The sequence below is a fragment of the Triticum aestivum genome, chromosome 4A (assembly GCF_018294505.1).
Source record: "Triticum aestivum cultivar Chinese Spring chromosome 4A, IWGSC CS RefSeq v2.1, whole genome shotgun sequence".
Lineage (NCBI taxonomy): Eukaryota > Viridiplantae > Streptophyta > Magnoliopsida > Poales > Poaceae > Triticum > Triticum aestivum.
Window position 1 is genome coordinate 45,083,089 of NC_057803.1, and position 144,179 is coordinate 45,227,267.

At 47.5% G+C, this 144,179-nt stretch overlaps 5 protein-coding genes across 7 annotated transcripts; 3 read left to right on the forward strand and 2 right to left on the reverse strand.

Moving 5' to 3' along the window:
* Positions 1 to 33,018: 33,018 nt before the first annotated feature.
* LOC123081725 (B3 domain-containing protein Os03g0212300) lies at positions 33,019 to 34,920 on the reverse strand. The gene is made up of 5 exons (XM_044504265.1): positions 34,544 to 34,920; positions 34,339 to 34,403; positions 33,974 to 34,256; positions 33,713 to 33,882; positions 33,019 to 33,600 (listed from the first exon to the last, which is right to left on the reverse strand). Exons 1-5 carry the CDS (start codon positions 34,893 to 34,895, stop codon positions 33,310 to 33,312), a joined length of 1,161 nt encoding a protein of 386 aa, XP_044360200.1. The 5' UTR covers positions 34,896 to 34,920; the 3' UTR covers positions 33,019 to 33,309.
* Positions 34,921 to 37,530: 2,610 nt separating this feature from the next.
* Positions 37,531 to 38,377, forward strand: LOC123081726 (uncharacterized). Its single transcript, XM_044504266.1, has 2 exons — positions 37,531 to 37,881; positions 37,954 to 38,377. The coding sequence occupies exons 1-2, from the start codon at positions 37,640 to 37,642 to the stop codon at positions 38,090 to 38,092; spliced, it is 381 nt and encodes a 126-aa protein (XP_044360201.1). The 5' UTR covers positions 37,531 to 37,639; the 3' UTR covers positions 38,093 to 38,377.
* A 21,881-nt stretch (positions 38,378 to 60,258) lies between these two features.
* LOC123085038 (uncharacterized) lies at positions 60,259 to 63,593 on the forward strand. 2 transcript variants are annotated; one of them, XM_044506597.1, is made up of 2 exons: positions 60,259 to 60,489; positions 62,545 to 63,593. In XM_044506597.1, exon 2 carries the CDS (start codon positions 62,592 to 62,594, stop codon positions 63,372 to 63,374), a length of 783 nt encoding a protein of 260 aa, XP_044362532.1. In that variant the 5' UTR covers positions 60,259 to 60,489; positions 62,545 to 62,591; the 3' UTR covers positions 63,375 to 63,593. The 2 variants fall into 2 exon arrangements, with proteins under 2 accessions (XP_044362532.1, XP_044362531.1); XM_044506596.1 differs by having other exon boundaries at positions 60,282 to 60,489; positions 62,553 to 63,593.
* Positions 63,594 to 68,271: 4,678 nt separating this feature from the next.
* On the forward strand, positions 68,272 to 73,543 carry LOC123085039 (glucan endo-1,3-beta-glucosidase 4). Its single transcript, XM_044506598.1, has 5 exons — positions 68,272 to 68,566; positions 69,667 to 69,771; positions 71,860 to 72,780; positions 72,872 to 72,899; positions 72,991 to 73,543. Exons 2-5 carry the CDS (start codon positions 69,702 to 69,704, stop codon positions 73,337 to 73,339), a joined length of 1,368 nt encoding a protein of 455 aa, XP_044362533.1. The 5' UTR covers positions 68,272 to 68,566; positions 69,667 to 69,701; the 3' UTR covers positions 73,340 to 73,543.
* A 107-nt stretch (positions 73,544 to 73,650) lies between these two features.
* LOC123085040 (uncharacterized) lies at positions 73,651 to 78,017 on the reverse strand. Of its 2 annotated transcripts, none has more exons than XM_044506599.1 (2): positions 76,734 to 78,017; positions 73,651 to 73,998 (listed from the first exon to the last, which is right to left on the reverse strand). In XM_044506599.1, the coding sequence occupies exons 1-2, from the start codon at positions 77,347 to 77,349 to the stop codon at positions 73,913 to 73,915; spliced, it is 702 nt and encodes a 233-aa protein (XP_044362534.1). In that variant the 5' UTR covers positions 77,350 to 78,017; the 3' UTR covers positions 73,651 to 73,912. The 2 variants fall into 2 exon arrangements, with proteins under 2 accessions (XP_044362534.1, XP_044362535.1); XM_044506600.1 differs by having other exon boundaries at positions 73,672 to 73,998.
* Positions 78,018 to 144,179: the final 66,162 nt, after the last annotated feature.

The window sequence follows — 144,179 nt, forward strand, 5'->3', positions numbered from 1 at the left end:
GAATGATTGGGGCCTTCACACTTTGCACGAGGCCCACAACTTACACTGGCCTATATTTTAGTTGGGCCTTTTGTGGACCCAGCGCTTAGTTTGGCCCAGGTAGCGTTGGGCCATTAACAGGCTGAATATTGTACTGGCCTATTACGGCCCAGATGAAACCATGGGCCTTTAGTAGGCCAAAATGCATATTGGGCCTCAATTTTCACTAGTCATCGACGGACCTTCAGCAGGCTCAAATGTACACCGGGCCTTTTGGGCCCAGTTATATCACGGGCAGTTACCAGGCCGAAACATATCTCGGGCCTTAGTTGGCCCAATGATATCATGGTCCTTTAAGAGGCCGAAAGCTTAGTACAGACATCAATAGGCTGAATTATGCGACAGGCCTTTAACAGGCCCAAAGTCACGTTGGGCTTAGCTGTTGCCACCTTTATCACGGGCCGTTAGTGGGCCTGATGTCCCGTCGGACCATATATGGCCCATGGGCAGCACGGGCCATTCCTAGGCCGAAGGTCACACCAGGCTGAAATGGGCCCATGTCTACATCGGGCCTCTAACAGGCCGAAAGTCACTGGGCTGTAATTGGGCCCAAATATTTGGCGAACAATTAATGGGCCAGATCTGGCTTCAGGCCGTAAATGGGCCCAAATATTCAGCGAAAAATTAACGGGCCAGATCTGGCTTCGGGCCGTAAATGGGCCTTTATTAAGCAGGCCGTTATTGGGATGGCCCACTAGTACCTAAGTAAGTACTATGGGCCTTTGACTGGGCCGGCCTTTTTAACCTATATGGGCCTCTATTGGGCCGTGCCATGTGTCGACGTATCATAGGCGCTTTGGGTCCAATGAGTGGATGACATCTGTCCCAACGGTGAGTCGACACATGTTTCCTCCAGCCAATGATGATTTTACACGTGGAAAATTCCCATTGGTCGGGGCTATTAACGGGTTATCCGATCCAAAACCGGACCCGATAGCTTAACGGCGTTCCGTTATGGTGGATGCCACGTGTCGGTCATCCTTGACGAAAGCACTTACGTGACGCGCGATTTATCGTCATGGAAGTGGACACTTCCGTGATGATAATTTTGGTAATGTCATGGAACACTTCTACGACGACACAGGTATGACTATCTTGATTCTGTCATAATTTTGTCATGGATGTACATGCATGACAGAAAACGTGACCTACAGTGACAAACACGTATCATCACGGAAGTGTATTTTTTTGTAGTGGATGCAGCACAATGACGGTAGGTATTTCCCTTAGTGATGAGATCAAGGTTATCGAACCAGTAGGAGAACCAAGCAACAACACGTAAGCGGCGCCTGCACACAAATAAAAACTACTCACAACCCGACGTATTAAAGGGGTTGTCAATCCCTTTCGGGTAACGGTGCCAGAAATTGGGAAAACGGACGTGGATAAATTGTAGTAGATTGATTGATCGAATGCCAAATAAAATAAATAAGAATAAATTGCAGCAAGGTATTTTTGTATTTTTGGTTTAATAGATCTGAAAATAAAAGGCAAATAAAATAGATCGCAAAGGCAAATAATATGAGAAAGAGACCCGGGGGCCGTAGGTTTCACTAGTGGCTTCTCTCAAGAAAAATAGCAAACGGTGGGTAAACAAATTACTGTTAGGCAATTGATAGAACTTCAAATAATCATGATGATATCTAGGCAATGATCTGTCGGATCGTGGGTTCCGGCAAACCCTTCAGGTTCAAACACTGGGGTGCACATGAAGGTATCTCTCTTCCTCGCTCACTCTCACAACGATCTCTAGGCCTAGCTCCCTGAACCCAAGGAACAAGTGACATGAGAGTTTATACTGGTTCGGGCCATCGTTGTGGTGTAATCCCCTACTCCAGTGTGGTGTAGTGGATTGCCTTGTAGGCTGCGGATGAACTAGTACAAGGGATGAATAGCCTCCTGAGGAGAGGTGTTCATTAGCTCGGTGAGCTTGTGTGTGTGAGGATGGTCTTAATGATCTGTCCCCTGCTAAGGTGGTGGCTAGTCCTGTTTATAGAGGCCTTGGTCCTCTTGCCAAATGTTTAGGCGGGAAGGGATCCCACAACGGCCAATTTCAAAGGGGGACAACTAGTACAAGTTATCCTGACAAAAGGTGGTCTTTGCCTGCCAAAGCCTATGGTGGTGACGTGAAAGGATCGAGAAGAGGTGTCTAGAGGGGGGTGATTAGACACTAAGTGCTAAAAGTTGCAGTTTTTAATTTTCTTAAGTTGAAGTGGAGTTTAGGCACAAGTTTAACAAACACAATACATATCAAGCAAGCATGCAAAGAGTATATGAGCAGCGGAAAGTAAAGCATGCGACTTGCAAGAATGTAAAGGGGAGGGTTTGGAGGATTCAAACGCAATTGGAGACACGGATGTTTTTGTCGTGGTTCCGATAGGTGGTGCTATCGTACATCCACGTTGATGGACACTTCAACCCATGAAGGGTAACCGTTGCGCGAGTCCATGAAGGGCTCCACCCACGAAGGGTCCACAAAGAAGCAACCTTGTCTATCCCACCATGGCCATCGCCCACGAAGGACTTGCCTCACTAGCGGTAGATCTTCACAAAGTAGGCGATCTCCTTGCCCTTACAAACTCCTTGGTTCAACTCCACAATCTTGTCGGAGGCTCCCAAGTGACACCTAGCCAATCTAGGAGACACCACTCTCCAAGAAGTAACAAATGGTGTGTTGATGATGAACTCCTTGCTCTTGTGCTTCAAATGATAGTCTCCCCAACACTCAACTCTCTCTCACAGGATTTGGATTTGGTGGAAAGAGGATTTGAGTGGAAAGCAACTTGGGAAGTCTAGAGATCAAGATTCATATAGTAGGAATGGAATATCTTGGTCTCAACACAAGTGTAGGTGTTTCTCTCTCAGAAAATATGTATTGGAAGTGTAGGCATGTTCTGATGGCTCTCTCCACGAATGAAGAGGTGGTGGAGGGGTATATATAGCCTCCACACAAAATCTAACCATTACACATAACTTCCTAAACTCGATGGGACCGAATGGTTAAACTCGGTCAGACCGATTCAGCAAAGCTAATGACCGTTAGGGTTTTCGGTGGGACCTACATGCAACTCGGTAGGACCGATATGATTAGGGTTATTGCATAACGTAATCTCGGTGAGACCGATTACACAAACTCGGTGAGACCGATTTTGGCAGTAAGCTAACCAGAGAGTTGGTCAGGTAAACTCGGTGAGACCGATCGCTCATTTCGGTGAGACTGAAATGTTACGAAGGGAAAACGAAGAGTTTACATTGCAATCTTGGTGGGACCGATTGCTCATCTCGGTGAGACCGAAATGTTACGAAGGGAAACAGAGAGATTACAACCCCATCTCGGTGAGACCGAGATCCCTATCGGTGAGACCGATTTGCCTAGGGTTTGTGGCAGTGGCTATGACATTTGAAACTCGGTGGCGCCGGATAGGAAGAATCGGTGGGGCCGAGTTTGACTTTTGGTTTAGGTCATATGTGGATGTGAGAAAGTAGTTGAGGGCTTTGGAGCATATCACTAAGCATTTGAGCAGGAACCTCATTAAGCAACACCTCATCCCTCCTTGATAGTATTGGCTTTTACTATAGACTCAATGTGATCTTGGATCACTAAAATGGAAAATGTAGAGTCTTGAGATTTGAGCTTGAGACAATCCTTTGTCCTCAGCATTTTGAAGGGGTTTCACATCCTCTAGTCCATGCCACTTCACTGTTGAACTTATCTGAAACATACTAGATAAAAATGTTAGTCCAACAAGAGATATGTTGACACTAATTACCAAAACCACCTAGGGAGCACTTGTGCTTTCAATCTCCCCCTTTTTGGTAATTGATGACAACATACATCAAAGGTTTAGATCTATATATTAATAGTAGTAAGTAAAGCTTTGGAAAGACATATAACTTGCATAGGCCCTCCCTACATGTATGCAATCATGTGAATATGGAATATAGGAGCATGTGAATGCATAAACATGACAGAGTAAGCAATGTGTTACATGTATCTTGGCTATATGCATCAGAGCAAATGATGAAAAGATGAGAAATGTACCTTCATGCTCATGATTCCTTCTTGCAAACAATATGTACATCAGCAAGAAATTCTCATTCACATGACTGTGATGCATATACTTACCTTGTGGTCTCGAGTTGGCTTAGGATGGGATAAACCTGCGTAAACAAGGTTAGATAACACAGATACACCTACTGGCCAGAGCAAACAAGAGAGACCACAAGAGTACCAAGACTGGGATGACATGTAGAGTGAGTACTAAGTACCACATTGGATAAAGACATGTCCCCAAAGGTAAAGATATGCAATAAATTCAAGGATTTCCTTCCCTTAGATGTCTTGCTCCCCCTGAATCTAACATGGGATATTTGGAGAAGATAGGGAACAGAAAATCAGAGCAAAAACAGAGCTCAAAGGAGATAAACAGAGCTAATGCAATTGAGCAAATATGAACATGTCTTTCCCCTCTTGAAGACATGTGACTTCTCTCCTCTTAAACACCAAGCATCTGGGGTCTCTTTCTTCCCTAGAGTATTCTCTCCCCCTATAGATATGATTAAGCTTTGATGTGATGATCTCTCTCTCCCCCTTTGACATCAATCTCCAAGAAGGGTTCTTCTGGATTTTTGTCATGATGGGTTTGGTCCTTGAGTATCAAAACAAAGCAGCAATTTGAGTAGGATGCTGGTCAAGGACAAGATTCACTGAGTGAAGCTGGATCAAAAAGAATTCAGAAACAAGTGGCAAGATGTTTTTCCTGCAATGAAATTGGTAGCACCGAGTTTGGTGCTTCGGTGGCACCGAAAGGGTTCGGTTGGACCGAAGTAAACAGCCCGGTGTGACCGAGTTCATCACAGAGAAAACACTTGTCACCTCAGCTCACTAGACAAGTAAGATCCACAAGCATTTGCAAGGAATTGAATGCAGAAAATGCAGAACAGAAAATAAAAGGGAAGAAACTAAGAGGAATCTAAATGAACTTTTTGTGTGAGGAGGGAAACAAATATGCATGAGACAAATGCAAGAGCACAGAAAAGAACACAAGAGAGCTTCATCTAGAATTGGGCGGTGACAAAGTCACCTATGTTAGAGTATATTGACTTAGGAGTCAAGTGAGATCACTTGATCTTTGGTCATACTCATCATTTAAGCTCAAAATGGGGTTACCATTTTTCATTAAAGCATCTTGATGTATTCTCATCTTGTTGAGTTGCTTTATCCCATGACTTGGAGTAAAGCTTCTCTAAGATGGAATAACATACCTTGGGTGGTGGTGTTGATCATGATCATGTAGTTGAACTTGTGTGGGTTGCTCAAGGTTGATGTAGCTCATCAAGAGTTGGGAGCACCACTTGGAGTTTGAGTTCATCTACCTACATGGGTTAGTTCTTGCAAGGAAGAGCACTTGTATATCCAAAATGACAATCATGAAAATCAACATAAAATTTGTCAAAGGATATGTTTGAATGGTTGCGTGCTTCCTTGTCTCCATCCACCATTGTGTAGCGACTTGGTGATATAGAAATTGCTCAAGATGTGAGTGAGTTGCAATCTCATAGATTTCGATTCATCCAAGTACCTACACGGGTTAGATAGCATGCAAGGTGCAAATATATCCAAGACATAAGATAGTCAATATAAGAGAAATATCAAGGATTAGTCATAGGCTCATGCCTTGCATGTATTAAATGGAGTTCCTACTCCAAGTTTGAAGCACCAATGATGTTCAATTCACCTCTTAACCTGCAAAACACTTTCTCATCAAGTGGTTTGGTAAATATATCCGCCAATTGCTTATCGGTGCGAACATGCTTAAGATTAATGTCCCCTTTGGCAACATGATCTCAAATGAAATGATGACGAACTTCAATATGCTTAGTTTGAGAATGTTGCACGGGATTGTGAGAAATTTTAATAGCACTTTCATTGTCACATAGCAATGGAACATGTTTCACATATATTCCATAATCTTTAAGAGTTTGGGTCATCCGAAGTAATTGAGCACAACATGATCCAGCGGCAATGTATTTCGCTTCGGCGGTGGATAAGGATATCGAGTTTTGTTTCTTGGAAGACCAAGACACAAGAGATCTACCAAGAAATTGACAAGTACCCGAAGTGGACTTTCTATCAACCTTGTCACCGGCATAGTCCGAATCGGAGTAGCCAACAAGATCAAAGGAAGCCCTTTTTGGATACCAAATGCCAAAATTTGGTGTATGGATTAAGTATCTCACTATCCTTTTCACGGCCATAAGATGACATTCTTTAGGAGCGGCTTGATATCATGCACACATGCACACACTTAGCATAATATCGGGGCGTGAAGCACATAGATATAACAATGAACCAATCATAGAGCGATAAACCTTTTGATCAACCGGTTCACCATCTTTGGTTAAATCAAGATGTCCACTAGTAGGCATGGGTGTAGTCATACCTTTGCATTCTTGCATATTGAACTTCTTGAATAAGTCCTTAGTGTACTTCGTTTGAGATACAAAGGTGCCTTCCTTAGTTTGCTTGATTTGCAAACCGAGAAAGAATTTGAGTTCACTCATCATCGACATCTCAAACTTCTCCGACATTAGCTTTCCAAACTTTTCACTAAAATGAGGGTTAGTTGATCCAAATATAATATCATCGACATAAATTTGGCATACAAACAATTCTCCATTAACCCTTTTAGTAAAAAATAGTAGAATCTATTTTTCCAATTTCAAAGCCTTTTTCAATAAGGAACTTGGTCAAGCATTTATACCATGCTCTAGGAGCTTCTTTAAGACCATAAAGAGCTTTGTGAAGTTTGTAAACATGATTAGGTTTCTTAGGATTGACAAATCCGGGAGGTTGCTTAACATAAACTTCCTCCTCAATTTTACCATTTAGAAAAGCACTTTTAATGTCCATTTGGTACAAGGTGATATCATCATGATTAGCATAGGAAAGTAAGATGTGAATGAACTCAAGTCTAGCAATGGGGGCATATGTCTCACCATAGTCCATACCTTCGACTTGAGTGTAGCCATGAGCGACTAGGCGTGCTTTGTTGCGGACGACTTGACCATCTTCATCTTGCTTGTTGCGAAACACCCATTTGGTACCAATGATGTTGTGGTTGTTGTCGGGCTTTTCAACCAATGTCCACACTTGATTTCTCTCAAAGTTGTGTAGCTCTTCATGCATAGCGTTTATCCAATCCGGATCTTCCAATGCTTCTTCAACCTTCATAGGTTCAATGCGAGAGATGAATGAATAGTGTGCACAAAAGTTAGCTAAACGAGTTTTTGAGCGAGTGATTCTCCTGGTTTGGGTATCATTGTAGATTTGCTCGATGGGATGGTCTTTAGCAATTCTTGCTCGAACTTGTGAAAGCTTTTGCTTGGATCTTGGTTGAATGTCTTCTTCATCTTGTTCTTCTTCTTGGCCTTGTTCGTTGTTGACGTTGTCGTTCTCTTGTCGTGGTGGAGAAGGAGGTTGTTGGCGTTCATCTTCATGCACTTCCTCGTTTTCTTCATCTTGATGTGTCCCACTTGTGGATGCTTCCATATCAACTCTTGGTTCACCTTGTCGTGAGGTAGAAGCTTCCACTTGGATGGACGAGATACTCTCCTTCACCTCCGTTGGACGAATCTTGCCAATAGACAAGTCTTGGATTGCTTCCGAAGGGTCTTTGTCTCCTACATCAACTAGCAATTGCTCTACTTGCGAGCCATTAGATTCATCAAACTTCACATCTACCGTCTCTTCAACCTTTCGGGTGAAATTGTTGTAGACACGGTATGTGTGAGAGTTTGAGCCATAACCAAGTAGGAAACCTTCATGAGACTTAGGAGCAAATTTAGAACGATGATGTTTATCAAGAATGTAGCACTTTGAGTAGAATACTAGAAAGTATCCAACTTGTGGTTTGTTACCGGTGAGGAGCTCGTATGCCGTCTTGCCGAGCAGCTTGTGAAGATACAATCGATTTGTTGCATGACAAGCTATCTCAACCGCTTCCGCCCAAAAGTGCTTTGGCATCTTGTACTCATCAAGCATCGTTCTCGCCATTTCAATGAGTGTCCGGTTCTTCCTCTCAACAACTCCATTTTGTTGAGGTGTGTATGTAGCCAAGAACTCATGTGAAATCCCTTCTTCGTCAATAAATGTGTCCACATTTGCGTTCTTGAACTCCGTTCTGTTGTCGCTGCGAACCTTCTTGATTTTCACTTCAAATTGATTTTGGGCCTTCCTAGCGAAGTTCTTGAAGATCTTTTGGACCTGCGATTTATCATCGAGAAAGAACACCCACGTAAATCTTGAAAAATCATCAACTATAACTAGACCAAAAGAATTTCCACCAAGACTTTTGTAAGCGTTAGGACCAAAAAGATCCATGTGAAGTAGCTCGAGTGGTCTTCTCTTGGTCATGATGTTCTTCACGGGATGCCTTCCTCCAACCTGTTTACCTGCTTGACAAGCACTGCAAAGTCTATCCTTATCAAATATGACATCGTTAACGCCAAGGATATGATTTTCTTTAGTAAGCTTGTCAAGGATTCGCATACCAACATGACCTAATCATCTATGCCATAAACAACCTTTAGAGGATTTAGCAATAAGCAAGTTCTAGGTTGAGCCTTTTTAGTGAAATCAATAATGTAAAGATCACCTCTACGTATTCCGGTAAAGACCATTTTACGATTGTCTCTACGAAACACTTGGCAATCTACTTCAGTGAATAAAACATTGAAACCGAAATCAGCAAGTCTAGATACTGAAAGTAAATTGTAGCGAAGAGATTTAACGAGCATGACATTTTGTATGGAGCTATCATGTGAGATGGCCACCTTACCTAGGCCTACCACCTTACCCTTTGAGTTATCACCAAAGGTGACATACTTTTGAGGGCTGTCGTTTTCAGCAAGCTCACGGAACATATCTTTATCTCAGGTCATATGATCAGTACATCCACTATCAAGGACCCATTCCTTTCCTCCGGCCATGTAACCACGAAGATTTGCCATAAGACCAAAGTGTCTCATTGCATCATCAAGGTCATAGTCACTATCATCATCATCCTCATCAGAGTATTCATGTTCAACATCATCTTGTGATAGATCAATTCCTAGAGAGGGTAATTCATTAGATAAATGATCATTTCTATAGTTATATTTATGAATTCTAATAGCTCTAGAAATGATATTTCTAATGATTCCAACATCTCCTTTGGCACTCGTAAGATTTGTAAGCTCAAATAAGCAGTCACCAAATTTGGGATCATTGGAATTCATCTTAATCAAGGCAATGGATTTATGGAGAATTTCATCTAGATCTTTCAAGGAATAATTTGGAAAGAGTTCCTCAAGAAATTTCCATATGGTGTAGGCACACTTAAGAGTAGGCAAACATCCAATCAAGCTTCTAGGCAAGCCTCTAGTGATAAGATTAACAGTTATAAGATTGTGAATCATGTCAATTGACTCATCAAGGCTAGGGTGCATGGGATCAACATGAGGTGCACAAGGGCTAGAAATATACTTGCTCAAATGATATTCATTGAAAATCTCAAGCATTTCATTTTTCCACTCATGAAAATATTCTCCATCAAGAATAGGCACTCTACGTCTAAGACTCCCCAAAGTAGACTCATCCATCTTCCTCCAATGGTGTTTAAACCAAGGCAATGGAGACCAAAGCTTTGATACCAATTGAAAGGATCGAGAAGAGGAGTCTAGAGGGGGGTGATTAGACACTAAGTGCTAAAAGTTGCAGTTTTTAATTTTCTTAAGTTGAAGTGGAGTTTAGGCACAAGTTTAACAAACACAATACATATCAAGCATGCAAAGAGTATATGAGCAGCGGAAAGTAAAGCATGCGACTTGCAAGAATGTAAAGGGAAGGGTTTGGAGGATTCAAACGCAATTGGAGACACGGATGTTTTTGTTGTGGTTCCGATAGGTGGTGCTATCGTACATCCACGTTGATGGAGACTTCAACCCACGAAGGGTAACGGTCGCGCGAGTCCACAGAGGGCTCCACCCACGAAGTGTCCACGAAGAAGCAACCTTGTCTATCCCACCATGGCCATCACCCACGAAGGACTTGCCTCACTAGTGGTAGATCTTCACGAAGTAGGCGATCTCCTTGCCCTTACAAACTCCTTGGTTCAACTCCACAATCTTGTCGGAGGCTCCCAAGTGACACCTAGCCAATCTAGGAGACACCACTCTCCAAGAAGTAACAAATGGTGTGTTGATGATGAACTCCTTGCTCTTGTATTCAAATGATAGTCTCCCCAACACTCAACTCTCTCTCACAGGATTTGTATTTGGTGGAAAGAGGATTTGAGTGGAAAGCAACTTGGGAAGGCTAGAGATCAAGATTCATATGGTAGGAATGGAATATCTTGGTCTCAACACAAGTGTAGGTGGTTCTATCTCAGAAAATATGTATTGGAAGTGTAGGCATGTTCTGATGGCTCTCTCCACGAATGAAGAGGTGGTGGAGGGGTATATATAGCCTCCACACAAAATCTAACCATTACACATAACTTCCCAAACTCAGTGGGACCGAATGGTTAAACTCGGTCAGATCGATTCAGCAAAGCTAGTGACCGTTAGGGTTTTCGGTGGGACTGACATGCAACTCGGTAGGACCGATATGATTAGGGTTAGGGCATAATGTAATCTCGGTGAGACTGATTTTGGTAATAAGCTAACCAGAGAGTTGGTCAGGTAAACTCGGTGAGACCGATCGCTCATTTCGGTGAGACCGAAATGTTACGAAGGGAAAATAGAGAGTTTACATTGCAATCTCGGTGGGACCGATCGCTCATCTCGACGAGACCGAAATGTTACAAAGGGAAACAGAGAGATTACAACCCCATCTCGGTGAGACCGAGATCCCTATCGGTGAGACGATTTTCCTAGGGTTTGTGGCAGTGGCTATGACATTTGAAACTCGGTGGCGCCGGATAGGAAGAATCAATGGGGCCGAGTTTGACTTTTGGTTTAGGTCATATGTGGATGTGAGAAAGTAGTTGAGGGCTTTGGAGCATATCACTAAGCATTTGAGCAGGAGCCTCATTACGCAATCCCTCCTTGATAGTATTGGCTTTTCCTATAGACTCAGTGTGATCTTGGATCACTAAAATGGAAAATGTAGAGTCTTGAGCTTTGAGCTTGAGCCAATCCTTTGTCCTCAGCATTTTGAAGGGGTTTCACATCCTCTAGTCCATGCCACTTCACTGTTGAACTTGTCTGAAACATACTAGATAAAATGTTAGTCCAACAAGAGATATGTTGACATTAATTACCAAAACCACCTAGGGAGCACTTGTGCTTTCACGACGCCGCCGTGGGCTCCGCAGTGACCTCCGTCCTGCCGTCCTCCTAGTCTTGGTCTTGTTGGACCGATATGGAAACCTTTGCATGATGCCTCGGGACTCCTTGCCTTCGCTTGCCCCTTTAGCACCAAAGAGGAAACTGGCACCCTGCGCCCGTTGGCACCCGCCTGGCCTTGGTCATCATGGCTCACATCACGCGGACCTCGCGAGGTGCACCTTGCATAGATATCTCCGCTCCTCGGGAGCCAGCCTAGGGAGGCTGCCCCCAAGAGGTCTTGGCGTCGTCCGCCTCGTGAGGCTTGGCCCCTCGCGAGGGTCTTGAGTGATTGTTGATGAAGATGGGCCATACCAGGCCATTGGTGGAGCCACGCCATGGGCCGCAGGCAGGCAAGTCTCGGTACCCCCGTTCCCAGGACGCCAACAGTAGCCCCCGGGCCCAAGGCGCGCTCGTAATTGGCGTCGAGGCGAAGCCAAGGGTCAAGTGTGGAGCGCCGCGGGCCCCAATAGCCTGTGGCCTCGATTGAAGCATGTCGATTGACAGGTCATGGGCGTCTTCGCTTCCCCATGCTGCCTCGGTAACTGCCCGACTTGATGAGACCCTGCTGCATGCAGACCAAAATCATCGTTACCTTAGATCATGGGGGCCGGCGGTTGGCCTCGCTCTGGCTATAAACGAGGAAGGGGCGAAGCCCCCGTTGCTCATTTCCTCCTCTGCTCCGCTTGCTTCTTCTTCCTCCTCCTTGCTGCAACATCCATGGCGCCGATACAGAGGTTCTCCACCGCCGAGAAGGGGAAGGCCCCCCATGAAGAACTTGGGCCACTCCCACCAAAGAAGAGGCCGGTCCGCTCCTGCGACATCGTCGAGAGGCCGGAGGTGACGAGGCGTTGGTACGAGCGGCCTCCCCCGGGCTACCCGCTGCCCTTGTACGCTCAGGCAGGAGGCTCCAAAGGAGGAGGCAGCGACGCGTCTCGCGCCATGTCCATGATGGCCGTGCAGTGGTGGAGCGCGCCGCCGCCCCGCGAACACATGCCGAGGGCTCCTCGCGAGAACTCGTGGTGTGGGCGGCGATGCCACCGCGCACATGGATCTGATTCCCGACGTTCTTTGCCGAAGTGATGCCGCCAAGGGGGCCACTCAAGTTGTGGCTACAGCACGCCGAGTGCGGTACCCCAGCAACGGGAGCAGAGGTTGAGGCCGTCTCCCAGGGCAAGATCTTCATGACCCGTGGATGGGGCGAGGTCGCCCGCGTCTTCCGTGCGGAGGGCACCCTCGCCATCCATTTCGAGTATGACGACGCCTCCAGGATGTTCTTCAAAGTCTTTGACGAGGAAGGCCGCCGCCTGGAGTGCTGTCCTGAAGGAGATTGCCAGGACACTGTAGGGGCATGCGCTAGGCCCGCCCATGGTCCTGCCGACGATTCCTCCAGCAACAGCGATGGTGCATGGGAGTCCAGCGACTCTCCCGCGCCTGACAAGACTCCAGAGACGAGCGATGACAGCTACGTGCCCCCGAGCTCACGCCGTGCCCGGAGCGCGGCGACAGCGTCCGCCCATCGCCTCCGCTGATCTGGATGGGGTTGGCGCCAGTCCCTCGTGGCCCGCCATTGATGGTGGTGCCAGCGGTGATACTAGTAGATAGGGATCCTAGAATCTTCCTTATTTTGTTCCCTACAAGGAATCAAGACAAACCCGTGGGGGCATGTAAAGAATCTGTAATGCTTTGCATCAATATTATCTTCACCGCGAAATCTGTGATTGCACGTCTCGTTTTGGCATTGTCCCCCTTTTCGTCCTCACGGTAGCTTAGTGCTCTACGCCGACAGGTCCCAGTCCCCAGGCAGGCTTCAGCCGTCGCTGGTATGCCAGGTCGCGATGCCGTGGTCAAGGCCAGGAGGTGAGTGGCCCGAGGTCCGGTAAGAGATCCTGTGGTGTGATGCTCAAGAGGTCCCCCTTAGCGTGCAAGCAGCTCCCTGAAGGTAGAAAAGGCATGCGGCATTGCCAGAGCGAGGCTGCAGGAGTCGAAAATCCTAAGTTGTGAGCTGAGCTACCTTGGATACGCGACTTATCTTAGCGATCTCGGATTAGTTCCTTGCATGGTGCCCGGTTCGCGGCTGCTGATGGCGATGCTGCCAGGTTGTGTCCATGCTAGCTCCCGCCCTTCATGCTTCCCTGAGTGCTCTGCGTCCTCGGGTCCTGGCCCTCGAGCGAGCTGAGCTGCCGCTGGTATGCTAGGTCGTGATGCCGTGGTCAAGGCCAGGGGGTGAGGGCTAGAGAGCCGGTAAGAGCTCCTGAGGCGCGATGCTTAGGAGCCCTCCCTTTAACGCCCAAGCAAAAAGCATGAAGGGGAGCAGCTGGCGGGACCTCTTGTGGCTAGGCACCAAAGGTTCCTGCGGGTTAGTGCGAGATAGAGAGAGTGGCCCGGGCCGTGCTTGCCGTCCTGCCATTGCTACTTCCGCAAGAAGATGAAGGCACTGAGGATCTGGTGAGGTGGTGTACACGGAGCGGGCCGCAAGCCAGAGCTTGATCGCACAGGTTTACTAGTGTTGCAGGGACGGACCCGAGCACAAGCACCGTGCCAGCATGCAAGTCTCTCGTTGCGGGATAAGCAAGTGCCCGATCGGCATCGCAGGAGGCCGCGATGAGCAGTGGTTACAGAGCAATTCACGCGAGAAGGCAAATTAGTTCAGATAGATGCAAGAACGATACATGCCATTGGGACGAACCCTAGTGGCCTGGGGATGATGCGGCCCGTGAGGCGCCCCCAGAAAAGTAAGCTAAAGATGCAAAAAGGATACATGTCGCAGGGACATGCCCATGTGACTTGGGGATAATGCTGCCCGATGGGCGCCCCTTACTGAATGAACTGCAAAGAGTCACTTGATATCGTGTTGGAGTGGTGTCGGGGCAGCTGAAGACGCATGCTGGAGAGGTTGCCCCTCACGAGCCACCAGGGTCCTAAGCCACAAGGGGCTCTATAGGCCCAGGTGGCTCCTAAAGAACCATCGCGATCTCCTCTAGGATGGCGTGATGCCTGGCCTCCTGAGCCGCTAGAATGCTCCGTAGGTGACGCTGGGAGGTGACAACCACGTTCGGCAGTCCGAGAGGCATGCGAACATAGCTGTGAGGGGGACCCTCGCACCACCCAACGCGCAAAGGCCAGAATCATCACTGACATGCAACCCAGTTGAGCCCTAGAACGTCAACGCAGACGTGCAGCCTGCCACCCTCGCCAGGGTGGAGAGCTGCGCTAGATGGTGGGCGATGGCAGCCACGCATGGACCCTGCCTCTTGAAGCTCCTGGATCGCCTTGGTGATGAATTCCTGAGCACAAGGCGCTCCACGCCTCATGCCCTCTTGAGGGAAACGTGCGGTGAAGCACGCCTGCACATGCATGGTGCCCGAGCGCCTCCCATGTGACGATGGATAGGTCTGAGGCCCTCCAGAAGAGAGCCCCCGAGCCCAGCCCGAGGAGGGCGTCGGGCACGCCTTCCTATGCGAGGGAAGGAGGCGCCCCATCTATGGGCGCAGGTCCTGAGGTGGTGCTGCTGGAGACGCCGCCCTCCTGAGGTCCTTGGCGGAGTAGCTACTTCTTCTTCTTGGGGTTGGCCTCAGGAGGGTGCAAGGTGCCTCTATTGTCGGGATCTTCGGCCGCTGCAGCCTGGTAAGCGTGCTCCAGGGAGCACACCGCATCTCTTTCCTCGCAGGTGACCGAGATGACGCCGCCACTCCCTGGAATCTTGAGGATGTTGTAGCCGTGGTGGGTCACTGCCATGAACATGGCCAAGGCTGGATATCCAAGGATAGCATTGTACGGCAGGCAGATGTGGGCGACGTCAAAGTCGATGAGCTCGGTGCGGTAGTTGTCATGCTGGCCGAAGGTGACAGGGAGGTGGACCTGCCCTATCGGGGTGGTGGAGCCATCAGTCACTCATGAGAAAGGCTTGGTAGGCTGTAGCTGATCGTCTAGCACCTGAAGGTTGTCAAATGTCTCGACGGACAGGACATTGAGCCTTGCGCCGCTATCGATGAGGGTCTTGGTGACTTGAATGTTGCTGATGACGGGTGAGCAGAGCATCGGGAGAGCATCAAACGTTGCTGCACACTTAAGCTGATCCGCCAAGCTGAAGGTGATGGCGCACTTGGACCACCGGAGCGGGCGCATGGCCTCAAGCCTGGGAAGGGCCGCATTCACCTCGCGAGCAAACCGCTTGAAGACGTGCTGAGAGGCTGGCAGCCTGAGCACCGCCCAAGATATATGAGACGGCACGCGGTTACTGGAAGCCCCCAGCCCCCTCGTCCTGATGGTGGTCGTCGTTCCTCCTTGGTGGTGGCGGTAGCGAAGGGAGGCCAGTGTTTCCCTGAGGGCGGTCCTCACGAGGCTGCTCCCACCAGGGGCCCTCGCGAGGCTGGTCCTTCCAGTGGTCCTTGCAAGGCCGGTCGCGCCACTCCTGGCGGGGGCCGCGGTCGTCCCAGCGTCCTCCACTTCGTCCTCCTCCTCGGCCGTAGCCCTGGTCGTTGCGCTCGGGGCGTCGACCAAAGTGCTCATCTTGGATGGTCCTGAGCTCCTGACAGTCGTTGTGTTGTGGCTGTGAACATTGTGGAAGGCGCGGAAGGGGTGGTTGGCCCTGGATGATTCGGGGTGGTCGCAGTCGCGCTTCATCTCTGGCTCCGCCACGAGCACGGCAGCCCCCTTGCACTTCATGTCCTTGATCTTTGCCTTCTTGTCCTCCTGGTCAGTAGCTGGGAGCTCGAGGAGGGAGAGGCGCCCTTCCTCAGCCCTTGCGCACTTGGTTGCCATGCTGAACATCTCCAGGGTCGAGCATAGCTCCTTGTGGATGGTGAGCTCCTCCTTCATCTTGATGTCGCGGATGCCATCGGAGAATGCGGAGATGATGGCCGCGTCCGTCACCTTGGAGATCTTGATGAGGACGCTGTTGAAGCGCTGGATGTACTTTTGTAGGATTCCCCTGGTTGTTGCTTGATGCATCACAGGTCGCCAGCAGCAGGCGGGCGGCCGCGAGTGCCCTGGAAGTTGGCGACGAAATGCTCGTGCATCTCGCCCTAGGAGGAGACCGATCCCGCAGACAGGTTCAGGAGCCACGAGCACGCACCATCCTTGAGGGCCATGGCAAACCAGTTCGCCATGACCTTCTCGTCTCCGTTGGCTGCCTCGATGCTCAGCTCATAGAGCTGCAATAACTCCGGATGGTCGGGGGTGCCGTCGTAGCGTGGAGGCAGGTCGGGCTTGAACTTGCCTGGCCAGACGATGGTGCGCAGCTCAGGAGTGAAGGCTCGGCAACCTGCTGTGGTCACTGGAGCCCGTCGCGGTGGTGGAGCCTGGTCTTGATATCCATGCATCGCCACCATAGGTGGCACGCGGTCTTGACATGGTGGTGCGGGGAGTGCAGGAGCGTTCTCTTGCGGTCGAGGGACCTCCTGGCAGCTTCCTTCTTCCTGCACGGGCACACGGCGTGGCGGATCACGCTGCGGGACCGTGTGTCTTGGGGCGAGGACACCGTCTTGATGCAGAGGCGGCGGGGGCGCTCTGTGAGCCGTGTGTCTTGGTGCGAGGGCGCTATCTTGATGCGGAGGCGGAGGAGGCGTTCTGTGAGCTACGTCGCCTGCGGCTGGAGGTGGGCGAGGCAGCGAGAGGGATGGTGCGGGGGAGCCCCCGGCAGCGCTAACAAGCTCGGCGATGCGGTCCAGCCAGTCATCGTAGAGGTCGTTGACCGGGCGATAACGCAGGAGCTCGCGTTCCATGAGCAGTGCGGCCTGCGCATCCGTGGGCACGCGACAAGCATGGGACGGCGAGCCGGTCGGAGTCAGCGACGGGGTGGCGGTGCGTCCGTCCCGCCGCACTGAGGGGTGCAACGATGAAGCCTGCTGCTTGTTTGCTGCTGGGCCGGTGGCGGCATTGGTAGTAGGTGATGGAGAACGGCGGGGAGGTCCGCCAACGGGCGCCGTCTGAGCGACGCAGGCGGCGAGGGCGGCGCGACGCTCAGCACGGGCTCGGCGAGCATCATACATGGATGCGGTGGAGCAGTGGAGCGTGAATCAATGGAAGAACAGCTTCAGCGCACCCCTACCTAGCGTGCCAAAAGTCGGATCATGGGTTCCAGTAAACCCTTGAGGTTCGAACACTGGGGTGTGCATGAAGGTCTCTCTCTTCCTCGCTCACTCTCGCAACGATCTCTAGGCCTAGCTTGAGGAACCGAAGGAACAAGTGACATGAGAGTTTATACTGGTCCAGGCCACCATTGTGGTGTAATACCCTACTCCATGAAGGCCAAGGACTAGAGGGGAAACCCTTCTCCCATCTAGGGAGGAGGTCAAGGAAGAAGAAGACGAAGGGCCCCCCTCTCCCCTTCTCTTCCGGTGGCGCCGGAACACTGTCGTGGCCATCATCATCACCGCAATCTTCACCAACAACTTCACCGCCATCATCACCAACTCTTCCCCCCCTCTATGCAGCGGTGTAACCTCTCTCTTACCCGCTGTAATCTCTACTTAAACATGGTGCTCAACGCTATATATTATTTCCCAATGATGTATTGCTATCCTATGATGTTTGAGTAGATCCGTTTTGTCCTATGGGCTATTTGATGATCAAGATTGGTTTGAGTTGCATGTTTTATTATTGGTGCTGTCCTATGGTGCTCTCCGTGTCGCGCAAGCATGAGCGATCCCCGCTGTAGGGTGTTGCAATACATTCATCATTCGCTTATAGTGGGTTGCGTGAGTGACTGAAACACAAACCCGAGTAAGGGGATTGTTGCGTATGGGATAAAGAGGACTTGATGCTTTAATGCTATGGTTGGGTTTTACCTTAATGATCTTTAGTAGTTGCAGATGCTTGCTAGAGTTCCAATCATAAGTGCATATGGTCCAAGTAGAGAAAGTATGTTAGCTTATGCCTCTCCCTCATATAAAATTGCAATAATGATTACCGGTCTAGTTATTGATTGCCTAGGGACAAATAACTTCCTCGTAACAAAAAGCTCTTTACTAAAACTAACTTAGCTGTTTCTTTATCTAAACAGCCCCTAGATTTTATTTACGTGCTCTTTATTATCTTGCAAACCTATCCAACAACACCTACAAAGTACTTCTAGTTTCATACTTGTTCTAGGTAAAGCGAACGTCAAGCGTGCGTAGAGTTGTATCAGTGGTCGATAGAACTTGAGAGAATATTTGTTCTACCTTTAGCTCCTCGTTGGGTTCGACACTCTTACTTATCAAAAACTATTGCGATCCCCTATACTTGTAGGTTATCAATGTTTGAGCATGGTGGGCTAGGGATAACTTATTTTAGCGTTGATATTTTGAAAGACATGGTTGCTTGTTGATATGCTTGAGTATCTAAATTATCATGTCAAAACTTGACTATTGCTTTGAACAACTAAAAGTCCAATTGTCCAGGATATAAAGAAAAGAATATGATATGACATGATAGGTAGCATTCCACATCAAAAATCTGTTTTTATCACTTACCTACTCGAGGATGAGTAGGAGTTAAGCTTGGGGATGTTGATACATCTCCAACGTATCTACAATTTTTTGTTGTTCCATGCTATTCTATTATCAATCTTGGATGTTTTATAATCATTTTATAGTCATTTTATATCATTTTTGGTACTAACCTATTGACATAGTGCCAAGTGCCAGTTCAAGTTTTTTCCGTGTTTTTTACATCGCAGAAAATCAATATCAGATGGAGTCCAAATGCCACAAAACTTTACGGAGATTTTTTATGGACCAGAAGGAACATGTTGAGCCATGTTTGCACCTGAGGGGAGTCCCGAAGAGGGGACAACCCGCCAGGGCATGCCAGGAGACCCAGGCGCACCCTGGTGGGTTGTGCCCATCTCGGGTGCCCCCGGACCGCCTGTTTGCTCTATAAATACCCCAAAAAATCCCAGAACCCTAGGGCAGTCGACGAAATATTCATCCAGCCGCTGCAGAGTCTAGAACCACCAGATCCAATCTAGACACCATCTCGGATGGGGTTCGCCACCTCCATTGGTGCCTCTCCGATGATGCGTGAGTAGTTCTTTGTAGACCTTCGGGTCCGTAGTTAGTAGCTAGATGGCTTCATCTCTCTCTCCTGATTCTCAATACAATGGTCTCTTAGAGATCCATATGATGTAACTCTTTTGCGGTGTGTTTGTTGGGATTGATGAACTTTGAGTTTATGATCAGATCTATCTTTTTATATCCATGAAAGTACTTTGAGTTTCTTTAATCTCTTATATGCATGATTTCTTATAGCCTCGTATTTCTTATCCGATATTTGGGTTTTGTTTGGCCAACTTGATCTATTTATCTTCCAATGGGAAGAGGTGCTTTGTAGTGGGTTCGATCTTACGGTGCTTGATCCCAGTGACAGAAAGGGAAATGACATGTATGTATCATTGCTACTAAGGATAAAACGATGGGGTCTATCTCTACATAGATAGATCTTGTCTACATCATGTCATCGTTCTTATTACATTACTCTGTTTCTCCATGAACTTAATACACTAGATGCATGCTGGATAGCGGTCGATGTGGGGAGCAATAGTAGTAGATGCAGGCAGGAGTCGGTCTACTAATCTTGGACATGATGCCTATAAAATGATCATTGCCTAGATATCATCATAATTATTTGAGGTTCTATCAATTTCCCAACAGTAATTTGTTTACCCACCGTTTGCTATTTTTCTCGAGAGAAGCCACTAGTGAAACCTACGACCCCCGGGTCTTCTTTCTCATATATTTTCCTTTGCGATCTACTTTTCTCTTGCATTTATTTTCAGATATATTAATCCAAAAACCCAAAAATACTTTACTGCAATTTATTTTATTTGCAATCTATTTATTTAATCTATTACAACTTTCTATCTTCACGCACCAATTTCTGGCACCGTTACCCGAAAGGGATTGACAACCCCTTTAACACGTCAGGTTGTGAGGATTTGTTATCTGTGTGCAGGGGCTGTTTAAGTTGTGTTGCTTGGTTCTCCTACTGGTTCGATAACCTTGGTTTCATATCTGAGGGAAATACCTACCGCCGCTATGCTGCATCATCCATTCCTCTTTGGGGAAATATCGACGTAGCTTCAAGCGACATCAAGCACCCGCACCTGGTCCTTTCCCCTAGCCTCCTTTTCAGTGGCTAGGTCCTTCTCAGCCTTGGCGGCCGTGGCCTACTACTGCTAGGTCTCCTGTCGAGCTTTTGACAGCTCGGCCATAGCAGTTGTCATTCAAATAGCTCAGCATTAGCTTTACAATTCAAAAAAATCTATCTTTTCTCAAAATTTGACAACATCTCAGATTTGTAGCTTACCTTGAGATAGCTCAGTCTGGTTGTTCATCAGATTGAGGCCCTCTTCAGACCTCTTGAGCTTCCGGTCCATCTCAATCTCCTCAGAGGCGGAGTCCAAATCCAAGGTCGAGATCTACAAACAAACAATTCTTACTTAGCCCACGTTCCCGATATCAATGCTCCAGACACACATTTTCAATGTCGGTCGGAGTCTTGTGGGCTACTTGTTAATCGCCTCATGAGGCTCTACTTTGATCCCAAAGCCAGTTTCTTAAAACTAGCCTTGGGCTCGAGTGCTACTCACTGGCTATGTTGTCTAAGTGCTATGCTATGATGTAGGTGAAAATGTCTTCAGACAAAAGCACGGATTTGCAAACAATTCTAAGCATGAGGATTACTCTTAATACAAATACAAATACAAAGAAATATACCTCAAAGCTCTTAACGAGGCCCTTGAAGACCTTATGCATTCCGGCCTCCGCTGACCGGAAGCCCTACGTGCAGTGTCGATCAGTGTGCGGTGCTCTTCCTTGATGGAGGAGCCCGTTAAGGCTACCTCCATCTCTTCGGTCCATCCCGCGGTAGCTCGCCCTGGGGCGGAAGGCGGGGTCGGTAGAACCTCGGAACCCAACACCGAAGTGCTGGGAACGAAGGACACCGGCTGTGGCGTTGGCGCTAGAGTCGGCCTTGGCTGGGCCGATGTTTGTCCCAGCCCTTCCCTGACAACCTCGGGAACCTCGACCCTTGGCCTTGTTTGGCCGAGGTTTCAACCTCGGCCATGACGACCGATATCTCAGCCCCCGTGGTGTTAACTAGGGGGCGGACTGGATGTCGATTCCCCCAACCCCTCTAGAGCTGGAGGGAGAGTGGCGGGATCAGGCATCCCACTAGCGGGCAGTAGCCCGCGGTAGGTATCACCGCTGAGGCGCACCTTTGGTGGACTGAAGAAAATTACCCGTATGAGTTTTATCTTGATAAAAGGACTTGTTGAAGACCACATATGGTGATGCTGACATACCTCTGAGGCGCTGGCTTCATCCTCCCCAGCTCGAAGAGGTCATCGTCTGACTCGTCAGAGAAGCTGGTCTTCTCCGGCGAAGCAGACCTGTCGGTGGATTTGGCGGAAGCCTTACGCGGCCTCTTTTGGCCCTTCGACCGCACTTCTGCCCCGACGTCCTCAGACGCTGCCCTCTTCCCCTTGAGGGAAGGGTTCCCTTCCCCCGTGTCCTCCTCCACATCGTCATCATGAATGGAGGAGGCATCAGTCTCCTCAGATCGGGTGACCGAGGTCTCGCATGGCCGAAGGCCCGCCTTGCCCTTTGGAGGCTTTGACCCCTTGGGGATCACCACGCACGGCTCCTCGAATAGGAGGGCCGTGAGTAGGGGGTCCTCTCCCCCTCGGGCAGTGGCACCTGACACAGCATCTGCTGTGCCTTGGGGATCCACTTCTACAAATACGAGACCAATTGATTAGTCAAGGTCTATATCTCAAATAAACGCAGAGTATAGAACTGTGTATTGAAAGATTACCTCAGGGGCATCGTGGCCGGCTTCAAAGCCGAGGTACCGCCCTTCCAAAGGGAAATCATTCTCGAACGGCTTGAACAGCAGCGTCCACATTTCAGCCAAGGTGGAGCGGAAGAAGTGGTGACTGGGAGTCGTGTCCTCGAGCTTGTACACCCACGTCGGGGTGGCTCGAGATTGGAGTGGGAGGACACGACAATGGAGCATGACGTTCACCACGTCTACCAGCTCGAGGCTTTTATGATCAAAACACCACTGGATATTCTTGGATAGTGCCTCCACCTCCCCTGGGTTCCCCCAGGCAATGCCCTTCTTCTTCAAGAACGTAAGCTTCTTCATAGGCCCGGCTGAAAATGCCGGAACCTCGTCCTGGCAAGCAGCAAGCGAGTTAATCCAGTCTGATGTGTCAGTTGATAATAACAAGAAGATCTGGAAGATGAAGATACCTCTTAATAATAAAATGTTTGCATGGTATCTTCGCCGCGGAGTCATTCTTACTAAAGATAACCTTATTAAGAGAAATTGACATGAAAGTACGCAATATGTCTTTTGTCACCGTGATGAGACAATAAAAGATTTATTCTTCCAATGCAAATTGGCTCGTTCTATCTGGTCAGTTATCCAAATAGTTTCTGACTTGTATCCTCCGTATAGTGTTGCTAACGTATTTGGCAACTGGTTACATGAGATTGTCACAGGTTTAGAACTCTTCTAGGGATGGGAGCGTTTGCCGTTATTTGGTCGCTCTGGCTATGTAGAAATGGTAAGGTTTTTAATGATAAAAGCACTTCTCTGATGCAGGTTATCTACAGATGTATTGAGACTCTTTGTTTATGGCCCTCTCACAACGCGTCGAGAATCGAGACTTGGTTACGAATGTGTGTACACAATTGAAGCTGCGGCGAGGGATACTTTTACCCAACATGAGTGGCAGCATGTTCTTAGGATTGGCTCCCCTCCGCTTTAGGTATCATACGGACTCTACATGTATTTTGTATTTCGCTGCTTTATTTTTCATTTGTGTGAGGGACCTTGTTTGACTGTGTGCATCTTAGTTATGCAGAGACCAGGTGTAATGCCTAAATCTTTCAAGTAATAAAGCATCCCTTTTCAAAAAATGTCACATCTATATGAGCCCTATACACACCTTTGGTTTTAATAGATAGATTAAGAAAAAGGGTTCCCCCCACTTTAGATTATAAAGCAACGTCCAACCGATACAACCATCGCACTGGGGTGATACGTCCATTTTGCATCATGCTTTTATATCGATATTTATTGCATTATGGGCTGTTATTACACATTATGTCACAATACTTATGCCTATTCTCTCTTATTTTACAAGGTCTACATAAAGAGGGAGAATGCCGACAGCTGGAATTCTGGGTTGGAAAAGGAGAAAATATTAGAGACCTATTCTGCACAACTCCAAAAGTCCTGAAACTCCACAGAAGTCAGTTTTGGAATATATATAAAAAATATTGGGCGAAGAAAGCACCAGAGGGGGGCCACCCATCATCCACGAGGGTGGGGGCGCGCCCCTTGTCTCACGGGCCCCCTGGCAGGCCTCCGGTGCCCATCTTTGGCTATATGAAGTCTTTCACCCTGAAAAAAAATCATAAGCAAGCTTTCGGGATGAAGCACCGCCGCCACGAGGCGGGACCTTGGCGGAACCAATCTAGGGCTCCGGCGGAGCTGTTCTACCGGGGAAGCATCCCTCCGAGAGGGGGAAATCATCACCATCGTCATCACCATCGATCCTCTCATCGGGAGGGGGTCAATCTCCATCAACATCTTCACCAGCACCATCTCATATCAAACCCTAGTTCATCTCTTGTATCCAATCTTTGTAGAAAAACCTCAGATTGGTACCTGTGGGTTGCTAGTAGTGTTGATTACTCCTTGTAGTTGATGCTAGTTGGTTTATTTGGTGGAAGATCATATGTTCAGACCCTTTATGCATATTAATACCCCTCTGATTATGAACATGAATATGATTTGTGAGTAGTTACGTTAGTTCCTAAGGACATGGGAGAAGTCTTGCTATAAGTAGTCATGTGAATTTGGTATTCGTTCGATATTTTGATGAGATGTACGTTCTCTTTCCTGTACTGGTGTCATGTGAACATCGACTACATGACACTTCACCATTGTTTGGGCCTAGGGGGAGGCATTGGGAAGTAATAAGTAGATGATGGGTTGCTAGAGTGACAGAAGCTTAAACCCTAATTTATGCGTTGCTTCGTAAGGGGCTGATTTGGATCCATATGCTTCATGCATGGTTAGGTTTACATTAATACTTCTTTTGTAGTTGTGGATGCTTGCAATAGGGGTTAATCATAAGTGGGATGCTTGTCCAAGTAAGGGCAGTACCCAAGCACCGGTCCACCCACATATCAAATTATCAAAGTACTGAACGCGAATCATATGAGCGTGATGAAAACTAGCTTGACGATAATTCCCATGTGTCCTCGGGAGCGCTTTCCTTTATATAAGAGTTTGTCCAGGTTTGTCCTTTTCTACAAAAAGGATTGGGACATTGCTGCACCTTATTTACTTTTATTACTTGTTACCCGTTACAAATTACCTTATCACAAAACTATCTGTTACCGATAATTTCAATGCTTGCAGAGAATACCTTACTGAAAACTGCCTATCATTTCCTTCTGCTCCTCGTTGGGTTCGACACTCTTACTTATCGAAAGGACTACGGTAGATCCCCTACACTTGTGGGTCATCAAGACTCTTTTCTGGCGCCGTTTCCGGGGAGTGAAGTGCCTTTGGTAGGTGGAATTTGGTAAGGAAAATTTTATATAGTGTGCTGAAATTTACTATCACTTGTTACTATGGAAAGTAATCCTTTGAGGGGCTTGTTCGGGGTATCTTCACCCTGACCAGTAGAGCAAAGAGTTGCTCCTCAACCTACTGAACCTACTGAAAATGTTTACTTTGAAATTCCTTCAGGTATGATAGAGAAACTGCTAGCTAATCCTTTTACAGGAGAAGGAACATTGCATCCCAATTTGCACCTAATCTATGTGGATGAATTTTGTGGATTATTTAAGCTTGCAGGTATGCCCAAGGATGTTATCAAGAAGAAGGTCTTCCCTTTATCTTTGAAGGGAAAGGCATTGACATGGTTTAGGCTATGTGATGATATTGGATCATGGAACTACAACCGATTGAAATTGGAATTTCATCAGAAGTTTCATCCTATGCATCTGGTTCATCGTGATCGTAATTATATATATATATATATATATATATATATATATATTTTTAGCCTCGCGAAGGAGAAAGCATCTCTCAAGCTTGGGGGAGGCTTAAGTCAATGTTATATTCATGTCCCAATCATGATCTCTCAAGAGAAATTATTATTCAAAAAAATTATGCTCGGCTTTCTCTCAATAATCGCTCCATGCTCGATACTTCTTGTACTAGATCTTTTATGATGAAGACTATTGAATTTAGATGGAATTTATTGGAAATAATTAAATGCAACTATGAAGATTGGGAACTCAACGAAGCTAAGGATTCAGGTATAACACCTAAGTTTGATTGTGTTAAATCTTTTATGGATACTCATGCTTTTTGTGAATTTAGCACTAAATATGGACTTGACTCTGAGATAATAGCTTCTTTTTGTGAATCATTTGCTACTCATGTTGATATCCCTAAGGAGAAGTGGCTTAAATATCATCCTCCCATTGAAGTAAAAGTAGTTGAACCTATTAAAGTTGAAGAAAAGACTATCACTTATAATGTTGATCCTATTGTTCCTACCGCTTATATTGAGAAACCACCTTTCCCTGTTAGAATAAAGGATCATGCTAAAGCTTCAACTATGGTCAATAAAAGTAATATTAGAACACCCAAACCCTCTGAGCAAATTAAAGTTGAACCTAGTATTGCTATGGTTAAAGATCTCTTGGTTGATAATATTGATGGGCATGTTATTTACTTTTGTGATGAAGCTTCTAGAATTGCTAGACCCAATACTAAAAATAAACATAGACCTGTTGTAGGCATGCCTATTATTTCTGTTAAAATTGGAGATCGTTGCTATCATGGCTTATGTGATATGGCTGCTAGTGCGAGTGCAACACCTCATTCTTTATACGAAGAAATTATGCATGATATTGCACCTACCGAGTTATAAGGTATTGATGTTACAATTAAGCTTGACAATAGAGATACTATTTCACCGATTGGGATTGTTAGAGATGTTGAAGTCTTGTGTGGGAAAGTTAAATATCTATGAATTATTCACTTGTTATTGAACCATTTGACGTTTGGGGCTTTGATTACATGGGACTGTTTCCTTCCTCTAATGGGTATACACATATTTTAGTTGCTGTTGATTACGTTACTAAGTGGGTAGAAGCTATTCCAACTAGTAGTGATGATCATAACACCTCTATTAAGATGCTTAAAGAAGTTATTTTTCTGAGGTTTGGAGTCCCTAGATACTTAATGACTGATGGTGGTTCACATTTTATTCATGGTGCTTTTCGTAAATTGCTTGCTAAGTATGATGTTAGTCTTAGAATTGCATCTCCATATCACCCATAGTCTAGTGGTCAAGTAGAACTGAGCAATAGAGAGCTTAAATTAATTTTGTAAAAGACTGTTGATAGATCTAGAAAGAATTGGTCCAAGAAACTTGATGATGCATTATGGGCCTATAGAACCGCATATAAAAATCCTATGGGTATGTCTCCCTATAAAATGGTTTATGGAAAAGCGTGTCACTTACCTCTCTAACTAGAACATAAAGCATATTGGGCCATTAAAGAGCTCAATTATGATTTCAAACTTGCCGGTGAGAAGAGACTATTTGACATTAGCTCACTTGATGAGTGGAGAACCCAGGCCTATGAAAATGCCAAACTATTTAAAGAAAAAGTTAAAAGATGGCATGACAAAAGGATACAAAAACATGAGTTTAATGTAGGTGATTATGTATTGTTATACAACTATCCTTTAAGATTTTTTGCAGGAAAACTCCTCTCTAAATGGGAAGGTCCTTACATTATCGAGGAGGTCTATCGTTCCGGTGCCATAAAAATCAACAACTTCGAAGGCACAAATCCGAGGGTGGTGAACGGTCAAAGAATCAAGCATTATATCTCAGGTAATCCTATAAATGTTGAAACTAATGTTATTGAAACCATAACCCCAGAGGAGTATATAAGGGACACCTTGCAAAACGTTTCAGCCTCCGAAAAGGAAGAGGTATGTGGTACGGTAAGTAGACCGACTCCAAAACAGTTCTGATAGAAAATTTTCTCCGTTTTGGAATATTTAAGAAAATAGGAAGATAAGAAGCAGACCGGAAAGGACACGAGGCATCCACGAGGGTGGAGTGCGCGCCCTACCCCCCTGGGTGTGCCCCCTTCCCTCGTAGGCACCTCGTGTGTCCTCTGGACTCCGTTTTCTTGCATGATACTTCTTTTGGTCGGTAAAAATTCATTATATAATCTCCCAAAGGTTTTGACCACCGTACCTCGCAAATATCTCCTGTTTTTGTTTTGAGCTGTTTTTCTAACAGATCTAGATCACCATGACATCTTCAAGCGCCCCAAGGACAAGTTTTTCGAGAGGGTCATCAACCCCTACCTCGCGGAGGTGCTGCAACACCCTCAAACCATTGAGTTGCGTGAGGGGGTGCTGCACATCCGCGATGTTGAGGGACCAAGGAGGACTGGAAGCATGGAGACAAGACTCGAAGCAATGGAGCAACAAGTTTTCAAGTGCCAGGGGATGGTGGAACGCGGACTCGACGCCAACCACATGATGATCGTAGAGTTCACCAACAACCACAAGCTGGATGCCAAGAACATTGGGGAGACCATCTTCAAACTTCACGAGAAAATCGAGCACCTCCAAGCGCAGATCTATGACCTACAAAACCAAAACTATGAGTATGAATATAGATTCAAGAGGATGAGTTTGGCTGCAGATTCGAGGATCCCGGAGACTCGATCATCCTTCTATGATGGTGAGCCTATGCCTTGGAAGATGGATGACAAGCCTACATCATCAACAACTCCATCATCACTACCACCAAAGGAGAATTGAGTATCAGGTATGGGCACTCCCCTTGGCAACTGCCAAGCTTGGGGGAGTGCCCCGGTATCGTATCACCATCACACTTTTACCTTTACCGTTTTTCTTAGTTCGATCCTTTTGGTAATATCTTGATCTAGTAGAATAAAGTTTTAGTATGATCTAGTTTGGAGTTTTGCTTTATGATCCTTCTATGTAATCGAGTCCGCGAGCTATATATAATAAAGATTAGTTTTGAGTCAAGGGCTTTGCTATCTTGCTATGATCTTGAGGGAATAAAAGTAAAAAGAAAAAGAAATAAAGAGATCATATTGGTCTTATGGAGAGTAATGACTTCACATATAAAGAGTATGATGAATAAAAGTTGTTGAGAGTTGATAAACATAGTTTTGGTCATCGTTGCAATTAATATGAAGTAATAAAGAAAGAGAGGTTTTCACATATAAATATATTATCTTGGACATCTTTTATGATTGTGAGCACTCATTAAAATATGACATGCTAAAAAATTGATGTTGAACAAGGAAGACAACGTAATGGGTTATGTTTTCTTATATCCGAAATAAATTATATTGGCATGGATCATCCAACATGTTGAGCTTGCCTTTGCCCCTCATGCTAGCCAAATTATTTGCACCAAGTAGAGATACTACTTGTGCTTCCAAATATCCTTAAACCTTGTTTTGTCATGAGAGTCCACCATATCTACCTATGGATTGAGTAAGATCCTTCAAGTAAGTTGTCATTGTTGCAAGCAATAAAAATTGCTCTCTAAATATGTATGATCTATTAGTGTGGAGAAAATAAGCTTTATACGATCTTGTGATGTGGAAGAAATAAAAGCAACGAACTACATAATAAAGGTCCATATCACAAGTGACAATATAAAGTGACGTTATTTTGCATTAAGATTTCGTGCATCCAACCATAAAAACACATGACAATCTCTGATTCCCTCTGCGAAGGGCCTATCTTTTATTTTTGTCCTATACTTCATACAAGAGTGATGGTGATCTTCACCTTTACTTTTTGCATTTTATCCTTTGGCAAGCACTGTGTGTTGGAAAGATCCTGATATATATAGCTAATTGGATGTGGGTTTTCATAAACTATTATTGTTGACATTACCCTCGAGGTAAAAGGTTGGGAGGCAAAACTATAAGCCCCTAGCTTTCTCTGTGTCCGATTAAAGCTTCATACTCATAAGTATTGCGTGAGTGTTAGCAATTGTGAAAGACTAAATTATAGTTGAGTATGTGGACTTGCTGAAAAGCTCTTATATTGACTCTTTCCGATGTTATGATAAATTTCAATTGCTTCAATGACTGAGATTATAGTTTGTTAGTTTTCAATGAAGTTTCTGATTCATACTTTACATTGTGAATAAGATTGTTACTTTAGCATAAGAAATCATATGACAATATATATGTTGCTGTTATAAGAATGATCATGATGCCCACATGTCTGTATTTTATTTTATCAACACCTTTATCTCTAAACATGTGGACATATTTTTCGTTATCGGCTTTCGCTTGAGAACAAGCGAGGTCTAAGCTTGGGGAGTTGATACGTCCATTTTGCATCATGCTTTTATATCGATATTTATTGAATTATGGGTTGTTATTACACATTATGTCACAATACTTATGCCTATTCTCTCTTATTTTACAAGGTTTACATAAAGAGGGAGAATGCCGACAGTTGGAATTCTGGGTTGGAAAAGGAGCAAATATTAGAGACCTATTCTGCACAACTCCAAAAGTCCTGAAACTCCACGGAAGTCGGTTTTGAAATATATAAAAAATATTGGGCGAAGAAAGCACTAGAGGGGGGCACCCACCATCCATGAGGGTGGGGGCGCGCCCAGGGGTAGGGCGTGCCCCCTGTCTCGTGGGCCCCCTGGCAGGCCTCCGGTGCCCATCTTTGGCTATATGAAGTCTTTTGCGCTGGAAAAAATCATAAGCAAGCTTTCAGGATGAAGCACCGCCGACACGAGGCGGAACCTTGGTGGTACCAATCTAGGGCTCCAGCGAAGCTGTTCTGCCGGGGAAGCATCCCTCTGGGAGGGGGAAATCATCACCATCATCATCACCATCGATCCTCTCATTGGGAGGGGTTCAATATCCATCAACATCTTCACCAGCACCATCTCATCTCAAACCCTAGTTCATCTCTTGTATCCAATCTTTGTCCCCAAACCTCAGATCGGTACCTGTGGGTTGCTAGTAGCGTTGATTACTCCTTGTAGTTGATGCTAGTTGGTTTATTTGATGGAAGATCATATGTTCATATCCTTTATGCATATTAATACCCCTCTGATTATGAACATGAATATGATTTGTGAGTAGTTACGTTTGTTCCTGAGGACATGGGAGAAGTCTTGCTATAAGTAGTCGTGTGAATTTGGTATTCATTCGATATTTTGATGAGATGTATGTTGTCTTTCCTCTAGTGGTGTCATGTGAACGTCGACTACATGACACTTCACCATTGTTTGGGCCTAGGGGAAGGCATTGGGAAGTAATAAGTAGATGATGGGTTGCTAGAGTGACAGAAGCTTAAACCCAAGTTTATGTATTGCTTCGTAAGGGGCGGATTTGGATCCATATGTTTCATGCTATGGTTAGGTTTACCTTAATATTTCTTTTATAGTTGCGGATGCTTGCAAGATGGGTTAATCATAAGTGGGATGCTTGTTCAAGTAAGGGCAGTACCCAAACACCGGTCCACCCACATATCAAATTATCAAAGTACCGAACGTGAATCATATGAGCGTGATGAAAACTAGCTTGACGATAATTCTCATGTGTCCTCAGAAGCGCTTTCCTTTATATAAGAGTTTGTCGAGGCTTGTCCTTTGCTACAAAAAGGATTGGGCCACCTTGCTGCACCTTGTTTACTTTTGTTACTCGTTACCCGTTTCAAATTACCTTATCACAAAACTATCTGTTACCGATAATTTCAGTGCTTGCAGAGAATACCTTACTGAAAACTGCTTATCATTTCCTTCTTCTCCTCGTTGGGTTCGACACTCTTACTTATCGAAAGGACTATGATAGGTCCCCTATACTTGTGGGTCATCATGGGGCCGCAGCACAAACAAGCCCAAAAGAAAAAGAAGAGAAAGAAAAAAGAAAAAATGCCGACGCCGGCAGCTCAACTAAGCAAATATAACCGATACCCGCTGCACCCACCGGAGAAGAACCACCGCCTGCCAAGCACTCTGAAGCCTCGCGTAGCAAGCAACATTTTCAGGAAGAAATGCGATGACAACGCCGTTGCTGCCCGGACAAGTCCTAGGGTTTCCCCTGGTACGCAGATGACAGTGGGGAAGGGGGTATCACCGACGCCCCTCAGGAGGGTCCGACAACGCCCGCGGGCGTAGCCGCGCCGATGGCGAACGAGCCGCCAGAGATTTCTCCCGCCCCGAAACCACCACCGCCACCTTAGACAATCGAAAGCGCACCGCCCAACATGCCGCCCACCCGCCTGTGCCACCATGGATACCGCACCATCTTCACCGTTTCACTGAGGCCACCAACACGAGACCCAGGGGTAGGACGAGAAGACACCGGGCTCGGAGGCAACCGCAACGCAGCCGGCAGAAGGAAACAACCTCCACCGCCGCGCGGAGCCGACCGGACATGGCGACAGGGACTTGCCAGGCCACCGGCCTGGCCGGACCCCAACGGGTCCGGACAGTCTCTGCAGCCACGCTGCAGCACGCCGGCCGTCGGAGCCACCACCACCGGAGCCACGACCCCCTCGTCACACCACCAGGGAGCCACGCCATCGCGCACCGGACCACAGGCCTGCCCCAGCCCAGATGGGGCCCGAAAGGGCCCAGATCTGGGCCGAGCGGGCGCTGCCAGCCAGCCGCCCACCGCGCCGCCCCGCAGCCAACGGCCACGCCGCCACATCAAGGGCACCCGAGGCCTGCAGAACGCCGCCGCCGGGCCTCACCGCCGCCAGCCGAGCAGCACCGCCGTCGGGCAGGAGGGAGCCCCGACTCCCCCTCCAGGCGCGCGGGGAAGGGATGTCCGCCGCCGCCGGCGCCACCCGGGCACGCCGGAGGCCGCTGCCGTCGGCGGCGAAGGGAGGAGATGGAGGAGGGGCGAAAGGGGGAGGAGGGCGGAGGGCACTCCGCCGCCTCGGGGAGCGACAGGAGCACCGGGGGAGGGGGGAGGAGGGGTAGAGGGAGGTGGACCGGGGGGGCGTGCGACGGCGGCCTGCTCCGGCAGGAGGGGCAAGGGCGGCCGGCGGTGGCGGGGAGGAACCCTAGCGCGGGTCGCGGGAGCCCCTCCTAGCCCGTCTATCCACGCCTAGGTTTTCGACTGTGCCTTTTTTTTGAACATCAGTACAAACACGAGCGCTTATACACGCACATACACTCATGTTTCTGATGGTACCTAATAGATAGATTACCATAGAACATTTGTTGTACGGTCGTTGCTTTAAAAAAATTAAATAAATCAGGTGATGGTGCATGGCTTCATTGGAAATGAGTTTAGTCTCCGAGTTACTCACGCTGCTAGTAGCATCAAGCCGCGCAACTGGTTGGCACATGGATACCACTCCACTGCACTGCATGGTACATGTACAGGACTCAAATCACAGGGGAAGAAAGTTGCTTGGAAAGCCCATGGCAAAACCATGCAAGGCTCGCAAGGCTCCTGAGCACCCCACGTTCTTCAGCTCAGGGTCGGCGTCGTCGCGTTTGCTTGGAATGGCAATGCAGCAAACAATCGATGCAGCAGAGCACCACCCAGCAGCCTCACTGTCGTGCTGAGCGATTGACAAAATGCTCAACAATAATCATTTCCACACGGATAAACACAGCCAGGTTTAGACCCCACTCTCTAGTTACTCACGCTCCTGCTAGTAGCATCGGCAGTGGACTACCGAGAATTAAGGTCTTACAATCATTATTAAGCAAGCATAATAACGCACTGAGTCGTGCCGGCCGATGGCCACGGACGAGGTCACGCCGGCCAACCAGGCCGATGCATGCAACGGAGGCCGGCGGCCACCGCCCTCGCCTCAGACCAGGAAGCTGCCGTCGCGCCTCCTCACTTCCACCTTGAGTAGGTGGTCCTCGCCGCCGCCGCCGGCGCTGCCTTGGCGGAGCGCTCGGAAGAAGCAGGTGTCGCCCTCGCCGAGGGCGTTGTCGACGCAGAACTGGTGCCATCCGTACCTGAAAGACGCCCGCGGCCTGCCACCCGTCTTGGGGTTGTGCTTGAGGTGCACGAGCCACGACTTGCCGCGCATCCGCAGCTCCACCTTGCTCCTCTCCGCGTACCCGTGCGCGAGCTGGAAATCCACCGGCACGTTCTGCACACGGCCGGCGAGCAGCGGATGGAACCAGTGACCAGATAGCACCTCATGGATACATGCATCTGAACACGCTTGACTAGTCATGCTCGAGCATGAAGAACGCACTCACCAGGTACTGTTCCTGCTTCATGCCCAGGTTGCATTTCCTCAGCATGGCGCTGAACTGCCCCGTCGGCCCGTCCTCGACGTCCATCTCCGCCAGGCTCCAGTTGTTGCCACCACTGCCGCCGTCGCTGGCGTTGCTGCTCCCACTGTCACCGTCGCTGCTGCTCCCACTGCCTGGCCAAATGCAAAAACCACCTTCTTTAATTCCTACAAGTTACAACTTACAACCACCCAACTGAAACGGAGAGCAAGAAGAGGCGCGTACTGGTGTCACCGTCGTGCTGGTAGTGCCTGCGGCACATGCTCACGTCGAACACCTTCACGGTGAGCACGGCGTCGCCGTCGAAGCTGAAGACGAGGAAGTAGCCGAGCCGCAGGTCGTGCGCACGGGCGAACTGCTCCCAGCCGCGCCCTAGGTACATGTGGCCGTCGGCGTCCAGCACCACCTTCACGTCCCAGAAGCGACGCCCATGGCCGGCCTCCTGTAGCTTCACTTCCTGGGGCTTGCCGCCGTCTAGCAGCACCCTGGTAAACTTGTCAGGCAGCCTCTGCAGCGAGGGTCAAGCAGTGATTGAGCCGATAAAACACTAGGCAGCACAGCAGAGCGATAAAGAGAGATCATGTATATACCAGCCTGCTCGAGGAGTTGTCAAGTATGATCTGGAAGAACTCGAAACCTTCCATCTCACCTGTCTCTGCACGCATGAACAGATAGCTTAGATGCAAGGATTCGAATCGAAATCGCAAGAGATATCTAGGACACGAGCAACACAACAGGCTGAGAATTGGGGAAGAACAGAGGGATTGCAGCCAAGAACAAAAACAGAGGATTTGCCTGGTCGAAGCGGCGTGGCAGAGAGCAGCCGGCGGTGGCGATCTCCCGGCCCCCTCTCGGCAGCGGCTGGCTGCGAGGGCGGAGAGACTGGTGCTTGCGAAGAAGGAAGAGCAAGAGGCAGGGGTAGGAAGAGGAAGAAGAAAGAACCAACTATGCCATGAATTCCATGCCACGTAGCAAAACCCTCTTCTTCCTCCTTCCTCCTCCTTCCTCTGCCTCTCCTCTCGAATGTGCAGCGGTGATATATACAACGCCTCGCTTCTCTGGATTCCTCCTCCGGGATAGACTTCTTGACCCCTCCACCGAGAAATGGAGATGTGAGAAAGGGCCGGACGGCAATGGGCTCGCACATGCCGCACTGCTATGGGCTCGGGCAGAGAAAGGGACAGGCGGCAATAAATCATTGCACCGATCTGGCCTCTTTTCACGTAAATGGGCAGCATCCATTTTTCTCCCATTCTTGGCTCAACGATGGCGGTGGAGATGCCAGTGTAATGGCAGTGGCAGCGTGCCTACTGTGCATATATTGATAGTGATAGGATATTATTTTACAATCTTGCTAAATCTTATGTCTCTTTTTTTTACAGGGAACTAAATCTTAAGTCTCAGTCGATGCTACGCTCGTAAAATCTTACATTGAATTTTAACCCCCTTTATGGTCAAAGTGTCAAGCCATTGTGGTGATGATCAACAGCTGCTTATACCATAATTTGTGTGTGTGTGTGTGCGCGCGCGCGCGTGATTTTCTCCCTATGCACAGAAAAATGATCTGCTCCGTCCCGTTTTTTCTCTCGATCGGTGGATACTGCGTCCTGTCTTTTTTTAGCACTGCAGCATGCACTTGAATCTGTTCTCTGCTCCTGAATTTCGAGCAAATGACGGTGTAGTGCATTATTTTTGTTTTAGGGGAAGGTGTAGTATATTCATCCCATGCATTGCTGGGAAAGCGCCATGGCTCATGTTTCGAGAGGAGCATTGATGACTTATCACTTGCAAGTGCTACTGTCCTAGTGGCGGTGTGCTAGCCAGCCCTGCTCATTTTCACTGCTTGGGATAGAAAATGGCATGCATCATTTTTCCTTTTTCAAACAAAATGGCAAGCATCACAATTGCACAACAGAGGAGTCAGCAAATTAGCAGCTCCATGCCACGGGCCAAAGCTTGATAAGTTGCACGGCGACCCTCCAATAATTCAGCCGACGCTTGCCCTTGTAGGTGCAAACCCCCCCCCCCCCCCCCCCCCCGTCCCACACTCAGCATCTCCTCGCGCGGAAGCGTCGGCGCGGGTCATGGCGGTCGGGCCTGGATACGACGCTCGCAGTGGCGCACCAGAGGACATCGGCGACAACATTATGGCAGCAGCGTGACGGGCGTTGTGGAGGTGAGCATGCTTGGAAGTCGGGGACACCGGCTTCGGCTGGATCCGGCAACAGCTCAGCCCGATATGACCCCTCAAGCGGTGCGGGCCGAGGGCGACGCAGGCCGCGGACGACCGTCTCTGCCGTAGCAGTCGGCTGTTACAGATGGTGGCGCGGTAGTGCTGGTCTTGCCGAGAGCGGCGTTGCAGCACCTGAGCACCAGTGCTCTCTATATTTGACTTTTTCAAATTCGTATTTTTGAAATTTCAAAAAAATGTGAAATTATTTCCCGGAATGCATATACACATTCCGAATACCTGTTGCAAGTTTCGGTACAAATCTCGTTTTGTTTTGGACTATAGAAAAAAACAAATTTCTGATAGTATATAGGAGAAAAAAGGTGCCATTTCTGTCAGAAATTTTTCTTTTTTGTATTTCCCAAAATACAAAGTATTTCATCTCTAGATTTCTACCAGTCCTTAGGAATATGTGTACGTATTCACATATTTGTTTGAAGATTTTTTTGAGCATCGAAAGTGTGCTTTTCAAAAAATTCAAATATCAAGAGCAATGAAGCTCGGTAGCTGCAGGCACTTTTCGTGGTCTTGCCCCTCCTTCCTCTACTCATGCGGTCTTGGGTCTATAGCCGATGGCAGACCCTCATGGGTGGTGACGACAGCTCAATGCGCGATGCTTCGGTGGCCAGCCGGTGATGGCAGGAGCGTTCCAATGAGGGAGGCAGGAGGCCTCCCGGTCTTGTTGTCGCCGACATAATGTGAGGCCAGAGTGGCTGTGACGATGACCCTGATCCCTGGTGGGACAGTGTGGTGTGGCCGACGACCTCCCCCTCCCTGAATCTAGCTTACCGGGTCCTCTTCCTGCCAAGGGGCTCATTTTGGGGTGGGAGGAGGGGCCTTCTGCCCTTCACCGTCCGGCGGCCTCCATGTGCTGTGGCGGCGGTTCAGGGGTGATCTCGGAGGCCGGGGTGGTGACCCTGGTGGTGGGATGTTTATTTAAAGACGGAGCTATGTTCAGTTTGGCCATGCAAGCGATATGGTGGCCGGTGTTATGCGTTCGATGGTGGTGGTGCAACTGTGTTCTTTCGACTAGTCGTACCTTGGTTGAGAGGCTGAGAGTGCTCATCGGGGGACAAACTATGTCTGGCTTTGGCCAAACTGACGTCGGCAGTATCCGTGGGCGTCGTCTCCTTCGTAAGACGTTGTTGCGGCTATTCTCTGGTCTTCGTACTGCTTTGTGTGAAAATCATGATCCTTTGGATCAGTCAATGGCGGCGTTTCGGTGTCGTATGCTTTCTGAAGACACTGCCATGAAGTCCATGGTTCGTTTGGCGGGGACTTGGTCACGATGGACTTCGACGACTTCAAGGAGTACTCTTGTTGCCATGTTTTGATTGCTTGGAGTGGTTTGAGGTGGTGTAGCTGTTCTTTAGCATCGTTGTATCGTGCGTTGGGCATGTATGATATGGGTAACGTGTTGTATCTTATGGGGCGTATGGTCGTTGCTTTAGCTGTTCCTTTTGTGTAAAATAATAACCTGTGGACCATACGAGCCTGCCAAAGCACTATTATCTCACTTCAGCTGCTGCAACAAGTCACCAGGTCATACAAAGCGTTCCTCCTCAAAGCGTTCACGGTCAGATCAGCTCCACCTCCCGCCGCTAACACACGTGTGGACGAGAAAGAAACCTCAGCAAAGGGAGCGCACAACAAGGAGAGCAATGCTGCGCTCCTGCGCCGGCCACGGCGCCAGGACGGTCGCCTCTCCGCGCAGGGCCACGCCGCCGCACCGCGGCAGGCGCCCGCACCTCCTCGGCCCGCGCAGCAGCGCAAAGAAGTCCCCCGAGGAAGCAGAGCGAGGCGGGGGCAACGCCAAGAACGGCCTCGCCGGCGCGCTCCCCAGCAAGACGGTGCTCCTGCGCGCCGGCGCGGTTCTCTTCGCCCTCGGCTTCGTCGACGCCGGGTACGTGAGCTCTCACATCACGTCGGCCGGCGCGCACCGATCGTAAATAAGCGAAGCCTCGTTGGCTTGCAGGTACAGCGGCGACTGGTCCCGCATCGGCGCCATCTCCAAGGACGCCGAGGAGCTGCTCAAGCTCGGGGCCTACGCCGTCGTGCCTCTCTGCCTGGCCCTCGCACTCCGGGCGCCCGGAGACGGCGGCGATGAATCTTAGGAAGCGCGAGAGAGAGCTGCATGGTGCATGCCATGTAGTGCTTGCTTATTCATGTAGTACGCGTCAGTACCTTCCTGTACTGCATCCGAGTGAGCGGTAGACGACGCTTTTGAGATAAGTACGAGAGAGTGTTCAACCATGGTTCTGTATTCTGTTGAGCAGTCAGCTGTAAACTGCTGAGTGCTGACAGAGTTTTAGAGGAGCGGGGAGGTTTAGGAACTTCAGCAGTGTTTCTTGTTGCCTGCCTAGCGTCTAATTTTGGCAAATTGAACTGCATATTCCTTCCTTACCTGCACCGCTGCACGGATCCATACACATGCCTCGTGAATTTTCATATGTGGCTAAGTTTAGGACTTCAGCAGTGTTTCTACTTGAAGCCTGACTTGCCACGTTCCTTCCTTACCTGCAAGGATCCATACACGCGCCCGCCTCAGGAATCTTCATGTGTGGCTTGCCATATCAACTACTCAGTCACTCCGCTCTAAAATAATGAAGTTTTATGTTTGTCCTAGATCAAACTATTTTAAGTTTGACCTACTCTATATTATTTTTCTGATATCTACAGTATTAAAAATTTATGGAATGAAAATATATGTTATGATGAATTCTTTTTGATATAAAAGACAAGTGCTCTGCCCATTTCATATTTAATTGTGTCACACTATTTAATTTTGTCATTAAAAATTTCAACTGCTCAAAAATACAACCTTTCGTCAAACGTGTGCTCAAAAACACCACTCGACATCATTACCATTCGGTCAAAGGCCATTGACTAGGGTGAAGTGACCAAAAATGCCCCTGGGCCCCACTTGTCAGTGCTCCCTTATAACTTGTGGCCCCTGGTTATTAGCATACGAAGAATTAAATTAGAAGAAAATAATAATGACACGTGGGGATTCGATCACCCGCACCCGAAGCTATTTTTACTTCTAATTTCATTCTTTGAGGGCTGAAAACAAGGACCCATAGGTTACAATGAGTTGTTGAGGAAACAACGACAAGTGGGGTCCAGCGGTATTTTGGTAACTTCACCGCGGTCAATGGCCTTTGACAGGATGGTAACAATGTCGAGTGGCATTTTTTAGCACACGCTTAATGGAAGGATGCCATTTTTTTAGTAATTAAAAATTCTAGTGCCAAAATTAAGTAGTGCGACACAACTAATAGAAAAACCTTTCATATAAATAGGGAAAGGAGAAAAACTGTACAATGGTTATTTACAAACCTAGAGAAAAGCAAGCCAAAAAATATTACATTTCCAAGGGGGCAACCACATAGCCGAAGCAAAAGCCAAACACACGTGGTGAATCTAATTAAGCTAATTTGGTGTAGTAGATGTTGGTATAATATTTTTTTTATAAGGACAACAGTGGCGGAGCCAGAACTTTTCTGGAGCCTGGACAAGTTTGAGCCTTAGGTGAAAGAAAATTCGGTGTTTGGAGTACAACATATAAAATGACACCAAATTTTAGAACCATAAATTCTATTAATATATTATATGTTGGATATCATGAGAATACTCACAATTTTTTCGTCTTTCTTGGAAGATGCTCAATCTCATCTGGATTAAATTAATCGGCAACATTAGGTGGTGGTTGTGGCTCTACTTCTGCTTCCGATTACACTCTATTCACATTTGGAGTGCTTGGTATATTAACCCAAAGGGATAAGTATATTTTTCGTCCTCGGATTTTTTCGAGAGTGTAGAAATCATCCCTCAACTTAAAATCGAATAATTTTCGTCCCTCAACTATCAAAACCGGATAGTTTCCGTCCCTCACGCTGCTTCGGGTGGTTCCTGTCCGCGTGAATAGTAAACCGATGAACAGTATTTTTTAGGAAAAGCAAAAAAAGTCAAAAAAAATCTGAAAATTTGTGGGATCAAAGTTCCTCGGGTGCGCAAGGTGCGTGAATTTTTTTTGTGCTATTTAGACATTCCAGGAGCTCGTGACAAAGGAAAAACCATAAATATGTACGTCAATAAACAGTAAATTTAAAAAAATAGAAAAAAATTCAAAAAATATGAAAATTGTTGACATACAAGATGCTCGGGTGCTCAATGTGCCTGCAAAATTTCGTGGTGTTTGGACATTGTGGGAGCTCGTGGCAAAAAAAACATTGACTATGAAAGAAACTTTGAAAAAGTGCACTATTTTTTTTGCTAGAGCTCCTCCTATGTCATTTCAGCACGAAAATATGCGAGCACCTTGCACACCCAAGCATCTTTGATGCCAAAAAAAATCATATTTTTTGCTATTTTTTAATTTACTGTTCACTTACGTACATATTTATAATTTTTTCTTTGTCATGAGCACCTGGAATGTCCAAACAATATGAAAATTTGTACGCACCTTGGGCACCCGAGGAACTTTGATCCCACAATTTTTCAGTTTTTTTGGTTTTTTGCTTTTTTTTTAATTTACTGTTTGCTGGTTTACTGTTCATGACGGACTAAAACTGCCTGAAGCGGCGTGAGGGACGAAAACTATCCGGTTTTGATAGTTGAGGGACGAAAACTATCCAATTTTAAGTTGAGGGATGATTTCTAAACTCTCGGAAGAGTTCGAGGACGAAAAATATATTTATCCCTAACCCAAAACCTCCTCATCTCCGAATTATTGTTCACAAATTATTATGTGCCTTGGTACAAGAGAAGTGGTCTTCGGGGCCAATAAACCTGGACGGAGGGAGTAGACGTCTTCATAGTCGAAGGGAACGTTTTCTGTCACTAAATGCACATCATTAGAAGGCCCAAAATAAATCTAGAAAAATACGAGCATCAATGTCAACTCTAGGATTTGAACTCTTGTGGGCTCGGATACCGCTATCTTCCTAACCATCCAACCACGGTTTGGTTTGCAAAATTACCATGGAGCCAGTGACGCTACACACGCTTCATTGGGCGGGCCATAAACCGGCTAGCTTAGGAAATATGTCTGAAATTTTGCTCCGAGAGCCTCAATTCAGCACCATTCTACACTGTAATCTTATCTGACTGGACGGGCCATGGCATGGTTTTGCCCAGCCGTAGCTCCGCCACTGCATGGAGCTAAAACATTGATTCACCAATGATTGAACGGGTTGAGCAGCCTCACCAATGAAGAAGCCCGGCATGACCTCCTCCTCGATGCTTTTTGTGTCGGGTGAGGGAAGCAGGGCTCATGCGCCCTGTAAGCGTGGGCCGGCCCAACAAGCGAGCTTTCGCTCAGTCATCCCCCTTCGATCCCTCGGTTAGCCGGTCAAAATGATCATGGTTCTAACAAAATGTTTGTACATCTAATGGGCCGACCCATTTCAGTTTGCTGGTCTGGGCGCTATGAGCGGGTTGTACTGTTAAGACCAAATAAAGCCCATCCGATCAGGTGTCGAAGACGGTTTGGTCGTGGACTATAATTGATGCCAATCAGACCCCCAATGCCCCAACCCAAACTCCATATCAATCGCACCGGAGATCGCTGACGCCCGCCCGGCCGCGGCCATGGAGGAGGAGAAGAAGATGAAGCTCTGCTTCTCCATCCCCTCGAAGCCCAAGGTCAAGCCCGCCACGCCCCCCGCCGCCTTCTCCGTCGCCGCCGTGGCCCCCGGCCCCGCCCCGCGGTTCGTCACCGTGTTCGATCCCTCGGAAACCCTGACCCCAGCGCCCGCCGTCATCGCGCCCCTTCCCGACTCCCGCAAACCCTCCCCAGCCGCTGCCGCGCCGGCCGCGCCCGTCGTCATCGCGCCCCTTCCCAACACGCGCAGGCTCGCCGAGGCCCCCGCCTTCGTGCTCGGCGCCTCCGACAGCCGCTCCTCCAGCGCAGCCTACGGCCTCACCGTCCGCAATACGGATTCGAAGAGGAAGCTTGAGCCCCAGGACGATGCCGCTAGTCAGCAGCCGCCGCCTCCAGGCCCCAGCGGCGAGGACCTTATGCTGCGGCGGTTCAAGGAGGACATGGCCGTTCTCCCGGAGATCCAAGGCACGGACGAGTATGACGAGGTGCCTGTGGAGGGCTTCGGCGCTGCTCTCCTCGCTGGCTATGGCTGGAAGGAAGGGGATCCTATCGGCAAGAAGTACAAGGGCATGGGGGATGTCAAGGGTTCGTGAGCACGGCCGCCGCCGCTGCGGCACGCAGGGTTTAGGCTCGTAAGGTTGCCAGGTCGTGACAGTTCCTGTTTCTTGTTTATTTTCTTGATTTTAGTTATCGTATGTATGTATGGTTTTATCCAGCGAGGGTGGAGCATTGTTCTGAACTTAATAGTAACATCAGACTTTGTATTTACCTATCTAGAAAATCAGTGTTTTCATTCTGAGATATTTCTGATTGGCACAGATTTGGGCATCCAATTCTTGAGTGTGAGCTTGGGAGTTGGGACAAGAGAGTGTCGGAGCGGGCTAGCTCAAGCACTGAAGAACAACACTAGTTCTTCTTGACATGAAAACCCGAAATCATTCAAGAGAGCTTATGCACCCCGGTACCTTTATCCTGAGCGTCCATGCTGCTAGGGATCTGAGTCAGCCTGGTCCGTAAAATGCCACTGCCCCGTTACTTTTCCAGGGGATTACAGGGTCAGGCACTCGTGGCCCGCCGCAAGGCCGCTAGGGGCATTGTTCATACTCAGGGCACTGTTTCCTCTGACCGCTGCGCACACCAGATAAGACCAAATGCATGTGGACGTTTTCACCTCTTCCCGGCGTACTCACATGGAATCTACATGTACTGTTTCAAACTACACATATCCATGGCACAAATCGTCTTTGACTTGTAATTTGTATGCGTCATGTACAAGGTCCGTGTTTTGTTTTGGGAGAGGATGGATGTGTGATCCATCGATGATGAGCCAGGCACATGTGTGAACCAAAGCCGTGTCATGTACTAGGTCCATGTTTTATTTTGCGAGAGGAAGGAGCCTGCAAACAATGAACAGAAACGAACATATACCAACCGTTTTGCAGAACCATTCGACCGGCATTCTCCCTCAGGTGAACCTTAAATGTGTAATCACCGCCAGTGCCGATACGGACGACTCGGGGGGGCTTTCCCAGGCACGATCTGAGACAGATTGGGAGGAACGACGGGCTTGCTAAGGCCGTCGCCGCAAAGCACGACACTGAACTGAGTGAAGTCGTCATGAACGCGCTCGCCACGGAAGAAGCCAACACCTGGCTTTCTCCCTTTCTTCTTTCGCCTTGACGAGGAAGCAGCGCCAATATCGGCACCTCCAGCTCCCACGGAATCACGGCGTGCGCCGCTGCCGTTCAGATCGGTAACGCCATGTCCTGGTACGTCGTTGGCGTTGTCCCATGGATCCTCGTAGTCGTTCATGACAGGTACACGCACTCTCCTTTGACCATCATGTAGCGCTTGAACCTCGGCAGGCTGTCCCCAATCTGGCATCTCAGGCAGCCATCACAGTGAAGCTGCGAGGAGGAAGAGAAGGCCAGGCGAAAATTTTAGATAAGCTCGAAACAGGAAGGGTACGGTGTACATGTTGCAAAAGCGGGCCAGTACCTGATCTTGCGACGCCGCGGCCGTGCGAGATGCTATGTCGTTTCCCATAGCACGAGTCGAGGAGGAGATGAGGTATAGTGGCTTGGGAGGAAGTGTTTCTGCCGCGTCAGAGTCACGGGCGTGCGTCCATATTCTGGTGGCAGAAAAGAACAAACATACACAGAGCCTTTGCTCGATTAGAACCCACACGCGAGCCTACGAGACCAGCAACCGTAACACATTTTGCCACAGTAATCGGTTCAGAACAGCAGGCCTAACTGCTGTGCATCTCGAGGTACACTGTCATGAGCCAAGAGTCAGGATAGGAGGACTCGGGTGCGTAAGCTCAAAAAATCTGCATTCCATGAAAACCAATAGTGGTAGTTCTTTTGCTGTCGAACACCTGAGCCGCGACGCCGCGTAAACCGCTGCCGAGTTTAGGAATCCTCTCTACTTCTCATGCTCACACGTACGTACGTACAATAGCTCGTAGTCGTAGTCACCATCGTCCCGCGCGCTCTGCAAGGAGTTCACGGCCGGTAGCAGCGCGTCTAGCTTGGTGCATCGATCTCTGACTGATTCATGGACAGGCAGAGGTTTTGCCCTTGCTCTCATTGATGTGTTCAGTACACAAGTGACAAGGTGGTGCTGCGGAGTTGCTGTAGAGTCGTCGCTTACCATGAATGCTTCACTCTCCCGTCGGTGCACCAGTTACCTCTGCTACCGTCGGCTGGTCTCCTCCACGCGATTAGCTCATTAGCAGTAGAGGGACTGGAAGGTAAGAGACAATCTAGTGCTGTTGACTTGAGAAGATTAACCACTCACAAGCAAGCTGCAGACACGTACTACACTATCTGGTGGGGAAAGATCTAAGCACATATATCCAGTTGGATGTGAGTGATCATGAGTTATTATTGTTGGTATCACTGTTCAGGTGAATAAGTTGGGAGGCGAAATTATAAACCCCTATCTTTCTGTGTGTCTAGTTGAAGCTTTTTGCTCATATATATGTTGTGAGTGTTACTAGTCTCTGGTTGGCTTTGATTCCTTGATCAGCCAAGTGGATCGTTCATTACTGATACCATGATGAAATTCCAGAATGATTACAAGCCGAGCAGATCGTTCAATCCTAATACCGTAATGGAATTCTCAAAAGCGGAAAACCCGAGAGTAACCGCTTATGGATTGTTTTTCTCCGTTGCAACGCACGGGCATGTTTTCTAGTAAGACTTGTATAAACAAAACTATATGATTTGAAAACGTCACTCACAAATAGTACGTAATCCAAATGTTCCATGTTGATGTTTGTTCCGGTTCTGCCTCTGGTCCGTTACATTGTTTTACGACCAGGCTTAGAGCCTTCATATATACACCAAGTAACCAACTGCCAATTTATTATTAAGAGGTGGCCTTGCATGATTTTGATCGGGACAATTTTTTTGTCATGAGCAAATGGCATGGCACGAGCGAATTAAGCATAGCTTTGTTGGTTAGCTACGGTTCTTCATGCTAGAACCAACTCGTCCGAGTTAAGTGTTAGACTTATCACGAGTGTTCGCATATTTCTTGTATTTATTTCAGTCTTTTTGTATGACATGACCGTCTGTTATGAAGTGTTTGTGATGATTTTGTTAATCTCAAAAATCTGCCAATCAAGTCTTCAAGTGGCGCTGATAAGGGTAGAATGTGATTGATTTTGCAAAAAAGAGGTACATGTGATATATTTATAGAGGTGAATGTGAGTGCATGAATAACTTTTCAAAAAAATCTTCTGTTATAATTGCTTATTGCACTAGTAGAAAACAGGGTTTTGGTTCAGGCCGGGTCAGCCCATTAGTCCCGGTAGTCCCGATTCAGTCCAGAACCGGGACCAATGTGGGCATTGGTCCCGGTTTGTGAGCCCAGGGGGCCGGCCGGGCCACGTGGGCCATTGGTCCCGGTTCATTTGGACCTTTTGGTCGTTGGTGGGATGAACCGGGACCAATGGGCCTCGCTCCTGGCCCACCACCATTGGTCCCGGTTGGTGGCTTGAACCGGGACCAAAGGCTCCCCTTTAGTTCCGGCTCATGTCACCAACCGGGACCAATGAGGTGCCTATATATACCCCTCGCTCGCGAGCAGAGCACCCCAGTGCTCTGTTTTTCTCTGGCAGAGGGGGAGAGGGCTTGGTGGTGCTCTAGCTCACCTCCTATGCACACAAGGTGTTCGATGGAATGCCCGAGCCACACTACTTAAGCTTTCTCCTCTCCAAGCTCGACCTCCAAGCTCCATTTTCCATAATATTTGTCTAGGTTTAGCGGTCCGTCACGCCCCGTCCCCGTCTTCACCGCCGTCGATCACCCGCGCCGAGCTCATCGCCGGCACCACCGTGGTGAGCCTCTTGTTCTTATCTTCTTTCTGAAAGGAAAAATATTCTTACTTGTATGTTTACATAGATACTTGTATTATTTTCTTACTTTTATTATTGCATCTTATATAGTGCGATGGTTTTGGTATCCGCCCCCGTCGGCCCTCGTCCTGTCTATGATTCGGATGTGGTATATATATTATCTTTATAACTATTGGTTCATTTATTGTTTATGAAAATTATGCCGACCAACGTGACATAGATTTTATTTATGTAGGATGTATGTGAATCGGAAATGCCAACCGACCCTATTGTCGAGAGGTTAAATTTAGTTGAAGAAGAAAACAATTTGTTGAAGGAAAAAATAAAAAAAATTGAGGAGGAGAAGATGATATTGGAGTTGCATGTTGCGGATGTCGTCGATGATCACAAGATCAAGATGGATGCAATGCGCTTGAAGATTAGAAAGATTAGAAAATATGCCATTCATACCGAGGCTTGGTATCATTATGCCGTTGGATCAATTGTTACCTTGGTTGCGATTATGATCGCATTTGTTTTCGCATTGAAATGTTTTACATAGTTTCAATGTATGGTTTAATTAATTAGATGCTCTGGAGAGCTATATGTTGTTAGATGAGAACTATGTATGCACTTTGGTTTTAATGTGATGATGAACTTCTATTAATTTGGACACTTAATTATATATAATGCACGCAGATGAACCGGCAATGGATGTACGGTGACAGACACACCTGCGAGTACATTAAGGGCGTGCATGAGTTTCTCGATGCGGCTGAGGCAAACAAGCAGAATGGTTTTATGTGTTGTCCATGCACTGAATGTGGGAATACGAGGTCTTACTCTAACCGGAAAATCCTTCACTCCCACCTGCTTTACAAGGGTTTCATGCCACACTATAATGTTTGGACGAGGCACGGAGAAATAGGGGTTATGATGGAAGACGGCGAAGAAGAAGAGTACGATGACAACTATGTGCCCCCTGAATACGGTGATGCTGCAACGGGGGGAGCTGGTGAAGATCAAGAGGAACCAGACGATGTGCCCAATGATGCTGCAACGGGTGAAGCTGCTGAAGATCAAGAGGAACCAGACGATGTGCCCGATGATGATGATCTCCGCCGGGTCATTGTCGATGCAAGGACGCAATGCGAAAGTCAAAAGGAGAAGCTGAAGTTCGATCGCATGTTAGAGGATCACAAAAAAGGGTTATACCCCAATTGCGAAGATGGCAACACAAAGCTCGGTACCGTACTGGAATTGCTGCAGTGGAAGGCAGAGAATGCTGTGGCTGACAAAGGATTTGAGAAGCTACTGAAAATATTGAAGAAGAAGCTTCCAAAGGATAACGAATTGCCCGACAGTACATACGCAGCAAAGAAGGTCGTATGCCCTCTAGGATTGGAGGTGGAGAAGATACATGCATGCCCTAATGACTGCATCCTCTACCGCGGTGCATACAAGGATCTGAACGCATGCCCGGTATGCGGTGCATTGCGGTATAAGATCAGACGAGATGACCCTGGTGATGTTGACGGCGAGCCCCCCAGGAAGAGGGTTCCTGCGAAGGTGATGTGGTATGCTCCTATAATACCACGGTTGAAACGTCTGTTCAGAAACGAAGAGCATGCCAAGTTGATGCGATGGCACAGTGAGAACCGAAAGAAAGATGGGAAGTTGAGAGCACCCGCTGACGGGTCGCAGTGGAGAAAAATCGAGAGAAAGTACTGGGATGAGTTTGCAAAGGACCCAAGGAATGTATGGTTTGCTTTAAGCGCGGATGGCATTAATCCTTTCGGGGAGCAGAGCAGCAATCACAGCACCTGGCCCGTGACTCTATGTATGTATAACCTTCCTCCTTGGATGTGCATGAAGCGGAAGTTCATTATGATGCCAGTTCTCATCCAAGGCCCTAAGCAACCCGGCAACGAAATTGATGTGTACCTAAGGCCATTAGTTGAAGAACTTTTACAGCTGTGGAATGGAAACGGTGTACGTACGTGGGATGAGCACAGACAGGAGGAATTTAACCTTAAGGCGTTGCTGTTCGTGACCATCAACGATTGGCCCGCTCTCAGTAACCTTTCAGGACAGACAAACAAAGGATACCACGCATGCACGCACTGTTTAGATGACACTGAAAGTATATACCTGGACAAATGCAGGAAGAATGTGTACCTGGGCCATCGTCGATTTCTTCCGACCAACCATCAATGTCGAAAGAAAGGCAAGCATTTCAAAGGCGAGGCAGATCACCGGAAGAAGCCCGCCATGCGTACCGGTGATCACGTACTTGCTATGGTCAATGATTTACACTACGTAATCTTTGGAAAGGGTCCCGGTGGACTAGCTGTTCCGAATGACGCTGAGGGACACGCACCCATGTGGAAGAAGAAATCTATATTTTGGGACCTACCCTACTGGAAAGACCTAGAGGTCCGCTCTTCAATCGACGTGATGCACGTGACGAAGAACCTTTGCGTGAACCTGCTAGGCTTCTTGGGCGTGTATGGGAAGACAAAAGATACACCTGAGGCACGGGAGGACCTGCAACGTTTGCACGAAAAAGACGGCATGCCTCCGAAGCAGTATAAAGGTCCTGCCAGCTACGCTCTTACGAAAGAAGAGAAAGAAATCTTCTTTGAATGCCTGCTCAGTATGAAGGTCACGACTGGCTTCTCGTCGAATATAAAGGGAATAATAAATATGCCAGAGAAAAAGTTTCAGAACCTAAAGTCTCATGACTGCCACGTGATTATGACGCAACTGCTTCCGGTTGCATTGAGGGGGCTTCTACCGGAAAACGTCCGATTAGCCATTGTGAAGCTATGTGCATTCCTCAATGCAATCTCTCAGAAGGTGATCGATCCAGAAATCGTACCAAGGCTAAGGAGTGATGTGGCGCAATGTCTTGTCAGTTTCGAGCTGGTGTTCCCACCATCCTTCTTCAATATCATGACGCACGTCCTAGTTCATCTAGTCGACGAGATTGTCATCCTGGGGCCCGTATTTCTACACAATATGTTCCCCTTTGAGAGGTTCATGGGAGTCCTAAAGAAATATGTCCGTAACCGCGCTAGGCCAGAAGGAAGCATCTCCATGGGCCATCAAACAGAGGATGTTATCGGGTTTTGTGTTGACTTCATTCCTGGCCTTAAGAAGATAGGTCTCCCTAAATCGCGGTATGAGGGGAGACTGACTGGAAAAGGCACTCTTGGAAGAGACTCAATAATATGCAGGGACGGATATTCTTGGTCTCAAGCACACTACACAGTTCTACAGAACTCTACCTTGGTGACCCCGTATGTCGATGAACACAAGAACAGTCTGCGCTCCAAACACCCGGAGCAGTGCGACGACTGGATTACATGTGAACACATCAGGACTTTCAGCAGTTGGTTGGAAACACGTCTCAGAGGTGACAACACTGTTTGTGATGAGTTGTACTTGTTGTCCAGGGGACCATCTTTGACTGTATTGACTTACAAAGGATACGAGATAAATGGGAATACATTTTACACGATCGCCCAAGATCAAAAGAGCACCAACCAAAACAGCGGTGTCCGCTTTGATGCAGCAACCGAGAGCGGAAAGGACACATATTATGGTTACATAGTGGACATATGGGAACTTGACTACGGACCTGATTTTAAGGTCCCTTTGTTTAAGTGCAAATGGGTCAATCTGTCAGGCGGCGGGGTACAGGTAGACCCACAGTACGGAATGACAACAGTGGATCTGAAAAATCTTGGGTACACTGACGAACCGTTCGTCCTAGCCAATGATGTGGCACAGGTTATCTATGTGAAGGACATGTCTACCAAACCGAGAAAAAGAAAAGATAAGGAAGCGAATACATCATACGATGAGCCAAAGCGCCACATAGTTCTTTCAGGAAAAAGGGACATCCTGGGAGTGGACGGCAAGACAGACATGTCTGAAGATTATGAAAAGTTTCATGAAATTCCTCCCTTCAATGTCAAGGCTGACCCAAGCATCCTGATAAACAATGAAGATTATCCATGGTTACGGCGCAATAAGCAAATGACACAAGCGAAGAAAAAGTGAAGACTTTCTCCCGCAACTATTATGATGATACCATGCCAACTTTGTAACACACGAACATGCTACCATTGTCCGTTTTGTACATGCACATGCTATGTGGGTGAAATTATGATACCATGCCAACTTTCAACTTTTTCAGAGTTCATTTGAAATGCTTTCATGTCTTATGGTTCGGCCCTCGTAATACCATGACCATTAGTCCCTAGACCATGCCAACTTTCAACTTTCAACTTTCTAAAACTAATGGCACTAACAGAAACTTTATAATTTTGCTCCTCGCCCCTGGCCCATGACCATTAGTCCCGGTTTGTGCCACAAACCGGGACTAAAGGGTTGGTCCTCGTTGCGGGCAGAGTTTAGTCCCACCTCGCCAACCGAAGGGGGCTCACACCGGTTTATAAGCCCTTCCCTCTCTGCCTTGTTGAGCTCCTCTCAAAGTGAAAATAGATGCCCTAATAGAGAAAAGTTTAACCTAAATTCATAGTGAATTTCTCTGAAATTCATAGAAATTTACTAGGAATTTAGGTTGAATTTTCTTTATAAGCGCATCTATTCTCATTTTTTTAGTAAGTTAATCACAAACTTGTGATTCAAACAATTTTCAAAGAATTCAAATTTTAACTATTCAAATTTGAAAACTAATGGCACTAACAGAAAGTTTATAATTTTGCTAACCTAAAAGCAAACAGAATTAAAAATTAAAGCAAAAAACAAAATAAAATAAATAATGCAAAAAAATCAAAAAAAACAGGAAAAAAACTATTTTTATAGTAAAGTTAATCACAAAATAAAATGGCACTAACAGAAAGTTTATAATTTTTCTAAAACTAAAAGCAAAAAGAATAAAAAAATAAAGCAAAAAACAAAAGAAAATAAATAATGCAGAAAACAAAACAAAAAAACTGGAAAAAAATAGCAACAATAAGTATTTTGTTGTAAGTAGAAACAAAATAAAATAAATAAAGCAACAAAGAAAACAAAAAAAGTGTTTTCAGATTTGAAAACTAATGGCATTAACAAAAAGTTTATAATTTTTTTAAAACTAAAAGCATAAAGAATTAAAAAATAAAGCAAAAACAAAAGAAAATAAAATAAATAAAGCAACAAAAAACAAAAAATGCCACCTACTGGGCCCCCACGGCCTGAATACGACTAGAAACCCATCAAAGGGCCAGGATTCAGGCCCGCAGGAGGCCCAGTAGGCCCACAGGCATAGCAGTGACAATTAGGCCCGTAAGCCTGCAATGGAGAGAAGCTCGACAGGGGTGCGGCAGTGGGGCTTATAAACCACTGCGCACCCCTCTCAACTAGCGAGGTGGGACTAAACTTTCGACGCAGCAGCCGCACAAGGCCTTTGGTCCCGGTTGGTGGCACCAACCGGGACTAAAGGGGGCCATTGGTCACGGTTCGTGGCACAAACCGTGACCAATGCCCCCCTTTAGTCCCGGTTGGTGCCACCAACCGAGACCAAAGGCCGCCGCTTCCCGCCCTTTGGGCTGCTGAAAAGAGGCCTTTGGTCTCGGTTGGTGACACCAACCGGGACTAAAGGGGGGCATTGGTCACGGTTTGTGCCACGAACCGTGACCAATGCCTTTGCTATATAAGCCAGCACTTAGGAAAATTTCACATTTCCCTCGCAGTTGCCCCCCAACGACGCCGAGCACATCGACGCCGCCAGGCTGCCCTAACGCCACCCGCCGCCCCAGCCGTCACCGTCGCCCGCGCCACGAGTCGTCGTCGCCCGCACCCTCGCCCGACGCCCTCGCCCGCGCCCTCGCCCGACGCCGTCGCCGCGCGCCGCCGTCCCCTGCCCCGATGCGCGCCGCCCCTGCACCGTCGCCGTCGCCGTCCCCTGCCTCGAACGTCGCCGCCTCTGTGAGCACCGCACGTCTGCCGCCCCCGCCGCCGCCGTGCATTTTTTTATTATACATGCTATTTTTTACATGTTTATAGATTTTCATATATATGTGTATGTATGTATTTTTTAGATATACATGTATGTTCATATATGTATGTATGTATTTTTTACATGTTTTTTGTATGTATGTATGTATTTTTTCAATTGTAATGATGTTTTAAAAATACATATATGCAAAAGTTAGATTTTTAATTAGAAATTTTTTAACTATATATGTTCTCTGATTTAGTACATTTTAGGTTAGTTTCATTTTAAAAAAAGTTTTATATATTTAGGAAGAAGGAATAGAAGGAAGAAAATGTTTTATATATGAGGGTCGAGAGGGGGTCGACGGTCGAGAGGGGGTCGTCGAACATGAGAGGAAGAAAAGGATAAAAAAAGAAGAGGAAGAAGAAAAAAAAGAGAAGAAGAAAGAATAGAGGAGATCTTCTCCTCTATTCTTTTTTCTCTTCTTTTTTTCTTCTTCTTCCTATATGTATTAGTTTTTATATTTAGGTTGTTAATTAGTAGATATTAATTTTGTTCATATATGTATGGATGCATGTGATATGTATGTATGTATGTATGCATCGGGTATGTCGTTGTCGATATACCCCCTACCCGATAACTTCGACATGAGGGGGTCGAGAGGGGGTCTAGGGTCGCCGAGGGGTCGAGGGTCGTCGAACATGAGAGGAAGAAGAGGATAAAAAAGAAGAGGAAGAAGAAAAAAACAGGAGAAGAAAGAATAGAGGAGTTCTTCTCCTCTATTCTTTCTTCTCCTCTTTTTTTTTCTTCTTCTTCCTTTTTATTTTATCGGGAACGAGGGTCGTCGAGGGTCGCCGAGCGGTAGAGGAGAAACCCTAAATAGAAAGTATCGTCGGTGTGAGATACATGTACCGTCGGTGTCGGACACTACATCCACGTCCCACAAGTGGCGCGGGCTTCGACGCCCACGTCACTTGTGGGACGTGGATGTAGTGTCCGACACCGACGGCCACATGTATCTCACACCCACGATACTTGCTATTTAGGGTTTCCTCTACCGTTCGGCGACCCTGACCCTCGACGACCCTCGTTCCCGATAAAATAAAGAGGAAGAAGAAGAAAAAAAAGAGAAGAAGAACTCTTCTCTTTTTTTTCTTCTTCTTCTCTTTTTTTCTTCTTCTTCCTCTTTATTTTATCGGGAACGAGGGTCATCTAGGGTCGCCGAGCGGTAGAGGAGAAACCCTAAATAGAAAGTATCGTCGATGTGAGATACATGTACCGTCGGTGTCGGACACTACATCCACGTCCCACAAGTGGCGCGGGCTTCGACGCCCACGTCACCTGTGGGACGTGGATGTAGTGTCCGACACCGATGGCCACATGTATCTCACACCCACGATACTTGCTATTTAGGGTTTCCTCTACCGTTCGGCGACCCTGACCCACGATACTTGCTATTTATCCTCTTCTTTCTTCTTCCTCTTTTTTCTTCTTCTTCCTCTTTTTTTCTTCTTCTTCCTCTTCTTTTTTTATCCTTGAAGCGTTGTCGAGGCCATCCCAAACCCTAGAGAAGCAGCATCGAGGCCACCCCAAACCCTAGAGAAGTAGCGTCGAGGCCACTAATTAATATTAGTTCTACGTTTGCCACTAATATATCCATCTGTCATGTTTGAATAATAATTGCCATGTTGTAAATATTTGTAGAACTATGGACACTACCCGAGACGAAGTACAAGAAGAGTTGTTGGGGGACATAATCACACGAGGAAGTGATGCCATCTTCTCGTTGTTTCTCAATGACACCGATGGTCTGGAAGCAGCTGGCTATGATTATGATGGCTCCGGTGACCTAATGCCGGTGCAAGAAGGAGACCGTGAGGACGGCTCCGGTGACCCAATGCCGGTGCAAGAAGGAGACCGTGATGACGTCTCCGGTGACCGAACCGAGTCCGGCCAGGTATATATATTAGTTAAGCTTCTGCTGACTAGCTAATTGATGCATTCATTGTTTTGGTATGTACACATATTAATTAAGTCTTTGTTCTTTTTTCTAGCCCTCCGGATCGAGCACAACTTCGGTAAAGAGACGAGGCCCGAAGAAAAAGTTGAGCTCGGATGAAAAGTTTGAGATCATAGCAATCGCGCCCGACGGCCAACCGATTGAACCCCTCCGGACAAAGAGCGCATTTGTTGCTCAGTGCGGGGTTTTGGTTAGGGACAAGATCCCGATCAGCATCCAGCAATGGTTAAAGCCGGCTACAGAAGACCCTGAGGTGTCTTATGTCAATGATATGCAGAAAAATGATCTTTGGACTGAGCTGAAGTCAAATTTCACCCTACCGCCAGAGGATGATCCAGAGAAGCCAGTTAAAGAGCAATTAATCAAGTCTTTTGCTCTTAAGAGGATGGCAGAACTATTCAGGAGGTGGAAGAAAGAGCTGAATAAGTTTGTCGAAAATAAAGAGACACCAGAATTCAAGGGCAGATATGAGAAGATCAGAGATCACTGGCCCGCATTTGTGGCCCACAAGACATCGGAAAAGAGTAAGAAGATGTCGGCGACAAACAAGCAAAATGCTGCGAAGAAGAAGCATCACCATCGCACGGGGTCAGGTGGCTACCTCGTAGCCCGGCCTAAGTGGGCCAAGACTGAGAATGATCTGGTTGATAAAGGGATCGAACCAGAGACAATTAACTGGCCAGACCGTTGCCGGACTTGGTTCTTCGGGGCTGGCGGAACCTTGGACCCTGTAACAGGGAAGTGCATTTGGACGAACGATCAAATGGACATACCAGTCAGGAAGCTTCAGCAGTATATCGAAGCAGCGCAGCAAGGGACGTTCTTTCCAGATAGAGAGAACGACGAGCTCACAATGGCCCTCGGGAATCCTGAGCACCCTGGACGGACACGAGGCACGCCAGGCTCCATTCCGTGGAAGGTTGGGTTTCCGGACGCAGGCGGTTACAAATCCCAGGAGAGGAGGAAAAAATTGCAGCAGACCCAAATGCAGGCGCTGCAAGCAAGGGTACAAGCGATAGAGGAACGAGAAGCAAATCGCAGCAAACGTACTGCCGAAGCTTCCCCCGAAGCTACCCCGCCATCTCAGCGGAGAAGCAGCGTGGCTTCCACCGAGCTGCTTCAGCCGGAGCATGCCTTGACGGCTCCTGCCAGCTATCCCGTGGATGCTATCACGGAGTCTCAAAATTGCCACCTTATGACGCAATGGATGAATTTGAAGGTCAAGGCGGCTGTTGGCTCTGTTTATCCTACTGAACCCGGCGCAACTTTTCACTGCCGGCCGATTCCAGAAGGATATGCTAGGGTGATGGTGGATGAAATAACGGAGGGATTTGAGGACCTCCAGCTTGACCACCCTACCGGTGAAGGGGAGACTAGGCTAGGGTCTGCTCTGAAGACTCCATGCCTATGGCGGAAGGAGCTCATCAACCTTCCGAACTGGACGCCTCCGCCTCCTCCTCCTCCTCCGGCAAGTCAGGGCACTCCGCCTCCTCCACCGCCTCCTCCTCCGGCGAGTCAGGGCACTCCGCCTCCTCCACCGCCTCCTCCTCCGGCGAGTGACGATCAGGGCACTCGACCGGCTCCTTCTCCGGCGCGTGGCGGCACTCCGCCTCCTTCTCCTCCTGCGCTGACGCGCCCGAGCAGCCAGCCTCCTCCTTCTCCGCCTCGTCAGCAAGGGCGGAAGAGACCTGCCGCCGCTCCGGCTGCTCCGGCGCGTCGTAGTCCTTCTCCTCCGCCTCGTAAGCAAGTAAAGAAGACAGCCGCTCCGTCTGCTCGGCCGGCGTCTAGCAGTACAGCCAGAGGCGGGAGGACGTACAGATTCGGTCCTTCTCTAAAGACTCCAGAGAAGTTACCATACGAGAGGACCCCGGAGGAGAACGCGAAGATCGCGCGAACCGAAGTGGATGACTGGTTTCAAGGGTTGAAAGCAAAGAGACATCCACCTCCGGAGGAGAAGGTAGATCCGGTGAAAGCGAAGCGCACTCTGGCTGCCCTGACAAAACCACCCAAGTCTCCGCCGAAAGGAAACTATGAGCGCATTATTGGAAAGGAATTTGCCGAAGCGGAGCGGTCGGGAAGTACTGTCAGTGATCAAAGGCTGAAAGAACGACGAGCTGGGAAACAAATTGCCCAGCTCGGCGAACAAGCGAAGCAATCGTGCCCCCGCTCAAGGTGCCTAGCGACAACGTCGCTAATGATCCGAGGATGGTGCCCGGTTATAGCAATCTTGCCGATTACCTGCCCGACGATGTACATTATGAACCCATGGAGGTGCAGATACAAAGATACGAGTACGGGAAGCCTCTCGTCAAAGATGAAAGATCTCTATCAACGATGATGCGAAGATTGCATGATTGGTACTTGAAAATCTGCAGAGACTCTGGGGGAGGAGTACTTTGTATGTGAAAGTTAAAAAGGAGCATGACCTCGTTGGAATTGAACTGTTGCCTGTTCCATTTGAGGAGTTCTTTCAGTTTTTCAATCAATTGGCCCTCGATAAAACAACGGTCACCTGCTACTGTCTGTAAGTAGTACTACTTCTGTCATTAAGTCTCTCTATATAGCTCAGCTCTTTCATTGCATGTATTTATAATCATCCTCACTATATTATGCAGATTGAAGATCGCCGAATTGAAGAAAAGACAAGTCGGTGATATTGGGTTCATTAACACATATCTCATAGATGCAACTCAGGTTAAATTTCATGCCGCAGATACCGAGGCCAACTTGCTACGATCGTTGGTAATAAATGAAAACAAAGATATAATACTCTTTCCTTACAACTTCAAGTGAGTGTTACTGTCTTGTGCGTATTCGGTTTCCCTTATATATATATTAGTCAAGGTTATAGTAATGTAATTGATGAGTTATGCATGTGTGTGCAGTTACCACTATATTCTCCTAGAGATTAAGCTTGAGCAGGGACTAGTAACTGTCTTAGACTCAAAACGAAAAGATCCCCAGGACTATGCGGACATGACTCAAATGCTCGAGAAGTAAGTTAAATCGATCATTATCCACCATATCAGCAACTTTGTTCATTTCCTGATATATCAAGTAATTGTTTTCTTTGTCTGGCAGGGTTTGGAAAAAAATCTCCAAAAAAGCTTCAGGACTCCCGAAGAATCTGCAATTTAGACACCCGAAAATAAGTACTATAGTAGCATGTTCCGCGCATCTCCTATTGATTTGGCATTCTTGCTTATCAGTTTGATTAACCTCTATTTCTTGTAAAATGGTTGTGGCAGGAAAAAGGGAATGATTTCTGTGGATGCTACGTTTGCGAGTCCATCCGCCACACGGCCTGTGAGTGGGGCTACACTGACGAACAATATGAAGTACGTAAATAACAACATTCACAATTTTATTTTATTACCATCATTTGTGTTGAGTTTCATTCATTCATATATATATGTATTGACCCCCTTCTTCAAATTAGATATTTCGGAAGCGGGATGAACTCCTAGCACCAGCTCGCATGCGAGCAATTCAAGAGGAATTGGCGGCATTCTTTCTTGACCACGTGATCGCTGAAGACGGAGAATACTATGTGGACCATGAGTCTGTATGATTATATTTGTAAGAGATAATTATTGTATATATGTAGCCGGTAGTGTCGGATAGATATACGAGAACTTGTTGTTCGACCAATCTCTCAGAGAAGGAGAGGTGGTCGATATCACTTCTCTCTGTATGCATATATGTTCATGACGATCTTCTGTTTCCTTCGTTTGCTTACTAGCTAGCTAGCGTGTCTAATCCTCTCTATACGTATGTATAGTACGTAGCGTCGACCAAGCACGGACATAAGAGAGGACACTTCTCTCTATTAATTATAGCTAGCTAACACAATATATGAAACACCTAAATTAACCCCCCAAAACCCCCAACCCCCCCCCCCTTTCAAAAAAACAAAAACCCCAGCCACAGAAATGCTGACGCGTGGATGCCTATTGGTCCCGGTTGGTGCTACCAACCGGGACCAAAGGGTCTCCTGCCTGGGCTCCGCGCACAGGCCACATGGAGGCCCATCAGTCCCGGTTCTGAATTGAACCGGGACTAAAGGGGCAGGGCATTAGTACCGACCCTTTAGTCCTGGTTCAGGAACCGAGACAAAAGGCCCTTACGAACCGGGACAACATACCCTTTTTCTACCAGTGTTGGTTTTAAAGCGTTGTTGCAGCACTAACAACTTTTCAAAAAATCTTCCTTTATAATTGCTTATTGGGTTTAAAGTGTTGTTGCAGTAGATCCCCAATATACCCCCTATACTTAGACTAACATATGTACCCCCACCTTTCTCTCTCCCACTCTCGTGTGCAATAAACACAACGGCGAAGCTCGACCTACCGACAACATTCGACGGCGAGCAGAGGGAGGAGTGGCAACAGCGGTGAGGACGACGTGGTTGTCGATGACGGAAGGAGTGGCGGTGGCCGAATGCAGCAGAGGGAGGTGGTGGCGGTGCCACGACTGGCAGAGTTGCAGGCGTCGGGAAAGGCGGGCAACAATTAGTTCTAGCAGTGGCGCAACCAGTCAGTGCCCACCTCCGCGTGATTGTGAGCACAAGCGACAATGGATTGCATATGGATGGTACCTGAGAAGCTGACTTCATAGGTTTAACAAAGGGCATCTTTAGCCGATCCCCTAAAACCGCTTAGAGGAGTAAATATCTGGTTTACTCCTCTAACCGGGACATAGCCGAACTCTTAAATCATATAAGGGAGTAAAAAATTTACTCCTCGCGGCGGCCGAGGAGTAAAAATATCCGCTTGCTCGTCCGCCCAATAAATCGCACCCAACACTCTCTCCATCGTCCGACCGTCCAAATCCACCCCCGTGTGTCTCCTTCCATGGCTGGATCCGGCCGGCGTCGCTCGCTGTCGCCCATCTGCAGCGCCTGCCCGGTGGATAGACCCCGCACGGCCGCCTTCTCCCGCGCCGACGTCGCCTAATCTTCCCATACCTCCTCCTCCTCTCGCGTCGTGCCGGGGCCAAACTACCGACCGAGACACCAGGAAAACCCACTGGTTCGACAATTTTCACTCGGAGAAAGCTGCGGCGAGTGCATACGACATCAAGTCAATGCACTTGTATGGCGTCGTCGGCCGCCGAAACTTCTCTGACGGCTATCTGCCGCCTCCGGAGCCACCGTTGGACCAGCGTGTGGCCAATGCCCGTGAGCGCCGGGAGGACAGAGAAGCCCGCGAGCGACACGCGCCCGAGGCTGACGGTGAGGCGTACATGGCGGAGCTCTACCGGTGCTACCCGAACCAAGGCGGAGCACCGCCTGTACACGGAGTACGCCGCGGGAAGGATCGAGGTGGAATATCGAGAACTAGAGGGGGTTTCTGTAAAATTATCAACAGATGGGCAAAAGCACTATTCACTTTATTAGTATAGGTCTGTCAGGTCTGTTTAGGGCACATCTAGATGTGCCATAATTATTGCACATCTAAGTCCTCAATCAAATTAGAAAGAAAATGAAAAAAAGACAAAAAGAATATTGCACAAATCTTAGTGTAAAACCAATGATATACTACATTCGTTTCAATTTACAAGTCCTACGCGTACACCTAGATTGCCAATTTTATCACCTCAATATAAACTATATAACACAAAAATTATACAGTTTGAAAATAGAACATCTGAAGTTTATATTGGTATACTTTTTTATAATATATGACTTGTATTAGGTTGGTCAAATTGATGACTTAGGGGCACGCGCACGCCCTGTAAACTGAGAGAGGGGTAGTAGCTAGGATTTAGATATGCAAAACTTATAGCACATCAATATGTCCTTTAGCAAAACTGATATAGATTTTGAATTGGCGCCGAACTTCGGCTAGTATGTTCAATAAGTGCTTGTTTGAATCGACTTTGTGTTTGTTTGCTCAAATTCGTTTTATACTCGACTAAACTTAGAAGTTCGGCTAGGTTCAACCAAAACTTTGGGAGTAAATTCACTCCAATAATGTTACTCGACGGTTTACTTCGCCATTCTTTAAGATCGACTAGAGATGTCCTAACAACTCAGTACCACACCAGAGCCTTCATAAACCAACTGCCAATTTGTTGTTACATGATTTGGATTGGGACTTTTTGTCAAGAGCAAAAGGCATGACGCGGCATATCTTCTTTTTTCCTTCTCGAAGAAAACGAGATGTATCTACAGCATGGGTGCACCGCCAATGATCATGCCTTTGGACAGCTCGCCATACTTATCTTTACTTATTCTCATCTGATCACTAAGTTTTCCCAGAGCAAACCAAGATAGATAGCAACAGAGGAAAAAGTGGCGTCATCCGAGCCATCCAAAGGAAAACGAGCGGTCCAGATATACTGCGCCCGAGCGAGTCGCACGAACGTACGGGAGAAAGAAACCGAAATCAACAACAGGTGGGACGGTCATCTTCCTCCCCCACCCCTCTCGCATCGTCTCCACCCGACCGCCACTCCCCACTCTGCCGCGACCCTCTCGACGCGGCGGCCGCCGCCGGGATGACCGCCTTCTAGCACACCACAACCGATCTCCCGCGGAGTCCCCCGCCCGCCCCTGCGCCGCGCCGACAGAGATCCGGGACCTCGTTGGTGAGCTGCCGACCCCCTCTGCCCCTAATCCCCCCAGCGATTTGTCCCGATTCGTTTCCGGCTCCTGCCCGCGCGTTCGCGATGTTACGGAGTCTCTCGTGACCAGATGCGTGGTTGGGCCGTGGCTTTTGGTCCTCCTTTTACCGTAGGGCGCTTGGGGTGGAGACCTCGCCGATTTGGGGATTTCCATGGCTGTTTGTAGGCACGAAATGTCAGATTGGGAAAAAGTATATATTAAACGATGGTTAGTGAAATCTTTGTGACTTGCACGATGATAGAGACATATGGTTTGTAGCCTGAAGCTGAGGAGTGACCAGTAGGCCGGATAATGTTGTAATTCCATGGGAATTGCGTGACTGGTACCTGCTTAGGATTTTTGGGTCTGATGACATTTTCTAGAAGGTAGGGCGCATATAGACTCGATTATCTAAGCAGGGCTTAGTCGAGTTTGCTAGAAACTATCTCTGACTGAACCTGTTTGAGGAGTCATAGGCTTTATTAGGCTCTGGATACCGTATGATTGTGAACCTGTCATGATGCGAATGGCTATTTTATTTTCTCAAGTTGGTTAAAAACAAGAAATCATATCTTTGCTTAATAATTGCCTTGTTTATTGTGATACAATTAAATAGCTCAAATTGGGTGTATTGGCATCAACTCAGAACCTGCTATTGCTTTCATATAAATCATGTAGGGCTGAACTAGACTTGGTGGTCCTACATTTTGTAATTTATGTTCAGAAGAAGCAATGTTTTCTTTTGACCACTAAGCATTCTTCTTATTGCAACTATTAAATGATGAGTAAGCCATGTGTAGAATTTGTAGGATTTGTTTGATCCTCCCATAGTTCTATTTAGAGATGCTTAGTTGGGCAATAGCTCAGCTAGCCAGCTTTTGCGTTGGTTCTTTTGCTTACCAGCCTTGCCCTGTGAAACTGTTGTGAGGAGTGGGTCATTGGTTTTTCTTTGCGAAAAGTTTGCCATCGGAAGCGAGCCGATTTGGCTTTCCTGATCTAGCAAGGTTTTTGTAGCCCACCCAAGCTAGCTGGCCCACAAAAACTAAGATATTTGAACAGTTCCAAACACCTAGCCTTGCCCGGCAAGGCTATAACTATTCTTGCCTAGGATCCAAAAGAGTCCTTAATGTGCTGCTAGTCCTCTGTAGACTTTACTGAGCGGATTAAAACATTGTCGTGATAATTTAGTTATTTTACCACGATTTTGTAACTAGAGTAATTTCTTCTAGTTTATATGTTACGGTAGGGATAATTAACTGTTTTGAAAAGCACTGCAGGTCTAATGTGATAGCACACATGTAGTTTATCTAAACAGTTCTTATCTAAAACTAGTGAATGATGCTCCTTCCCGATAAGTTTCCAGCAGTAAAAATGTTTACAATAACTTTCACGGATGAATTCCTGCTTGCCGAGTTTCTCACCTTCTTTAGATACCACGGTTATTGTCAATTTATTTATTAGTTTTTTTATTAGAGAAGTGCTATATGTACTGAAAAATCTGTACAAATTAAGTACTCCCTCCGTTCGGAATTACTTGTCACAAAAATGGATGTATCTAGACGTATTTTAGTTCTATCTACATCCATTTCCGAGACAAGTAATTCCGAACGGAGGGAGTACTTACTCAGGGTAGCTACAAAGCCGACTGAGAAAATCGCCACCTAATCAACTAGGCCACACATTATTAATCCCTCCTCGACTAAAGTAGATACGTATGCAGTCAGTAATATCACTTGGCACTCTCAGCATTTCTGTGTTTGTTATGTGGTTTCTGAAATAGCTAATGCACAGGGAAACTGTATCATTGTTCTAAAAAATAAACATGATTATGTAGTTAATATGACTCATTGCCTGTCTTGTCAATTGGTTGTTTACTTGATTTTTTATGGACTGCTGGCTTTATTTCATTTATGAGAGCATTTCACTTTTTGCTCAACATAAATACTTGTGGTCAGTTTTACTGGAGAAATTGGCATTCCCTCTATGTAGGTATGGTATTATTCGCTTGTGAGGCATTCTGATTTTTTGCTGTACATCAGGACTGCAGATGCACAAAACATAGTGTACCAGCTCTTCCTCACTCAACATGTGGAGTTTTGCATCAAATGCCATAGCTGGAAGCATAAAGAAAAAGGTACAACCATCAAAAGGCAGCTTATCCAATCATGATTGCTCTGATGACGATGGTTCTTCATGTGCAAGTCGAGAGGAAGGCCTTGAATGCCCAATTTGCTGTGAATCCTTCAACATCGTAGAGAACGTTCCTTATGTCTTGTGGTGTGGTCACACAATGTGCAAGAACTGCATCTTAGGTCTTCAGTGGGCTGTTGTCAAGTTCCCAACCCTTCCTATCCAGCTGCCTCTCTTTGTCTCGTGTCCTTGGTGCAACCTATTATCTTTCCGGCTGGTGTACAAGGGCAACCTCAAGTTCCCACGTAAGAACTACTTTCTGCTGTGGATGGTTGAGAGCATGAATGGTGACAGAGCAAAGTTCCATTCCTCTGGTCATGAAGAGCGCCAATCAGTATGTCCCTCCAGTGGCGGCACCAGTTCCAGTCAACACCACCGAAGAACCCCTACGGCACGAGCAGAGACCTCCTCTTCTGCCAGAGATAGAAATGCCACTGCCAACACCTCCAACACTGCCAGCGTGTCTCTCCAAAAGCTTATGGTGTGCTTCGTGCAGCTGACGGCCAAGTTCCCGCTCGTGATAATGTTCCTCCTCATAGTTCTCTACGCCGTCCCTGCCAGCGCCGCGGTTCTGCTCCTGTACGTCCTTGTCACGTTTTTGTTTGCGCTGCCGTCGTTTCTGATCCTCTACTTTGCTTATCCCACCTTGGACTGGCTCGTGAGAGAGATATTCACTTGAGCCGTGCTGTTCTGAAATGTAAGTACAGTTTATATAGCTTTGTGAAGGTGAAAACAAAGCTTGGATATCTATTTCCATCCGTGGCGCCACTTTGCTGTTATGTCCTCTGTATAGATAGCCCTTTTCTGTTCCTTGTTTTATTTTTACCTCTTCTGCTCTGGCCTTTAGAGGCTGTGGTTTGCTGTAACTGTCTGCTCATTGAAATGTTGTTCTTGTTCATGAGTGCCCCAATCTTTGTAATTTTCCTTTTGTTGTGGTCAGGTGTTGTATTCCCTCCTATCCATATTTATTGTCGCTGCTCTACTAGAGGGAGTACCATGTTTTGCAGCTCTTTCGGGAATGCTTGCGTTGCAATGTTCTCATACAGTTGCTTACATTTTGGTACTGATTCTTTGCTTCGGGACATGGCTTTTGCATGTCGAAATGCGGTTCTGTAGACGTCTGCCTTCTCGGACTTGCCAACCAAACATGGAGTCGGCATTGCTGTTCATCAAGTTAACTAACGCTTTATACACTTGTGGCAGATGAGCATGTTGGCCACGGTCCTTGGCCCTGACGAACATTCTCGCTTTCGACCAGTCTGTTGCGGAGGCGGCCTACATCAAATTGAGATTCCATCAGCCATGCTCCAGCGTGTGCGGTCCGGCCGCTCCGCATGTCTTTTTTAAGCATCTCCAACAGACGCGCGACGCGCTAAAAAGTAGTTTGCAGCGCATCTATCGTCTGTAAAAGCGTGGCGGGCAGCGCTGGCTTCAGCAGCCGTGCTAAAATTTAACGCACGCGCGTAGCTTCAGCAGCCGCGTTAAAATGCAGCGCGTATCGCATGAACATTGCGTACATATTTTTAAATAAAAACGATACTAAATAAAATTCATAGATAAAAACGATACATATATATTTTACATAGTTTCACAGTATACATAGATAAAACTATGGTGCAACGACATAAAAAAAACTACTAGATAGTGCAACTACAACCTATTCTCAGTCGTCATCATCATCATCATCCTCGCTGGTCTGGTTCGAGGTATCGAGCCACATGTCGTCCCAACGAGGATCATTAGCCGAAAAGATCGACTGCCCACCATTTTCAATGATATCGCACTGCGATAGCGCCAGGGCCTTCTGCCGACGCCTCTCCAACCGATCCGCGCGGCGCTTTGCCGTCCTCTCTGCCCAGTAGGCTTGCTCGTTGGCGACGTTCTCCGGGTGGCGCCGGTGCCATTCCGCCATGCCTCGCTCGTCCTCCTCGGCGATGAGGAGGTGGCGCTGCCGCCGAGTCTGCTCCGCACGGCCCTCGTCCGTGATAAGACGAGGCGGAGGGGCGACGTCCTGCGCCTGCTGGCGCATGTACATGTCCTGGAAGTTCATCTGCGTGCGCGGCCTGTCTAGGCGCCATGCCGCCACGTCATACGCGCAGGCGGCGTCGTACGCGCAGTCTGGAAAGGTGCTGAGGTCGAGCCGGATGTCGCCGGACCGGATCTCGGCATAGTACCAGCCGTTGGGGCGCTGGCAGACGCAGCGGTAGCCCGACACTCCTCGGCGGCGCGGCATGGTGGCGCGTCGGTGACGGGGCGCTGGAGCGGTGAGGAAGCAAAGGAAGCTACGAGGAAGCGGGAGAGGTACATGTGGATAGCCGCGCGGCGAGCGTCGCAATTTATAGACGTGCCGAAAGCGGTGCGTCAAAAGTAGCGCGCGAGCTGCCGCGCCTTTTTCCGCGCGCGCAATCGTTTCCGGCGCGCGTTAGTTTTTCGTCCTCGTTGGAGCGCGTGAAAATGTCCTCGCGTACTAAAAACCCAGTTTATCGCGCGCGCGTCTTTTGACGCGGCTGTAGAAGATGCTCTTAGATGCAGCTGCACATGCTTTGGGTCGTAGAAAGCACGAAGAGCCAATATAACACGCTGATAAGATTATGGATCTGCTACGCAACTAGGCGTCCACTCAGCTCACTTAGCATGCCGTTGTTGTGCCGCCTGCGTCCCGCCTCAACACCGAGCATCGTCAAGCTCCGGCTTCATTTGACTTGTAAGGGTGTGACCAAATCTGTGCTCCCCTCCAAGACGCTTCATCGTGGGTCTTGGACGTCGGATGTATCCGCAACTGTTGGTTTGGCACACCCGTCTGATGTGGTGCTACAGTCCGCTCTGGTGGTTCAGACTGAGCATCTGCAAGGCTTGCTGGCGTGTGTTGGGAGCATTCTACGGCAAGTAAAGGTTGCTTTGAGCAGGCTTTTTTTGGGCCGACTATGTTGCAGACCTCTCTGATGGTGCATCATCTTGGTGAGGTCGGTGTTGGCTCCGTAGAGGATACTGGAGCAGAGCTATATGGTTGTTTCTCCCCTCGTCCTCATGTTCGGGACAACTCCCAATCCATGTCTGCCTTGATCCCTATGTCGTGGCTCTGGTGCTATAGATCGTGACCGAGCTTCTGGAGCTATGCCCGAGCCTTGCTTCGCCTTTGTCAATGGAGCATACGAAGGTGGACTCGGTGATGACCTCGTGCGAGGGGTATGATTTGCCTCTATCATGTCAACAACTCAAGGTGAACTCGCCTGGGCACTAGAATGTGGCTTTGGTGCGCACTCCACCCCCAATGTCACATTGGGGCTGTTTGGATTTCGTCCTGGCCAGCCCGACCAACACAGGGCGTGCCAATATTTTGGCGAGAGAAACGGCCGCCTCCGTTCCGCCAGCTCGTGGGCGTGGAATCTGAACAGCGAGCCAAAAAATTAGTAAGGCTCCCTAGATTTGGCCACTATCCAAACGAGTGCCCATGTTTCCAGTCAACGCCCATTTTTTGGCGTCGTAGCTCTTGGCTACCATCCAAATAGCCCCATTATCCTGATGCTTTTTTCGCAAAAGGTCTTTGTGACGTGTTTGTTAGCTTGGAGCCGCTAGCCCTGGATTTGTTAGGGCAATTGCTTGCCTCCTAACGGGGACGATGCAAAAGCAAGAAGGGGGGCGGGAGCGGGCGTACGTAAGGTTGGAGGACAATTAGGGGCAAAACCGAGAGAGGGAGCTGGGAACATACTTAAGGTTAGACGAAACGTTCTACCTGCAGTAGAGATAGAGAAGAGAAAAGAAGACTGGCTAAATACATATCAGAAGGCCGACGATAGCGCAGGTCGACCATCACAAGCGACCGATCCATCACCTCGCGCTTCGCTCTTCGCATCGCTTCAGTTGCTCGATCGGCCCCACAAGTTGTCCCTATCCTTCACCGGTCATCTCCTTCCTCACGTCAAATCCCTCTTCCCCATAAGGCTCCTCTTGAGAGATGTGCTCCCCTTCTACACCCCGCCCCATCCCTGCAGAGGGATCTCTTGGTGTGGCGGCACTCCAACATTAGCTGTGGTGCCCTTCCCCACATTCTCTCATCAAGCAGGATGTCCTCCCCCCCCCCCTCGCGGTTGCAGCATCAACACATACCTCATTGGCTCACAGCGGCACCACCATTCGGCTCATACCAACACTAGATGTTGTTCCAGCACTGTTGTGCTAGGGTTGCAGCCCCGCCGCCCGATTCCAACAACACCAGCCGCCGGCCCAATAGTGCCGCCGGTAGGTTCCAGCATTTGCCGTGCTGGGGTTGCAACACTCATGTAGGCCCTCATTCCAGCAACACCGGTCGTTGTTCCAGCAATGGCGTCGGCCAATTCCAGCAACGCTAGACGTCATTCCAACATTGGTATCGACCAATCGTAGCAACGCCCCCCCCCCCCTCCCCCACCGTTCCAACATCGGCGTCGGCTAGTTTCAGCAACGCCAACACCGTTCCAACATTGCCGCTGCCCTCGTTCCAGCAACACCAGCCGCCGTTCCAAAGTATGTTTTGGTGATCCGCATCGGAGTTGCCCTAGAGTACCCAGAGCGGTGTGTGGGCCCTATCGCGTAGCATGGGTGGCGAGGCGGCCAATCACGCACGAGATCGGTCAGCCGATTTGCAACGCTTTTTTTTTGTATCCTAAAGCCAGGAGAAAGGAGGGAATTTCCTTTTAGCCTTACCTTTTTCTTGGTGCAACTAGACGGAAAACCTTGGCGCTGGTGACACCGGAAAGCAGGGATGGTATGAGGATATCCACGAGTTGGCGTCACCAGACTGTGAAAGTAAGCCGGGATTGGCTAGCTAATTAATCAACAACACAGGCCATGCTAACATGCTTTGCTTTTGAGTCGGCTTAATCAAGAGCATAGGCCATGCTTTGCTTTTGAGTCGGCGTCGGATAAAGGAGGGATAGGGATTATTCGGCGGAGAGATAATAATAAATAAATAAAGAGAAGTAAGGGATCATGCATGTTTCGAGGGGCCGTTGGACGGCGGCGTGCGGAGGATGGGTCACCTGCCGTCGATTCGGTTTGACGAACTCGAAGCTGGGTTCGCACTCGCACCGTTGCGGTAGGCTGTCTCTCCGTAGGGTGAGTTTGGGTTTGAAGTTGCACCCAACACCACCACACGTCCACGTAAACTTTTTGAACGCGGTACAGACACAAGCGCTCATACATACGCGCATATATTCATCCCTATATACACACACGCATATCTTATTTCTATGAGCATCTTCAAAAAACTGAGCCGACATATCATCTTTAGATTTATTTCAGGATTGGTGGTGTGGCGAATGAGAACGCGCATCAAACAATCTTGATGTTTCGGCGACACGCGCAGCGACCGACGCCACGAATTAGAGGCTTCATCTTCATCCGACACTCGTTTAACGAACGGAATGACGGCGGACAACACACACACAAGCAAACTTAACCTGTCTCTTCTTTCCTCCTTTGCCGCGTGCAGTGCGTACGAGCCAGCCACACACGACACAAGTCGGCAAGCACTTTCTCTCGCGGCCTCGCCGCTGCACCGCCTTGGCATCTCTTGGTCGCGGCATCACCCAATCACAGTCAGCCGTGTGTGTGCACGTCAGCGTGATTGTGGTTGCATAGTGCGCGTATAAAAAAGGCCATGCGCTTGTGCTCACATGGTCAGGCATACATACATAGAGCCCCTAGCGAAGGCCTCTCCCCGCTGCCGACTGCAGGCTCTAAGAAACACGAGGAGCGGATCGATCCAGGGGACTAGTCTAGTTAACCGTTAACAACTTCTCGTTTCCACCATACACACAGTAGCTTTTCGTCCGGGAGAAGCAAGCATAGCAAGATCTGGCTAGCTTCTTGGGGCCGGCCAGCCGAGTTCAGGTATGTATGTGTGGCCATCGTCGCCAGTTCCTCCTTCACCGAATTGAGCTTGCCCTTTTTTCTTAAATTCTCTAGCTTGTTTTGAGATACGATTCCTTCTCTTTTAGCTTCACAATTAAGTTGAATTCAACCGCTTCCACATGCATATAGAAAGATTAGGTTAGATTAGATTGCCCGATTACTTTCCTCAAGAATATGTAAGCATGCAGCAGGGTAGCCAAATTAAGCTTAATAACGGTGCCAGGAAGAACCTCTCCAACCCAACAATTGTGTGTTTTTCCTTCTTCCATCCATCCATGGAGCTTACATACCTCAGCTACGAACAAAAATAGCAGGATATGTTCTTACCCAAGAGCAGCGTTTCCTTTCCATGAACCGCCCGTTTGCAGTATTACTCCAAAAGAAGCCGCTGTTAGCTAATTAATCAGGAGCTATAGCTAGATAAACCAGTTAACTAGTTACGCTAAATCGTGATGAGGCATGCTTGTCAGGATAGGGATAGTGTTAGGTGTACCCGTTTACCCACCAAATTGTGTTGCGCGGATGATATATAAACGTAACTGTCCTTGGACTATGCATGCAATCGTGGCCCTGTCAGATGTTGACGCTTTTGATGGAATCGGTTCATCGGTCGGTGTCACACGCGGCCGTAACAACAGTGACCAAAGTGTTCCACTCCATCTTCTTCTCCTCGATCAATTGTATTGTTTCCTTCTTTCCGTGTGGCGTCGTGTCCTGCTGTTGTAGGACTAGCGTTGCTGGTGGCGATCCGTCTGGAAGCATGCACGCATCATGGAGCTCGAATAATGCCGCAGGCCCGCGTATACCATGCCATGTTTTCCGGAAAATAATACTCCCTCCGTCTGAAAAAGCTTGTCCAAACCTTATTTCTCAAATGCATGTATGTAGCACTAACTTGATGCTGAATAAATTCATTTGAGGGGTAAGCTTTTTCGGACGGAGGGAATAACCACTCACGATAATTCATGGTCTTTCTGAAGTCTCCTTACGGCTGGAATATTACTTTTATGGACAGATTACAAAATTTCATTGTTTGCATAGGTATATGTTCTGACATATCTGCTCCAATGTTTGCATAGGTGTTTGCATCGTCGCACGCAGGAAGAGGCTCCAAATGTTGCGCGAGAGATGGCAGGGACGCGTTTTTACCCTCGTCCTTCTTCTTCTCTCCAACGCGGCGTCAGGTATGTGACTACGTTTGTGCTCCGGCTTCAGCACGGGGTTGCCGGTGCAGGGTTCCATTCTGGATCTCCTTTCTGTCGCCCAAGATTCGTTACTTAACTGGACATACGTTCCCGGACGTACGTACGTACGTAGAGCATCGTAGAAAGCAGGAAAGCATGACAGAAAGGATGTAACATGGCGGCACTACATGAGGTGGCGTCTTTTCCCAAAGACGCGACGGCACGGCACACAGACAGACAGAGTTCTATTTTCATTTTCGTTTTCTTGAAAGCGTGCAGCAGCACAAAGGGACTTTCTAAGCTGCGATGCTTGTGCGTTCCCCTTTCAAGACTCTTATCTTGCGTTGAGTCATGAGCAAAAAAGCAGAAGCAGACGCGACACGCGTACTACAAGAGCTAGCTCATCGGTTGTGGCCTCGTGTCCAAGAAACTGAATGATGCGCCTACCTAACTATCTTACGTACTACTCCTTCCGTTCTTTTTTTTAGGAAGGCCTGGCTAGCTTTATTAAAATTAAACAATGTTTACATCGTCTATGAGCTTACGAACAACACAAACACAGTCAAAAGGCTCATCCAACCAACTGAAAAAAGATTTATTACAGAAACAAAAATTAGCTAGTGCATGAGCTACTTGATTACAAAAACGATAACAATGCTTACAAATGACCTTCCCGATCAACGAACTAGTATCCACACATTCCATGAAGATTGCCGCCGATGAGTCCCACCATCTAGTTTGACCATTACAGAAGTTAATAACCTGTAGGGAGTCTGATTCCGCTTCCAACCGATTGAATCCAAGAGAATTAGCAAAAACTAGACCGTCTCTCATTACCAAAGCTTCTGTAGTGATCGCATCTGCAACGAAAGGGATAAATTTGCATTGTGCCGCCACAAAGTTTCCTCTAACATCCTGTAGTATGGCCGCTGTAGCCCCCGCACCTTCATCTGGAAAAAAGCTGCATCAACATTCAATTTAATAAATTGAGGGTCTGGCTTACTCCATTTTGCTTCAGCGAAACTAGGGGTGAGCGATGACGCCCTCTTATGATTGCTCGCAATGGATAGCACTGACAACGCCCATCTCCATTGTGGTGGAACCGATTCATTATGCGTTATTTGTCTCTGATCCACCATAGGTACCAACCTCCCACGGCTATAACCTGTTTGAAGTTCAAAGATGGATGCATAGCTACTTGTTGATCCGGCAGTGAGAGTATATATTCAAAGATGGCCGAACCTGATCTGTCAACATGTATCGCTTGGTCAATGATATGAGTTAACCCAAGATGGGACCATGCATTAGTGCACAAGAATAGCAGATGTCGGATGCCCTCGGCGCCTTGATGACAGATGGGGCATGCACCATTTGAACCAACATGCCTATTAGTAAGGATAGCTCGAAGCGGAATAATTCCTCGCAAAATTCTCCAACCAAAAATCTGCACTTTACGTGGACATTGCAGCTTCCAGAGAGTACTCCATACAGTCAAAGGGGTGGATCCACTTGGGCGCCCCATCATATTTGCATGCCGCCGAAAAGTATGCCTTCCGTTCTTAAATACATAAGTCTTCTTAAAGATTCCATTATAGACTACATACCAATGGCGTAGCCAGCCCAATAAACCAAGGTGGTCCATCAATAATTTCTATTTACATAAGTTTATTTATTTACAAAGAAATATTTTTTTACTACACTATATACAAGCTATGGGGAAATTCCAGGGTGGCCCATGGACCACCCTAGCCACCCTTTAGCTACCCCACTGTTACATATGGAGTAAAATGAATGAATCTACACTCTAAAATAGTCTATATACATCTGTATATAGTTTGTAGTGGAATCTCTAAAAGACTTATGTATTTAAGAAACGGAGGGATGTAAAAGCTTTTAACTTCAGTTATCCCTAATTATATTTGCCACTCAAGCACTGAACAGACTGAAACCTGAAGCCATGCGTGGCCGTAACGTGCAGCTAATACGAAGACGCTCCAATGATGCGGTCAAACGAGAAAAATCTTTACTACACACTGGCAGTCACTGGCAAGTGCCAACTGAACTCAAATTTACCTTGATGATGGGCAGGCACTTCTCTGAGGGACGACACGATGCTCCCCTCGGAGGCCGAGAATTCTCCGTCAGACTTGGCAAAACTCGTGCAGTCTAAGCAGACCAAGCAGGCGCGCGTGTGCGGCGGAGCAGACCACCGGCTGCTGCGATCCCTGGCCAACACCGGAGCGGAGGTCATGGTCACCGTCCCCAACTCGCGGCTGCACCACATGGCGGAGTTCAAGGAGGAGGCCCAGCTCTGGGTCGCCGCCAACGTGGCGCCGTTCCTCCCGGCGACCATGATCACGCACGTCCTGGCGGGAGACGACGTCCTGTCAAGCTCTCCCGGGGCCGCCTACTCGCTGGTCCCCGCCATGCTGAACCTCCACGCCGCGCTCGCCGCCGCCCGCCTCGACGGCCGCGTCAGGGTGTCCACCGCGCTGTCATCGGTCCCGCTCGCCCCGTCCTGGCACGCCGGCGTCGCGGGGCACCTCCTGCGGTTCCTCAGCGACACCGGCTCGCCGCTCTTCCTCAAGCGGGCCCGCGCACGGGAGGCCGCCGCCGCCGACGACGCGTACGCCGCGATGCGGGCGCTCGGCTTCTCGGGCGTCCCGCTGATCGCCGCGGAGCCCGAGGGGCTCGGCGGCGCGGTGGTGTACCGCGGCCACTTGCGTCATGCTGCCGGTGGGGGCGGCGGGAGGCGGTCGCTGGCGGCGGGGATGTTCTGCGTGGCGCTGCAGAACGCGGACCCGGCGGCGCTGCAGGCGGGGCTGAGCTGGGCGTGCGGGCAGGGCCAGGCCGACTGCTCGGCGATCCAGCCCGGCGGGGCCTGCTACAGGCAGAACAACCTGGCGGCGCTGGCCTCCTACGCCTACAACGACTACTACCAGAAGGGCGCCAGCACCGGCGCCACCTGCTCCTTCAACGGCACCGCCACCACCACCGCCACCGACCCCAGTAAGCGTGCAGTCTGGCACAGCTTCTTCCATCTCCTGTACCGCCATGGATGTATGTTCTCTGATTCTTTCATGGTGATCGCTCCTTGCAGGCTCGGGATCGTGCGTCTTCGCGGGAAGGTGAGCGTCATTTCTCGCGACACTCAGCATACTTTTGCTCCAAGATCATTTCACAAGTCTGACACGGTATCAATTTCGTGCATGCTTGCAGCACCATGGCAGGGGGCTCCAACTCGAGCGTGCCGAGCGCCAGCCCTCCGACGAGCCTCGCGCCTCCGGTCGGCTCCAGCCCTCCGTCCGACTTCGGGCCCCCTCCGACCGGCTTCGGCCCTCCCGCGGGTGGCTTCGGTCCGCCGTCTGGGTTCGGCCCACCGTCTGGCTTCGGTCCCCCGTCGGCGTTCGGCCCGCCGGGGAGCTTCAACGGGAGCGGGACCTTCGGGCCGAGCGGCACCCTCGAGCCTTACGGCACCGGATGCCGCCACGTCGCCTCTTTGGCCGCCTCCACTCTCCTGTCCGCCATTGTTCTTGCCGTCCTCGTCGCGTCGCCCGATCTGATGTAAATTATGTGAGTGTGTATTTGAATTAGCTAGAGAGATCACGCCCGTTCTTGTCGGGTGTCACCCTGTCGCCCTGACAACTCCATACTAGTAACATGTACTATTAGCAGCGTTGTAAAATATACTACAGCACAATCAGAACAATATCGATATACGATATACAGGCGAACATACCGATTAAATTGTCGACACAATTTGATGTACTCATTAGTAACGGATTAAATTGTTAGACAATTTGATGTAGTACTCATTAGCATACTCGCAGTCTTGAGCAAACTGAACTCTGTCCACTGTGTCCAACACATGCAGTTGTAGCAGTACCAGGTACAGAGATTGGCAGGCATACCACAAGATCGCAATCGCGTCGACTGGTTACATACTCTTAGTTAACCTACTGCTTGTGGTTGAACAAAACGCCATTAACGCACTCTCACTGTCTCTACCTTACCCGGCGAGCGCGATACTCATCGTCGGATCAAGGCACACAAGATAAACTCCGGGTTAATGCTAGATTGCCACACCGCTACTACAAGACCAACACGGCGGAATAGTCTGAGTTCGGCATCCGCATTAGCACTACTCTGACTTTGGTGACTCTGTGCTTGAGCTTGCAGCACAGCCTTGTTCCGGTGTCTCCTTCTCAGCCCCGCTGTTTCCAATGCCTGTCCAATATGGCAATATATCAAAATATGAAGTGTATTCAACTGTGGACATTAAACAGCATACGAATAAACAGGAACAGAAGGTAGGCCTTAGCATCGGCAACGCTCGGTGCATCGCTTGCAGGAAAAGCACGGTTAGGGAAACTGAGATGAAATATCAAAGCTTAAACCAAACCACATTGACAAAAGCATGTAAACAAAGAGAAGTGGGTGCTTAGAAAAATAAACTTAAAGCTCTAGAACAGTGTGTAGCTTCAGAACCTCACAAATTACCAAGTATAGCATATACCAAATCTCTACTAAAAACTCACGGTTGCAGTAGCAGCATTAAACTAACTTTACTCTGTGTATCTTCCGTCATATAAACGATCTTGTGATTGGCAGGGGGTCACATGGAACAGTATACAAAGGCAAAGTTCCACCATACAAACGCAACAGTGAAGGTTTCTTATAAGCTCCCTAAAGAGCTGCGGAACTCAGCCGCTACTGCATGAGGTATTCTATTTTACTAGTATAATTTAGTTGCCAACAAAGAAATGTAAGAAAAATAAATGTTCTTCTCTAGCTGCTCATTACCAAGGGGAGATTTTTAACAAAGAGAATTGACAGATTTTAAGATATTCCCAAGTTAATATGAGACACTAATTTTGCATGATCCAATGACGCATATCTACTGTTACCCCTTCATTGGTAAGGACCCATAAATGACTATTCCTCTGCAAACTGTAGTGATCTAAAACGTCTTATATTAGTTTATAGAGGGAGTATATTGTTATGCATATAAGAACGCAAATAGTATCACCATTAAAGCACAGTGGTAAGGAAAAACTAAATTATGATAATTCACAATTTTCAATTTTTATACTTTTCTCGTATTTGATTTCTGTATGGTATCGATTTAACCGTCTACGAGTGTATTGCCCTGATACATAATCACTTCCCTTGTTCTGTAAGTACATTTAACTTCTGCATGTTTACTAATAGGTTTCTGCTGCTGGGGAGTTAGTACCTGGAAGCCATAGTTATCCTGATTATATGTATACTAGTCATCAACCCGTGCAGGCGCACGGGCTAGCATTTTAAAAACATAAAATAAATATACATGAATAACATGTATTCCACGAAAAGTATGGTAATTTGAAATGTAAAAGAAGACTTACACCACTTTGAGATATTATTATCAAAACATGCAGAAGTTTCCAATGTTATCCATAGACCCTTTAAGATTAACTTAGGGAAGAAACTAATTATGTTTCCCCTTTCTTTCCCATCGCCACTTCACATGAAAAAGCAGAAACATATGCATGCAGGTTATAGTGTTAGGAATCCATCTACACCAAACCCAGTATTACCCTGCTTCAAGGGAAGGAGATTAAAAATGCAATTTCTAACCGATGAAGCCTTGAGCTTTTACCTACTTTCCCTCCTCAACTTACAGTGCTGAAATATCCATTAAAAAAGAAGACTATGTGTAAGGTACACAGGCTGCGTGCAGTGGTAATTTTTGGTGTCGTTTGATAATTTTGTGAGGAAACAGTCAATACTTTGAGATTGTGAAACCATAAAATTTCACATAATTAAAAAACATGTAACCATCCAATTTCTGTTTGATAAAGAATCAATGGTTAGGGTCATCGACTGTCAAATAAGAATTCAGAATAAAGATGTAGAGGTGCACGGATTGACAAACTACTGAATTAATGTCAAACACAAATAAAGAAAGGAAGTATTCTAAGCATCGATCTGAATTAAATAGGGTTTGGATCTCACATATAGGATTATGCATGTCTTACATATAGATGACGAGAAAAAAATGATCTATGGTCTCACTTGTCAGCTATATAAGTTTCAGAACAATGGTTTAATCCATACAGAAAAGTGGACAGCATAAGTCCTGCTTGACTTGACTAAATGTGTCTGAGATAAAACAATCTAAAGGTGAACTGGTAGCAATGTCCTGGTTTAAACTTGCATTCCCTCTACATTAGCTTGGCAAAAAAAAATTGCGGTGCAGTGCTTTCTAAGAGAGACCTGAAGGATTGGAGTATCACCAAAGAGCTAGCTATGGACAGGGGTGCGTGGAAGCTTGCTATCCATGTGCCAGAGCCATGAGTTGGTTGCGAGATCTTATGGGTTTCACCTCTAGCCTACCCCAACTTGTTTGGGACTAAAGGCTTTGTTGTTGTTGTTGTTGTTGTTGTTGCAGTGCTTTCTAAAATTCCATGATGCCTCAAGGATGCTACTCATGTATATCATAGTAAGATCCTTCCTTTACTAATCTAACTATCTTGAGATGGCTACTAGAAAATTATTCATATATTCCTGAGCTGAAAGGTAACAACTACCAAATTGTGTAAGCAAGAATAACAGATAACAATAATGAAGTATGCTACTCATGTATATCATAGTAAGATCCTTCCTTTACTAATCTAACTATCTTGAGATGGCTACTAGAAAATTATTCATATATTCCTGAGCTGAAAGGTAACAACTACCAAATTGTGTAAGCAAGAATAACAGATAACAATAATGAAGTATGCTACTCATGTATATCATAGTAAGATCCTTCCTTTACTAATCTAACTATCTTGAGATGGCTACTAGAAAATTATTCATATATTCCTGAGCTGAAAGGTAACAACTACCAAATTGTGTAAGCAAGAATAACAAATAACAATAATGAAGTACCAAGTATGGAGGGAAGTGGGAAAATAAGGATGCAGCACAAAGTTTACCACTTGATATTGTTGGTGTCAACAACAATGATGGTGGAAAGCTGCTATATGCGCGCGCATTGGGGATGCATGAATTTGAGGCAAACACCCTCTCAAGCTGGAATGTCCTGGCATCCAGCGAGAAAAAGGCTCGATCAAGCGATGAGCTTTGGCGCTGATATAGGAATAAGTGCCTCCCTGTTGAACTGATCAACACATACCCAGAATCCAGTGAGATTGTCCTCTCCAACTGCCACTGGATGGAACTCCCACAATTGTTTCGCCCGGTGGTATAGTTGAGGTATTTTGTGCCTTCGGTACGCACAAACATCCTGGACCTGCCTTCCCCTGCCTCCAAAATGGCTATATCCACACCGTGTAAATATCTCATCTCAGGTGGGGGTTCAGCAATGGAGAACTTCATCCTCCGGGAGTCAAGCACCAGAAACTTTTCCCTCCAATCTGTCACCCAATAGAAGAGCCCATAGGCGTATTGCCGCAAGGAGAACAGAGCCAACCCTGTGGACGATAGCAAGCCAGGTAATAAATCACTCCAGCTCAGGGACGAAATGGCTCGCCATTGCCCTGTGCTTGACGAGAAGACAATGGCAATCAGCTTAGCATTGCACTGTGCCATCCAGACCACGCTGAAAGACGTCTCTTCTGCCGCGGATGCCTCCTCGTCGCTGTCGCTTGGGGGAGCGAGGAAGGTCTCGCAGTAACGATGCGGTTTTATCCAGAGTGGACGCTTCACCGTAGCGGCTAGGTGGGCAGGGATTGGGGGAAGCAGGAGGTACCGACGGTACAAGGGGTCGCACACCACCAGCTCCGGGAAGACCAGTCTGTGCCTATTATCGATGTCGTGCTGGGGGGACTCTGTCGAGGAGGACGCGGCCGCTGAGGACGTCCTGGACGCGCCAATCGGTGGCGGGGGCGGGGAGGAAGGAGAAGGAGAAGTCGGCAGCTAGGGCCGCGGCGCCGGCTGCCGGCGCGGAGGGGTGAGGCGGGACCGCGGGGTAGAAGACCTTGCGTTCGTGGTCGAGGAGGCCGAGAAGGGGCGGAGCGTGGAGCTTGCGGTACTGCCGGAGGAAGGAGCGGTCGGCAATGAGGCGGCGGAAGGAGACGCAGGCGGCGGAGGCGCGGAGAAGGTCGGCTGGGTTGGGAATGCGGAGGAATATCTCCACCGATAGCTCGTCGGGGATTGGCAGCGAGGCCATTTCCTGGGGTCGAGGATGGGGCTCGCGCTCATCCGCCGCGCCGTCGACCATCGCGTCGCCGGAATCGGAAACCCTAGTTTTTGTTTGGTTTTGGTGAGAGAGAGTGTGAGTCCCGTGGGTGAGGATTTGAGGGAGAAGGATGTATGCACTTGTCGCAGCAATTTGGACATTTCGAGGCCCTTTCTGCAAATGACCCAACGGACGGAGGTGAGGTGCCTGCACAGTTCAATCCTGTCCCTTGCTTTCACATCAAACGGCCAAAATCTCTCCAAAGAAATTAACTTCATTGTACAGGATAGCTCAGTTTTCTTTTTCAGTTTGGGTCCGATTTTTTTTTTCGGGATGAAAGGGAGTTTTATTCCAAAATTATAGGGTTACAATCCCAAGCCAACTCCTCACAACATGGAAGACTCGAGTTCAATCATACCGCAGTACAACACTCGATACGGCTATAATGTGCCAAGAAATGTGATACCATATTCTTCTCTCTACCAATTTTACAAGGAACAAACTCCCTAACATCCAGGTGAGCCTTAATCTCAGCGTCAAGATGACTATAGGCTGATCTGGATAGTGTGTCACCGGTAAGAGTTGCCAATGCATTTGAAGAATCCGATTGAACCATCACCGACTTATTTGAATGTTGGATGGCCGAAGCCATGCCTTGCATGATTGCATGCATTTCTGCTTTAAGGGCGTCTTTACAATGAAAGATGTACCTATATGCCGCAAAAATCATAGAACCATCATCGTTCCGCAGTACCATTCCGGCAGAAGCGCGCCTGTCCCAGCTCGAAAAAGAATCATCAACAGAGAGGGCTACCCAACCAGCTGGAGGCCGAGGCCATGGTACAGGTGTTGACAACCGTTTACTACTCACCACACGGCTTCCTCCGAAATTGGCATCTTCCCTTTTTATTATTTCTTTCGTAGTAAAATTTCTTGCTAAATGAAGCGACTTGTAATAGCTATCCAAATAGTCAACTGTAGCATGAATCGAGGTCTCACCCTTTTCATGAGCCATGTCGTTCTGTAGCTGCCATATTTGCCAAATGGTCATAATCACTAAGTCCCTAGTATGTTCTGAACACTTTAATAGCAGTTGCAAGAGCCAATCCTTCCCTGAATCAATTAGTAGTGCATCATCAGGCAATGACCAAATCTTGCGTAGACCTTCCCAGACTTGCCGAGCATGCATGCATGTTATAATGGCATGAAAACTACTCTCTTTCTCCTTGCCACATACCGGACAAGAACAACATGCTGATATATGACGTTGAACCTTGCCCAAATTAGTAGCTAATGCCCCGCTCGCCGCCTTCCATGCTAATATGCGCATCTTTAAAGGTGCCCGAGACTTCCATATAGAATTCGAAATTGTCCGGTCGCCGTCCGGCCTGTTACTGCTAGCGCCACCAGCATGAATATCATCGTGTGATTCTGTAGCTAGCTTGTATGCTGATTTAACCGTGAAAATACCGTGAGGTTCAGAAAACCAGCCAATAAAATCTTGTCTATTCCTTGGAGAGGTACGAATTTCCAGAATCTCTATAACATCCATCGGCCAAAAGTGCTCCTCGATCCGCTCCACCATCCACGCTCCATTTGAGTCTAAGAAATCGGACGCTCGGTTAAACCGGCTGTTCCTTTTAGGGGTGATAGGACGAAAATCATATCGTCGAGGAATCCATGGATACCTCCATGTCCTCACCGATGCACCATCCCCAACCCTCCAAATAATACCCCTCTTAACAAGCTCTAGTCCATGCGCAATTCTCTTCCAAACCGCGGACGAATTTTCAGTAAATACTGTATCTAAGATGCTGTCATAAGGATAATATTTAGCTTTTAATATGTGTGCACATAGACTATCAGGGAACTCAATCAGTCTTCAAGCTTGCTTGGCTAGCAATGCTTGGTTAAAAGCGCGCATGTCCCTGAATCCCATGCCATCATTACTCTTCGGCAGCCTCAGTTTATCCCAACTTAGCCAAGCCATCTTCCTTTTGCCTCTTTCCACACCCCACCAATACTGCCTCATCAACTTAGTAAGATCATCACAAACGATACAGGTAAGCGGAAAACACTCATAACATATGTAGGGATTGCTTGTGCCACTGATTTATTAATATTTCCTTATTACCAGAGGACAAAAATTGCTCGCTCCAATCAACTAGTCTCTTCTTTAATCTTTCTTGAGTAGTTTCAAACCTCCCCTTATACATTCTCCCTTCTGGGACCGGCAACCCTAAATATTTGGGTTCGAAAGCTTCACTTGTTATCTCCAGAATACGTTTAACCTCCACCGACATCATCTCATTGCAATTACTAGAGAAGAGGATGGAACACTTTGAGGAGTTTATGAGTTGTCCTGTAGCTCGTGCGTAAGTGCTCAATAAACCTTTTACAATAGTTGCTTGCTGCTCAAATGCGTGAAAGAACAACAATGAATCATCTGCGAATAACAGGTGAGAGATCATAGGTGCCCGCCGACATACTTCCACTCCCATCAGCCCCTCCTCCGAAATAGCCTTGTTGACCAACAAAGACAAAGCATCAGCAACAAAAGAGAAAAAGAAATGGAGACAAGGATCACCTTGTCGGAGGCTGCGGGAGGGGATGAAGGGCTCCAATAATTTTTCATTCAACTTCACCGAATATTTCACTAACGTGACACACGCCATAATCCAAGAAATCCACTGTTGTGAGAATCCCCATTTACTAAGAGCCTTCTCAAGAAAAACCCAGTCCACCTGGTCGTAGGCCTTTGATAGGTCTAGTTTGTATGCGCAAAAAGCCGGTGAACTGGCTCCAAACTCTTGGATGAAATCCAAGCATTCAAATGCTATGATAGAATTATCTGTAATGAGCCTCCCTGGAATAAATGCACTTTGATTTTTCGAAATAAGTTCAGACAAAATAGGGTGTAGTCGGTTAACCAAACATTTTGAAACAATCTTATAAATCACATTACACGGACTAATCGGTCTAAAATCCTTTAGTTCTTTTGGGAATTGAACTTTAGGGATCAAGACGATGGCCGTGTCATTAACACCATTAGGCATCACTCTAGTAACAAAAAACTCCATTACTGCCGTAACAATTTCCTGTTTCAATATCGCCCAATTACACTGATAAAACCGCGCTGGAAATCCATCTGTTCCGGAGGATTTTAATGGCCCTATCTGAAAAAGTGCGTCTGAAATCTCCTTCTCTAAGAATGGAACGCATAACACATTGTTCATCTCATCCATCACTTTTTCCTCAATACATTCGATGACCACATCAGGAGAGAGAATTGGGTCTTTCGTGAACACTTCCTGGAAGTATGACCGCGTCATCAATTCCATCTTTGAGGGCGCAGTACACCAAGTGCCGTCCAGTTTGCACAGCCGCTGGATATAATTTCGCCTCGCTCGCCATACAGCTCGCCGGTGTAGATATTTGATGTTCCTTTATCCCTCTTTCAACCAAGTAATCCTTGAGCGTTGTAACCATAGCATCTCTTCTCGATACAAAAGCTCGTCAAGCTCGTTCATCTTCTGCCTTATAGTCTGCCTATCTGCATTCCTTTGTTGAAGACCAGCTAACTCGAACCACAGCCTTTCTATATCACGTATCACATGGCCAAAAAAATTACTACTCCATTCTTTGATATTCTTCATTAGTTCTTTCAAGGAGTTGGCCACCGCACCCAAGTTGCTTGTGGGTCTATTTCTTCTCCACGAACTAGCTACTACCTCCTGTAGCATTGGATCTCGCTCCCACATAATTTCGTAACGTTGTGCACCTCTTGGCCTTTCGGTCTGATTAACTTCACCGTTTTTGTAATTGCTGTCAAACGTTCACTGCATTGTTATTCTAATATTCCTTTAAAATTATATATTGGATAAACATTTCATACAAAATCTAAATCGAAAAGAAAAAAGAAAATGGAATGCCTAAGAGCATCTCCAATAGATGGTACATATGTAAAAATACCTAATTTTTGGATCGTCTGGGGCAAAAAACGTTGCTTCAACAGACGGTTCATATGCAAAAAAAAGGACCGCGGCCTCCTCGTGATGTAAAATACAACACCTCGCGATGCAAATATACATCACCAGATGCATCTGGTTCAAAACTAGCCGCCGCCCACGAACGCCCAACCGCCACTTCATTTCCTTTCCCGCCCGTCCGCCCGCCCGTGACCCTCCCGGCCATCGCCGCCCCCGCCGTCCGGCGCCACCATGTCCGATGTCGACGACCCCGCCGCCTTCTCCGTCGCCGCCGCAGCCGGTGGGCTGACCCACGTGGCCGCCACCGCTGCCGCCGCTGCCATCTCGCCCGCAACCGCGGCCATGCCGCCGCCCCCTGCCCGCGGGCTCGGATTGGTGCCACCTCGGCCGGTGGCCACCACGCAGGCGGCGAAGCCGGCGAAGGGACGAGGAGGCAGCGTCAAACGGCCGGCCAACCGCAGCCGCAACCCGGCCGGCAGTTCTACGCGGCCGGTGAAGGTCTCTAAGGCGGCCGCAGCGGCTCGGGGCGACGACTCACGGACGATGCGGCCGGCGGCCTCCTCCAGCAGCCACACATCCATTCCTCAACCTCCCCCGCCGCCACCACCAGCCGTGGAGGAAGATGTGGCCACGCCGACGGCCACCGCCTCCAACATGTTCGAGGAAATGTCGCAAAGGTATAAATTTTCCAGTTGTGCTCTCGTTTGTTGTTTCAAATTTTTTGTGTTCTTGATTGTTTGTGCGTGCAATTGTAGTGTTGATGATGAAGATTTCATGCACGCAACAAATGTGGCAAATGATGATTACATATATGAGTCACAAGAATATGAAACCCAATATGATGATGACAATCTTGATGTGGACGATGAGGGCTTCATTGTCAAGGGAAGAAGTGGAAATTATAGCACCGCGGATGATGTGCCGATATGCACCGCTTGGAAGAAAATCTCTCAAGATGCAAGCGTTGGAAGCGACCAAACGGTGAGCACCTATTGGAAACGCATCAAGGAGTATTTTGATGAGCGCAACACAAGTGGTATCTTCCGTTTGAGCGACTCTCTACACCAACGTTGGTCCACCATCAACGCCGAATGCTCAAAGTGGGCCGGTTGCTTGTCAAACGTTGCTCGCATGAACCCAAGTGGTTGCGGTGATAGTGATTTGGTAAATATTTCCTCTTCGTCCGTGCTTTGTCAACTATTTCCTCTTTGTCCAACATGTTGATGATGATATGTTTTATTGTAGAAAATCATTGCACAAGGATTCTTTCGGGAGAGGAACGTGAAAGGCGAGAAGAAGAAAAGGAAAGGAAAACCTTTCACTTTTCATCATTGCTACAAAGAGCTCAAGGATGTGGAGAAGTGGGAAACTAGAGAGACTTTTGAATTGTCGAAGAAGAAGAGTGTGTTGGTTGAGGATGAAGAAGATGTCACCATTGAGGAGACGAGCCCCACTCCTCACTCCGCGACAAAATCTTATAGGCCCGATGGAAACAAGAAAGCGAAGGGAACCAAGGCCGGAGACAATGATCTCAAGGAAGGATTTGATGCCATTGTCATGGCAAGGAAAGAGTATGCCGAAGAGAAAAGAATGTTGAAGCTCAAGGAAATAGAGGAGAGGAGTGAGGCCGAGCGGAGAAGGGCGGCGGCCGAGGAGAAGAGGGCGGCAGCCGAGGAGAGGTTGGCCGCGGCCGAGGAGAGGAAGGTGGACCTAGAGGAGAAGAAGGTCGCGGCCGACGAGAGGAAGATGGTAGAAGAGAGGACACTCAGGTTTATGTTTATGGACACATCAACTCTTAATGCCAAGGCAAAGGCATATGTTGAACTTTGTCGCGATGAAATGCTCATGAAGAAGCAAATGCTCATGAGGCAAATGATGATGGGAGGAGGCATGGGAGGTGCCATGGGAGGAGGCATGGGAGATGCCATGGGTGGTGCCATAGGTGGTTACATGAACATGATTGGAGGTTCCATGAGTGGTGCATTTGGCGGAAACATGGGAGGTGGCTTCGGTGGCAACATGGAAGGTGGCTTTGGCGGCATGGGAGGTGCTTTTGGCGGCAACATGATGGGTGCACTACAAAAAAATACACTTCCGTGATGACACATGTTTGTCACAGTAGGTCGCCTTTTTTGTCATGCATGTACATCCATGACAAATTTATGACAGAATCAAGATAGTCATACCTGTGTTGTCATAGAAGTGTTCCATGACATTACCAAAATTATCATAACGGAAGTGTCCACTTCCATGACGATAAATCACGCGTCACAGAAGTGCTTTCGTCAAGGGTGACCGACGCATGGCATCAACCGTAACGGAACGCCGTTAAGCTATCAGGTCGGGTTTTGGATCCGATAACCCGTTAACAGCCCCGACCAATGGGAAGTTTCCACGTGTAAAATTCTTATTGGCCGGACGAAACACGTGTTAGCTCATAAGTGGGTCAGATACGCGCCTATGATACGTCGACGCGTGGCACGGCCCAACAGAGGCCCATTCCTGTGAAAAGGCCGGCCCGTTTGACTTGGTCAAAAGGTGGCGGGCCGGCCCATGTAAAGCCTGTTAACGGCCTGTTCGAATATAGCCCAATTACAGCCCACTAACCCAAGGCCCGTTATGCCCTATTCGAATTAGGCCCAGTAGCGTCATCTGGGCCATCCAATATGATTCCAGCCCGTTTTCACTTCTGGCCCATGTATGGCCCATGACATCTTTCGGCCCATATGAGGCGCTATGTAACTCTTGGCCTATTAACGGCCCGTGGTGAAACTGGCCCGTAATAAACAGTGTATCACTTTACACCCATTAACGGCCCGTGGTGAAACTGGCCCGTAATGAACAGTGTATCACTTTATACCCATTAAAGGCCCGTTATTCCGTTGGGCCGTTTCCAGCCCATGTTATCTTTCAGCCTTCTCAGAGCCCATTTATTCTTGGGCTCATTTCCAGCATTCGTTTACTTACGGCCCTTTACTGTCATTTTCTGCTTGTGGGCCAAATTCGGCCGGTGGTTACAGTCGGCCCGTTTGTGGTCCGTTAATACGTTGGGCCATTTTCATAGCGTCATCAAATACGGCCTATTAACGATGGCTCGTTATGGTCGGCCCATGAGCGGACGATTCCAACTCTAGCCCGTTTACGACCATAATGTGGCCTATTATTGGCCCATGTTTGGCCAATCGATCATACGGCCCGTATAAGGCCCATTGATGATACGACTCGTAGAAGGCCCATTGTTTCTACGGCCCGTAGAAGGCCTACTGTTTCTACGGCCCGTAGAAGGCCCACTATTTCTACGGCCCGTAGGAGGCCCAGTGTCACTACAGTAAATATTAGCCCATGGTTATTGTGGCCTAGTTCTCAAAAATAGGTTATTGCAGCCACTAGTTAACTGCAGAAAAAGAACTGCACTGACTACAAGCAAACAAATAAACAAGACAGCAAGGAAATAAATAAGCAAGCAACTAACGCTAGGCTATCACGGCTATTACACATATTACATCCACTGGGCATCAAAGTTCGCCACCAGTGCAAATATAGGGAACAAAGCAGCATATCATATACACTGGCCGTCAAAATTGGCCACCAGTGCAAAAAAACACGACAGCAAAACAAGAGCATAACTGAAACAACTTCAGAAGAGCTCAAGAAACGTTATCCTGGGTATCCACCATGCTGGCAATAAGCTTAGCAAGCTGATTAGCTTTGTCCTGTTTGGCGCTAAAATCCTCCAACACTTGCTGTTGCACCAGAAAGTATGCATCTGAATGCTCCAGGGACTTCTGTAGTCCTTCCGCTTCTTGTCGCAGCACAGCTGATCGATATCTTTCAGCTTGTAGTGGAGACTCAAGAAACCGAACTGATTCAGACAGTGAGTTTGAATAGCTTGTGCAAGCGGTAGTGGCCAGTAACTCCAACACTAAACCAAGACAGGATGTGTCACTATCCTGAACCTTATCTGCATTACTTCCTTTACCGTTGCTTAAAAAGGCACTCTTCCCCAATATTCTGTCAGCATTCTAAAAGAAGAAACAAGCAGACACATAACAAGTTTAGCATGTACTAGTATATCAAACTCATTTCGATGAACCAGTTCATTAGTAAAGTGGACAGGATTAAACTACCAAGTCTTCTATTGCCAAGTACTAGTACATAATAAAAGCATCAAACAAACATATATCTATGTCCTATGGTAGCAATGGAATCTTTAAATTAGAACAGTTGTTCTTCAGGTTTAGGCACTTGTTCTACATGAACAGAGTACAGTAAGACGCAAGAATATAATACTTAAAAATAGAAAATGAGCTCATAGACCTTACCACATTCTTGGTTCGGGACCAGTACAGAACAAGGCGTTCCCAGTCATCGTCCAGTAAATGTGTCTCAGGAGAACATAAGGGAATTTGATGAGTTTCTTTGCCGGTGAAGTACGTTTTCTTTAGGTAATTCCGATACTGCCACCAAGCATTCTGGAAGATAGCAGAGGTATTAGCACAGGTTACCTCATCCCGAGTTTCCAAATTGGTCCTTCTCTATAGAGAAAAATGGGAAAATTTGCTGTATTATAACCATCACGGAGGTAGGATGTATGGGACGAAGCAAAGTAATTGCCATGAATAACATTAATTACACATAACTCCTGGACAAACACCTGCAACTGGCATTTTCCTTCATCTTCAGTATAATATTTCCAAGATGGGAAGATACGCACATACGATTTAACAACATCAAATGCGATAGATGCTAAACTACGACTAGCTGGTTGTGCTTCCTCCACGGGAATAGGCGTACTAACTGGTGGAGTTGGGGTTCGCCGTGATAGTACTGGCCCTTTGGGTACTGGAGCTGTCTTACTAACTGCTCTTGTTTGGGAGCTCTGTGGTGGAGATGGTGTTGTGTCAATAGGAACTGGGTTACTATCGGCTAGGGTTGGGGTTAGATTGGGTGAAGTTGGTTCTCTGTCCATCGTAGTAGGGGTACAATCTGCGAGGGTTTGGGTTATGTGTGGTAGGGCTGGTTCTTGTGCAAGTACAACAGGGTGCTATCTCCACCAAGAGGTAGCACTGTTTTATTTGAAGACCGTGTTTTTAGTCCGCTAGATACTGGCATCACCCGCTCCAATTCAAATGGCTGAAAAACAGGAAACATAGTTGAATGTACATACATTGTATGAGAGACAGATGCAATAGATAGTGTGGAAAAAAGAGGGCATGAAATAGTTGACATGTATATTGTTTAACTAAAACGGATAGCATGACATAATTTCACATATATGATGTCTATCTAAACTGGATAGCATAGCATAACATAATTCAAAGATATGATGAATAACTAAACAGGATCGCATGACATAATTCACCTACATGTTATCTAAGTAATCATGATCGCATCATTTAATTCACATATGTGATTTATATGCTAAACAGAGGGCATTCGATATGATGTCTGAACTAAGAACATGGTGTTGAATATTGTGTATATGATGTCTAAACTATGCAATGCAAGACACCGTATGCATGATATGAGCAGTATAACCGTGCCAAGTTAGAGCATACACCTCAGTGGGGGAATAGGACTGGTCATCTGTCTCTGAATCCATCTCTGAGGAGCTATCGGGACCCAACAAGAGATCTGCTTCGACAGGTAGCACTGTCTGCTCTGAAGGCCTTGTTTTCACTCCAGATTTTTCCATCTCCCACCCAAATGGCTGATTCACAGGAAGAGTAGTTTAATGTACAAACATTGTCGACAAATGGAAATGTAATGAAGAAAAGGATGGGCAAGATATCATTCAAATATATGATGCCTGGTTAAACAGGATGGCATTGCACATTTCACATATATTATGGCTGGCTAAAAGACATGAGACTGCATAATTCCCATATATGATATAGAAACTAAACAGGTGGCATTACAGAACATGTCTAAACTAAGCAGATGACATATATGATGTCAAAAGTAGGCACTGCAAGGCAACATATGCATGATATGACTAACATCATCATGCCAAGGTAGAGCAAACACCTTGGGGGGTAAATAGGAGTGGTCAGCGGCGTCCGAATCTGCCTCAGAACAGATATCTTCCTCTGGATTACAATCTGGAGAGGGGTGGGGAGGGTTTTCCATTGAACCCACCATGGAGCGATGTCTGCATGACATTGTATTGCTGCGCAAAACTCTTCACTTTTTCTCTACACGTTCAGCATGACTGTGTACAATATCTGACATGCATACGAAAAAATATGGTGAGATTATGTAAGGAGAGCATGCAGAAATTTAGAGTGATGGTAACAACCAGTGGATCGATGTTTTATCGTGGAACCAAAATAGCCCTAATAGATCGACGTGAATGTATAGTAATAAGTGATGCAACAAGTGTACAACCTCTTTGCCGTAGCCGTGTCGACCTCAGCATCATTGGGTTGGTCGTTGAAGCAGTTGAGGCAGAGGTGGCTGTCGGAGGTGTGGAGGAAGATCTGAGGAATCTGTAGACGGCGTCCAGGGCACTGCTCTGTTGTGATGGATCGTTCTATCGTTGGAGCAGCTCCGGTGAGCCGTAAGACGTCAAGGCTGAAGCAGCATAAGACGTACATCGTCAATCTCAAGTGGGATTCTAATAGCATCTCCAATAGATGATGTAAAATGGATGTAAAATTAACATCACCAAAAACCACCTGACTACAACAGATGATGTAAAAACTGTTAACTCTGAACTTAACTGTCGAAACTGAAATTTACTATGGAATCTGAATGCTACTGTCGAAACTGAACGCAATGGTAGCAGAGAGGCACTTGACATGTAGTTTAGGGAGGGCCTGCAGTTCATCTTCAACCTACACCCCCCTGAGCCGCCAGCCACCACCGGCCCCAGCACCGCCTCGCCGCCCCGAAACAACTCGCCACCGCCGCCCCGGCCAGCCCTCTAGGCCCCCCGCCCCCACCCTGAACCCTAAGATAGATAGTGGGGTACCTCTCCGGCGAGCCCCCGTCCCCATTACGGGTGGTTCTTCCTTAACTCCGGCGAGCCCCCCCTCCCCCCAACCCCTGAAAATCGACTGACCCAAAAGTCGATTCAGTCGACTGAAGTGTGGCTTAATCGGAGCAGAGCAGCAGCACGAGCGAGGGGGAGAGCAGCAGGAGCAGCTGGGCGAGTGAGCGATCGAGCGAGAGCCGAAGCAGCAGCAGTAGATCCGGCTAGTATGGCCGCCGCCGCCGAAGGGGCCTCGCACTAGGGGAGAGCTGTTGGAAATATGCCCTAGAGGCAATAATAAATTAGTTATTATATCATATTTCATTGTTCATGATAATCGTTTATTATCCATTGTATTGATAGGAAACTCAGATACATGTGTGGATACATAGACAACACCATGTCCCTAGTAAGCCTCTAGTTGACTAGCTCGTTGATCAATAGATGGTTATAGTTTCTTGACCATGGACATTGGATGTCGTTGATAACGGGATCACATCATTAGGAGAATGATGTGATGGACAAGACCCAATCCTAAGCCTAGCACAAGATCGTGTAGTTCGTATGCTAAAGCTTTTCTAATGTCAAGTATCATTTCCTTAGACCATGAGATTGTGCAACTCCCAGATACCGTAGGAGTGCTTTGGGTGTGCCAAACGTCACAACGTAACTGGGTGGCTATAAAGGTACACTACAGGTATCTCCGAAAGTGTCTGTTGGGTTGGCACGAATCGAGACGGGGATTTGTCACTCCGTGTAAACGGAGAGGTATCTCTGGGCCCACTCGGTAGGACATCATCATAATGTGCATAATGTGACCAAGGAGTTTATCATGGGATGATGTGTTACGGAACGAGTAAAGAGACTTGCCGGTAACGAGATTGAACAAGGTATCGGGATATCGATGATCGAATCTCGGGCAAGTACAATACAGCTGGACAAAGGGAATTGAATACGGAATTGATTGAATCCTCGACATCGTGGTTCATCCGATGAGATCATCATGGAACATGTGGGAGCCAACATGGGTATCCAGATCCCACTGTTGGTTATTGGCCGGAGAGTTGTCTCGGTCATGTCTGCATGGTTCCCGAACCCGTAGGGTCTACACACTTAAGGTTCGATGATGCTAGGGTTATAGGGAAAGTATGTACGTGGTCACCGAATGTTGTTCGGAGTCCCGGATGAGATCCTGGACGTCACGAGGAGTTCCGGAATGGTCCGAAGGTAAAGATTTATATATGGGAAGTCATCATACGGTCACCGGAATAATTCGGGGGGTTACCGGTATTGTACCGGGACCACTAGAGGGGTTCCGAGGGTCCACCGGGAGGGTCCACCTACCCCGGACGGCCCTATGGGCTGTGTGTGGAGAGGGACCAGCCCCTTAGTGGGCCAGGAGCCTCCCCCCTAGGGCCCATGCGCCTAGGGTTTGGGGGAATCCTAAAGGGGGGGGGGCGCCCCCTTGCCTTGGGGGGCAAGGCAACCCCCCTGGCCGCCGCCCCTCCTCAGATTGGATCTGAGGGGGCCGGCCCCCTCTCCCTTGCCCCTATATATATGTGGGGGGTGGGAGGGCAGCCGCACCCCAAGTTCTGGCGCAACCCTCCCCCTCTCCCAAGTCCTCCTATTCTTCCGCAGGTGCTTGGCGAAGCCCTGCAGGATTGCCACGCTCCTCCTTCACCACCATGCCGTCGTGCTGCTGCTGGATGGAGTCTTCCCCAACCTCTCCTTCTCCCCTTGCTGGATCAAGGCGTAGGAGACGTCACCGTGCTGCACGTGTGTTGAACGCAAAGGCGCCGTGGTTCGGCACTTAGATCGGAATCAACCGCGATCTGAATTGCTACGAGTACGACTCCTTCATCCGCGTTCTTGCAACGCTTCCGCTTAGCGATCTACAAGGGTATGTAGATTCACTCTCCTTCCCCTCGTCGCTAGATTACTCCATAGATTGATCTTGGTGATGCGTAGAAAATTTTAAATTTCTGCTACGATCCCCAACGGTGGTATCAGAGCTAGGTATATGCATAGTTTCTATGCACGAGTAGAACACAAAGCAGTTGTGGGCGTCGATATTGTCAATTTACTTTCTGTTACTAGTCTTATCTTGATTTGGCGACATCATGGGATGAAGCGGCCCGGACCGACCTTACACGTACTCTTACGTGAGACTGGTTCCACCGACTGACATGTACTAGTTGCATAAGGTGGCTAGCGGGTGTCTGTCTCTCCCACTTTAGTCGGATCAGATTTATGAAAAGGGTCCTTATGAAGGGTAAATAGAAATTGGCATATCACGTTGTGGTTTTGGCATAGGTAAGAAACGTTCTTGCTAGAAACCTATAGCAGCCACGTAAAAACTTGCAACAACAATTAGAGGACGTCTAACTTGTTTTTGCAGCATATGCCTTGTGATGTGATATGGCCAAAAGGATGTGATGAATGATATATGTGATGTATGAGATTGATCATGTTCTTGTAATAGGAATCACGACTTGCATGTCGATGAGTATGACAACCGGCAGGAGCCATAGGAGTTGTCTTAATTTATTTATGACCTGCATGTCAACATAAACGTCATTTAGTTACTTTACTTTATTGCTAAAGCATTAGCCATAGTAGTAGAAGTAATGGATGACGAGACAACTTCAAGAAGAAACGATGATGGAGATCATGATGATGGAGATCATGGTGTCATGCCGGTGACAATGATGATCATGGAGCCCCGAAGATGGAGATCAAAAGGAGCAAAATGATATTGGCCATATCATGTCACTATTTGATTGCATGTGATGTTTATCATGTTTTACATCTTATTTGCTTAGAACGACGGTAGCTTAAATAAGATGATCCCTCACTAAAATTTCAAGAAAAGTGTTCCCCCTAACCGTGCACCGTTGCGAAGGTTCGTTGTTTCGAAACACCACGTGATGATCGGGTGTGATAGATTCTAACGTTCGAATACAACGGGTGTTGACGAGCCTAGCATGTACAGACATGGCCTCGGGACACATGCGAAACACTTAGCTTGACTTGACGAACCTAGCATGTACAGACATGGCCTCGGAACACAGAAGACCGAAAGGTCAAACATGAGTCGTATAGAAGATACGATCAACATGAGATGTTCACCGTTTATGACTAGTCCGTCTCACGTGATGATCGGACACGACCTAGTCGATTCGGATCATGTTTCACTTAGATGACTTGAGGGATGTCTATCTGAGTGGGAGTTCATTAAATAATTTGATTAGATGAACTCAATTATCATGAACATAGTCTAAATTGTCTTTGCAAATATGTTGTAGATAAACAGCTCATGTTGTAGCTCCCTGTTTCAATACGTTCCTAGAGAAAAACCAAGTTGAAAGATATTGTAAGCAATGATGCGGACTGGGTCCATACTCCGAGGAGTGTCCTCACCACTACACAGAAGGCTTACGTCTTTGATGCACCACTCGATGGGCAAACCTGTAACACCCCGGATGTAACTTTCCCAATTTGTACTCCAACTCTTGCCGTTTCCGGCGTTAAGTTATATTTATTTCCTCGGGTTCGGGTTTTGCCTCCGTGTGTTGTTGTCATTGTCATGCATCTCATATCATGTCATCATGTGCATTGCATTTGCATACGTGTTCGTCTCATGCATTCGAGCATTTTCCCCGTTGTCCGTTTTGCATTCCGGCGCTTCGTTCTCCTCCGGTGGTCATGTCTAGCTTTCTTTCGTGTGTGGGGATTAAACATTTCCGGATTGGACCGAGACTTGCCAAGCGGCCTTGGTTTACTACCGGTAGACCGCCTGTCAAGTTTCGTGTGATTTGGACTTCGTTTGATACTCCAACGGTTAACCGAGGGACCGAAAAGGCCTCGTGTGTGTTGCAGCCCAACACCCCTCCAATTTGGCCCAAATACCCACCAAACTCTGCTCCATGTCCTAGAGCGTTCAATCACGATCACATGGCCGAAAACCGCACCTCATTTGGACTCTCCTAGCTCCCTCTATGCCTATTTAAACACCCCCATTCCAATTCGCGGATCCTCTCCCCCCTAACCCTAAAAAAAATCCCAGATCCGCCGCTCCGGACGTGTCCGGGCGGAGCCGGACAACGTCCGCCGCCACCGCCGCCCAACCGCGTCGCGCCACCTGTCCCGCGGGGGACCGCTTCACCGCCGACCGCGCCAGGCCCGCGAGGCCCACGCGCGGCCCTCCCCGCCGCCGAGCCGGGCCTGAGGCGCCCGTCCGCGCCGCCTCTTCCCCTCCCCGCCGCCTCGTCGGCCGGAGTTCGCCGCCGGCCGGACCCCGCCGTGCCCCGCCGCCGCACCAATGCCCGCCGCCCGGAGCCGCCTCCGCCCGGAGCTCGCCGTCCCGCGGTGGGACTCCGGCGACCGGAGCCGGGCCCGGCGCCGCCAGCCGCCGCCCCCACCGACCGGACCCGCGCCTCCCCGCTGCTTCTTCGCTCGTCGGAGCCGGCAAGGCTCGCCGGTGATCCTCGGGCTCCGCGCGCCCCGATCCAGATCGGATCCGAGACGGCTACAGTAAACCGTAATTTTCGTGAGGTTGTTTTTTTTGCTAAGTCCTGAAATTCTTGATCCATATGCTCCTGTTCGCGGCTCCGTAACTTTGCATCTGTAGCTCTGATTTGGGCATATAGCATATCAAAATGTTCAGGTCAGAGAGTACATCATTTCATTCCATTGCGTCATTTTCATTTGAGTTCATCTTGATGCCCGAAATGCCGTTAGAAGAGGGCTACTTGAGTTAATTGTCAGATCTGTTACTTCATTTAGCACTTTTGTCATTTTTGCCATGATTATTGTGTGCATGATATGCCTGTGAGTTCTTCATATGTTTTGTTAAGGGTTTTGTCATCTATCCCGAGGTGCAACCCATGTATTTTTAGGATGTGTGTGGTGACTTGTGCAAGCTTGCAAAGTGGTGCACTTGCTAATTCTGTTTTCAGGGACTTAGTGATTTCACTAAGTCCTGGGATTGTTTATCTCACGATGCCATATGTTCATGTTGTTTCCTAGTGATCTGTGCCTCTTTTGAGGATGATCACTAAAGGAGTTTTGTTAATATTGTAGTGCTCTATCCATCCATGTCTTTGTTTGCAATTATGGATCACCCTAGCTTAAGTCAATCGAGCTCTACTTTTGCTTCGTTGTGAATCTGGGCGGATCGTCAACTTGTTTGCGATTTTGCCGATGTTATTGTAGTTGTTCCGTGCATGCTATGCCATTGTTCTTGCCATGTCTAGCTTGCATTTTGTGCCTTCTTAAGGGATGTATACTTGTCTTGCCATGACTTGCACCGTGGTGAGTGCATCGAGCTCGTAAACATGCCTTCGTGAGTTACGTTTCAGCATGCCCCAATTTTCACTAAGTCTGAAAACTGATTATGTTTTTGCTATGTTCGTGTGCTTGTTAGTATATTTTGTGATCCCTTTTGGCTCAAGGTCACTAAGGGACTTTTGTTAAGCTCTTTGAGTAGCTCCATGCCATGCTTTGCTTTGTCATGTTCAGGTCCTGTAGCATATTGTTTTGTTGCTCCGAAGAGGGCTATATGATCTGAAATTCCAGACAAGTGTTAATTTCACCAAGTCTGAGATCTGTTTTACCATTTGCCTTTTTGCCATGCTTGTTTGAACCTGTTAATGGATGAATTGGCCGTAGCTCAGTGCTAGACTTTTGTTAAGCATCTTGTGTGCATCCCTGCCATGTATTTTGTTGTCATGTTTGATTGCTGTAGCATCTTCATCTCATTGCATTTAGATGCCTACTTGCTGTAAATCGCAGACCGGTGTCATTTTTGAATCGCTTGCCATTTCCAAACCGTAACTCAGATTCCGGCGTTCTTTATATCTTTTCAAGCGATTTCATCTCATCTTTCCAGTGGCACCCTTGGAATTCCAAGTTGAGGCCAGGTTCATGCATTTCCTGTCATATCTTGCATTTTGCATCCCGCATCGCATCCCGCATAGCATATCATCTTTGCATCGTGTTGCTTGAGTTTGCACGTGGTTGATTGTATCCTTGTTGCTTGTTTGTCTTGTTTGGGTAGAGCCGGGAGACGAGTTCGCTAACGAGGAGCCCGTTGAGTTTGCTTTCGAGGATCCAGTCAACTCTGACAACTGTGCAGGCAAGATGATCATACCCTCGAAATCACTACTATCTTTGCTATGCTAGTTTGCTCGCTCTTTTGCTATGCCATTGCTACGATGCCTACCACTTGCTGGCAAGCCTCCCAAATTGCCATGTCAAACCTCTAACCCACAATTGTCCTAGCAAACCGTTGATTGGCTATGTTACCGCTTTGCTCAGCCCCTCTTATAGCGTTGCTAGTTGCAGGTGAAGATTGGAGGCCGTTCCTTATTGGAACATCTTTTATTTACTTGTTGGGATATCATTATATTGCCATGTTATCTTAATGCTTCTATATACTTGGTAAAGGGTGGAAGGCTCGGCCTCTCGCCTAGTGTTTTGTTCCACTCTTGCCGCCCTAGTTTCCGTCATATTGGTGTTATGTTCCCAGATTTTGCGTTCCTTACGCGGTTGGGTTATAATGGGAACCCCTTGATAGTTCGCCTTGATTAAAGCTTTTCTAGCAATGCCCAACTTTGGTCTTACCATTTGCCACCTAGCCTTTTCTTTCCCTTGGGTTCTGCAGACTCAAGGGTCATCTTATTTTAACCCCCCCGGGCCAGTGCTCCTCTGAGTGTTGGTCCAAACTAGAGCCCCTTGCAGCGCCACCTCGGGGAAACTCGAGGGCTGGTTTTAGTTGTACGGATTGCTTATCTGAGTGTGTCCTGAGAAAGAGATATGTGCAGCTCTTATCGGGATTTGTCGGCACATTCGGGCGGTGTTGCTGGTCTTGTTTTAACCTGTCGAAGTGTCTTGAGTTACCAAGATACCGAGTCTGATCGGAATGTCTTGGGAGGAGGTCTATTCCTTCGTTGACCGTGAGAGCTTGTCATGGGCTAAGTTGGGACTCCCCTGCAGGGATTGAACTTTTGAAAGCCGTGCCCGCGGTTATGGGAAGATGGGAATTTGTTAATGTCCGGTTGTAGATAACTTGAACCTTAACTTAATTAAAATGAATCAACAGAGTGTGTTGCCGTGATGGCCTCTTCTTGGCGGAGTCCGGGAAGTGGACGCGGTGTTGGAGTAATGTTTGCGCAGGTTGCTCTCTAGTTTCTCGCTCGTGTTTTGCCTTTTCTTCTCGCTCTCCTTTGCGAATAAGTTAGCCACCATACTTGCTAGTCGCTGGCTGCAGCTCCACTCATATTTTACCTTGCCATTCCTATAAGCTTAAATAGTTTTGATCACGAGGGTGCGAGATTGCTGAGTCCCTGTGGCTCACAGATTACTATATCCCCAGATGTAGCGCCTGATGATTCCGCTCCGGGAGACGCGTGCGAGCTTAAGTGGGAGTTTGACGAAGACTCTCAACGATACTATGTTTCCTTTCCCAACGATCAGTAGTGGTGCCCAGTTGGGGGTGAACGGGACCGTTGTCGCATGTTGGGTTCTCTTTTATTTTGGCGCCATAGTCGGGCCTTGAGTGTATGGATGATGTAATGTTATTTATGTACTTGATTGACGTGGCGAGTGTAAGCCAACTATGTTATCTCCCCTTTTATTATTATTACATGGGATGTTGTGAAGATTGCCTAACTTGCGACGTATGCCTTCAATGCGATTATGTCTCTAAGTCGTGCCTCGACACGTGGGAGCTATAGTCGCATCGAGGGTGTGACAAGTTGGTATCAGAGCCTTCCCCGACCTTAGGAGCCCCATTGCTTGATCGTTATTAGCGGACGAGTTGTGTCTAGAAAAATATTTTGAGTCATTTAGGAATTATATATCGGAGAGTTTAGGAATTCTTTTTACTTCCCAGTCTCCTCATCGCTCTGGTAAGGCATCCTGACGTAGAGTTTTGACTCTTCTCTTCTCAAATTTCACTAAATTTTTTTAGGATCACGCGGGTATCTTAGAATCGTTCCGATGGTTTTATGATGAGAACATTGACTTGGTGCCTCCTGTCAGGGGTTTAGTGGAAGTGTCCCGGGGAGTTGAGCTCTGAGGTGTTGTCATCATAATTTTATCGTTATAGTTCTGGAATACCTGAGTCTAGTACGCCGACATCAAAAAATCTCTTTTATGCAGTTCGTTGGTGAGATAACCTCGACGCCACCTAGTACTGGGGCGGGAGTTCGGGAGTATCGCCATAACTTGTATAACGGATGCTTTTCGAAGGTTGAGGTAGATGGTTTCCGAAGGTTTCTTGGTGATGTGTTGAAGGATGGATACAGCTGGATGTAGGATTTGCTAGTTTGGGTGAGATATTATGCTTCCCCTGTATCCCCAACACCTGATTGCATAACTAGAAAAATTCGGGAGTTTCATAGGTGGGAATTCTAGTAGCTCTAGTTCTTCTTCCACGGATATTGGTTTGAGATTGGGATTTCTTACCGATTATTCGTTCTGGATCCGTACCTTGTTGATTTATTTCTCTATCTTAATTCTACGTGGCTTCTCAATTTATGGATATGTGACCATTTCAAGAGGAATGCATTCGTTCATTTTGTTCGGATGTGAAGACTATATGTTGCAATTTTTATTCCGTTGGATTCAGCTTCAATTTTATCTGTCAATGTGCTAATGGTGGTCAACCTCTTCAGGATGGCTCCTCCAACGCGCACGACTCTGAATCCTGATCCGCCACCACCTCCACCTCCTCCAGAGGCATGGCAAGCTGTGATGGCCGCAACCAATGCAAACACACAGCTGATCATGCAAATTCTTCAAGAGCACAATCAAGGCAGTCAAGGGAATCAAGGCAGCAATCAGAGTCACTTTGCTACACTCAACCAGTTCCTTGCTAATGGGCCTAAGACTTTCAGCAATTGTGTTGAGGCAACCGATGCTGACGATTGTCTTGTGGATCTGTGTAAGCATTTCGAGTGCAGTAACGTCAGGCCTGAGGACTTTGTTAAGTTCGCTTCCTTCCAACTCAAAGATCAAGCTGCAGAATGGTTCCAGCAGTACAAGGACTCCAGGGGTGGACGTGTTATCACTTGGGATGATTTCCGTCAAGATTTCCGAGCTCATCATATTCCCCAGAGCGTGGTTGAAAGCAAGCGTGAGGAATTCCGCAATCTGAAGCAAGGCTCTTTGTCTGTCTATGACTACAACAAGTTGTTCCAGAAGCTCGCCCACTTTGCCAAGCAGGACGTCCCTGATGAGAAGAGCATGATATATCAGTTCAGGGGTGGTCTCAGAGAAGAAATTCAGCTAGCTCTTGTCCTCTTTGAGCCCTTGAGGTACGATGAGTTCTACAACATGGCACTGAAGCAAGAGGCTGCTCAGTTGAGGTGTGATGCTTCCAAGAAGCGAGCCAGAGATGTTACTCCTTCTTCCTCTACTCAAGTGGCCAAGCATCAGAAGTATTGGCTTCCTCCTCCTCCGTTTCGTCAGTCGTATCAGCAGAAGAGCAAAGGTGGCAGTGGTTCTTCCCACCCACCCAACCCTAGCTTTCAGAACAAGACTTCGTCTCAAGCTCCAAGATCGAGTGCTCCGTATCACCGTCTGCTTTCAGAGGTCACGTGCAACAAGTGCCAACAGAAGGATCACTATGCCAACAAGTGTCTCAACCAGAGGCGTCTTCCTCCTCCTCCTCCTGTCAGATCGGCAAGTACAACTATGGTCAAGCATAACCTCAAGCATGCCAAGGTCAATTTGATGAATGCAGCTCAGGCAAAGGACTCGTCAGATGTGATCATGGGTAACCTTCCTGTTAATGATATTCCTGCAAAAGTTCTTTTTGACACTGGTACATCACATTGTTTCATCTCGAGACCTTTTGCATCTAAACATGATTTTGTTACTCAAGTGTTGCCGAAGCCGTTGGCTATCGTCTCTCTAGCCCGTCAAATGACATCTCGAGTATGCGTTCCGGATGTGACTATAACTTTGGGTGACTATAAGTTCTTGTCCTCTCCAAATGTTCTTGGTGACTCGGATATTGATCTTATTCTCGGAATGGATTGGCTTTCTAAGCACAAGGCTCAGCTTGATTGCGCAGCCAGGCAGATTCAATTGACTCATTCATCTGAGGATGTAATTGTCTTTGCCGCTCGGGATGATTCTATCCGTCTGTTTCTCTCAATGAGAAGGGTGAATTGGATGCCATCTCTCAAATTCCAGTCGTTTGCGAATATCAAGACGTCTTTCCAGAAGAGCTCCCAGGAATGCCTCCGCATCGGCCAGTTGAATTCGTTATTGATCTTGAGCCTGGCACGGAACCTGTGTGCAAACGTCCTTACAAGCTCGGACCTGAAGAGTTGAAGGAGCTGAAGAAGCAACTCGATATGCAAGAGAAAATGGGTCTCATCCGGCCTAGTTCTTCTCCGTGGGGTTGTGGTGTTCTTTTTGTGAAGAAGAAGGATGGAACGGACCAACTTTGTGTTGATTACCGTCCAGTGAACAAGAAGACCATCAAGAACAAATACCCACTTCCCAACATCAATGAGCTGTTCGAACAACTCAAAGGTGCTCAAGTATTCTCCAAGCTTGATCTCCGTATGGGCTATCACCAGATTCGCATTCGTGAAGAAGATATTCCCAAGACAGCATTCAGAACAAGCTTTGGTTCATATGAATACACTGTCATGTCTTTTGGCCTCGCCAACACTCCTCTGACGTTTTCTCGCATGATGAACTTCATCTTCAACGCCTACACCAATGACTTCGTTTTGGTCTATCTCGACGACATTCTGGTTTTCTCGAAGAACAAGGAAGATCATGCCAAGCACTTGCGTTTGGTTCTCGATAAGTTCAGGGAACATCAGTTCTACGCCAAGTTGTCCAAGTGTGAATTTTGGCTTGATGAGGTTCTTTATCTTGTTCATATCATCTCTGCCAAGGGCATTGCCGTGAATCCTGAGAAGGTGTCTGCAATTGTGAATTGGGAACCTCCTCAGAACGTGAAGCAACTCCGTAGTTTTCTCGGTCTCGCAAGCTATTGCCGAAGATTCATTGAAAACTTTTCTAAGATCGCGAAGCCTCTCTCTAATCTTCTCCAGAAGCACGTCAAGTACGTTTGGTCTCCAGAGTGTGACATTGCTTTCAACACTTTGAAAGAGAAATTGATCACTGCTCCAGTTCTGACTCCACCTGATGAATCCAAGCCGTACGAGGTCTTTTGTGATGCCTCTCTCCAAGGTCTTGGCGCAGTATTGATGCAAGGGAAGAAAGTTGTTGCTTATACATCTCGCCAGTTGAAGCCTAATGAGAAGAACTACCCCACTCATGATCTCGAGTTGGCGGCAGTTGTGCATGCTCTTTTGACTTGGAGACATCTTCTATTGGGAAGAAAAGTGGACATTTTCACTGATCACAAGAGTCTCAAGTACATCTTCACTCAGCCTAATCTCAACCTCAGGCAAACGCGTTGGGTCGAAATGATTCAAGAGTATAATCCGAGTATTGAGTATACTCCAGGCAAGGCCAATGTGATTGCTGACGCTTTGAGCAGGAAAGCTTACTGCAACAGTCTGATTCTCAAGCCTTATCAACCCGAGCTTTGTGAAGCTTTCCGCAAACTTAATCTGCAAGTTGTTCCTCAAGGTTTCCTCGCCAACCTTCAAGTCTCTCCTACCTTGGAACACCAGATTCGCCAAGCCCAGCTTCTTGATGCTATGGTGAAAAAGGTGAAGATTGAGATTGCCAAGAGTCAGTCCAAGTACAAGTGCTACCGCCTTGATGACAAGGACACTCTCTTCTTTGAGGATTGTGTTGTTATTCTCAAAGGTGACCTCCGTAAAGCGATCATGAACGAGGCTCACAATTCTCTCCTCTCCATCCACCCTGGGAGCACGGAGATGTATCAGGACCTTAAGCAAGCCTATTGATGGACTCGAATGAAGCGCGAGATTGCTCAATTCGTGAATGAATGTGATGTCTGCAGAAGAGTGAAGGCAGAACACCAAAGGCCAGCTGGTCTCCTCCAACCTCTTGCCATTCCAGAATGGAAGTTTGACCACATTGAGATGGACTTCGTGACTGGGTTTCCAAAGTCCAAGCGTGGCAATGATGCTATATTCGTTGTCATCGACAAACTCACCAAAGTGGCTCACTTTCTGCCTATCAAAGAGTCGATAACTGCAGCTCAATTGGCGGAACTCTATACCTCTCGTATTGTCTCTCTGCACGGTATTCCTCAAGTGATCTCTTCAGACCGTGGCAGCATCTTTACCTCGAAGTTTTGGAATTCTTTTCAGAAGGCCATGGGCACTAACATCCGCTTCAGCACAGCTTTTCATCCTCAAACAAGTGGTCAAGTCGAGCGTGTCAACCAGATTCTTGAAGATATGCTCAAGGCTTGTGTGATCTCCTTCGGCATGAAGCGGGAGGATTGTGTTCCTTATGCTGAATTCTCCTACAACAACAGTTTTCAAGCAAGTTCGGGCAAGGCCCCTTTTGAAATTCTGTATGGTAGGAAGTGCCGTACCCCTCTCAACTGGTCTGAAACCGGTGAACGTCAGCTTTTGGGTAATGACTTAATCACAGAAGCATAAGAAATGTGCAAAGTCATTCGTGATAACCTCAAAGTAGCCCAATCCCGTCAGAAGAGCTACTATGATAGTAAGCACCGCGATTTGGCTTTCGAGATCGGAGATCATGTTTACCTCCGTGTCTCTCCTATGAAAGGTACTTGTCGCTTCGGTATCAAAGGGAAGCTTGCCCCCAGATATGTGGGACCTTTCAAGATTGTCAGCAAGAGAGGCGACCTCGCCTATCAACTCGAGCTTCCTTCAAACTTTGCAAATGTTCATGACGTGTTCCATGTCTCTCAGCTTCGGAAGTGCTTCAAGACTCCTGACCGCACCGTCAACTTCGAGGACATTGAGCTCCAAGATCTCTCTTATCGTGAGCACCCAGTTGCTATTCTTGAAGAGACTGAACGCAAGACTCGCAACAAGTCAATCAAATTTCTCAAAGTCAAGTGGTCACACCATTCCGACCATGAAGCTACCTGGGAACGCGAGGATCACCTCCGTTCTGAGTACCCGGCGTTCTTTCAGTCCTAGATCTCGGGACGAGATCCTTTCGTAGTGGTGGAGTGTTGTAACACCCCGGATGTAACTTTCCCAATTTGTACTCCAACTCTTGCCGTTTCCGGCATTAAGTTATATTTATTTCCTCGGGTTCGGGTTTTGCCTCCGTGTGTTGTTGTCATTGTCATGCATCTCATATCATGTCATCATGTGCATTGCATTTGCATACGTGTTCGTCTCATGCATTCGAGCATTTTCCCCGTTGTCCGTTTTGCATTCCGGCGCTTCGTTCTCCTCCGGTGGTCATGTCTAGCTTTCTTTCATGTGTGGGGATTAAACATTTCCGGATTGGACCGAGATTTGCCAAGCAGCCTTGGTTTACTACCGGTAGACCGCCTGTCAAGTTTCGTGTCATTTGGACTTCGTTTGATACTCCAACGGTTAACCGAGGGACCGAAAAGGCCTCGTGTGTGTTGCAGCCCAACACCCCTCCAATTTGGCCCAAAAACCCACCAAACTCTGCTCCATGTCCTAGAGCGTTCGATCACGATCGCGTGACCGAAAACCGCACCTCATTTGGACTCTCCTAGCTCCCTCTATGCCTATTTAAACACCCCATTCCAATTCGCGGATCCTCTCCCCCCTAACCCTAAAAAAATCCCAGATCCGCCGCTCCGGACGTGTCCGGGCGGAGCAGGACAACGTCCGCCGCCACCGCCGCCCAACCGCGTTGCGCCACCTGTCCCGCGTGGGACCGCTTCGCCGCCGACCGCGCCAGGCCCGCGAGGCCCACGCGCGGCCCTCCCCGCCGCCGAGCCGGGCCTGAGGCGCCCGCCCGCGCCGCCTCTTCCCCTCCCCGCCACCTCGTCGGCCGGAGTTCGCCGCCGGCCGGACCCCGCCGCCGCACCAACGCCCACCGCCCGGAGCCGCCTCCGCCCGGAGCTCGCCGCCCCGCCGCAGGACTCCGGCGACCGGAGCCGGGCCCGGCGCCGCCAGCCGCCGCCCCCACCGACCGGACCCGCGCCTCCCCGCTGCTTCTTCGCTCGCCGGAGCCGGCAAGGCTCGCCGGCAATCCTCGAGCTCTGCGCGCCCCGATCCAGATCGGATCCGAGACGGCTACAGTAAACCCTAATTTTCGTGAGGTTTTTTTTTGCTAAGTCCTGAAATTCTTGATCCATATGCTCCTGTTCGCGGCTCCGCAACTTTGCATCCGTAGCTCTGATTTGGGCATATAGCATATTAAAATGTTCATCCCAGAGAGTACATCATTTCGTTCCATTGCATCATTTTCATTTGAGTTCATGTTGATGCCCGAAATGCCGTTAGAAGAGGGCTACTTGAGTTAATTGTCAGATCTGTTACTTCATTTAGCACTTTTGTCATTTTTGCCATGATTATTGTGTGCATGATATGCCCGTGAGTTCTTCATATGTTTTGTTAAGGGTTTTGTCATCTATCTAGAGGTGCAACCCATGTATTTTTAGGATGTGTGTGGTGACTTGTGCAAGCTTGCAAAGTGGTGCACTTGCTAATTCTGTTTTCAAGGACTTGGTGATTTCACTAAGTCCTGGGATTGTTTATCTCACGATGCCATATGTTCATATTGTTTCATAGTGATCCGTGCCTCTTTTGAGGATGATCAGTAAGGGAGTTTTGTTAATATTGTAGTGCTCTATCCATCCATGTCTTTATTTGCAATTATGGAGCACCCTAGCTTTAGTCAATCGAGGTCTACTTTTGCTTCGTTGTGAATCTGGGCAGATCGTCAACTTATTTGCGATTTTGCCGATGTTATTGTAGTTGTTCCGTGCATGCTATGCCATTGTTCTTGCCATGTCTAGCTTGCATTTTGTGCCTTCTTAAGGGATGTATACTTGTCTTGCCATGACTTGCACCGTCGTGAGTGCATCGAGCTCGTAAACATGCCTTCGTGAGTTACATTTCAGCATGCCCCAGTTTTCACTAAGTCTGAAAACTGATTATGTTTTTGATATGTTCGTGTGCTTGTTAGTATATTTTGTGATCCCTTTTGGCTCAAGGTAACTAAGGGATTTTTGTTAAGATCTTTGAGTAGCTCCATGCCATGCTTTGCTTTGTCATGTTCGGGTCCTGTAGCATGTTGTTTTGTTGCTCCGAAGAGGGCTATATGATCTGAAATTCCAGACAAGTGTTAATTTCACTAAGTCTGAGATCTGTTTTACCATTTGCGTTTTTGCCATGCTTGTTTGAACCTGTTAATGGATGAATTGGCCGTAGCTTAGTGCTAGACTTTTGTTAAGCATCTTGTGTGCATCCCTGCCATGTATTTTGTTGTCATGTTTGATTGCTGTAGCATCTTCATCTCATTACATTTAGATGCATACTTGCTGTAAATCGCAGACCGGTGTCATTTTTGAATCGCTTGCCATTTCCAAACCGTAACTCAGATTCCGGCGTTCTTTATATAGTTTTCAAGCGATTTCATCTCATCTTTCAGGTGGCACCCTTGGAATTCCAAGTTGAGGCCAGGTTCATGCATTTCCTGTCATATCTTGCATTTTGCATCCCGCATCGCATCCCGCATAGCATATCATCTTTGCATCGTGTTGCTTGAGTTTGCACGTGGTTGATTGTATCCTTGTTGCTTGTTTGTATTGGTTGGGTAGAGCCGGGAGACGAGTTCGCTAACGAGGAGCCCGTTGAGTTTGCTTTCGAGGATCCAGTCAACTCTGACAACTGTGCAGGCAAGATGATCATACCATCGAAATCACTACTATCTTTGCTATGCTAGTTTGCTCGCTCTTTTGCTATGCGATTGCTACGATGCCTAACACTTGCTCGTAAGCCTCCCAAATTGCCATGTCAAACCTCTAACCCACAATTGTTCTAGCAAACCGTTGATTGGCTATGTTACCGCTTTGCTCAGCCCCTCTTATAGCATTGCTAGTTGCAGGTGAAGATTGGAGGCCGTTCCTTATTGGAACATCTTTTATTTACTTGTTGGGATATCATTATATTGCCATGCTATCTTAATGCTTCTATATACTTGGTAAAGGGTGGAAGGCTCGGCCTCTCGCCTAGTGTTTTGTTCCACTCTTGCCGCCCTAGTTTCCGTCATATCGGTGTTATGTTCCCTGATTTTGCGTTCCTTACGCGGTTGGGTTATAATGGGAACCCGTTGATAGTTTGCCTTGATTAAAGCTTTTCCAGCAATGCCCAACTTTGGTCTTACCATTTGCCACCTAGCATTTTCTTTCCCTTGGGTTCTGCAGACTCAAGGGTCATCTTATTTTACCCCCCCCGGGCCAGTGCTCCTCTGAGTGTTGGTCCAAACTAGAGCCCCTTGCAGCGCCACCTCGGGGAAACTCGAGGGCTGGTTTTAGTTGTATGGATTGCTTATCTGAGTGTGCCCTGAGAAAGAGATATGTGCAGCTCCTATCGGGATTTGTCGGCACATTCGGGCGGTGTTGCTGGTCTTGTTTTAACCTGTCGAAGTGTCTTGAGTTACCGAGATACCGAGTCTGATCGGAATGTCTTGGGAGGAGGTCGATTCCTTCGTTGACCGTGAGAGCTTGTCATGGGCTAAGTTGGGACTCCCCTGCAGGGATTGAACTTTCGAAAGCTGTGCCCGCGGTTATGGGCAGATGGGAATTTGTTAATGTCCGGTTGTAGATAACTTGAACCTTAACTTAATTAAAATGAATCAACCGAGTGTGTTACCGTGATGGCCTCTTCTCGGCGGAGTCCGGGAAGTGGACGCGGTGTTGGAGTAATGTTTGCGCAGGTTGCTCTCTAGTTTCTCGCTCATGCTTTGCCTCCTCTTCTCGCTCTCCTTTGCGAATAAGTTAGCCACCATACTTGCTAGTCGCTGGCTGCAGCTCCACTCATATTTTACCTTGCCATTCCTATAAGCTTAAATAGTTTTGATCGCGAGGGTGCGAGATTGCTGAGTCCCTGTGGCTCACAGATTACTATATCCCCAGATGCAGGGCCTGATGATTCCGCTCCGAGAGACGCGTGTGAGATCAAGTGGGAGTTTGACGAAGACTCTCAACGATACTATGTTTCCTTTCCCGACGATCAGTAGTGGTGCCCAGTTCGGGGTGAACGGGACCGTTGTCGCATGTTGGGTTCTCTTTTATATTGTCTCCGTAGTCGGGCCTTGAGTGTATGGATGATGTAATGTTATTTATGTACTTGATTGATGTGGCGAGTGTAAGCCAACTATGTTATCTCCCCTTTTATTATTATTACATGGGATGTTGTGAAGATTGCCTAACTTGCGACGTATGCCTTCAATGCGATTATGTCTCTAAGTCGTGCCTCGACACGTGGGAGCTATAGTCGCATCGAGGGTGTGACAAAACCCCTACAACGTCGTCTGTGGATGTTGTGAACACCTGACAGACACATTCTGATGACTACCTGATAGTTTAGTGCACCATACTTTACGGCTTAGAATTGGGATTCCAATGACATTTTGAACGCCATAGAACATATGAGATGTTCCAAGAGCTGAAATTGGGATTTCAGGCTCATGCCCTTGTTGAGAGGTGTGAGACCTCTGACAAGTTCTTTTGCCAACAAGATGGAGGAGAATAGCTCAGCTAGTGAGCATGTGCTTAGAATGTCTGGGTGCTACAATCACTTAAATCAAGTGGGAGTTAAACTTACAGATAAGATAGTGATTGATAGAGTTCTCTAGCCACTATCACTAAGCTACTAGATCTTCGTGATGAACTATGACATGCAAGGGATGGAGTTGATCCCGGAGCTGTTCGCGGTGCTTAAGACCGCAAAAGGTAGAAATCAAGAAGGAGCATCAAGTGTTGATGGTTTGACAAGACCACCGGTTTCAAGAAGGGCAAGGGCTAGAAGGGAAACTTCATGGATGGCAAACCAGTTGCCGCTCCAGTGAAGGAACCCAAGGTTGAACCCAAACCCGAGACTGAGTGCTTCTATTGTAAGGGGAACGGTCACTGGTAGCAGAATTACCCCCAAATGCATGGTAGATAAGAAGGCTGGGAACTTCAACAAAGTATATACGTGTTATTAATGTGTACCTCACTAGTACTCCTGGTAGCACCTGGGTATTGGATACCAGTTCAGTTACTATTATTGGTGACTTGAAGCAAAAGCTACGGACTAAACGGAGTCTGGCTAAGGGTGAGGTGACGATATGTGTTGGAAGTGTTTCCAAAGTTGATGAGATCACCATCGCATACTCCATCTGCCTTCGGGATTAGTATTGAACCTAGATAAATGTTATCAGGTGTCTACGTTGAGCATGAATATGATTAGATCATGTTCATTGCAATATGGTTATTCATTTAAATTAGAGAATAATGGTTACTCTGTTTACATGAATGATACCTTTCATGGTCATGCACCCTATGTGAATGGTTCATTGAATCTCGGTCGTGGTAATATGCATGTTCACGCCAAAAGATGTAGAGTTAATAATGATAGTACCACTTTCTTGTGGCACTGCCGCTTAGGTCATATTGGCGTAAGATGCATGAAGAAACTCCATGTCGATGGATGTTTGGAGTCACTTGATTTTGAATCGCTTGACACATGTGAGCCATGCCGCATGGGCAGGATGACTAAGACCCCGCTTTCAGGTACAATGAAACGGGCAAGTGACTTGTTGGAAATCATGCATGCTGATGCGTGTGATCCAATGAGAATTGAAGCGTGCGGTGGATATCGCTATTTTCTCATCTTCACTGACGATTTGGGTAGATATAGGCATATCTACTTAATGAAGCACAAGTCTGAAACGTTTGAAAAGTTCAAGCGATATCAGAGTGAAGTTAAGAATCATCATAACAATAAGATCATGTTCCTACAATCTGATCAAAAGGGGATTTTCTGAGTTATGAGTTTGGCAATCACTTAAGACATTGTGGAATTGTTTCACAGTTGAAGCCACCTGGAACACCACAAGGTAATGGTGTGTCCGGACGTCGTAATCAAACACTATGAGATATGGTGCGATCTATGATGTCTCTTATCAATCTACCGTTTTCATTTTGAGGTTATGCGTTAGAGACAGCTGCATTCACTTTAGATAGGACACCATCTAAGTCCGTTGAGACGACGTCGTATGAACATTGGTTTGGCAAGAAACCAAAGTTGTCGTTTCTTAATGTTTGGGGCTGCGATGCTTAAGGCTTCAGCCGGAGAAGCTCGAACCCAAAGCGGACAAACACATCTTCATAGGATACCCAAAGGTGACAGTTGGGTACACCTTCTATCTCAGATCCGAGGGCAAATTGTTTGTCGCTAAGAACGGGTCCTTTCTCGAGAAGGAGTTTCTCTCGAAAGAATTGAGTGGGAGGAAGATAGAACTTGATGAGGTTGTCGAACCTTTACTTCAACCAGAGAGTGATGCAACACAGAAAGATGTTTTCTATGGCGCCTACGTCTGTTGAATAGGAAGTTAATGATAGTGATCATGAAGCTTCGGATCAAGTTGCTATCGAACTTCGTAGGTCGACAAGGATATGTACTACTCCTGAGTGGTACGGTAATCTTGTCTTAGATATCATGTTGTTAGACAACAATGAACCTACGAGCTATGGAGAAGCGATGGTGGGCCTGTATTCCGACAAATGGTTAGAAGCCATGAAATCCGAGATAGGATCCATATATCAGAACAAAGTATGGACTTTGGTGGACTTGCCCGATGATCGGCAAGCCATTGAGATAAATGGATCTTTAAGAAGAAGATGGACGTGGGCGGTAATGTTACCGTCTATGAAGCTCGACTTGTGGGAAAGAGTCTTTTCACAAGTTCAAGGAGTTAACTATGATGAGAATTTCTCACCCGTAGCGATGCTTAAGTCCGTCGGAATCATGTTAGCATTAGCTGTATTTTTCGATTATGAAATCTTACAGATGGATGTCAAAACAAGTTTTCTTACCAGTTTTCGTAAGAAAAGGTTGTATGTGATACAATAAAAGGTTTTGTCGATCCTAAGGATGCTAAAAGGTATGCTAGCTCCAGAAATCCTTCTATGGACTAGAGCAAGCATCTCGGAGTCAGAATACATGCTTTGATAGAGTGATCAAAGCTTTTAGGTTTATACAATGTTTGATAGAAACTTGTATTTCTGATAAGTATATGTGGATGACATATTGTAGATCCGAAATAATGTAGAATTTCTGGAAAGCATAAACGGTTGTTTCAAGAGTGTTTTTCAAAGGAAGACCTGGATAAAGCTGCTTACATATTGGGCATAAAGATCTATAGAAATAGATCAAGACGCCTGATGATACTTTCAAAGAACACACACCTTGACATGTTTTTGAAGGAGTTCAAAATAGATCAGTCAAAGAAGGGGTTCTTACCTGAGTTGTAAGGTGTGAAGTTGAGTAAGACTCAAAGCTTGACCATGGCAGAAGAAAGAGGAAGGACGAAGGTCGTCCCCTATGCTCTTGTCATAGGCTCTATACGGTATGCCATGCTGAGTACCGCACCAGATGTGTGCCTTGCCACATGTCTGGCAAGAGGGTACAAAGGTGATCTAGGAGTGGATCACCAGATAGCAGTCAAAATTATCCTTAGAGGAATAAGGAAATGTTTCTCGGTTATGGAGGTGATAAAGAGTTTGACATAAAGAGTTACGTCGATGCAAGCTTGACACCTATCCGGATAGCTCTGAGTAGAGATACCGGATATGTATAATGGAGCAACAATTTGGAATAGCTCCAAGTGGAACGTGGTAGCAGCATCTACGATATGACATAAAGTTTTGCGAAATACATAGGGATCTGAATATGGCAAGACCCGTTGACTACAACCTCTCTCACAAGCATAACATGATCAAACCCAGAACTCTTTCAGTGTTTATCACATAGTGATGTGAACTAGATCATTGAGTCTAGTAGACTCTTGGATGTTGGTCACATGGCGATGTGACCTGTGAGTGTTAATCACATGGCGATGTGAACTAGATTATTGACTCTAGTGCAAGTGGGAGACTGTTGGAAATATGCCCTAGAGGCAATAATAAATTAGTTATTATATCATATTTCATTGTTCATGATAATCGTTTATTATCCATGCTAGAATTGTATTGATAGGAAACTCAGATACATGTGTGGATACATAGACAACACCATGTCCCTAGTAAGCCTCTAGTTGACTAGCTCGTTGATCAATAGATGGTTACAGTTTCCTGACCATGGACATTGGATGTCGTTGATAACGGGATCACATCATTAGGAGAATGATGTGATGGACAAGACCCAATCCTAAGCCTAGCACAAGATCGTGTAGTTCGTATGCTAAAGCTTTTCTAATGTCAAGTATCATTTCCTTAGACCATGAGATTGTGCAACTCTCGGATACCGTAGGAGTGCTTTGGGTGTGCCAAACGTCACAACGTAACTGGGTGGCTATGAAGGTACACTACAGGTATCTCCGAAAGTGTCTGTTGGGTTGGCACGAATCGAGACTGGGATTTGTCACTCCATGTAAACGGAGAGGTATCTCTGGGTCCACATGGTAGGACATCATCATAATGTGCACAATGTGACCAAGGAGTTGATCACGGGATGATGTGTTACGGAACGAGTAAAGAGACTTGCCGGTAACGAGATTGAACAAGGTATCGGAATACCTACGATCGAATCTCGGGCAAGTACAATACCGCTTGAGAAAGGGAATTGAATACGGGATTGATTGAATCCTCGACATCGTGGTTCATCCGATGAGATCATCGTGGAACATGTGGGAGCCAACATGGGTATCCAGATCCCGCTGTTGGTTATTGGCTGGAGAGTTGTCTCGGTCATGTCTGCATGGTTCCCGAACCCGTAGGGTCTACACACTTAAGGTTCGATGATGCTAGGGTTATAGGGAAAGTATGTACGTGGTCACCAAATGTTGTTCGGAGTCCCGGATGAGATCCCAGACGTCGCGAGGAGTTCCGGAATGGTCCGGAGGTAAAGATTTATATATGGGAAGTCATCATACGGTCACCGGAATAATTCGGGGGGTTACCGGTATTGTACCGGGACCACTGGAGGGGTTCCGGGGGTCCATCGGGAGGGTCCACCTGCCCCGGAGGGCCCTATGGGCTGTGTGTGGAGAGGGACCAGCCCCTTAGTGGGCTGGGCGCCTCCCCCCTAGGGTCCATGCGCCTAGGGTTTGGGGGAACCCTAAAGGGGGGGCGCCCCCTTGCCTTGGGGGTCAAGGCAACCCCCCTGGCCGCCGCCCCCTCCTCAGATTGGATCTGAGGGGGCCGGCCCCCCTCTCCCTTTCCCCTATATATATGTGGGGGGTGGGAGGGCAGCCGCACCCCAAGTTCTAGCGCAGCCCTCCCCCTCTCCCAAGTCCTCCTATTCTCCCGCAGGTGCTTGGCGAAGCCCTGCAGGATTGCCACGCTCCTCCTTCACCACCATGCCGTCGTGCTGCTGCTGGATGGAGTCTTCCCCAACCTCTCCTTCTCCCCTTGCTGGATCGAGGCGTAGGAGACGTCACCGGGCTGCACGTGTGTTGAACACGGAGGCGCCGTGGTTCGGCGCTTAGATCGGAATCAACCGCGATCTGAATCGCTACGAGTACAACTCCTTCATCCGCGTTCTTGCAACGCTTCCGCTTAGCGATCTACAAGGGTATGTAGATGCACTCTCCTTCCCCTCGTTGCTATATTACTCCATAGATTGATCTTGGTGATGCGTTGAAAATTTTAAATTTCTGCTACGATCCCCAACAAGAGCCGCCGTGGAGATGTCGCCCGCGGCGCCGGCTTCAAGGTAGCCGCTCCATGGGGGTGTGAGATGGAGCACCATCGGCGGTGGGAGGTCGAGTTAAGGAGAAGGTGCGATGCGATGAGTGTACAACCTCTTTGGTGGCGCCGAGTAGGCCTCGGCTTTGTCTGAGGTGTCGGTGAGGATGCTGTGGTTCTGGTGGAGCAGGTTAAGGCGGCGCTGTGGGGATGGAGTAGCCGCGATAGATGAGGCGATCGTCGGAGCAGCTCCTTGGAGGTGGAGGACGGGGCGGCTGAACCGGCGGGACAGCGAGATGGACGACGGATCCTCATCCGGGGAGGTGGACGAGGGACGTCGAGCTGTTGCGGTGGACGACGTCGTCGGGGAAGAGGCTCCGGCTGGGCAGCGGTGACATGGCGGATGGAGGAGGGTGGGGTTTCTCGGCTGGAGCGGAGATGTTATGGCGGCCTGGGATTTCGAATGGCGAAAAGGGGGCAATGGGATGGGGTGAAGCATGACTTAGGAACGCGCTTGTCCAAAATGTAGGGTGTGTTACAAAAGTACCTCCCACCGATTTGAACTAGCGGCCCTTTCGGCTCAGGGTTAGAAGGGGGATTTCGCGTGTCGGGATTTGGCAGCTGGAGGGAGTTTTCACGCGTGTTGTAATTTCGGGATAGCAAGGCGCGGGTTGTGAAGGCACCAGTTTTGGGAGCACAATATCTGAATTTTCGGGATATAACAAGACGCGGGTTGAATTTTAGGGACAAGCCTAACGTGTAGTAATATTGTACTTGTACGTACCAAATCAATTCGCACTTCCCTCAACCAAAAAGAAAACGAAAAAAATAAAACTATTCACACCACACAAAGAGAGAGTCTTGCCCCGTCTTACTATACAAATGCTATTCAAAGCTACTCCCTCCTTCCATCTATATAGGGCCTAATGCGTTTTTCGATACTAACTTTGACCAAATATTAGAGCAATGATATATGACATGCAACTTACACAAAGCACACCATTAAATTCGTCTGTGAAAGGTTCTTTCAATGATATAATTTTCACATTGTGCATGTCATGTACTATTAATCTTGTCAATAGTCAAAGGCGGTCTTAAAAATCTCATTACGCCCTATATAGATGGAAGGAGGGAGTATGAATCCATGTTATGTCCGGTTAAAATTTTTCGCTTGCTGTATAATGCATGTAACCTACTCATACCAACATTTTAGTGCATTCCAAATGTCTATACTACCACTGCAATTCGAACTAAATTTGAATTCGTTTCTCTATTTCAATAAGAAACTACGATTGAGGGAGTCCTGGATTAGGGGGTATCCGGACAGCTGGACTATAACCTTTGGCCGGACTGTTGGACTATGAAGATACAAGATTGAAGACTTCGTCCCGTGTCCGGATGGGACTCTCCTTGGTGTGGAAGGCAAGCTTGGCAATACGGATATGTAGATCTCCTCCTTTGTAACCGACCTTGTGTAACCCTAACCCTCTCCGGTGTCTATATAAACCGGAGGGTTTTAGTCCGTAGGACAACATACAATCATACCATAGGCTAGCTTCTAGGGTTTAGCCTCTCCAATCTCGTGGTAGATTAACTCTTGTAATACACATATCATCAAGCATAAATCAAGCAGGACGTAGGGTTTTACCTCCATCAAGAGGGCCCGAACCTGGGTAAAACAACGTGTTCCCTTCCTCCTGTTACCATCCGCCTTAGACGCACAGTTCGGGACCCCCTACCCGAGATCCGCCGGTTTTGACACCGACATTGGTGCTTTCATTGAGAGTTCCTCTGTGTCGTTGCCGTTAGGCTTGATGGCTCCTTCTATCATCGATAGCGATGTAGTCCAAGGTGATACTTTTCTCCCCGGACAGATCTTTGTGTTCGGCGGCTTCACACTGCGGGCCAACTCGCTTGGCCATATGGAGCAGATAAAAAGCTACGCCCCTGACCATCAGGTCAGGTTTGGAAGCTTAAATTACGCGGCCGATATCCGCGGAGACATGATCTTCGACAGATTTGAGCCCCTGCCTTGTGCGCCACGTGGTCACGATGAGTATGATTTAGCTCTACCATCGGACCGTATTCAGGAGATCGCACCGGCAGCCGCTCCGAGCCTCAATTCGGAGCCAGTTGCGCCATCCATGGATGGGTGGATAGACCCCGTCATGAAGCCCGTATCCTTAGCGGCGATCGAGCCGAATATCGAGCTGACCCTTCACGAGAGCCGTGTTGCCAAACTACCGGATCCTTCCCCGGCCACGGACTCCGAACCGCCTGCGCCCGTGCCTATCAAATCTAACTGGGCGCCAATCATGGAGTTCACCTCCGCGGATATCTTTCAGCACTCGCCCTTCGGCGACATACTAAATTCATTAAAGTCTCTCTCCTTGTCAGGAGAGTCCTGGCCGAACTATGTCCGGCAGGATTGGGATGCGGATGACGAAGAAATTCGCCGCCCACCCACCACCCACTTAGTAGCCACTGTCGACGACTTAACCGACATGCTCGACTTCGACTCCGAAGACATCGATGGTATGGACGATGATGCAGGAGACGAACAGGAACCACTGCCCACAGGGCACTGGACGCCCACTTCATCACATGACATATACATGGTGGACACACCAAAAGAAAACGACGACGAGGAACGGAAGGACACAATGAAGGGTTGTCCCCTCGAGAAGCAGTCAAAGCGGCGGCGTAAGCGCCGCTCCAAATCCCGCCTCGGCAGAAACAACGATCATATAGACCCAGCGTTAGAGCAGGGTGAACCATCGCCGGACCACGGCAACACGGAGAATCAAACCGATCAACCCGACTCTGTCAAAGATAATAGTCTGGACGACATCACACCGGACAGACACCCGGAGCAACAGAATGCCCGTCAAAGGCTTGTTGCCACCGCGAGGAGTCTAAAAAGCAGAAGCAAAGGCTCAAGGCTGCGCAAGATGGAGTAAAGTACTCAACACAACAGCGAAGTACGGTGGTAATCGCCCCACCAAGAGCTACCCGAAGCGGAAGTTGCTACCTGAATTCGATCAGGAGGCCTTAGATCCCCCACAACCAAAAATTAAAACGGCCATCTGGCCGGATAGATGACCTCATGGCCAACATAGAGCGGCAAACAACACCACACATAAGCCAATACACGATCCACGCAAGGGCTCACATCAAAAGGACGGCGCAACAAGATCCATCTATGGACCACGCAAGCGCGCTCCAGCATACGATGCAACACAACAAACATCCGAACAATGCGGTACACCCAGATACAGGGGTGCCGCACACCCCCTATGTTTCACCGACGAGGTGCTGGACCATGAATTTCCAGAGGGATTCAAACCCGTAAACATAAAGGCATACGACGGAACAATAGACCCAAGGGTCTGGATCGAGGATTACATCCTCCATATCCATATGGCTCGAGGAGACGATCTCCACGCCATTAAATACTTATCCCTCAAGCTCAAAGGGCCAGCTCGGCACTAGCTTAAAAGCCTCCCCGAAAACAACATCGGAAGTTGGGGAGAGCTCGAAGAAGCTTTTCGGGCAAATTTTCAAGGGACTTATGTCCGACCACCGGATGCAGACGATTTGAGTCATATAACTCAACAACCCGGAGAGTCAGCCCGAAAGCTTTGGAATATGTTTCTTACTAAAAAGAACCAAATAGTCAACTGTCCAGACGCCGAAGCCTTAGTGGCTTTCAAATACAGCGTTCGTGACGAATGGCTTGCTAGACACCTCAGCCAAGAAAAGCCGCGAACAATGGCAGCATTAACAAGCCTCATGACCCGCTTTTGCACGGGCGAGGACAACTGGTTAGCCTGATGCAGCACCAGCGACCCAAATATATCCGAAGATAGGGATGGAAATGGGAAATCCCGACGCAGCAAAAATAAGCGCCGGAATAAAGAAGACAACCCGAAGAGCACGGCGGTAAATGCCGGATTCAGAAGCTCTCGGCCAGGTCAGCAAAAGCCGGTGTCTAAAGGCAGCAGAGACGAACTGTCCAGCCTAAACAAAATTCTGGACCAAATATGTTAGATCCATAGCACCCCTGGTAAACCCGCTAATCATACCCACAGAGAATGTTGGGTCTTCAAGCAGTCCGGCTAGCTCAACGCCGTACACAAGGGGGAGGATACACAAGCGAAGACGAGGATGAGCCCTCTCAAGCAAGACACTGGGGAACAAAAGAAATTTCCCACCAGAAGTCAAACAGTAAATGTGTTACACGTGATCAAGGGGAGAAACAAAGCGGCACTCCCAGAGAAATATGCCCAAGGGCCTTTCAGCGTGGAGTCCTGCCACTGGTCGTCTCAACCGATCACTTTCGACCATCGGGATTACTCAGCAAGTATCCGGCGTGCAGGATGGGCTGCCTTGGTATTAGACCCAATAATTGACGGATACCTCTTCACACGATCCCGATGGACGGCGGCAGCAGTCTAAAACCTGATATATCAGGGACACAATCCGCAAAATGGGGATAGACCCAACAAAAATTCAACCACAGCAATACTACCTTTAGAGGATAACGCCAATCAGGCTCATTGCACGAGCTCCCTGCTACTAGAGGTTATATTCGGCTTCCTCGATAACTTCCATAGCGAAAATTTAACCTTCCACATTGCTCCGTTCCAAAGTGGCTATCAAGCACTACTCAGACGCAAAGCTTTCACTCGCTTCAACGCAATACCGCATTACGCTTCCCTCACACTTAAGATGCCCAGTCCATGTGGCATCATTACAGTAAGTGGAAATATTAAGCGATCCTTGCGCACCGAAGAGAGTGTGACTGCCTTGGCAGCCGCACACTAAAACGACCTCACCAACTAAAGCATTTGATAGGTCGTCAAGACCATGGACACGGTCATACGAGTCCGGTGCAGCTATATGTAATCCATACAGGTTCGACGACCACACCCCTGTTATTAAAACAAGGGGCTCCATGCGTGTAAACAAGTGGCAATTTTTGCTCATCTTGAATTGTACATGGTTTGTTTAATATAACCTACCTTTTTGCATGACAACTTTTCACCTAAGTTCCTCTCTTTTACAGATGACTATCGTGCTACACCCGTCCAGGATACGGCACAACGGAGACACAGGCGCAGATGTGCAGCAGGGACCCGTTCCAAGGATTCTCTTTAGATTAAGACCCTGTGTCAACCTTTTTTACTGTCTCTTGTTGATACACATCCCTCGGATTCTCAGTACAATTGAGAAGGATGCTGACGTCTTGGCATGTGGCCACGCCAAAACAATGCACGTACCTGGACACCAGGGGCTTCTTACAAAGGGCACTGTTTAGGCCCGGTTTACACCATAAAGACCGAATACCTTAGGGAGTGTTCGGCGTCGCGAGTTTGGCCTTATATGCATCAGCTCCGAATCATGTCTTTGGTAAAATGTTGGGTTTGCCCGGCTCCTGTGTTTTGCTGCCTTACGTTCCGCTCTATCGGCTAAGGCGGCACCAGGAGAACTACTGGGATTGTGCCCTGGTTCATCCGAACGAGCACCTCAGTAGAGAAAGCCGAAAACAGACTGTCATGATATAGCGCGAGACTGGTCAACCACTCGATGACCCATCGGAATCTTAGAATTCCCCCGCCTTAACGAAGGGCCGTTTCCCGGTCAGGCATGTACGCACCCCGAATTCGGGTGAGTGCGGAGCCACCAGAGGCTATATAGTAGCCCCACTGTCAAACTCCTATGGCTAAGTGAAAGTGTTGAAGCATTATAGTCTGGTTGCCTAGTTCGCTGCGCTATCACCTCCTTATTAGGACCAAGACATTGGGTTAAGTGTGAACACGCATCTTCTGCAAACACTCCCGCATTATATGTGTGGGGGCTGAAGCCGACGACTGCAATCTTTCAGGTTATATACATGTATACATAAACGGCCGCACAGGAGGCATCACAATACTTTTGGGCACAAGTAATTCAGCCTTGATAAATTTAATAAAACATTGTTTTTACAATGGGAATACATGTCACTCAAACATAATATTCTTCAAGCACTGGGCCTCTATCAAACGAGCACCCTCAAGAACTTCTTCAAAATAGTGCTCGGCAGCCACTCGGCCTATGGCCGAACCCTGCGCCGCAACAGTGGTAGCATCCATCTCCGCCCAGTATGCTTTGACACGGGCAAGGCCCATCCGCGAGCCCTCTATGCACGCCGACCTCTTCATCGCATTGATGCGCGACACCGCACCAAGGAACTGCTGCACCAGGCTAAAATAGCTGTTCGGCTTTGGCCTTTCCGGCCACAGCTGATCCACGACAGACCTCATGGCGAGTCCGGACAACCTATTGAGTTCGGCCCATTCGGCTAGCCGACCAGTCAATGGAAGCGGACGCTCTGGAACGTTAAACTGCAACCAGAACAGCGTGTCCACTTCATGATCCATTCGATCTCGGAAGTATTCGGTCGCATCGACCGCGCTCGCCGCCAAGTCCAGATATGCGTCTGCCGAACTCCACAGCCGATCCAGAGGGGCATACCACGGATCTTCGAACTTCCTCCGCAGCATAAAGGGCTTCCTAGCCACAATATCCTTGGCTTCACGCAGCTCCTCCTTCTTCGCTCTCATAGCAGAGCGGGTGTCTTTGGTCGCCATCGTGGCCTTTTCAAGGTCCGTCGCCTTTGCTCGGTTTTCTTCTTCAAGGAACTGGCAATGGTCGGCAGTGTCTTTTAACTTTACAGCCATCTTGGCCATTTTCTCTTTGCTATCGCAATGCGCGGCCTTCTCGGCTATCAACTCTTCGGCCGCCTTCAAAGCAGCCGCATTACTACTCCTTGCTTGTTCTTTGGCTCGGGCAAGTTCCGCCCGAAGGGTCTCCACGGTGGCAGCTCCATATGCAGTCACAACATATTAAAGATACTAGCATCACGCTGCTCTTCCTATGTGACATTCACCAGAAAACATCACTTACCCTGTGCCTCATCAAGCCGCTTGTTAACAAGCTCGATGTCGGCATCTGCCGCATCCAGTTGCCGCTTTAGTTCGGCAAACTCATTAGTCCGGCTAGCCACCGGAGCTTCCACCACCTGCACATAAAAGCGGTATGGTCATTACCAGGGACTACGATCCTCTGTTTGCCGCCATTCTTGGTGACAACCAGAGTCTCAGGGGCTACTACCTACACAGGGCACACCTAAAAATGTGCGGTACTATCACAAATGTATATCATTTTACGTACCTCAAAGCCCGTTAGTAGACTCATAAAGGCGTCATGCAACCTGCTTTAGGTGGATGAAATCCTCTCCATCACCGTGCCCATCAACATATGGTGTTCTTCCGAGATGGTCGCCCGCTTCAGCAGATCCCTCAGTGTGTCCGACCGCATACCAAACGGTGTCGGACTCTTTTGTTTACCCTCTTCAAGGGCCGGATACTGGGGACTTCGGGTGACCATAGGATTATCTTCTGGCCTCACCGGACCCGGGGAGGCCCTCCATGATGACACCTTAAGGTCGCCCGCTTCTTGAGCGGGGGAGTCCGGGGAGGCGTTTCACTCTCCATCATCTCCGGAAGAAGATCCCCCGAAGATGAGTTCTGTTGAGAAGGGCTAAGATCCGAACTGCAAGATAAACGCTTCGGTTATTTTCCTTGGAAGTAAGGTATAATATCTTTACTATTAAGCATTTTTTATCACTTACGGCTCGTTAGAGGCCTGATCCCCGCGTGGACTTTGTGCGGCGAGAGCACCCTCCGAGGCAGGACCCTCTGGTGGAGACTTCTTCTCCCGTTTGGAAGCCTTGGTTTCCGGCTCTTCAGAGGCAGTCCTCTTCCTTCCCCGAAGCGAGAGAATGTCAGATTCTTCCCCTTGGTTATCCTCCTTCATGGAGGAACTTATTCCCTCGATGGGAATTGGTAGCGGTGGGGCCCGCTTTTGCCCTCATTATTCCCCCTTTATCTTCCTTCGAGGGCGCCAGGCAGGGCGCTAGCTCAAGCATCTTTTCCAGTACCGGATTGTCCAAATCTCAGGAAGGGGGGCCGAACACCGAATCATCTTCGCCTTTGTTAGCCAGTCCTGGTCAAGAGCGATTTCTCGGAATGACGTCATGATAAATGAAAAGACGTTGTGTTCGGCTAGAGGATTACTTACTTGGTCGGCGGTTGCGTTGCTGCTCAGGCCCACGTCCTCGTAGTATCCGGACACTCTATTTGGGTCCGAAGAATGATTATACATCTCCTCATGCGTCAGGCCGAGAAATTCTGAATAGTGCGCGGTCCTTCTGGGTTGAAACTCCCACATGCGGGAGGGGGCCGATGTTTGCAAGGCTGGACTCGACGAACCAGCATGACTTGCACCACCGTAACCAGACTGAAATTTCCTTTGAAGAGATCTTGAATACGGCTCCGCAATATAGGCACGTCCTTGGTTGGACCCCAGCTCAGCCCTCTGCTAATCCATGACATCAGTTGTGGTGGAGGGCCCGAGCGGAAAGCGGGGGCAGCCACCCACTTGGCACTTCTGGGAGCTGTGATGTAAAACCACTCCCGTTGCCATAATCCGGACACCTCTAGAAAGGAACCCTTTGGCCATGGAGCTCCAGCGATCTTGCTTATTAATGCGCCTCTGCACGCTACATGCTGCCCCTTGACCATCTTCGGCTTCACGTCAAAGGTCTTGAGCCACAGGCCGAAGTGAGGGGTAATGCGGAGGAAGGCCTCACATATGACAATAAATGCCGAGATGTGGAGAAAGGAGTCCGGGGATAGATCGTGGAAATCTAGCCCGTAATAGAACATCAAACCCCTAACGAAGGGATCCAGAGTGAGGCCTAGACCTCGGAGGAAGTGGGAGATGAACACAACGTTCTCGTTGGGTTCGGGAGTAGGGATGACCTGCCTCGGGCAGGCAGCCGATGCGAAACCTCGGCGGTCAGGTATCTGGCCTCCCTCAACTTCTTGATATCTTCTTCCGTAACGGAGGAGGGCATCCATCGGCCTTGAAGGCTAGATCCGGACATGATTGAAGGTCCGAAGCACCTGACCTGGGCTTTGGGTGTTAGAACTCGAGGCGGGGGAAGGATTCGATTGAGCACGGGAGGGAAAAAAGTAAAAGCCTTGTCCCTTTATAAAGAGGGTGAATATCAAGCGTCCTCCTAGTGGCCATTTGGGACTTGCCTAAAATCTAGGAGTCCTAGGCACGGTTGGGTTACCCACAACCGTATTGATGAGAATCCCGTAATTAGGGGAACGCGATCTCTGCTTTGACAAGACGTGTCAAGAAACCGCCTCACGTTATGGGCATGGCTGGTTAAAGAAAAATGGTTCAAATAATCACCGGGCCATGGCATGATGTCATGTTGCCAAAACGTGTCAGCATATTAGATTTGTGGAAATATTATTCTCTCTACGGTGGTATGTGGAACTTATTTTGCAGGGTCGGACACTATCCTTGTATTCAAATTCTTCCGTGGTATATTCGGAGGAGGAACCCGCCTTGCAATGCCGAAGACAACATTGTGCGTCGGACTCATCGTCATTGAAGCCTGGTTCAGGGGCTACTGAGGGAGTCCTGGATTAGGGGGTATCCGGACAGCCGGACTATAACCTTTGGCCGGACTGTTGGACTATGAAGATACAAGATTGAAGACTTCGTCCCGTGTCCGGATGGGACTCTCCTTGGCGTGGAAGGCAAGCTTGGCAATACGGATATGTAGATCTCCTCCTTTGTAACCGACCTTGTGTAACCCTAACCCTCTCCGGTGTCTATATAAACCGGAGGGTTTTAGTCCGTAGGACAACATACAATCATACCATAGGCTAGCTTCTAGGGTGTAGCCTCTCCGATCTCGTGGTAGATCAACTCTTGTAATACTCATATCATCAAGAATAAATCAAGCAGGACGTAGGGTTTTACCTCCATCAAGAGGCCCGAACCTGGGTAAAACATCATGTTCCCTGCCTCCTGTTACCATCTGCCTTAGATGCACAGTTCGGGACCCCCTACCCGAGATCCGCCGGTTTTGACACCGACAATGATCATGATTGTTGCCAACTTCAACCATCATAGTTTCCTTGCTATCCGCCAGATATAAATCAGACGACCTATAATGCAGGATGGCAGGCACACCATCATCAACAACTCTGTTTTTTTATAAGAGTAGAGATAAAATATATTAAATGTAGTATACCATGTTCATAATCACACCATGTGTATCACCGTTATATATATTCACACATCCGTCGGTTTGAAACACTATGATAAATTCTTCAAATATCCAAATTCACTTTTTATAATGAAGTATATATGATCTCTATTCGTCTTTTACACCCACACAACCCTCTTATATTTGTAGCTAGCGCTAACTTTCTCTTGTGCATGCACACGCCCGCATCCCTCTCACCCTCCCTCGGCATTCTCTAGCTCCATCGCGCAAATTCGTCTTTTCACTTTAGGTCGTTCACCCATGGTGTGTGTAGGCCCCCCAGTTCCTTCTTTATGGCACACATCGATCGATATGCCTCTCTAGCCAGGTGTGCCTAGCACAAACACAAGCTTCCCCTCTTCTCTTGTCACCATCCATGCCTCACTCCCACCACTCTTTTCATCGTTCTCGTACTCGCACACTCCCCCCTCGATATAGTATGCCTCTCGTACCACCTCCTACATGCATCCCTCTCTCTCTATCCTTCTCCTTGTGCTTCATTTGCTTCTAACACACACATGCATGTATACCGATCAATCTCCCAACATATACCTAGATCGACTTTAACTACCCCCCCATCGATCGACGTACCTCACAAGTTATGTCTCTCATTTATCTTACAAAGGGCGATTTATCTTCCTATGTAGTTACGTCTGCTTACCACAGCCACATCGTCCCCCCTCATCATTCGTGCATGCCTCCTGACCCGTCTCTCACACGCACATGCACAAACAACAAGCAGCCATCTCCTCTCTTATTGATATTGCGGGCGTGCCCTCCGTTTGTCTAGCAAGCCTATCCCACCATTTGTTAGAAGAAACTCCACTACCACCCCCTCCAACACTCTAGCTCTACCTCTCTCCCAACCTTATTCATCTCCTGCACATATGCATGGATGCCGATCGATCTCCCTTAATACATGAGGCAGACCGATCTCCTTAATACATGAGGTAGGCCTCTCTCCTCCTCCACACATATACCAGCCATCGTACCTCTATAGTTAATTGGGCCTCCCTCTTCCCCCACCACACACCGATAGTCGACCGCTGTAGGTAGGTATCCATGCCACAGAGACAAACTGCACATGTCCCATCTCACGTTCCAGTAGGCCAGCCACTCTATATCTTTGACGTGGGCACACACAAATTCGATGGCACTCTTTATCGATCGCGCGCGCGCACACACACACATCATCCCTCTCTTCGATTCTATGGACACCTCAAGCCGATGATACCTCCACTCTCTTCTCGTGGATCGCCCCCTCTATATATTTATGTTATATCCAGGACTCTATTTCACACACATTGCATATGTTAAATTTTTTGATTGACCCCCCCATAAAAAAAACTCTCAAGAACCCACACACTATATCTCTCTAGGTTTGTATCTCTCTCAAACAACCCCACGTAGGTGGTGTACATATACAAGAAGAGAATAGGTGCACCGTGCACGTACTCACGCTTCATGCCCAGCCACACCCGCGCGGGTACACGGTGGAGCTCATTTCTCCGCAGAAGCTGAATTTGTTTTTGAAACATCAAGTGGCCAGAGATTCAAAAACTTATTTGCCCATTAGTGACTTGTCAGGGCGGTGGATTTTAGTTTGTACGATAATACTGCATCCACCTAAAGTAACGAAAGTTCTTACATAAACTTCCTAGTAATTCCCTCTTCGTAGGTGCAACATTACTCCTAACATTTGTAATATCAGTTTGAAACTTGTAATATTGCCGTGTCCTATTCCTGCGTTTTCAAAATCCTGCAAATCAAACAGGTCCTGAGTTGGTGATGATGTTGTGCCTCCCATCTTTCACCAATAGCCGTCGGATCTAGATCTGACGCACACAAACCAAGCTTCTCCATTTTTGCAAAAAGATGCCCGCACTTGTTCCCTATTTACAAACAACTCCTTGTCTCTCACAATCAGCCTCATCTCCTCCCCACCACATCTAGGAGTAGAAGGCCGTGGAAAAATCTGGCGCGATTGCCGCTGCCGGAGCCATCCACTCCTAATCTTGGTGTTCCGTGCAATGCACGGGCATCTACGCACGGGAAATTATGTCGAGCATGGCTAGTTGTAAGCAGGCTAGCTCTACAGCCATGATGATAGTGACTGCAGACGGTGAGGCTGACTATGGTATGCCAAACATGGCGCCTATACTTAGGTGTCATCTCCGGCGCAGGGTCTTGTCACTTCACTGTGAGGAGCAGCACGTAATAATTTGACCAACGGATAGTACAATGCTAGTACTCCTACTACTACTCCTACATTGGTAGTACTACTACTAGTACTAGTAGCACCACCGTCTGGATTTAGGAGTACTACCATGTCCATCTGGATTTTAGTATTTGACTAGCAATATCTAGTAATGCATGTCACCAAAAATGTACTACTCCCTCTGTAAATAAATACATGGTGTTTTATTCCTATCGGAGAGAGAACTTAATGTTTTTTTGCTACTCCTAACTAGAGTACTAATAGGATTACATGCAATGAACTAAACACTGCATGTCATGTTTGGTAGTCTCAAGTCATTGAAAGCATGCACGGCCCACATCTCTCATTGGTTGATATGTCACGAAATAAGAAACAAGGAGGGAGTTAATGCACCGTGCCTAAGTATTTTGGGATTATTTGGTTTTTGTAAGGTGACTTACACAACATTTTTGTTTACATGCATTAACATTTTATTAATTAAATCAAAGGTCAAAACTTGGCGCAAAATGCAAAGGGGACCAATAAACCAGTCAACATCAAACTTCTCTCGTTTGGCCCCAACTAGAGGTCCAGTGAGATGACTATACTGCACCGGCACGAAGGGGGACGCAGCTTCATTGACTTACGACAACTGCCTTTGGGTGAATGACACGTGGCCCCAGGGGGTGGCTGGCCCACCTATCATACAGCCAAAGGCAGGTGCAGTAGAGGGACGAGGAGTAGTACGAAATCCTACGCACCTACGCACGCTAACCAAGGGCTGAGTGATAACTCGAATCGTAAGATCAGTTGACTAGAAGCTACACTAGACCCATGGAGGCGATGAGCGCGAGCATCAGCCGGCTATGCCAGATGGTCCACGACGCCGGCCTGCGGCCCGGCACCGAGGAACGTCTCCCGGTAGTATTGCTTGAGGCCGCCAGGGCGAGGGGCCGCTTGGACGACAGCTTCGTCTCCTTGTTTGACGAGGTCCTCGTCGGTTTCCTCGACAAGTTCGCCGTCGTCAAGAAGCTTGCATATGACTTTGACGTAAGCCTCCAGCCGACACGCCCAGGCTCTGCGATGCCCGCCACCCTCAGCGGCCACTATGGTAACAACCTCTTCAACGCACTGGTGGCCCTGCGACTGCCCGCCGTCACGCCAGAGAATGTCAACCTCGAGGTCGCGCTCGCCGCACAGTGCCTGGCACAGCAAGACACCATCGACATAATCACCCATGTCTACGCGCAAATCATCCACAAGGACTACTACATGCAAGAGGAGGACGATAGGACGCTGGCCTTCTTGGAGCGCAGGGCAACCTTGGACGGCACTGTTCAGAAGCACGTTGAGCTCGCCGCCAACGTCGCTGCTCCTCACACGTCATTTGGTGACCCGGCGCACTAGGGCGTGAGGATGTCGTTGAACGTTGATGGATCCGTATGTATTTTTATCTTTCCGTCGAATCCATGTAGTAGTATATGATACTACAGTAATTATCTTACCTTTCGCATCAACTTCAAAATTTTCATACGTACTCCATGCATGAACAGCGCCAGAACCAAACTTCTCATTACTCTAGGCAAAATCGTTATTTTCTATCTATCGGTCGCGCCATGGAGGAGAACCAAATTTTACAAGTTACGAGTTCAAAAGGAAAAGCCCGCCGTGTTCGCATTGCACCCCCACACGGTTGGTCCGGCACGCCGCTTAAGCGGGAATGCATGCGGTGTTGCATTTTCACTTACAAGTGGGACCGCAGTTGAGCAAACCGACTATCGGCAAACCCCCACCCCGCCCATCGCGCGATGGCTGAGAAAACAGGAGGGAGAAGAGATGGCTGTAGCATGGACTCCAAGAAAATTGGTGTCAGATGGGACTCGTGTGGGTGGCGTGTGCCATACTGCTAGACATGAATGCTACTGAGTTATGGCTCATGCCACCCCACTATATCGAGCCTATATCGAGGTACATAGAACAAATTTCCTACAGTCCGTGCTCAGCCCTCCTCTAGCTCTCTTCTCAGCCAGCCAGCGGACGTGCGGAGCCCATCGTATGTTTGCTCACATGCGGCCCCACATGTCAGTGAAAACACAAGAGGACCCACTGAACTTGCACATCTTTCACCTCGACGTGTTGGTGATGAAAAACAAATCCAATAAAGATCTTCGGTGGCCGCTTTTGGAGTTACTCAATAGTAGTAAGATTCTATTTACAGTTTAACCCAAGATGCACATCTCGTGGCTTCAACTACCACTCTATTTTCTTTCATGACACGACCTAGATGCTGGATGTCCCACGTGTCGGCAAAAGGAGGAAGAACCCGACCAAATCTTCGGTTCTGCTCTCGGATGAGATTAGTGCACTTGTTGATACTCCTACTAGAATAGAGGCTAGACATGAGACTAGATGCGAGGAAGCAACGTCTACTTCTTTACACTCGAAGAAGAAAGAAGCACGCAAGATCGAGCCTCCGCAGATCAAAAATGAATGCATCGAGAAGGCACTAATCCAACTTACAGGAGTAGTAAAATGTATTCTTGTGGTTCTTGTTTTCTTTGGTCTTGCTTTTCTAGTCAAAATTATCGTTGGAGTTCGTGCAAAATGGAGGTCCGTTTGGGGTCGTGCGTTGGAGTTGGCCTTACAAGTGGGACCGCAGTTAAGGAAACTGACTATCGGCAAACCCCCACCTCGCTCGCCGCGCGATGGCTGAAGTTAGAGAAACGACGAGATTGAAGAGATTGCTCTAGCACGGACTCCAAGAAATAATATCGTGTCAGATGGATGTCGTGGTGGTGGCGTGTGCCATACTCCTGGACGTGAATGCTTGTTCTGGCCCATGCCACCCTACTACTCCTACTACTTACTCCTACTAGTATATAGTATACTAGTATCGAGGATTCGAGGTGCTGGTTACGTACAACGAACACATTAATATATGGCTATAGTAAAAACACCCGCTCGACGCACGAAGCATGTGAAGCTAGTACAAATTTAGAGAAGCGACTCGAAAGCCATTCATAAATTTAGTAAGTTTATCACAGGCATATCATTTTATTACATAAAACAGGTCATCAACCCACATCGACAATGAGGATACATTATAAATACTAAAGTTTTCACCACACAACAAATAACAAGCCATGAAATGAACTTCAACTCAACCATTCCGCGACATTGGAAATGCTTTCTTTGAACCACAAGTGATTCTTTGGGACGGGCCATCTGTTGTCGATCTGGAGACCAACGCAGGACCGATTATCCAGGCTGAAGCGGCCTACTATATCAGTACGAGGGTAGGGAACCACCCAAATGTCCGAGGTATAGACATAGTTGCTTCTCATAAATGTGTCAACAACAGTTGGATCGCCTTTCACCATGATCGGATAGTTTTGTCCAAGGAAGAACAAGTTTTCTCCAAGACTATCAATTATGTGCCAGGGAGAAGGAGTTAGGGCTAGCACACTAGTATCCATCCCGAATACCATGCAACGGGTGTTGGAATAGGTCCGGAGAGTGCGACCATGGGAGACACCTGCTTCCTTAGCAGTAACATCATCAGTGGGCTGTATACACACAAGAAGAGGTGATCCATCAGAATTAGTTGCCAGGCGCCACAGAGTATATTAGCGTTGCTCGTCCTCATGCTCGTGATCATCACCATAGTCATCTCCCCCTTGGTTATAAAATTTTTCAAGTATAGGTGGTGGGATGTTCACAGGACCTTGGAAACACAAGAAGAAGGTTAATTAGTAAAGGGAAACTTGCTAACCCGCATGCATGTGGATGAAACAATTATAATTACGATGGAAGACAAACGTACCGAAACTATTAGGATGCCATGCAAAATCAGTGCCACGAGTGGTGGCAGCAAACACAAGGCCCTCGTATTGAATTGCATCACAGTACTCATCCGTGTACAAAAACTGATTTTTGAGCAATATCCATCGAGTCGAACCACGAAGGACGGCAACAAGCTTGTCGAAGATAGCAACAACTTGATAGTTGTTGTAATTCCAAGAGCAGATGGGAACTCGACAAATTGCTATATTCCGTAGAAGACAGTCACCATGATCGTATTTGAACGTGCGTACATTACCGGTGTGCTCAACCTCTGGGCAGTGTGCTGAGATTTTTGGAAGTGGAACCCGGTGACAAGTGTACACATTCACAAGTTCCTACTCGCAGTTGGACCCAATGTAAACAACCCAATCTCCATTTGCGCCCGCCCAAGCCTTGCCCTCAAGCGATGGCATCTTAACATCATACATATCATTATCAAGCGGCATCAACTGGCACAGGGCGAGGCCTCCGTCGTGCCGGCGCCAGCCATCAGGGTCACGGCGAAGAAGATATGGGAGATCAAACCGCTCCTTGACTCTTGGGTTCTTTGTAATGATGTTATTAGTTGAGTCGAGAATGGGCTTGAACGAACCTGCCATGCTAGCCGAGGTGATGACGTCGCATCGATCAATGAGTTCCTCCACCACGTCATCTTTCAGATCGGGGCAAGAATAACGGGGTCGTTTCCGGTCTGTTCCCTCCATGGAGAAGACGATCGAACAATGGCAAAAGAAAGGATGAAGGGCTGAAGGAAAATGGAGGGGGGAGAGGAAGAGCGTGCGACAGTAGTTCCAAATCGAGAGGGAAAGGCGAAGAGTCGGTGGACGGTTGCGAGTTTGCCACGGTTCACGAAGAGGCGCCCCGGCCTACACGTCCGTTCGGAAATACTCCTCCTACTCGCCGTCGTCTCACTGATATGTTGGAATGGGACCACATGTCAACAAAACATGGTGTGTAATTTGTCGTGCAAAATGCGATCTGGCCGCGTTGGCCCGAGGTGCCGCATTAGTTATCAACCTTTATTTTTTTAATGGCGTGCCGATCAGTTTTGAAGCATGACTAACTGGTACTGTACGTGGAGAGAATGACAGCAGGGACCCGCCAAGGTCATGGCAGTACGCAAGCAAGTGCCTCCTTATTTCAAGCCAATAAAAAATGGCTCCTCCTAGTGGATTTCTGACATCTGGGTCCCATGCCATTGTCAACGTAGTCAATAAACGAGGGAATTGCACAACGAGCGGCTGACACCAGGGACCCAGCAGCTCGCCCAGTTATTTTTGTTTTGGGTTAATTTGATAAATGCCACTCCAAATCCAGTGTATCCGAGAAATGCCACTTCAATTTCCAAACTTTGAAAAATGCCATTTCATGCCATTTCTAGTGGCATTTTTCGAAGTCTGGAGTGGCGTTTTTCAAAGTTTCCAAACTGTAGTGGCGTTTTTCAAAGTTTGCAAAAATTGTAGTGGCATTTTTCAAAGTTTGGAAATTGCACTGGCATTTTTACGAATCGCCATAATTGGAGTGGCATTTATCTAATTTGTTTTTGAGACGGAAGCAGGGTGTCAACTGGGCTGTGCAGGACACTCTGGCCTGTCTAGACAGCCTTTCCTTTTATGTTTACCACAGACCAGCCCAGTAGTTTTTTTTCTTTCTAAAAATGGCTAGCCCATTTCTTTTGTGATTTGTCAAGTAAGTCACTTTATCAGGCCTGCTGGGCTACAAATCTTTCAAGACGAGGAGAGCTTCATTCGGCTGGCCGAGAAAATGGCCTATCAGTACTCAGAAATGGGCTGTACATTTTTAAAACACATCAAACCGACAATTATTTTCAAATATTTTATTTTCATTTCGAGATTTTAAATTGCATTGATTTTTATGCGTGGACAATTTATTGGATTTTATATTGATATATATTTATTTTTAAAATCAGTCTAAATGTGACTCGAAATTTCGGGATTAAAAACAGTTTAGACCGCACCGACATATGCAAAATTTCGTATAATTTTTTAACCGTGGCCACAATATGGGCTTTAATGCTAACATAAAGAATATGGGCTCCAAAAAACCCATAAGAATTAGCAAATGGGCTATAAATTATTTGAAATAATGGCAGATGGTCCGTATGCTGTTTTCCACAGATTTGAGACTTTTCACAGATGGCCTGTATACTGTTGGATGTCCATCCAACAGCCGTCGTGCTTCTTCAATCTCTGCTCTTCCTGCTCCAGCAGCTCAAACAAGCGCCGGCAGGACTACCTGCTCCCTCCTCCCCGCGGCCGGTTGTGCTGCCGTGCAGGCCTCACCGCCCCACTGTACTCCCATCACTGGCCTAGCCATCCCTCTACTCACTCACACCTGCTGTTATTCTCCGGCGACGGCAGACGAACCAGTAAACCCTCATACAGTCGTACTCCCCTCCGCACAGGAAACAAAAACAACGGCTGAGTCTGCCCTGCCTCCGTGTCGTTCCCTTCCTAGCCCTCGCCGTCGTCCACCGCCCTGGTGCTCTCAGCGTGGCGTGGTCAGCGTGGTCAATGACCGACATGCATCTGAAGTGGACTGTACGTGGAGAGGCTGACAGCTGGGTCCACGGCCGCACGCAAGGAAATGCCTCCTTATTACGTGCAAAATAATGATTTCCTCCACCTGATATCTGGGACCCACTGAAACGGTCTCTGTATTTCGCGAAAAAAACGTTACCACCGCTGGAAGTTCGGACCCACCAGCTATTTCTTCGCACGCAAGGAAGTGCCTCCTTATTACGCACAAAAAAATGAATACTCCCCCTGCTAGCTAGGACCCAATATAGTGGGCCTACTAAGTTAACGGGGACGAAGGGCTTTGTCAACTTAGTCAATATGCACGATTCTAGCTCGACTGACCGTACGATGTCCATCCAACGGCCGTAGTGCTTCTTCAACCTCTGGTCTTCTTGCTCCAGCCGCCCAAAGCAGCGCCGGTCGTGCCGCTTGCTCCTGCCTCCCGTGGCCGGCTGTGCTGCCGCGGAGGCCTCACCACCCCCATACTACTCCCACCGCTGGCCAGGCCATCCCTCCACTCCACTCACCCACACCCGTTGTTATTCTGCGGCGACGGCAGCACAACCAAACCAGTGAACCCTCGTACTCCTCTCTGCGTGGGCATCCACTGTCGCGTCTTCCCCGGCTCCGTGTTGTCCCCTTCCTAGGCCTCACCGTCGTCCACTGCCCTGGTGCTCTCGGCGTGGCATGGTCAACATGGTCAAGGAACGGCTTCCATCGGACGTGGACTGTACGTGGAGGGGCTGACAGCTGGGTCCACGACCGCAGCAAGGAAGTGCCTCCTTATCACGTGCAAAATAATTATTCCCCCACCTGACAGTGGGGACCCACCGGACGGGCCAACAGTATTTTGCAAAAAAATCGTTTCCCCCTGACTGCTGGGACCCACCGGACGGGCCATCGTATTTCGCAAAAAAACGCTGCCCCGCTGTCATCTCGGACCCACTGGAAGTGCCTCCTTATTACACACACAAAAAATGAATACTCCACCGGCTAGCTGGGACCCACCTTGCTGGGAGGCTGACTTGTGCGCCTACTAAGTTGACGGGGACGAAGGGCTTTGTCAACTTAGTCAATATGAACGATTCTAGCTCCAGTGACCGTACATGTCCATCCAACGGCCGTAGTGCTTCTTCAACCTCTGGTCTTCTTGCTCCAGCCGCCCAAAGAAGCGTCGGTCGTGCCGCATGCTCCTGCCTCCCGTGGCCGGCTGTGCTGCCGCAGAGGCCTCACCGCCCCCTACTATTCCCACCGCTGGCCAGGCCCTGCGGTGACGGCAGCCTCACACCGCAGTCGAACCAGTGAACCCTCGTAGTCCTCTCCGCGCGGGCTTCCACTGCCGCGTCATCCCCTTCCTAGGCCTTGCCGTCATCCACCGCCGTGGTGCTCTCCGCGCCGCGTGGTCAACATGCTCAAGGAACGACTTCCATCAGAAGAGTACTGTACATGGAGAGGCTGACAGCTGGGTCCATGGCCACAGCCCAGTTTTTTTGTGATTTGTCAAGTAAGTCGCTTTGTCAGGCCTGTTGGGTTGCAAATCTTTCAAGACGAGGAGAGCTTTCATTCGGCTGGCCGAGAAAATGGCCCATCAGTAATGAGAAATGGGTTGTACATTTTTAAAACACATCAAACCGGCAATTAGTTTCAAATATCTTTTTTTCATTTCAAGATTTTAAATTACATTAATTTTTATGCATGGAGAATTTGTTGGATTTTATATTGATATACATTTATTTTTAAAATCAGTTTGAATGTGAGTAAAAATTTCGAGATTAAAAACAGTTCGGACCGCACCGAAATATGCAAAATTTCGTATAATTTTTTACACATTGCCACAATATGGGCTGCAATGCTAACAAAAAGAATATGGGCTCCAAAAAAACCTTAAGAATTAGCAAATGGGCTGTAAAATATTAGAAATAATGGCAGATGGGCTGTATGCTGTTTTCCACACATTTGAGGCTTTCCTAAAAAAAGGTTGACGCACAAGCACTGACTGTTGGATGTCCATCAATGGCCGTCGTGCTTCTTCAATCTCTGCTCTTCCTGCTCCAGCCGCTCAAACAAGCGTCGGCGGGACTGCATGCTCCCTCCTCCTCGCGGCCGGCTATGCTGCCACGCAGGCCTCACCGCCCGACCGTACTCCCATCGCTGGCCTAGCCATCCCTCTACTCACCCACACCTGCTTTTATTCTCCGGCGACGGCAGACGAACCAGTAGACCCTCGTACAGTCGTACTCCCCTCCACATGGGAAACAACTGGCGAGTCTTCCCTGCCTCCATGTCGTCCCCTTCCTAGGCCTCGCCGTCGTCCACCGCCCTGGTGCTCTCGGCGCGGCGTGGTCAACATGGTCAAGGAACTACTTCCATCGGACGTGGACTGTACGTGGAGAGGCTGACAGCTGGGTCCACGGCCGCAGCAAGGAAGTGCCTCCTTATTACGCGGAAAATAATGATTCCTCCACCTGACAGCTAGGACCCACCGGACGGGCCACTGTATTTCGCGAAAAAAACATGTCCCCCTGACTGCTAGGACCCACCAGCTACATCTTCGCACGCAAGGAAGTGCGTCCGGAAAAAAAAAACAATTCGCCCCCTGACTGCTGGGACCCACTAGCTACATCTTCGCAGGCAAGGAAGTGCCTGACAGTCGGGACCCACCTGGTCGAAGCATACGTAACGTTGTCATTCTGGTCGCGAACTTGTACGTACATACTAGTCGATGTAGAGGCGCGCACGTGTCGTAGTAGAGGCGCGCACATGTCATAGTAGAGGTGCGCACGTGTCGTAATAGAGGTGCGCACGTAGCATGTACATGTACGTACAGCGGCCAGGGTGCAAGAAAGAAAATACGGCCACATATGTGTACATACAGGCGGGGTCTCGAACGCCTACTCACACATACGTACGGCCAGGGCTCGTGTAGATGGCTGGGTCAGAACGGAGAAACAACATCGTCATCATGTTCATGGGGAGGCAACGAAATGCGTCGTGTTCATGGGGAGGCAACGGGATGCGTCGTGTTCATCGGGAGGGCTTGGACGGAACATGCGATGGAAACGAGGCCTCGCGAACCGCAGAACGGAGGAAACGGCCTTGTGTTCGACCGGCCACGTTCGAAACGGGATCCTGTTCATCGGGAGGGGTCTGGCGTACTGCAAAATGGAGGAAACAAACCTCCTATGGTCGAAACGGGGTCCTGTTGATCGGGTGGGGTGTGGCGTACCGCAAAACGGATGAAACAGACTTGTGTTGGAGCGCTACGGTCGAAACGGGGGTCCTGTTCATCGAGAGGGGTGTGGCGTACCGCAAAACGGGACTCCACGGGATACTGTTCATCTCCACCGTCGACCCCCTCCAGCCTCCATGAGCTACTGTTCATCCACCGTCGACCTCCTCCAGCCTCCACCTGCGACTGTTCATCCACAGGCTCCTGTTCATCCAGCCTCCACCGCACGCTACTCCACTAGATACTGTTCAACCAGCCCTCTCCACTGGCTCCTGTTCAACCACCCCTCCACGGGCTACTGTTCATCCTGCCCTCCACCGTCTGCTGCTCATCTTGCCCTCCACGGGGTGGTCCTTTTCATCCAGCCCTCCACGGGGTCCTGTTCATCCAGCCCCAACCAACTCGATCGATCGGGGTCCTGTTCATCCAGAGGCAACACCACGGGGTCCTGTTCATCCACCCCCACCGGGAATTGTTCATCCACCCCCCCCCCGCAACACTCACTGTTCATCTAGAGGCAGCATCGATCGGCTTCAGTTAGCAGCAGTAGCGAAGGAATCGCTCGATCGGGTTCAGTTAACAGCCATCGATCGATCACTCCGGTTCAGTAACACGTAGCCTGCAGTGTAATCGCTCGGGTTCAGTTAGAGCCCAACGCCTCGCTCGGGTTCAGTTAGAGCCAACGCCTCGCACACACGCGCGTACGTGTACGAGAGAAACGCGCATCGCTCGGCACCGACCTCCCGCCGTAACCGGGAACTCCCCGAAATTTTCCTCGCCCTCGCTTCTACCACGGTTTTTTCCGTCATGGACGGCCCAAAGAATGTCATGCAGATGCGTCTCCGGCCCGCCCAGGATGAAAAGCCCATTTTTCTGTCATGATTTTTTGTCATAGAAGTAGGAGCCCACCACATCTATGATGATACCGGGTTTTGTCACAATTATCGTCATAGAAGTGTCATATGTATGATAGAAAAAAATTTGTTCGGCCCAAAATGTCACGGATGTGTCTTTTTTTGTAGTGGTGGCTTGGGAGGTGGCTATGGCGGCAACATGAGTGGCATTGAAGGTGGATATGGCAGCAACATGGGACGCAATGAAGATAGTTCCGGTGGTGCTCACGACAATGAGAGTTCACCACTTGTTGAGAACGTCGACAAAGACGATGGTGGAGATGATGATCGTACCACGGTTCAAAACACCAGTTGTGTTGCGCATGAGTAATATTCATGTGCATCTCAATTTCTTGGGTGAAAAACTTTGATTCAGACGATGCTCTTTTGGTAGACGAATTTGATACTATGATGGCGATGCACTTTTGATTGAAACTATGATGATGATGCACTTTATTTTCAAATTTTAGTTGCTATTTCAATGCAAAACCGCGGCTGGCAGCAGCCATGCGGCCGTTCTCATATTTTTTACATCTTCATTTTGGACCATCTATTGGAGTTGCAAATTTGGACCATCAATTTGGATCATCTGTTGGAGTTGAGCTTTTTTCGGAGCTCCAAAACACACTTTTTGGCGGTCCAAATTTTACATCTCCGGTTTTGGACCACCAAATTTTTGACCATCTATTGGAGATGCTCTAATCTTGACGTGGTTGATTCTTTTGTAGCTTTAGTAGATTTTGTCCGCCCTGATTGTCATCGATTCACCCGCCACCACCCGTGGCCGGCGTCCCCTGCACTGCCCGAGCAGCCTCCTCCACCGAGTTGTCGTGTCCATCGAGTTGCCTATTTCATGGTTGCAGCACCATGGCAGGAGGCTACAACCTGCCTGTGCCGAGCGCCAACCCTCCAACGGGCCTCGCCCTTCCGTCAGGTGGCCTCATGCCTCCGTTTGGCTCGAGCCCTCTGTCTGATTCTGGGGCCCCTCCGACCGGCTTTGGCCCATCGTTTGGGTTCGGTCCCCCTCGGCATTTGGCCCAGACGGGAGCAGGACATTCGGGCCGAGCGGCACCCTCAAGCCCTACAGCATCGGGTGTCGCCACGTCGCCACTTTGGCTGCCTCCACTCTTGTGTCTGCCATTGTTCTTGCCCTTCTCGTCGTGTCGCCCTATCTGATGTAAATTAGCTATAGAGAACTCCATAGTAACAGGTAGTAGCAGCATTGTGAAGTACAATACAATCAAAACAATATTGTGATATGATATACAGTGGGCATGCCGATGAAATTGTTCAGATAGTTCGATGTACTACATGTACTCACTAGTAACCGATTAAATTGTTCAGACAATTTGATGTACTCATTAGTAACCTAACAAGAGGTATGTTAGTAAAAAACAACTCAACCCAAGGGGAGAGAAATCCCGAAGGCATTGTATTGTATGTTAGTAATAATGAAAACAGTAACGCCCACACGTGTGGGCGTTAGCCAACTCACCCACATGTCTCCATCGCCGTCCAATCACTTCTGCATGAATCTTTGCACAAGATGGGTGATTTTGTGTGCCACATAGGACGCCTCGCGTGTGTGGTGTGTGAGAGAGTTCACCCACATGCCGGTTTCCTCTCCGCGGTCAATGGTTGCCACTCGGGGGCGTGTGGTGGAACTGCTTAGCGCCCGCACGACTCGCCCGACTGCGGTTGTCGTCAACCACGTCTCGCACTTCGCCCCCTCCCCTCACGGTTCCATTTATTCGCTCCACTTCATTACTCACCCAACCCACCCCGCAGTTCATTCGATTGGAAGAGAAGCCGAGAGGAGAAGGCGGCGGCGGAAGTGGAAGAGTCGACGGCATTCGCGGCCATCGGTGGGGCTCGCCGGACCGGAGCGTCTTCACCGGAGTGCCCCGCAGATTGAAGGTAATGCTCCTTCACATGCTCACATTCCTTACCTGCATTCCCTCCCCCCATCTGTGGCGAATTTTCTGATCGAGATTCATCAAGATTCCGGCGGATTCGCGGTGCTCCGGTGTTCCCGTCGGTGGCGGAGTCCCATGCTTGCTGTTTTTTGGTGGCATTGTGATGACCCACAAGTATAGGGGATCTATCGTAGTCCTTTCGATAAGTAAGAGTGTCGAACCCAACAAGGAGTAGAAGGAAGTGATAAGCAGTTTCTAGCAAGGTATTCTCTGCAAGTACTATAATAAGTGGTAACAGATAGTTTTGTGATAGGATAATTTGTAATGAGCAACAAGTAACAAAAGTAAATAAAGTGCAGCAAGGTGGCCCAATCCTTTTTGTAGCAAAGGACAAGCCTGGACAAACTCTTGTATAGAGAAAAGCGCTCCCGAGGACACATGGGAATATCGTCAAGCTAGTTTTCATCACACTCATATGATTCGCGTTTGGTACTTTGATAATTTGGTATGTGGGTGGACCAGTGCTTGGGTACTGCCCTTACTTGGACAAGCATCCCACTTATGATTAACCTCTATTGCAAGCATCCGCAACTACAACAACAGTTTTAAGGTAAACCTAACCATAGCATGAAACATATGGATCCAAATAAGCCCCTTACGAAGCAACGCATAAACTAGGGTTTAAGCTTCTGTCACTCTAGCAACCCATCATCTACTTATTACTTCCCAATGCCTTCCTCTAGGCCCAAATAATGGTGAAGTGTCATGTAGTCGACGTTCACATAACACCACTAGAGGAGAGACAACATACATCTCATCAAAATATCGAACGAATACCAAATTCACATGACTACTAATAGCAAGACTTCTCCCATGTCCTCAGGAACAAACATAACTACTCACAAAGCATAAACATGTTCATAATCAGAGGGGTATTAATATGCATATAGGATCTGAACATATGATCTTCCACCAATTAAACCAACTAGCATCAACTACAAGGAGTAATTAACACTACTAGCAACCTACTAGTACCAATCCCGGAGTTGGAGACAAGAATTGGATACAAGAGATGAACTAGGGTTTTGAGAGGAGATGGTGCTGATGAAGATGTTGATGGAGATCGGCCTCTCCCGATGAGAGGAGCGTTGGTGATGGCGATGGCGATGATTTCCCCCTCCGGGAGGGAAGTTTCCCCGGCAGAACAGCTCTGCCGGATCCCTAGATTGGATCCGCCAAGGTTCCGCCTCGTGGCGGCGGAGTTTCGTCCGAGAAGATGGCTTCCTATTTTTTCCCATCGAAAGACTTCATATAGCAGAAGATGGCCACCGGAGGGCCACCAGGGGGCCCACGAGGTAGGGGGAGCGCCCAGGGGGGTAGGGCGCGCCCCCACCCTCGTGGGAAGGGTGTGCCCCCCTCGTGAATCTCTTCCGCTGAGTATTTTTTATATATTCTGAAAACGTCTTCCGTGAAGTTTCAGGACTTTTGGAGCTGTGCAGAATAGGTCTCTAATATTTGCTCCTTTTCCAGCCCAGAATCCCAGCTGTCGGCATTCTCCCTCTTCATGTAAACCTTATAAAATAAGAGAGAATATGTATAAGTATTGTGACATAATGTGTAATAACAACCCATAATGCAATAAATATCGATATAAAAGCATGATGCAAAATGGACATATCAACTCCCCCAAGCTTAGACCTCGCTTGTCCTCAAGCGAAAGCCGAAATCAAAAAATATGTCCACATGTTTAGAGATAGAGGTGTCGATAAAAATAAAATATGGACATGAGGGCATCATGATCATTCTTAGAACAACAACTTATATAATTCTTGTCATATGATTTCTTATGCTAGAGTAATAATTCAATCACAATTTCTAGTATGAATCATAAACTTCATTGAAAACTAACAAACTATAATCTCAGTCATTGGAGCAATTGCAATTTATCATAACATAGGAAAGAGTCAATGTATAAGAGCTTTTCAGCAAGTCCACATACTCAACTATCATATAGTCTCTCGCAATTGCTGACACTCACGCAATACTTATGGGTATGTAGTTTTAATCGGACACAGAGAAAGATAGGGGCTTATAATTTTGCCTCCCAACGTTTTACCTCTAGGGTAATGTCAACAATAATAGTTCATGAAAACTCACATCCAATTAGCCATATATACCAGGATCTTTCCAACATACTGTGCTTGCCAAAGGATAAAGTGTAAAAAGGAAGGGTGAAGATCACCATGACTCTTATGCAATGTAGGAGATAAAAGTAAAAGATAAGACCTTAGCAGAGGGAAGAAAAGGTTGTCATGCACTTTTATAGTTGGATGCACAAAATCTTAATGCGAAAGAACGTCACTTTATATTGCCACTTATGATATGGACCTTTATTATGCAGTCTGTCGCTTTTATTTCTTCCATATCACACGATTGTATAAAGCTATTTTCTTCCACACTAATAAGTCATACATATTTAGAGAGCAATTTTTATTGCTTGCACCGATGACAACTTACTTGGAGGATCTTACTCAATCCATAGGTAGGTATAGTGGACTCTCATGGCAAGACTGGTTAAAGGGTATTTGGAAGCACAAGTAGTATCTCTACTTGGTGCGATGAATTTGGCTAGCATGAGGGGGAAAGGCAAGCTCAACATGTTGGAGGATCCATGATAATATAATTTATCTCAGATGTAAGAAAACATAATCCATTACGTTGTCTTCCTTGTCCAATATCAACTCTTTAGCATGTCATATTTTAATGAGTGCTCACAATCATAAAAGATGTCCAAGATAGTATATCTATATGTGAAGACCTCTCTTTCTTTATTACTTCCTATTAATTGCAACGATGACCAAAACTATGTTTGTCAACTCTCAACAACTTTTATTCATCATACTTTTTCTATGTGAGCTCATTACTCTCCATAAGACTCACATGATCTCTTTGTTTCTTTTTATTTCTTTCTCTTTTCTTTTATTCACTTAGGATCATGGGAAAATAATCAAGCCCTTGACTCAACACTAATCTTTATTATATATATAGCTCACGGACTCGATTACGTAGAGGAATCATAAATCAAAGCTCACAACTAGATCATACTAAGACTTTTATTCTACTAGATCAAGATATTACCAAAAGGATCGAACTAATAAAAACAGTAAAGGTAAAAGTGATGGTGATACGATACCGGGGCACTCCCCCAAGCTTGGCAGTTTGCCAAGGGGAGTGCCCATACCCATGTGATTATGTCTCCTTTGTTGGTGAAGAAGGTGGAGTTGTTGATGATGGATAGTCGCACATCGAGCGTAGGAGGTCTTCTTACTTGCGGATAATGCCCTTAAGTGCGATGATATGCTCCTTCAACAAAATATTTTCACGTGTGAGATACTTATTTTGTATACGAGCTAACTCAATCATCTTGAAAGCTTCGATCTCTGTTGGGGTAAGAAGATTGTGATCAAGTTGAAGGGTGTCTTCTATTGCCGGAACTTGGTCCTCCATGGCCTTCTTGATCCCTTCATCCTTGTTGATCTCCATGGGTTCTTCTCTCTTCAGCTCTGTCTTCATTAGCCAAGCATCGTTGCCCTCATGGTTGGAGGAGGAGGGAGACGACATAGTGCTAGCCTTGACAACCCTGACGGAAAACAACTCGAAACAAAGACAGGGAATTTTTGCGTGATACGGTAGTCAAAACCTCTGGGAGATTATATAATGAATTTTTACCGACCAAAATACGCATTGTGTAAGAAAATGGAGTCCGGAGAGCACATGAGGTGCCCACGAGTAGGGATGCAAGAAAAGCTCGAGGCTCGTGAGACGCTCGAGATCGACTCGTTTTTTGGCTCGATTCGAGAACGACTCGAAAAGAAATGATCTGAGTTTGAACACTTTATGCAGCTTGACTGAGAAACGAGCCGATCTTGAGCCAATATTGGCTCGCTTGATTTGAGCTCTATAGCTCGACATAATATCATTATGTTAAATGATCATGCCATATATTAAACGGAAATAAGATAATTTGTTATCACATATGATGTCCATGCTTTTTCTCCATTTTATTTACCAGCAAACATGGAAGCATATGCACCTTCATTTTTGTTATCATATAAGTGCACAGAAGATTTAGGCCTAATTATGGTACGTGGTCGACTATGTGTTAAATATCATATTGTGTTTGGCAAAAGTTTCCAGCATATGCACCTTCATTTTCTTGTTTTTCGTCCATGAAGACCACCATCTATTGCTAGTTCACCCAAGAGAGAAGATGAGCTCTCCCTAGCACGACAAGATGGGGGTACAAAGTTGTGTCATGTTGTGTCCTTATCTCGTTAGAATAATCACCATAAATTTATAATTTTTACGGTCTCATTTAGCTCGAAACTAGCTCGAGATCGACTCGAGATCGTTACAAGCTGAGCATGAATCATGTTCTACAACTCGATCTTGAGCTTCACTTAATTTGAGCTCGCTCAAAATTTATATGAGTTGAGCCGAGCCAAGTCCAACTCGCTTGAACTCAACTCGTTTGCAGCCCTACCCACGAGGTAGGGGGCGCGCCCAGGGGGTAGGGCGCGCCCTCCACCCTCGTGGAGCCCCCGTGTCCTTCCTAGACTGCTTCTTATTTTTCTATTTTTCTAAATATTCCGAAATGGAGAAATATTGCCTTAAAAACTGTTTTGGAGTCGGTTTACTTACCGTACTACATACCTATTCCTTTTCGGAGTCTGAAACATTCCGGAAAGTGTCCCTTATGTATTCCTCCGGGGTTACGGTTTCAATAACATTGGTTTCAACATTTATGGGATTACCTGAGATATAATGTTTGATTCTTTGACCATTCACCACCTTTGGATCCGTGCCTTCGAAGTTGTTGGTTTTTATGGCACCGGAATGGTAGACCTCCTCGATAACGTAATGACCTTCCCATTTAGAGAGAAGTTTCCCTACAAAAAATCTTAAACGAGAGTTGTATAGCAATACATAGTCACCTACATTAAACTCACGCTTTTGTATTCTTTTGTCATGCCATCTTTTAACCTTTTCTTTAAACAACTTGGCATTTTCATAGGCTTGGGTTCTCCATTCATCAAGTGAGCTGATATCAAATAACCTCTTCTCACCGGCAAGTTTGAAATCATAATTGAGTTCTTTAATAGCCCAATATGCCTTGTGTTCTAGTTCGAGAGGTAAGTGACATGCTTTTCCATAAACCATTTTATACGGAGACATACTCATAGGATTTTTATATGCAGTTCTATAAGCCCATAATGCATCATCAAGTTTCTTGGACCAATTCTTTCTAGATCTATTAACAGTCTTTTGCAAAATTAATTTGAGCTCTCTATTACTCAATTCTACTTGACCACTAGACTGTGGGTGATAAGGAGATGCAATTCTATGATTAACATCGTATTTAGCAAGCATTTTACGGAAAGCACCATGAATAAAATGTGAACCACCATCAGTCATTAAATATCTAGGGACTCCAAATCTTGGAAAAATAACTTCTTTAAGCATTTTAATAGAAGTGTTATGATCAGCACTACTAGTTGGAATAGCTTCTACCCACTTAGTAACGTAATCAACGGCAATTAGAATATGTGTATATCCATTAGAGGAAGGAAAAGGTCCCATATAGTCAAAGCCCCAAACATCAAATGGTTCAATGACAAGTGAATAGCTCACAGGCATTTCTTGACGTCTACTAATATTACCAATTCTTTGACATTCATCACAAGATAAGACAAACTTACGGGCATCCTTGAAGAGAATAGGCCAATAAAAACCATATTGCAATACCTTATGTGCAGTTCTATCTCCAACATGGTGTCCTCCATAAGCTTCTGAGTGACGCTTGCATAGGATCTGTTCCTGTTCATGCTCAGGTACACAACATCTAATAACACCATCTACTCCTTTATAAAGATGTGGGTCATCCCAAAAGCAATGCCTCAAATCATAGAAGAACTTTTTCTTTTGCTGGTATGTGAAACTAGGTGGTATAAACTTAGCAACAATGTAATTAGCATAATCAGCATACCATGGAGCAGTATGAGAAGCATTTATGACATTTAATTGCTCATCAGGGAAGCTATCATCAATACGAAGTGGGTTATCAAGCACATTTTCTAATCTAGACAAGTTGTCTGCAACGGGGTTCTCAGCTCCCTTTCTATCAATAATATGCAAATCAAATTCTTGTAGCAGGAGAACCCATCTAATAAGTCTAGGTTTAGCATCTTTCTTTTCCATGAGCTATTTAATAGCAGCATGATCAGTGTGAATAGTTACTTTAGAATCAACAATATAAGGTCTGAAGTTATCACAAGAAAATACAACTGCTAGGAATTCTTTTTCAGTAGTAGCATAATTTCTTTGAGCATTGTCTAGGGTTTTACTAGCATATTGAATAACATTTAATTTCTTATCAACTCTTTGCCCTAGAACAGCACCTACAACATAATCACTAGCATCACACATAATTTCAAAGGGTAAATTCCAATCATGTGGCTGAACAATAGGTGCAGAGATCAATGCTTTCTTAAATATTTCAAATGCTTCTACACAATCATCATCATAAACAAATGGTATATCTTTTTGTAACAAATTAGTCAGGGTCCGAGAGATTTTTGAGAAGTCCTTAATGAACCTCCTATAAAATCCGGCGTGACCAAGGAAACTTCTTATACCTTTGATGTCCTTGGGACATGGCATGTTTTTAATAGCATCAACCTTGGCTTTATCAACCTCAATACCTCTTTCAGAAACTTTATGCCCCAAGACAATACCTTCATTAACCATAAAGTGGCACTTTTCCAAATTCAAAACAAGATTAGTTTCTTCACATCTCTACAAAACTCGATCAAGGTTGCTCAAGCAATCATCAAAAGAAGATCCATAGACGGAGAAATCGTCCATGAAAACCTCACAAATCTTTTCAAAAAAGTCAGAGAATATAGCCATCATGCATCTTTGAATGGTAGCAGGTGCATTACATAAACCAAAAGGCATACGTCTATAAGCTAAAGTACCAAAAGGGCAAGTAAAAGTAGTCTTTGATTGATCTTTGATTGACACAGGTATTTGAGAGAAACCAGAATAACCATCTACAAAGCAAAAATGTGTATGTTTGGATAGTCTTTCTAGCATTTGATCGATAAAAGGTAAGGGGTAATGATCCTTTTTAGTGGCCTTATTTAAATTGCGGAAATCAATTACCATCCTATAACCTGTAATAATTCTTTGAGGAATCAATTCATCTTTATCATTAGGAACGACAGTAATACCTCCCTTCTTAGGGACACAATGGACAGGACTTACCCACTGACTATCAGCAGTGGGATAGATTATACCTGCCTCAAGGAGCTTTAGTATTTCTTTTCTTACCACTTCTTTCATTTTAGGATTCAACCGTCGTTGATGATCATGAAATGGTTTAGCATCTTCTTCCAAATTAATTTTATGTTGACATAGAGTGGGACTAATGCCCTTAAGACCATCAATAGTATACCCAATAGCAGCATGACGCTTCTTCAGAGTTTTCAACAATCTCTCTTTCTCATGCTCTAAAAGGTTAGCACTAATAATAACAGGATATATCTTTTTCTCATCAAGATAAGCATATTTTAGAGTGTCAGGTAACAGTTTAAGCTCAAACACGGGATCACCCTTGGGTGGAGGAGGATTCCCCAGGATTTCAACAGG

Coding starts and splice junctions, on each gene's coding strand:
- LOC123081725 (XM_044504265.1), bottom strand. CDS start 34,895: ATGTGCGAGCCCATTGCCGTCCGGCCCTTTCTCACATCTCCATTTCTC. Junction 33,883..33,973: donor CCAGCACGACGGTGACACCA/GTACGCGCCTCT, acceptor GCATTTGGCCAG/GCAGTGGGAGCAGCAGCGAC. Junction 33,601..33,712: donor TGAAGCAGGAACAGTACCTG/GTGAGTGCGTTC, acceptor GGCCGTGTGCAG/AACGTGCCGGTGGATTTCCA.
- LOC123081726 (XM_044504266.1), top strand. CDS start 37,640: ATGCTGCGCTCCTGCGCCGGCCACGGCGCCAGGACGGTCGCCTCTCCG. Junction 37,882..37,953: donor CTCGGCTTCGTCGACGCCGG/GTACGTGAGCTC, acceptor GTTGGCTTGCAG/GTACAGCGGCGACTGGTCCC.
- LOC123085038 (XM_044506597.1), top strand. CDS start 62,592: ATGTGGAGTTTTGCATCAAATGCCATAGCTGGAAGCATAAAGAAAAAG.
- LOC123085039 (XM_044506598.1), top strand. CDS start 69,702: ATGTTGCGCGAGAGATGGCAGGGACGCGTTTTTACCCTCGTCCTTCTT. Junction 72,781..72,871: donor CACCACCGCCACCGACCCCA/GTAAGCGTGCAG, acceptor CGCTCCTTGCAG/GCTCGGGATCGTGCGTCTTC. Junction 72,900..72,990: donor TCGTGCGTCTTCGCGGGAAG/GTGAGCGTCATT, acceptor GCATGCTTGCAG/CACCATGGCAGGGGGCTCCA.
- LOC123085040 (XM_044506599.1), bottom strand. CDS start 77,349: ATGGCACAGTGCAATGCTAAGCTGATTGCCATTGTCTTCTCGTCAAGC. Junction 73,999..76,733: donor GACACCAACAATATCAAGTG/GTAAACTTTGTG, acceptor CATATTGGACAG/GCATTGGAAACAGCGGGGCT.